At 35.2% G+C, this 136,760-nt stretch overlaps 20 protein-coding genes, 1 non-coding gene and 5 pseudogenes across 37 annotated transcripts; 10 read left to right on the top strand and 16 right to left on the bottom strand.

Moving 5' to 3' along the window:
- Positions 1–1,276: 1,276 nt before the first annotated feature.
- LOC111312557 (QWRF motif-containing protein 2-like) lies at positions 1,277–6,488 on the bottom strand. Its single transcript, XM_022912931.2, has 6 exons — positions 4,692–6,488; positions 3,775–3,894; positions 3,267–3,383; positions 3,059–3,148; positions 1,807–1,914; positions 1,277–1,723 (listed from the first exon to the last, which is right to left on the bottom strand). Exons 1-6 carry the CDS (start codon positions 6,045–6,047, stop codon positions 1,649–1,651), a joined length of 1,866 nt encoding a protein of 621 aa, XP_022768666.1. The 5' UTR covers positions 6,048–6,488; the 3' UTR covers positions 1,277–1,648.
- A 4,751-nt stretch (positions 6,489–11,239) lies between these two features.
- Positions 11,240–15,611, bottom strand: LOC149520576 (uncharacterized; annotated as a pseudogene). The gene is made up of 4 exons (XR_016345892.1): positions 15,382–15,611; positions 13,074–14,831; positions 12,034–12,095; positions 11,240–11,959 (listed from the first exon to the last, which is right to left on the bottom strand). The product of XR_016345892.1 is annotated as an uncharacterized LOC149520576 (transcript).
- Positions 15,612–16,330: 719 nt separating this feature from the next.
- Positions 16,331–22,294, top strand: LOC111312558 (transcription initiation factor TFIID subunit 4b-like). Of its 6 annotated transcripts, none has more exons than XM_022912936.2 (15): positions 16,331–16,580; positions 16,703–16,808; positions 17,053–17,271; positions 17,349–17,624; positions 17,749–17,844; positions 17,953–18,897; positions 19,474–19,598; positions 19,716–19,803; positions 19,917–20,052; positions 20,184–20,239; positions 20,312–20,368; positions 20,441–20,581; positions 20,742–20,807; positions 20,891–21,152; positions 21,825–22,294. In XM_022912936.2, exons 2-15 carry the CDS (start codon positions 16,773–16,775, stop codon positions 21,995–21,997), a joined length of 2,676 nt encoding a protein of 891 aa, XP_022768671.2. In that variant the 5' UTR covers positions 16,331–16,580; positions 16,703–16,772; the 3' UTR covers positions 21,998–22,294. The 6 variants fall into 6 exon arrangements, with proteins under 6 accessions (XP_022768671.2, XP_022768673.2, XP_089623176.1 ...); XM_022912938.2 differs by having other exon boundaries at positions 17,056–17,271; XM_089767050.1 differs by having other exon boundaries at positions 17,053–17,624.
- A 619-nt stretch (positions 22,295–22,913) lies between these two features.
- LOC111312559 (uncharacterized protein At2g23090-like) lies at positions 22,914–23,761 on the bottom strand. The gene is made up of 3 exons (XM_022912939.2): positions 23,504–23,761; positions 23,380–23,420; positions 22,914–23,208 (listed from the first exon to the last, which is right to left on the bottom strand). Exons 1-3 carry the CDS (start codon positions 23,574–23,576, stop codon positions 23,089–23,091), a joined length of 234 nt encoding a protein of 77 aa, XP_022768674.2. The 5' UTR covers positions 23,577–23,761; the 3' UTR covers positions 22,914–23,088.
- A 2,503-nt stretch (positions 23,762–26,264) lies between these two features.
- Positions 26,265–31,244, top strand: LOC111312561 (acyl-CoA-binding domain-containing protein 3-like). 3 transcript variants are annotated; one of them, XM_022912944.2, is made up of 5 exons: positions 26,265–27,333; positions 28,129–28,234; positions 28,341–28,438; positions 28,515–28,581; positions 29,731–30,055. In XM_022912944.2, the coding sequence occupies exons 1-5, from the start codon at positions 26,468–26,470 to the stop codon at positions 29,740–29,742; spliced, it is 1,149 nt and encodes a 382-aa protein (XP_022768679.2). In that variant the 5' UTR covers positions 26,265–26,467; the 3' UTR covers positions 29,743–30,055. The 3 variants fall into 3 exon arrangements, with proteins under 3 accessions (XP_022768679.2, XP_022768677.2, XP_089623210.1); XM_022912942.2 differs by lacking the exon at positions 29,731–30,055 and adding an exon at positions 30,383–31,244 and having other exon boundaries at positions 26,277–27,333; XM_089767084.1 differs by lacking the exon at positions 29,731–30,055 and having other exon boundaries at positions 26,278–27,333; positions 28,515–29,713.
- A 3,638-nt stretch (positions 31,245–34,882) lies between these two features.
- On the top strand, positions 34,883–38,900 carry LOC111312560 (subtilisin-like protease SBT1.7 pseudogene; annotated as a pseudogene). Of its 2 annotated transcripts, none has more exons than XR_016345906.1 (2): positions 34,883–35,790; positions 36,082–38,900. The product of XR_016345906.1 is annotated as a subtilisin-like protease SBT1.7 pseudogene, transcript variant X1 (transcript). The 2 variants fall into 2 exon arrangements; XR_016345909.1 differs by having other exon boundaries at positions 36,099–38,900.
- Positions 35,749–41,386, bottom strand: LOC111312562 (protein arginine N-methyltransferase 2). Of its 3 annotated transcripts, none has more exons than XM_022912947.2 (4): positions 41,028–41,386; positions 40,413–40,808; positions 39,765–39,881; positions 35,749–35,768 (listed from the first exon to the last, which is right to left on the bottom strand). In XM_022912947.2, the coding sequence occupies exons 1-4, from the start codon at positions 41,302–41,304 to the stop codon at positions 35,764–35,766; spliced, it is 795 nt and encodes a 264-aa protein (XP_022768682.1). In that variant the 5' UTR covers positions 41,305–41,386; the 3' UTR covers positions 35,749–35,763. The 3 variants fall into 3 exon arrangements, with proteins under 3 accessions (XP_022768682.1, XP_022768681.1, XP_022768680.1); XM_022912946.2 differs by lacking the exon at positions 35,749–35,768 and adding an exon at positions 39,138–39,465; XM_022912945.2 differs by lacking the exon at positions 35,749–35,768 and having other exon boundaries at positions 39,138–39,881; positions 41,028–41,382.
- A 970-nt stretch (positions 41,387–42,356) lies between these two features.
- LOC111311345 (cytochrome b5-like) lies at positions 42,357–43,188 on the bottom strand. The gene is made up of 2 exons (XM_022910721.2): positions 43,031–43,188; positions 42,357–42,918 (listed from the first exon to the last, which is right to left on the bottom strand). Exons 1-2 carry the CDS (start codon positions 43,112–43,114, stop codon positions 42,565–42,567), a joined length of 438 nt encoding a protein of 145 aa, XP_022766456.1. The 5' UTR covers positions 43,115–43,188; the 3' UTR covers positions 42,357–42,564.
- Positions 43,189–44,258: 1,070 nt separating this feature from the next.
- On the bottom strand, positions 44,259–46,507 carry LOC111312564 (uncharacterized). 2 transcript variants are annotated; one of them, XM_022912949.2, is made up of 6 exons: positions 46,437–46,507; positions 46,257–46,327; positions 46,099–46,148; positions 45,950–45,994; positions 44,775–44,807; positions 44,259–44,663 (listed from the first exon to the last, which is right to left on the bottom strand). In XM_022912949.2, the coding sequence occupies exons 3-6, from the start codon at positions 46,133–46,135 to the stop codon at positions 44,485–44,487; spliced, it is 294 nt and encodes a 97-aa protein (XP_022768684.1). In that variant the 5' UTR covers positions 46,136–46,148; positions 46,257–46,327; positions 46,437–46,507; the 3' UTR covers positions 44,259–44,484. The 2 variants fall into 2 exon arrangements, with proteins under 2 accessions (XP_022768684.1, XP_022768683.1); XM_022912948.2 differs by lacking the exon at positions 46,437–46,507 and having other exon boundaries at positions 46,257–46,390.
- A 1,185-nt stretch (positions 46,508–47,692) lies between these two features.
- On the bottom strand, positions 47,693–48,577 carry LOC111310828 (3-oxo-Delta(4,5)-steroid 5-beta-reductase pseudogene; annotated as a pseudogene).
- A 2,133-nt stretch (positions 48,578–50,710) lies between these two features.
- On the bottom strand, positions 50,711–52,840 carry LOC111310829 (uncharacterized). The gene is made up of 2 exons (XM_089767112.1): positions 50,995–52,840; positions 50,711–50,849 (listed from the first exon to the last, which is right to left on the bottom strand). Exons 1-2 carry the CDS (start codon positions 52,838–52,840, stop codon positions 50,743–50,745), a joined length of 1,953 nt encoding a protein of 650 aa, XP_089623238.1. The 3' UTR covers positions 50,711–50,742.
- A 9,711-nt stretch (positions 52,841–62,551) lies between these two features.
- On the top strand, positions 62,552–64,733 carry LOC111311346 (cytochrome P450 81Q32-like). The gene is made up of 2 exons (XM_022910722.2): positions 62,552–63,642; positions 63,731–64,733. Exons 1-2 carry the CDS (start codon positions 62,761–62,763, stop codon positions 64,349–64,351), a joined length of 1,503 nt encoding a protein of 500 aa, XP_022766457.2. The 5' UTR covers positions 62,552–62,760; the 3' UTR covers positions 64,352–64,733.
- A 1,261-nt stretch (positions 64,734–65,994) lies between these two features.
- Positions 65,995–68,331, top strand: LOC111312574 (cytochrome P450 81Q32-like; annotated as a pseudogene).
- A 137-nt stretch (positions 68,332–68,468) lies between these two features.
- Positions 68,469–71,106, bottom strand: LOC111312570 (uncharacterized). Of its 2 annotated transcripts, XM_089767146.1 has the most exons (4): positions 70,342–71,104; positions 69,581–69,758; positions 69,411–69,502; positions 68,508–69,308 (listed from the first exon to the last, which is right to left on the bottom strand). In XM_089767146.1, exons 1-4 carry the CDS (start codon positions 70,771–70,773, stop codon positions 68,724–68,726), a joined length of 1,287 nt encoding a protein of 428 aa, XP_089623272.1. In that variant the 5' UTR covers positions 70,774–71,104; the 3' UTR covers positions 68,508–68,723. The 2 variants fall into 2 exon arrangements, with proteins under 2 accessions (XP_022768693.2, XP_089623272.1); XM_022912958.2 differs by having other exon boundaries at positions 68,469–69,308; positions 69,411–69,758; positions 70,342–71,106.
- A 12,661-nt stretch (positions 71,107–83,767) lies between these two features.
- On the top strand, positions 83,768–84,352 carry LOC111312573 (peamaclein). Its single transcript, XM_022912963.2, has 2 exons — positions 83,768–83,907; positions 83,999–84,352. Exons 1-2 carry the CDS (start codon positions 83,826–83,828, stop codon positions 84,181–84,183), a joined length of 267 nt encoding a protein of 88 aa, XP_022768698.1. The 5' UTR covers positions 83,768–83,825; the 3' UTR covers positions 84,184–84,352.
- A 1,246-nt stretch (positions 84,353–85,598) lies between these two features.
- LOC111312566 (Eukaryotic aspartyl protease family protein) lies at positions 85,599–92,411 on the bottom strand. Its single transcript, XM_022912954.2, has 12 exons — positions 92,104–92,411; positions 91,898–92,018; positions 91,133–91,560; positions 90,878–91,034; positions 89,821–89,903; positions 89,634–89,730; positions 89,381–89,450; positions 88,940–89,146; positions 87,834–87,958; positions 86,984–87,085; positions 86,785–86,882; positions 85,599–86,033 (listed from the first exon to the last, which is right to left on the bottom strand). The coding sequence occupies exons 1-12, from the start codon at positions 92,355–92,357 to the stop codon at positions 85,856–85,858; spliced, it is 1,920 nt and encodes a 639-aa protein (XP_022768689.2). The 5' UTR covers positions 92,358–92,411; the 3' UTR covers positions 85,599–85,855.
- A 1,362-nt stretch (positions 92,412–93,773) lies between these two features.
- LOC111312567 (pumilio homolog 15-like) lies at positions 93,774–96,807 on the bottom strand. Its single transcript, XM_022912955.2, has 5 exons — positions 95,747–96,807; positions 95,500–95,662; positions 95,070–95,233; positions 94,594–94,852; positions 93,774–94,200 (listed from the first exon to the last, which is right to left on the bottom strand). The coding sequence occupies exons 1-5, from the start codon at positions 96,667–96,669 to the stop codon at positions 94,081–94,083; spliced, it is 1,629 nt and encodes a 542-aa protein (XP_022768690.2). The 5' UTR covers positions 96,670–96,807; the 3' UTR covers positions 93,774–94,080.
- Positions 96,808–98,798: 1,991 nt separating this feature from the next.
- NRAMP2 (NRAMP metal ion transporter 2) lies at positions 98,799–102,858 on the bottom strand. The gene is made up of 4 exons (XM_022912956.2): positions 102,142–102,858; positions 101,761–101,897; positions 101,026–101,678; positions 98,799–99,513 (listed from the first exon to the last, which is right to left on the bottom strand). The coding sequence occupies exons 1-4, from the start codon at positions 102,741–102,743 to the stop codon at positions 99,289–99,291; spliced, it is 1,617 nt and encodes a 538-aa protein (XP_022768691.1). The 5' UTR covers positions 102,744–102,858; the 3' UTR covers positions 98,799–99,288.
- A 1,510-nt stretch (positions 102,859–104,368) lies between these two features.
- On the bottom strand, positions 104,369–106,214 carry LOC111310830 (cytochrome P450 81Q32 pseudogene; annotated as a pseudogene).
- Positions 106,215–110,880: 4,666 nt separating this feature from the next.
- On the top strand, positions 110,881–111,646 carry LOC149520577 (uncharacterized). Its single transcript, XM_089747676.1, has 2 exons — positions 110,881–111,162; positions 111,566–111,646. The coding sequence occupies exons 1-2, from the start codon at positions 110,881–110,883 to the stop codon at positions 111,644–111,646; spliced, it is 363 nt and encodes a 120-aa protein (XP_089603802.1).
- Positions 111,647–113,251: 1,605 nt separating this feature from the next.
- Positions 113,252–115,532, bottom strand: LOC111312569 (cytochrome P450 81Q32-like). The gene is made up of 2 exons (XM_022912957.2): positions 114,185–115,532; positions 113,252–114,047 (listed from the first exon to the last, which is right to left on the bottom strand). Exons 1-2 carry the CDS (start codon positions 115,079–115,081, stop codon positions 113,421–113,423), a joined length of 1,524 nt encoding a protein of 507 aa, XP_022768692.2. The 5' UTR covers positions 115,082–115,532; the 3' UTR covers positions 113,252–113,420.
- A 2,492-nt stretch (positions 115,533–118,024) lies between these two features.
- LOC111312571 (E3 ubiquitin-protein ligase APD2-like) lies at positions 118,025–121,280 on the bottom strand. Of its 2 annotated transcripts, none has more exons than XM_022912961.2 (8): positions 121,032–121,280; positions 120,718–120,944; positions 120,540–120,636; positions 120,393–120,470; positions 119,394–119,614; positions 119,233–119,302; positions 118,819–119,131; positions 118,025–118,744 (listed from the first exon to the last, which is right to left on the bottom strand). In XM_022912961.2, exons 2-8 carry the CDS (start codon positions 120,901–120,903, stop codon positions 118,666–118,668), a joined length of 1,044 nt encoding a protein of 347 aa, XP_022768696.1. In that variant the 5' UTR covers positions 120,904–120,944; positions 121,032–121,280; the 3' UTR covers positions 118,025–118,665. The 2 variants fall into 2 exon arrangements, with proteins under 2 accessions (XP_022768696.1, XP_022768695.1); XM_022912960.2 differs by having other exon boundaries at positions 121,036–121,273.
- On the top strand, positions 120,197–120,269 carry TRNAR-CCU (transfer RNA arginine (anticodon CCU)). The gene has a single exon. It is a non-coding gene; the product is annotated as a tRNA-Arg (tRNA).
- A 3,140-nt stretch (positions 121,281–124,420) lies between the features above and the next one.
- LOC111312565 (uncharacterized) lies at positions 124,421–127,876 on the top strand. The gene is made up of 2 exons (XM_022912953.2): positions 124,421–127,078; positions 127,247–127,876. The coding sequence occupies exons 1-2, from the start codon at positions 124,444–124,446 to the stop codon at positions 127,612–127,614; spliced, it is 3,003 nt and encodes a 1,000-aa protein (XP_022768688.1). The 5' UTR covers positions 124,421–124,443; the 3' UTR covers positions 127,615–127,876.
- A 1,279-nt stretch (positions 127,877–129,155) lies between these two features.
- LOC111312575 (putative cyclin-A3-1) lies at positions 129,156–131,705 on the top strand. Of its 2 annotated transcripts, none has more exons than XM_089767134.1 (8): positions 129,156–129,643; positions 129,947–130,179; positions 130,300–130,375; positions 130,481–130,557; positions 130,678–130,711; positions 130,802–130,951; positions 131,036–131,170; positions 131,264–131,705. In XM_089767134.1, exons 1-8 carry the CDS (start codon positions 129,278–129,280, stop codon positions 131,375–131,377), a joined length of 1,185 nt encoding a protein of 394 aa, XP_089623260.1. In that variant the 5' UTR covers positions 129,156–129,277; the 3' UTR covers positions 131,378–131,705. The 2 variants fall into 2 exon arrangements, with proteins under 2 accessions (XP_089623260.1, XP_022768699.2); XM_022912964.2 differs by having other exon boundaries at positions 130,297–130,375; positions 131,264–131,513.
- A 491-nt stretch (positions 131,706–132,196) lies between these two features.
- On the bottom strand, positions 132,197–133,041 carry LOC111312572 (zinc finger protein 7-like). Its single transcript, XM_022912962.2, has one exon. The coding sequence runs from the start codon at positions 132,905–132,907 to the stop codon at positions 132,341–132,343; it is 567 nt and encodes a 188-aa protein (XP_022768697.1). The 5' UTR covers positions 132,908–133,041; the 3' UTR covers positions 132,197–132,340.
- Positions 133,042–136,760: the final 3,719 nt, after the last annotated feature.

A 136,760-nucleotide genomic window follows, 5' to 3' on the forward strand; every position in this document is an offset into this window, starting at 1 on the left:
GAGAAGAAAAAAAAAATGGCGGGTTGGGAGAAGAAGGAAAGGAGATGGGTCCCAGAGTTTATATTTTGTAAAAGCAAAAAATGGTGCCGTGCACGTCAGGCTGCCCCGCCCCCTCTACCACCCCTAGTCCTCCTCCATTGGAAGTGGGCTCCATGGCATCACCCATTCTCTTCTTTTATTTATTCACAAAAGCTCAGTGATCCGAAAGGGGTCTCCAATTAACCAAAAAGCAAAGCTTCTCGTTCCATTCCATCGCTTCGCCGCGTCTATTTGCATATGCTGTGTAGATCCCACGTGAGTTTGTCTTCACTTTTATCACATTGGTTTTCTTCGGACATTGGATAGCCCCACTCAATTAACCATCACTAAAAGGACCATAAAGCATTTCCCTCAAATTGTCCGAAACTAAAAGGAACTGAGGGAAAATTTAGCTAAAAAATATGAATTTTATTTTTAAATCAATATTTTAAAAACATTTAAATACATCAAATCAACATAGAAGAATATTTTGTTAAAAAGAAATTAAGTTTAAATAAAGTTTCATAACACTTTTAATTGTATTAAAAAAAAAGAAATTTTGTGTCCTAAAATCTCCGAAAGAGCGGATTCTTTTGCCAGAAAATTAGAAGGAAATAGAGATTAAAATAGATTTGTAATCTTATCATTTAGTAATTCATAATATTCGTATAAATTAATGTCTAAAACTGTTTTGTTGTCTTCTCAGTTTTTAGAACATAGAAATTAAATTTTCTTTATTTTTTATTTTTTCTTTCTTTGGTTAATTAATAATTAATCAAGCAATTCGCTTGTCCTTTGATAATTTAGATTTAGATTTTATATTTGCCTTGTCAGCTAGCCATATGTTTTGCCTATTGCGACGTCTTCAAATTTCTTTTACCTTCTGAGCGATAACTTGATATGAAAATCGATGGAAAGAGATGAATGGAAAGGAAAAGAGAAAATGAGAAAGAAATCCTCGTCTTTTTAAGCTAAAAGTAGATAATTATTCTTAAGTAAAAAAAATTATTTCTTCATTTATAAATTGATACAATGATTAATTAACATGATTGTTATTTAAGAACTTTTCCCATCTAATTTTTCATTTTTCTTGCCAACACACATGGAAAAAAAAAAAAAAGAAAAGAAATTTCCTTCCATTATTCTATTTTGCTTAATTGTATTTTTCCATTTTTCTACCAAACAAAGAATAGAAGGTTGGAGTTACATGTAGTTTTCACTCTAACCAAATAAAGAAAATTGCAGGACAAAGAAGATGCGCATCAGAAGATTATACATCATTCATTATATGAAAGCAAACAGCGACAACTTAAGAACCATTGACTAAAATTGGAAACATCATTCGTACATATTTACACACTTTCCTTTGGCCTATAAGAAAAAAAAAGGTTACCTATAAAGCTATCTAACACCACAACGAGAATAATTTCCCCAACCTACACATCAAATTGCACATAAAGCAAAATTTCATGTATAAAAAAAATAATAATAAACAAAGGCCAAATTATCACTCTCAAGCTTGTAAAACCAGACGATCATTGAAACCTTTCTTATTACCTTTAGAACCATAAATTCGGATCAAATATAATGGGTTGATGTCGTGTTAGTGTTAGAGGAAGGCACATGAGCTTTACAATTTTGTTGTCAAGCTAGAAGGCAAACGATTTGCCTGTAAAATGTGTGTTCTCAGGCTAAATTCCTTCACCTGGTTCATTAGAGAACAGTTAGGTTAAAAACCAGTTATATATGGCAATTCCTATAATAAAACAAAACAAATAAGATATTTACCTGCATGGCTGCAATTGTTGACAGAAGTTCTTCGCACTGATTGAGTAAAGCAAATTCATTTGCACTTAAATTTCCAAGTTCAGCCACCAAAGAGTTAACTTTTGCAACCTATCAACCAGAAAAAGAATAAAAAAAAGAAGAAGATAAAAGCATAAAAGAACAGACACCAAAATTGAAAAAATCTGCTCTTATAGTGGATAAAAACAATTTCACAGGTAAGATCCATTGTCATTAAAGCCAGCGAGTTATAGTCTATCATTGTCATCCAAAATTCAAATGGAAACTGATTGCACAAACAAGCCACTAAAACTAACATCAAAATCAATCTCATCAGCAGCTGTAGATACTGCAATAATTTCAGAACTTCACCCTTTAGTGATCATAAAGAATTTTACAGAAGCGACTGTCTTAACTTATGACAATCCAGTTAACTAAAAAGATCATGTGTCAGACAACAAGCTCTAAGGCTTAAGCTTAAACCAGAGGTCAACCTTTGACATTATGGCACATGTCACGTGATGAAGATCATAACTTGTTGACATGTGTTACATGCATTTCTAACTGTACAAATCAATTGCTGTTTTTTTAGTCAAGTAAGAAAATATTCTACGTAGACTACAAACAGGGTAACCAAAAAGAAAAAAAAGTGTTGGCTTATTTGTTGATGAAGGCTCTATCATAGTTACAAATACATGTAAAAAACTAGCAGGAGCGACTGATAACCCAGTGATGTTAACTGTAGTAGGGATGGTTATTTTCATTTCACTGGGGCTAACAAAATCAAAAACATGCCAGCCCACCATAGTATAATATAAACTCATCATTCAAAAAGATCAGGAACCACACTAAGGCCACAAGACTTAAACCTAGGTCTTTTATACAAATGGAGAGTCATGAAATCACCATACTTTTTTCTATCATAGCTAATCTTCAAAAGATATTTATCATTAAATGCAGGAAAATCTCTTTACATGGTCAAACCATTTTAAATACAGGGCATGGTACCCAACAAAGAAACTAATTAGTAAATAAAAGAGTACTTAGCCTCAGACAGGGAGCAATATTTTACTATTACATTATTTTTTTCTAGTAGCAGCTTCTCTAAAACTAGTTCTTAGGAAAAGAAAAGTTTGCAAATGAAGGGACAAAGGCAAATATAAAGTTCACACAGAAAAACGAAAATGCAGTGAACATGAAAATTGGGGGGGAAGGGGAGGGGCTAAGGCTGGAGAAAAAACAAAGAAAGAATTACCTTTGATAATAATGAGCATATAGAGGATGCCATTGCCTGCATAACATCAACCACTGAACAAATAGCACCCTTCAATTTTGGGACATCAGCCTGTACAAATGAAGAGCCAAGGAAGATGTTTCTTTTAAGACCAAAACAGGTTGATGCATTGGCAAATGAGATGCCACAGCTTGAACGAAATTGACAAAAGTCGGGAAAAGGAAATTACCCTTGCCCCACAAACAACTGGAAGACGAAGTGTGCTAGCCACCAAAGCTTCAGTAGCCCCAGACAAAGAACTGCAATAATCATTGTCCAGGACAGCCCATTCATCCAAAAATATCTTCTGCACTCATCAATTGAAAATAATATAAAAATAGTAGTCAATAGATGAAAAGGCATTGGATTGCATGAACTGAAACATGTAATTCAAATAAGATATTTGAAAGAAATGACAACTAAAGATGACAAGAATATAAATTTCAGTTTTCTTCAGATAAGCAGCAACTTCACATAGTATATTTGTTCAAGTTCCAATTTCAAGAGCAATTAATGAGGAAGAGAGACAGCCAAAGAGATGCAGCAAGACAGTGATCTACACTTTTAAATCTAATTGAAAAGGTAGACCAGGAAATCTAATTGATTAACTTGTGATAATTGAGTTAAGATCAACAAAATGATAAGAAAACATCCAAAACAACCCAAGAAAAAATCCACAATGGAGAGATGGTTCTTACTTGGCCCTTGAGGATGGTGTTCATTTTCAAGTTTTGCCTCAGCAACTGTAACTCAGTTCTTTTGGCTCTAACAGATTCTTGCAGTTTTGACGTAGTTATCCATGCATTATAGAGACTTTTCTGTTACATAAAACATGATGACAAAAGGATTCTTTGTCATAATTTAATTAATCTAAAACGAAGATAATAAAAAATGTAAAATGTAAGTGACCTGAGAAACAATAGGACAGTTAAAAATGAATTATCTTACACAAAAATGCAAAAAGATAATGAAATGAATATAAATCACATCAACCATTAAAAATATGAAGCAACTCTTATTTCCCCTGTTTCTCCTTTCTCAGACATCAATGGATCATCAACAATAGCTGTTTCTAAGGCACGCATAATCTGCAGTCTCTGCTTGCCTCTAATTCAATCAAATTGTTCCCATTATACTGAATTCCCTATTTGACTCATTCCTTAAAGCAAGAAGATCAGCCACTAATGAGCCAGCCTCTTCTTATACATTCAGCTCAATCTTAATTTGAAATCAAAATCTACTGAACTCACATCTCTCACACGGCCTCTACGTTTAGTGTGAAAGCTTGACATGCAAAGCAGGCATGCGGTCTCCTTTCATGCAGGCAGGCTTCATTCGCACAAATTAAACATAACATAAATTCATGATATGTAACTCAGCATCCCATTACAAAGGTAAAACTTAGCCATAATACTTTACAGGTGGTGGTACGCAACATTTAATGCTGCGAGTTGTACTGCCAAATTAAATTAAAGGTGAATTCCTGTCAATGTTGTAATAGTAAAGCATGCAAAACTGAAGCATAAAAAATGGACAGCATAGTAGCATACATCAAGCAAATATAATGGTCAAACGCAACAAGAGAGAAATTCAAAATCAATTCTTTAAGGCATACCTCTGCATTAGACCTTTGGGAAGATAGAGCAGCATCTGCCCTAGCATTAACAAAACGCCACTGCAACAACCGGTTATGAAGTAGTCTCAACAAATAAGCATCGGAAACCTTATTCTCCCCAATCTTACCCATCTTAATAACATCACCAGTAGAGCTCAAAATCGACGGTGTATTAACCAAATTACTACCCAATCCATTCCTCACTCTAGAGGGACTCATTCCCCTCAAAGGGGACGAAGTTGAGGAGGCCCCAAGCTTACTCGGCGATGCAGGCCGAACTGGCCCACGAATTGGCGATAACTGTCCTCGGCTGTTCACTACACCTAATGGAGACGACAGAGGACAAACAATTCCGAACTTGTCTGGTGCAACTCGCTTAGAGTGCGCTGTATTTTTCTTGCAAACCGACGAGCCAGAATCGGACCGGCGTAACCGACTGTTAGTCTCTTGCCAAAACGGGGCCGGAACCATTATCCCCTGAGGCCCACGTCTAACGTCGCCGTTACCGTTACAAGAGCTAGTACTACCAGAAGAAAGACTTTCAGTATCAGAAGCCACGGGATCACATTGAGCCTCAGAACCAACGGCTATAACGGCCGTTAAATCTCCATTATCATTCATTGAATTTTTTAGCGCCCTAACTACATTGCCGTTAACAGATCCGTTTAATCTCTTCCTCTCGTCGGTGCAATCCATGCTTCTACTCTTTGAATTCGGTTGCCTTAACCTCGCCGGCCACCGCTCCGTCTTTGAATTCTCTGTTTGATCTGTTCCTCTCCCCGGAGTCGTCGTTGCCACAGTTGGCTTCCGCCTCTCCGGCGTTCCTTTCCTTGCCGAGGTTGGAGATTGAGCTGATTTAGCTTTGCTAAACTGATAGGAAAACGACTCTCCCTGAAACGAAACCGATAAGCTTCTCGTCGAAGTGAAGGGCGACTTCTGAACAGTGGATAATTCACTGTTGTTGTAACCGTTACAGGTTCTCGATTCCATAGAATTATTAGGCCGCGGCGTCACCGCATATCTCCGTTCCACTGATTGCGACCGCTTGATAGCCGATGGAGTCGCGTGCGTTGGAGTGGTAATGGCCTTCGAATGAGAAGAAGTCCTCGAAACCAACGGCGACAGACACCGTTTGGCCGAAGCAACGAAAGAAGAAGTCGATGACGTGGAAGAATTAGAGGAGGATGATGCCGTGCACAAATAACGAGAATTGACATCACAAAATTTTTGACGGCGCAGAGCGATGCCATTGTCGGGTTCGGAAGGCAATAACGGAGGGCGTGACGGGTGTTGGTGTAGCTGTTGCCCTCCTCCGTGTTGTTTGGGGTTTGCCGTTGCGGACACTGCAGCTACCATTTGCGTGCAGTCACAAAATTCAATTCCTAACTGATCCTTTAATCTCACTTCCTTCCCAAACACTAACCGTTTCTATTATGAAGTATTAACCCCTCCCAAAATTTCACTTCCCAAAAAAACTTAAAAAAGAAGAAATCAGAGTTTAGAGTTAATTAAAAAAATCCAGAAATTAACAGATTTTTCATTTTTTAAGCTTGTAGTTGGAATTTTCGGAGAGAAGAAAAATTAAACGACCATTGCCGACGAGACCGTGAGAAGAAAAGCGTGAAGCAGAGAAGAGAGTTAGCAGTGACGTGGATGTTTAGCGAGATTTGCGAGCATTTTTGTGATCAGGGATAGGAAAAAAAGAATAAAAATTTTTTTGTATTAGTTAGTAATTTTAATTGTTTTTCGAATTTGAAGAGGGAGGATTGTACTCACTCGCAGGGTCTTATAGGGATTGGGACTCGCTTGGTGGAGCAGCAACGTGTTTGTGTGAGAATAATATTGGAAAAGAATTACACGTGGAGTAGGGACAGGGAATAAACGAGGGGGAATCGTGAGGAGAGGAATGTAAAATCCTGAGAAAAACGTTACGCTTATGCGTGACGCAGAATTTAAATTCTTTTAGGAGAGAATTGAAAAAAATAGGCTTTTAAATTTCCTATCCAAGTTTTTTAAAAGAATATTCAAAGATGCTTCATAAAGAAAAAAAATAAAAAAGAAGTGAAAGAGAAATAGAAGTGTCCTTGAACCTTTTAGTTAAGTGATTAAAAGTGTTCGTGGGGATATAAAAAAATTTGGTTTTAAATTAGAATTTTTTGTTTTATTTGTATTAAGATTTTATTTTTTTATATAACAAAAAAAAATAAAAATGAAAGAATGAATATACGAAAAGCAAATGATACTAAACTTTGCTTAATTATTTTTTTTTCGAAAAAAATGTCAAGTTTTCTTTACTTAATTGCTAAAGGGTAGTAGCATCAGCAATCAATATAACTATGGAGCCCAAGACCATATGATTAAAAGCCTAACGAACTCAATCTACAAGACCTTAAGGAGAAAAGTGACATTCATCGTCAACCTTTGACTTGTTCTAACTCCAATCAACTTTGATCTCATTCCTAAATCTGTCTTAGGTTGGATTTGAAAGCAACTGCACAATGAAATGCATTTAAGTTTTAAAAGTTTTTAATAAAATATTAAATAAAATTTCATTGAGGTACATTTGATAAAAAAAAAAAAGGCCAAAATTTTCATTATAACTTCAAAATTCAGTATAATTTTTTTTTTCAAATCACAATTATAATAATTTTTATCATTATTTTTAATTTTATTGAAATTAATATTATTGTTCATCTAAATAAATCTTTAATTAAAATCTTCAATATCTTATATTCATTCCGTCACTATGAGATGGTTTGGATTCGAACACTATGATTCTTTTTTTTTTTTTTTTTTTTTCCTTGTGCTATATGGAATGCAGCCAATGAAACTCTTTGAGATCCACATTCTATCTTTAGAGTTAGATGAGCAATCTATGTCAAAAACCAACTTCTTTCACCCACCTATAAATGTTTTATGTATTACCTTAATTATGTTCTGATCTTTGTACTACATGTCCCCTAGGTATAAATGAACATTAACATTGATGAATAATCATTTTGAACCATTAAGCCGATAATACAAAAGTAGACAATGCTTTTCCTTCCCACGCTTTTACATTAAGCCACCTTTTTGCTTTTTATTATCTTAGTCTTAATATGAATTCTCCACATGAAATGAAATGCCTAGTACTTTCACCAACTTGCAGCTGCGTAAACAAGTGGGAAACAGGTGGTTGACAAAGCTATTTTCTATTTTTAATCTACCCCTAAACCACACCCTTTGCGCCCAATTTCCATGCTATTGGCTTGGCCTTGGCTCAAAAAAATTTTCATTGATTACAATGTTAGATCTAAAAGAGTCAAATAATGAATATTAACTCTTGTTAACACATTTTGTTGCTTAAAATGTTGAACCTAGAAATCACAGCAAATCATAAAACAAGTTTTAATAAGTTTTCTATATTGAAATATTACACTTGAATTCATTAGTTCTGCTTATCCGGATGTGTGTACGCATGCATCTGTTGCCAATCGTTGTCTTTGTCCGTCTAATTAATACATAGGAGATTGGTTTCTTTCGTGGCTCATGTTTTCCACTTCTAGCCTGGAAAACATATCCAACAAAGTTACGTTAAATCAAGTCCATAACGTATTTAAGCTATATGAACCCAGGCCTTTGTGGTCCTGAAGTTTTTGTTATATGTATCACTCAAAGAATATGTCATGGAAAGCAAATTTGATTCGATGAACTTCATAAATGGAAAAGAGAGCCAAAACTCCCAAAATTCCAAATCAGAATCACATTTTTGAGACACCAACACATGCTTCCATGCCCTCCAGTTCAATTCCATCCAAGGACCACCCCTGCCTCAAAGAAAAAGCAAGTTTCCTTCGCTGGCACTCAATTTCCTAAAGCTCTCTCTTTTTGTAATGTTACTGTCAACAATGAATGAACTATTCCACTATTCCAATTCTTATTTCAATCTATGAAAGCATGTTTATTCCATGAACATTTTGTTTTAATCCTTAATGTACTATTACTTTAATTTGCTTACGTTTTGTTAAAATTTTTTATCATTTGCATATACTTGTACCCAGACCAGAGATTACTATTCTATTGGTTGTTACTAATGAAAGAAGAGAGGCTAAAAAAGCCCCCACTTCCCAACATAAAGAGAGCAAACACATCATAGTTTATCATTAGCTAAAAGCATGTATCTCTTTCTAGGTTGCTCCATTGCTCCGTCCCATACTGACTGCATTGTCCAACAGTTCATGTAATCGTCCTCTCCCCTACCTTCCTCACTGCTTTATAATAATATCGGTTCTTGCCACTCTACCCCCCCATCTGTCCCACAATTTCTCAGGCATCCAGGGTTAAGGGTTTGATTTGAAGCTTTTGTGGTACAATGGTAGGCCTGTCGTTTGGGCGATGAAAAAATTATCAGAGTTTTTCCAGTTTCCTGTTTAGAATAAGAAGTGGGTCAGTTGTAATCAGACTATCAAAATGAAAATCGATTTCATACAAACCAGAGTAGTTTGTCTATATCTGCTGTTATCATATCTTTTAACTTTGCTTAATGAAACTGTTGCTTGTAGCAGAAGCAGAAAAAAAAAAATGTTCCCCACTGAAGAAATTAAAATTTCTTTTTGGACACATAAAAAACAAGACCTGCTATGATTGGTAGGATTCCTGTTGAATTGAAACAATAGGCTTAAAGTTAACTCCAGTGTTTTTCTCTGCATGATTTAGCAGTTGTAAACTTGTAATGGACAATCCAACAAACGAGAGATTTACAGTTCTCCAAAACGAACATTTACTAAAACATCAGTTAAACATAGTTATATTTTACCAAATCAAGGTTGTTTGGTTTTAAAGATTATTCTGAAACGTATTTGTTTTCCTCTTATCATTTTCCTCTAAGACAGCAGATGGATAAAGTTTAATCTCTTAATTTGGTCACAACCGACATCTGCCAAATAACTACAGGCGCTAGAAATGTCAGTTAAAATCGAAACTTTATTAACAAATGATGATCAGTAGGAGATCGAAAACGTCCTGCCTTGAGCATCACTTCATTTAATAATTGAAGTTAAAGTTACTAATCCTTATTAAGTAATGTTTTTAAACTCGAGCATATGGTAGCTGAAGCCATGCCAGGATAAATGATTCTTCTATGGTCCCATTGCTTTGGTGATTATGATATCTACTTTCCACTTTGCATAAGCCATAAGCCCAGAAAAAATGTAATGTGATAGCTAGCTATATAGGAAAGGACTGAATGAAAAGAAGTCGGCACTTAGGTTAGGAAGTTTTCGCTTGGTGAGATATTGATTTAATTTGGGTCATAGTGTTTCACTTTGGTGATGAAGGATTGGATGATATCAAGGAAAACCAATAAAAATGGTAATGAAATTAACTTACAGAAGAAGGGATAGAAGTGATTATTTTTCTGTTTTACAGTCAATGGGGTTGGTGATATAAACAATTCCACTTTTGTTGGCTTTCTGAGTTTTAGTTGTGGTTTGGTCGTCTTCTAACCGAAACCACTATTCCTGGTTAGCTTTAGTCTTTTGGCTAAGCAGGCCCACCAAGTGTGACAGCATGATTGTTTTCCATCCATGTTTGTTGCTAGCTTTGTGATAGTTGCCTGGTAGCTCAACTCCAGTAACACTCAGGCAAGTTGGAAGCAATTCAACGTACCGTTAGTCAAAATGTTGCCCCATAAAAAGTCAGGTAGCCTTAGCCTTCCACATCTAAAGAGCATTGTAGTAGGTGAAATATTTAAAGAGTTTGTGGAGCATAGGATTTCAAGTGTTTCTCAATGATTGCTAGAGTGAAATGGAGGAAGCTTGCTAAAGCATTAACTAACAGTATATGCAAAGCAAAAAAAAAAAATGTTAACTAGCTCGGTAAACTTCAGTAGTTGAACTAGGCTCTTGGCGAAACTCATAGGCAGTGAAACTAGGACTCAAAAGAGTAAATCCAGACAATAAAATTGAAACATATTTTGGTAAATTTTCACGATTAACAGTACCGTAAATTTTTAGTCATCAATACAGGCCTTGCAACTCTATATGGTAGACAGGTAGATTTAAGCCAAGCTGAAATTCCATGTTCTATGTAAACTTACCAAAAGATTCTACCTAATGAACTAGTTATCATTTTTTTTTTACCTTGTCCATTATTCAAGAGCCTGGAATCGGTATGAATAGCAAACCAGACCACAGGTAGAAAAAAAAATAGTACCGTTGTAAAACCAAAAGAAAGCTCTGCATAATAAAGGAAGGAAAAAAGAAAAGTGACATCAAGTGATCAGGTAGTGGAACTAAGTACTAACATGGGTTCATGATTTTATGCAATGATTGCATTGAATATTTGTTACTGCATATCATGAAAGTAGCTTTTGTTCAATGGAAATAATTCAGAATATGAACTAAAGATAGATGCATATACATAATTTATGACGCAAATGAGTAGATTTTCTCCTGAAAGAGTTTCAGGGACACTGAAAGTAAACGAGAATGATAAATTATACAGGTAAAAGATTACTTGAAGTACAAATTGGCACGGTCTGGTAAACTTGATAATTTACTACTCCATAATTTAAGAAACCAGGCAAAACGTACAAGGAATAGGTTTGGGGGGCTTTTAATTGAGAGAAGAAATCAGGACAGAGGTGCATTCATCATAATGGGTTTTTGTTCCAGCAAGGAGACAAATATTTCATTTTCAAAACTATGCTGACAGAAGAGTCTCGTTAGAGCAAATGCAATCTCCATCCCATTGATAGCAAGTGAGCAAGTGAGCAAGTGGAGAACACCTCAAGCCAGATCGATGGATGAGGCAGACAAGTAGCACAGATGTCAATACAAGATGATCAACTACGGTTATTGATGTTCAATAAGTAGGAAAATTACAGCTCATATTTTGAGAGATCAGATTTCATCAAGTTTCTTTGACCAAGCACCAAAATACAAAACCTATTAATCGTTTATTTTGTGCCAAACACATACAACATAAAGCTGCATAGATAGGCAAGTTGAAGTTATTGTCTGGATAGGATACAGAAAACAAGCTGGTTCAAGTATAAGATGATTAGGATTCTTCAGATGATAGAAATGACTTTTAGATGGCTAAGTGGAACCACCACTCTTTGGATGACCCGGAGGTGGAGGTTTTGGTATGTATGGAATAAGAGGACTACCATGCTCAATAGGACCATGTTTTATAGATGCCTTTGAGCTTGGAACTGGATTATTGGGATGGTAATCTTCCAGATCCACATTGCTCTTCTTTTCGTTGGTTGGATTGTAGCCATTCAGCTGCAATTTCAGAAGAGAAAATGTCTCAAAATGCAATAAAAAAAAGGTTCATTTTGGCCTTGTAGTGAATGTACCTTCAGCTTCCTACTTATTCCTGTTATACTCCTACCATCACCATGTTGGGAAAACTCCATACCTGGAATGACATTAAAGAAACTGGACGCTATTAGCATACAAGACTCACTGATTCCTACAATTATATATATCCGGTTGCAGCTATTTTACTAGATTTACCAACACTGCATTAACTTTAGCAAGAATATTTGATCATTATCTAAGCAAAGAAGAGGACATATTAATCAGTCAATGAAGAATCATTGCTAGCATATCATGAATTGCCTTGACAGCCAAGCTGCAATTTAGGCTATAGGATTACTGGCATGATCTAAAATGGACCAACCAAAGCCGACAAATTGATCAAAGAGTTACAAATACGATGGAAATAGAGAATAATTGCCCCCATAACCAACAAGCTAACAACCCAATAAAGAATGAGACAGAAAGCAAAATATCTCTAGGCAAATTAATTGAAACAACTAATTATCATAAAAATTGGCAAGAGTGGGAGGTAAATATAGGTTGAAAATAAAGATTTAAGACAGTTGACCTAAATTATTGACATACAACAATATAACAAGGAATAGGAAATCGTGAGGTCATTTTCTGTGCACAGCAACAAGCCATGTGTATATCCGATGGTTCAAAAACAATTGCTTAGCTAGAACCAGAGTTACCTAGTTGGTTACCTCCCCTACAAATTGTGAACTGGATCGCACGATCCGAAACATGGTATAAAAGCAATTTAGTTATTGACCTAAATTATTGACATACAACAATATAACAAGGAATAGGAAATCGTGAGGTCATTTTCTGTGCACAGCAACAAGCCATGTGCAGTTATATCCGATGGTTCAAAAACAATTGCTTAGCTAGAACCAGAGTTACCTAGTTGGTTACCTCCCCTACAAATTGTGAACTGGATCGCACGATCCGAAACATGGTATAAAAGCAATTTAGTTATGAAAACAAACCTAGGAATTTTCTCTTAAAGGACAAATGAATTATGTAGACCTATTGATCGAAGTGAAAGAAAATAACAACTTAAAACATTTACCAGTAATGGAGGAGCTGGCGGAGAATGTTTAAGACAAGCAAAGCTGTCCCTACCACAAAAAAGATAACCCAAACCACAGGAACCTTCATAATGTCAATGTTATTGCCAGATGGCAATTTGCCCTCTAAACGAAAGATTGTATTTGTCCTTTGCAATTGCACCCTTGAAAATACCTCCAGAAACCCCTTATATGCGGCAACTCAGCCTATGAACATTTTCTTCCAACCAAAATATATTAAGAAAAAATAAAAAGAACTCGGAGTCCCAGTTTTCGTCACCCCAGATATGAAAAGCTTCAAAGCGGACCAGAAAATCCGTGGAGATAAGGGGATGAAGTAGGAATGACCACTGTCCAGTGCCTAAGAACGGCTCATGCCATACCTTTGAACATGTAGATATAAAAAAAAGATCTCAATAATCTATGACTTTAATGGAGGGTAAGTGAATGATGAAAGAAAGCATGTGATTTTCATTGTCTGATCTATCATGGCTCTAGGGATACAGAGAAGGGAGTAATTGCCATTGTCTTTTCAGGGGATGGAACAGTGTTGCGGTGAGGAATGAATGAACAGACTTTAATACGGCCAAAAAAAAAAAAAAGATGTGTGCTGGAATGCGAGCTGCTGGGTACGTTTGTGACTGTGGAACCCCTTTACCATTTGTTTTCTGCCAACTGTCATGCACTTTGTTTTTTACTGTTACACCCCACAGTTTGCTTGCCTTCTCTCAGACACAGATTCACAATTTTGAATCTCGTTTGCTGCATTTGATATCGGAGGCTGTGGAACATTGGAGATGATGAACGTGGAAAGTGATGATCTTGGCGACTTGGCTTCTTTGATATAATAAATTCTCGAGTTATTATTTCTCTTCATGCTGATCATAGCCTATGCTGCCAGCTTGGTGTAGACATCGGTTTATTTTTTTCGATTTTAAAATATTTTACGTATAACGATCTCAAAATCGTTATGACACTTTTTATACACAGGAGAATCAAGCAGCAGCCAGAGTAAAAGTTCATTGTGGATGCCACCAACTAGCAACCTAGCAATTATTGAAGTAACACCGAAATATGATTCAAAATTGCATTAGTGGAAGAGAGTATGGTCTCAAATTCAAAGAGTACTTGGTTGGCAAAATGAGATTCCTGGAAAGTTAGGATTAGAAGAGGGTCTTCAAGTTTTGGTCTTTAAATGCTACCAAAGCATTAGCGTAGATGAAAATTAAGGCCTATTACATCAACAGCAATTCTTTTGTTATAAATAATTACTTCAAACATGAGGAAATTGTCTGTCTGAAAATGACTTTAATATTTGCATATATACCTGTCTACTAACTAACAAAACTGAACACAGCTTTCACATCCGTACACCTTCTTCAGACAAAACCTCCATCAATATATGTAGGATAAATGGCTGAGTAACCACAAAATCATGATCTCAAAACCTTAAACCCTGCTTTAAGACAGAAAAACAATATTTACAGGTTTTGCAAATACGGTGCAGTTTATGGGGTTTTTGGTGTCTGCAAAAGAACAGTTCCAGCCTGTGAAGTCGGTTTAGAATAAGGGGCATCTAAAGGACCCAATAGTAGGAAAGAAGCTTTACAATCCAATGGGCAGAAAAGATGGGCTTAAGCCCATAATATAGTTTCATCCTTAAACAAACAACGTCGTACGCGGATGACGGCATCATTGTCTTCGCCAGGTGCCTCGTGCCGTTTCCTAGCCGTTGGGACCCGTGCTTGGATCCAATGCCTCTGTCGATAGTGACGGCAAATCTGGTATCAATACCTGACGCGGTGGTGCCTTTCTCTCTCCCACGTGGAGGTTTTCAATTGGTTAGTTGTTTCTATGTATCGTACAGCCGCGTGAGGGTGTCTTGCGGTTTGATAACGTGTAAATAATATATTAATATTTATAAATTATTTATATTTAATTAAAATAAAATTTAAAATAAATAATAATCAAATTAAATTTAAATATTTTTACATTTAATTAAATTTTTATATATTTTAATTAATAAAAATCTCATAAATTTAAAATTAAATTTTCTTCAAATATAAAAATTAAATTTATTTTTATATATTAATTAAATTTAATTAAATAAATTTAAATAATATAATTTTTATCTCAAATTAAATTCAAACTCAAAAATAAATTTTAAAACGAGCTCGAAATCGATTGCACATTTTAGCAGGAGGGATTATTAATTTTGTAGAGCCGTCGGGACCCGGGGGTAAATAAATGTTCGAGTGGTAAAAATAATGAGATAAAGTAGAGGATTGAGAAAGACAGGCCACGTCATACCTGGAGATGAACAGGTACAAACTTGTATGAAACAAAATCACAAATTGGGCACAAACTCTTCAACACTTTCACCTGAGATTGGCGCCGCAATAAGAAGTCAGACCAATGCTTTGCCGTAATCAAACACCAACATAACACAACCTGAAACTTAGTTATATATGTCAAAAATAGGAAACGGGCCATGCTCCATTTTCAGAGGATTGACTCAGAAGTAGCCAACAAAAGTCTTAAACAAGAGCAAGTTTCCATTAGAAAAGGTAATCAAATGAAGGGTTTCAAAGCCACATAGAGCACGCCAGTAACCAAAAAAGCAGTGCTTGACAAGTGCAACACTAGAGACCTTAAAAAAGCCAACAAGGTTCAAGTGAATCCATTTCATCCAAGAAGATTACTCAGGTGTTCAGCTCAACAGAATCCATGAAATAAAAATGGTTAGATCCCTACGCTATGTTGCCCATGAAATAATTATGTCAAGATTTCAGACCCTTATTTGCATAATTCAAAATTTTGTATGACTCAATTTGGTTCGAGAAAAAACGAAAATCTAGGGATTTACTTCGGATGTAAAATCAGCAACAACAAAGATAATCCAAGTTGTGACAGCTTTTGCCATAAGCGAATTGGATTCGATGAAGCTTTTACCATGGAGGAGCGAATGGCTATCGGAGGAGAGGCGATGGAGGCAGCGTTTGCTCAAGCTTTTTGAAGTGTTGCCGCTGCTGCCCATTTCTGGAACGCGCGCTTCAAGTGAAGAAACGGCTTGATCCTGTGTTGTAATCTGGGCAGAATTCGCCCATCAACCCATATTTATAATGGGCTTTGGTCCATTACTAACCGGGTCAACTGTTGATCCAAAAAATCAGCCTATTAACCCCGGCTAGTCCGATTAAAAACTAGGAACCACAGGCTAGGCCGATAAAAAGCCAGGAACCACATTGTCAAACGCTTTGCCCATTTTTCCATCCACCGTAAAAGCTACTCTCTCTTTTTCTGAAATTTTCCAATTTAAATTTCCATTTTTTCTTCTCATTATCGTTCCTTTTTTTTTTTTGTAATTTCAATTTCAATTAATGTACATATTTTGTAACGCCGTTGAATGAATCCCATTCACTTGCCGGTGAGGCAGAGGCAGCGACAGCCGGTTGCAGGAAAAGCTTGTAATGGACCCTTCCATAGTAAAGCTCCTAGAAGAAGACGAGGTTTCTCCTTTTTTATTTCTTTGTTTTGGGTTTTTCTTCTTTCTGCAAATATCTATGGAATTCGTAATAAGTTAACATTATTCATTCTATTTTCCAATTTGGTTAAAAAAAATTGGTAACAGGACGAGTCTATGCATTCTGGAGCTGACGTTGAGGCGTTCCAGGCCGCCTTGAATCGGGATATTGAAGGCGATGCGTCCACTCCTCAGCCGTCTGATTCAAATACCGGTATCATTTTTTTTAATTGTTTGCTTTTCATTTTTGTTTTGCTGAGAATTGGTTTCCAATTTGAAAGACAAAGAAACCTGATTTGGTTTCAAAAATTGAAATTCAGTAACTTTGTCTATTGAAGGTGTAAAAATCTTAATTAAGAGTGTCATTAGCTTTCTTTTATGTTAGTTCCAATTGTTATAAATTGCTTCTACCGGGAAATTCACGGATGATTGTTATGTCCTCGTTTTAAAAATTACAGCAGTTTTGTCTCAAGGAAGCAATCCAGCTTCCAGTCAGTCACTTGCACAATGGCCAAATACAGGGCAAGATGGGAACACCAACTTTAAAAATCAACAAGCTCTTCAAAGTGCACAGCAACAACAGCAGCCTTCGTCTGAAATGGAGCAAAAGCAACAGGGAGCTGTTGTTATGGGGAGTCAGCAACAAGTACAACAGCCAAATGATGTTCCGCAAGAAGGTAATCATCTACCACCACAACCAAAACAACCCCAAGATGATCTTCAACAAGGAGTAGCTGAAGAAGTTTCTGCCCAGGTTACTCAAAGGAACGGGGTTCAGACTACTGGGATTCAAACTACTGAAAGAAGTTCTATGCCTCGTGAACTAGAGAGAACCAATAGTCAAGACAGTGAATCACAATATGTGAAATTACAGAAGATGAGTAATCAACAGGCCAGTGGGACAGAGCAGCCGAATAATGCTGTGAATCGAGGAAAACAAGTTCCATTTGCTGTGTTGTTGCCTGCCTTACTGCCCCAACTTGATAAAGACAGAGCCATGCAGCTTCATACTCTGTATGGTAAACTAAAGGTGGATTTCTGATCTCAACCCTTTTGCTACAATTATCCTGTTTATTGAGTAATGGATGCAATAGACTGAATGGATTTTGCTTTGCATCTTTTTCTGATTTTTTTCTATTGTCTTTAACTGTTAGAAAAATGAAATTGCAAAAGACGGATTTGTCAGGCACATGAGAGATATTGTAGGAGACCAGATGTTGAGGTTGGCAGTTAACAAGTTACAAGTGCAGGTGATCACAAATGTCTTGTGTTATTAAAGTAAAAACTGATGCTTTAGTTAATTTAATCATTGCATGTTAATTTTGAAAACAAGCTAAAATAAAGATCCATACTTTCAGATGAGTTCCAACCAATTCCCATTACAGTCCCAGGTTGCAGCACGGCAGAATAATCCACGAATGCCATCTGTTGGTGGTGCTACACAGTTTGCTGGTCCACATTCGTTAGCTCAGCTGCACCAAAAAGGCCCTAACTCTCCTGCCAATTCATCTCATACCTCCACTCCGGCAGTCCCCATGCAGACTAATTCAAGTTATTTATCCATTGAAAACAAGGCTCAAAAATCTCAAGAGATGGATCGCCAATCAGATTCTCGCTTCGGAGTGCTAGGAAGTCAAATTTCTTCCTCTAGTTCAACCACTGTGAATCAAGAAAGAGATCGTACTTCAATTCCAGTACAAGGAATTAACAAGCAGCAGCAACAACATTTGAATTTCCCACAAACTTCTTTTGCCATGTACGGGAGTAGTAATTATCACCCATACTCTGGGCCAAATGTTAATACTTCAGGTTCCTCACTAAAGCCGCAACCTCATGATTCACAAATTAGGCAACTTGCACATCATCAAGGCATGGGACCAAATCCTGTAGGAGGATCAACCCAGGCAATAAACATGATGAGTGGGCCTAAGCTTGAGAGGCAAAACTCTACTAATGACCCAAATAGATTGCAGGGTGGATCTCTTTCTCACTTTTCAAGCAGTTCAATTCCTTGGCAAGCCTCATCAAGTAAGGAGCAGAATCCTGGCCCTTTATCATCAGTGACTTATGTGAAACAGGAACCTGTTGATCAAGGTGCTCAGCAACAGCACAGACCTCATGTGTCTGCAACACAGGGATTGTCTACTGCACTAGTTGAACAGGGAAATGCAGTTACAGCTACTCCAAAGGATGAGTCTTTAGAGAAGCAGTCTTCTAGAATTGGCTTCTCAACTCCTACTAGTATGGTACCTCCTAATTTGGTTTCTCCTTCCATCACGACACAAATGGATACTAATGTCCCGGTAATCTCATCTTAGTATATGTTTTCTCATTATTATATCTTGATGGATGATTCTGGATGCTTTTGCTAATGACGATTAGAAGAACCACTTTGTTTAAAAGTCTACATGAAAATTTATGCATTAAATATTTGTCATTTTGGAATGATGCTTTTTTTTCAGTTATGAAGTTTGTATGGACAGGACTTGCTAGGTATAACCAATTTGATGTCATGGACTGAATTGTTTGTCTGATACTCTGATAGTCTTGCTGGGGTTTTTTTTCTTTCTAGGGCCTTGAGCTATGTTAATGAATCATGTGCTGTCTTGCTAACTTGTTAGATTAAGCATTTTAGTTGTTCTGATTGTACAGTAAGCAAAATTCCTAAAATCTGTCCTGCAAACAAGGTGGTTGAAACATTAAATTTTATATATGATGTTACTCTTGAATTTTATTTACTTTCTCCTTAGTTCACATATTTTGAAATTCTCTTCATAAAAATGAAATTTATATTATTTAGTGTTTTCCCCATTGAAGTGCATGCTTATGACTTTTTGCTTTCTTTTGTCAAATTTCCACGTTCTTTCTTTATTTATCAGTTGGGCTCTCGGAATCCTTCTGTGTCCACTACAGCTGGGGTCAGTGCAAGAACACCTCAAAAAAAGCCCTCTGTTGGTCAGAAGAAACCGCTTGAAGCTCTTGGTTCATCACCACCACTGTCAAGGTTAAATAAATCTCTCTGTTGATTTATAGCCTGGAATGAATAGCAAGGAACAATCAACAATCATTTGATTCCTTTTATTACATTGTTTTTCACCCATACTGAATGGGATTTCCACAGTAAGAAGCAAAAAGTGTCTGGAGCCTTTTCAGATCAGAGCATTGAACAACTGAATGATGTCACTGCTGTCAGCGGAGTCAATCTCAGGGTATGATACTTTATGGTCATCTCTGCCTAAATTTAGTTATTAAGTAGTTATTTAAAAGAATATAAGCCCTAAAAATAGAAGTCACATCCTTTTGACATTCTGTTATCAAATAGGAAGAGGAGGAGCAACTATTTTCTGGCCCCAAGGATGAGAGTCGAGTTTCAGAAGCATCCAGAAGGGTTGTCCAAGAGGAAGAAGAAAGACTTATTTTGCAGAAAACCCCTTTGCAGAAGAAACTGGCTGAAATTAGTTAATATTCCTTATTTCCTCATACCTCCCTAGTCTAAAGTTCTTTAATTTCATACATTTACATTCTGCTCTTCTTCATAAGCCATCTCTTTCTCACAAATTGATGTCTGTTTTTCTGTGTCTTCATGCAGTGGCCAAAACTGGCTTGAAGAATATAAGCAATGATGTTGAACGATGCTTGTCCCTGGTAAGATGCTAGCATCTTGGCCCTTTTCTTTATAATGGGTTTATATATGTCCTCATGTATCTGAATCTCTAGTGTGTGGAGGAAAGAATGCGTGGGCTCCTATGCAATTTAATCAGACTGTCAAAACAGGTCAGCCTCAATTCCTCTTAGTTAACATGAATTTTCTTTATATCTTTCTAATTTGGAATGAATCTCTTGCAGCGGGTTGATGTTGAGAAGCCTAGGCACCGGACACTTGTCACCTCAGATGTTCGGCAGCAAATTATGATGATCAACCGGAATGCTAGGGAAGAATGGGAGAAAAAGCAGGCCGAGGCAGAGAAGCTGCGGAAACTTAATGAAGTGGGTGCTGTTTCTATTTTGTGATATGATTATCTATAATGCACTAAAAAATGTAGGGAGGAATTAATAATGCACATGAATGCACCGACAGACTAAAGATTATGGCATGCTATATCATTTTTTGCTTAACATTGTATATGTTAAATATTTGTGGATGCAGCCTGAGGCTGAGACTGTAGTTGAAGGTGATAAGGAGAAAGATGACAGTCGAGTAAAAGTAGTAAAGGTATTATCAAAGAGTAATTTTTCCAAGCATTTTATGTTCCTTAATTATCCAAATAAAGGGAGTAACTCTCTGGTAATGTCCAGGTAAACAAGGAGGAGGATGATAAGATGAGGACCACTGCTGCAAATGTTGCTGCACGGGCTGCTGTTGGAGGGGATGACATGCTGTCAAAATGGCAACTTATGGCTGAGCAAGCCCGCCAGAAACGCGAGGGGGGAATGGATGCAGCATCTGGTTCTCCTGCAGGTAAAGATGTAAACCGCAGGCCTCTATCTGCATCTGGAAAAAATGCAAAGGACAATCAAGAATCAGAAAAGAGGGGCCCGCTCAGTCCTTTTGCATCTGGTAAGCTTGGTTCATGGCTAGATCTCTTCTTAATTTTAATTTGGATGCATCTGCTTAATATGTTGTAAGGTTTATCATGGATACCTTTGCATTAGATGGCACTGTTATGAATGCTGGTGTATGACAGAGCAATTTAGAATTGGTTCCTATTATGTTTAATCATATAAATTGGTAGTTACCAGGTTATCTGCTTTACACGAAACTGATTCAAGTATGGAACTATGAAAACAATGCATGTAGAAAACCTGATAGTAATATGCACTTGCATGTAATAAGGTATACGAAATAATTAGGAAATTTGATTGTTGATTTGAACAAATTAATTATGTGTAAAGCAAATGTACTTGTATGAAGTTGCTCCGACATCTAGTTATATTTCTGATGTGTAAGGTATTAATGCATTGATACAACCCAAATAATCCTATATTATGACTATCATACTTTGGTCGTAAGAGTTCAGAGTTTGTCTCTTTTTTGAAAATAATCATTCCTGCACCACCTGTTCCAACTGTATCATTAAACAACTTTTACTTTCTGCAGATTTTCTTATGTTACCAAATTGTTATCTGGACTCCTCTCCCTAAAATTCTCCTTACCTTGCATCCAGGGAAGGACGATTCCTGTCTGTTCCACTCTATTTGCTTTGTTTTTCACTCTACTTTCTTTCAACAGGGGCTAGTAGAAAATTTGGCCGGAACCAAGGTGTCACGCCCCATGCTAGAGTGGCTCGTACTATTTCAGTTAAGGATGTGATTGCAGTCCTGGAAAGAGAGCCCCAAATGTCTAAGTCTACACTTATTTATCGCTTGTATGAAAAAACTGGCTCCGAGGCTGCTGCTGAGTGATTATGATGCACCTTTATATTATGGTGTGGTGTTCATGTTTTCCATTAGGTATCCGATTACAGATAATGGAATTTGAGATGTCTAGGACTGTATATTTAGCTTAATGGTGGAGAATCTTACAGAACATCTGGATAATTGGACTTTCTAGGTTTTTAGGTGCAGTATCAACCTGATCTTACCACGTTAACCAGGCTTCAGAACCAGGTTTTTAGCTGGATGATTTCATGTTTATTCTTTTGTAATTATTATATGCTAATATTATTTTATAATAAATTACGTTTTAAAGTTTGTGATAAATGTCGCCTTTCTCATTGTAAACTTGTCCTTTGTCAGTTTGTATTGATAGCAATGTGAACTCTGCTCTCGTATTAATTTTAATGCTCCTCTTATTATAAAGAAATAAGGAAGGCTTGCAGAGACGCTTCTCCTCACGAAGCCAATTATAGGACTTCAGCTCTCATGTAATTTCATCTTTTAATTTCCCTCTCTCTCTCTAACTGTTGTATTTATGGCAAGAGAGAATGTTCTTTTTTCGAGTTAGGCTCCGTTTGGATTCAAACAAGTTTCAGTGTAGCACGGTTGGGCCACTTTTTGGCTCAATCGCGTTGAAAGGGATTCGTTTGGATCCAAACTGACTGGTCTCATTGTGCGTTGCAGGGATCCAAACGGACTGGACCCATCGTGCCGAGTGCCATACCCTTCAGTGAACAACTGAGCCATTTTTTCAGTTTTGTCACAGCATCCACCGGGCATTCGACGTTTGCTCTCTTGAAAAGTGGCATGCACAGTTAAAAATTAGCCTAAAACATCAGAGTATCTTCCACCAAGCATTCTAGTGGATTTGAAACTTGGATAAGGGGAAACGATCAAGCTAAACTCTAATCTTAGAATAAATGGTTAAGAGTTAGGCAACAAGTTAGCAACTAGCTACCATGATAGCATGGACAACTTCAAATTGTGTGATAACTCATTTTTTTATTGGCAGTAACTTTTAACAGAAGCTTCAAATGTAATGATATTAACATAAATACAAGATATGGAACCTCAAGCTCAGTCTTGAAGTTCTATTTTTTCTTATTGGGTTGTGTCATTCATTTCTTAAGGTGAGGGAAACAAGCATACATGTCAAATTTTGGGTGCTTTGCTTCAGCATGTTCCCTGCACTTCACCTCCGATGTGGTGCATATGAATGTCTGCATGCAAACTTTGCACTGCATCCACCACTCTCCATCAATCAGTCATCTCATTGAAACCTGGTTCTCGCTTACTAGGATTGAAGAATGATTAACAAAATACTATGACAAGAAATTAAACTACCACAACCATGAATCTTTCAGCAGCAAAAAAGAAAGGAAATCTAAGAATATTCATTGACAATTTACCTGAATTGTCATGGCCTTTTTGTTTGACTCCAGCTGACTACCTAGATAACATAAAAAATTACTATAATCAGAGCTTAAAACTAAAATTTCAAGGCATAAAGTAAAGAGGAAAAGAAATGTTTACCTTTAACGGGTTTGTTCTTCTCCATGTGTTTCGCACGAGCCATCCTTGACTTCTGGCCGTTTCCTCCTCCCATAACGGCTTCTTCTTGTCGATCCCTCAGCCCTCAACTGCAACAAGTTTCCCTAAATTATGGGAAAACTGGTTTTGGTTTACAAAATTCACAAGAGCTTGAGAATGAATGACTTGTATATATAGCCAACGTGTAAAGTGGGAGCCAGAAATGACATCATACATTTTTGTGCTATTAAATCTGAGTGAAAATTAAGGAAACTGTACCATGCATTTACTTGTTTTGGTCCACTGTTTTTCTGAACATTTGTTTGGCTTGGCCACATCTCTTATAGTCTTTCCAAGAAACTTCTTTTGAGACCGTATATTCTGCTCCCACACAATGCAAATTAATGATTATAGTTGGATAGATTTCATATTTATTCAATTCATTACTATTCATGATTTAAACTTCAAATATGTTAACCATATATTAGATTCAAAAGAAAAGGTTTCTGTTATCATATTAAAAATTCATTCAATGTTTCATGACTCAAAAATTAGATATAAACATTCCAAATTTGATAAGAAGAGATAACGGTGATGGAATGTGCAGTGGTCGGCAGTGAGGTCGTCATCTAGAATTCTAGATAATGCTAAACACCATGTTAGTCAAAAGGGCATGCAAAATAAGCGAAGGTGCATGCTTGATTTAGAGTTATGGGGGTAAGCCTAGTGCTTCAAACGTACAGCTGGAGCTCACTAGGAATTTCTTTGTGGTGGTTGGTGAGGTCAGATCGCCATTTATAAATCACACACCAAGTGGTGGACCCAAAACGAACTATCTCTTTCTGGATGAACAACAATCAAGGCTTCTCTGCAATTATTTGCAACTTCCAATATTTCCATTTCCTTTTGACAAATTTCATGAAGACTTTGAGTTGTTGTTGGATGGGAGTTTGGAAACTGCAGCAATCAATTGCCAGCTAGCTTCCAAATGGATATGCATCTGCACACATTTATTCCTTTTGTCAAGTTGGGATGTTCATAGTCCACCCCTTCTATTTCATGTGAACTTCAATTCTCATTAAATTAACCCCATGTGAATTGTAAGAGAATTCCTTTTTTTTTTTTTTTAATTATAATCGTACATGTTTTTGGAATATAAAAATGATAGTGGTAGATTTTAGCATAAGTCATCAACTTTGACCATGACTGTTCTACATTATTATAATTAGCACTTAATGATCTGGATTAATTATTCACAAGTAATGATTTGGATTCGGAAGATTTTCATATTAAGATTCAAATTATGCTTGTTTACACGAGAAAACATGTGTTTTTGTTGTGTGTTAGAACAGGCTTGGAAGACGGTGACTAGTTCACTGGGCTTTATTAAATGGGACCTTAATTTCTAAGACCAAAAGAGCCCAATTTTAAGTCATATCAAAGCCTACCATAGGCCATAGGCCACCAGAGGCTGCCAGAAGGTCCATATGAGGCCCATTTACAAGTTTTAGTTACTTCAAGACCATGATTGTATCACACTTGCGTGACGGTTGCATGGCTTAAGAGCGAAGCACGTAACAGTTGCATATTCAGTTGAATGCTTATGTTCTATTATGTTATACATAAGAAAAAAAAATCACCTTGTAAATTACTCAATTGACAATTCAAATATAACCTAATTAATAGTAATAAGTAACCTAATAGCCTAACTTAACTTGTCATTGTTTCCATTATGACATATTTAATTGTTGAAATTTTAAGATTAAACTCTTATATCAACTATTCTATTGTTAATATATATATAGATGATTTTCTTGATAGGTTTTTAAGAGCTGAATTTTTACAAAGAATAATTATTTTATATATTGTCGATAAAGTTTGTAAGTAATTATCAAATGGTGAGTTCTTACTAAATTTTTATTTTCATTATTTTAAAATAAAATAAAATAATTATCAAGTAGGTTTTCTTAATTTTAAAAGTAAAAATATAAAAAAAAATTATGAGATGAAAAAAATAATAATAAAGGAACCAAGTTGGAAGTCGTTTGTAAACAAGAAATGAAACATTGTTAACGCAAATCACGCTGCTTACATAATACATCAACATTTTTTTGTCTTACATTTTGAGAAAAAAACAAAAACCTTAAACACTAAGAAAGGAAAATGAGTCAAGCAAGGAAAAGAATTTTGAGATTAAATTAAGTAATTTTTATATTTGTAGTGTATTTTTTGTCAAATAATATAAAATATAAATTTATTGTTTTATAATTCATATTTATACGTTAATCATAAGACATATTTTTTCAATATTAAATTTAGTTATTTTTATTTTATATATTAAGTTTATATTATATTAGAATAAAATATATAAAATTATTAAATTTACACTTTTAAGGTATTAGCTTATTGATTAAAAAATATTAAAATTCTAAATTGTTATTTATTTCAATTTTAATTAATTAATTAATTAATAATTATAATGTAATTCTTAACTACAACTTTAGAGACTTAATGGAGGCAAACCAGTTAATACACGTGTCATTTTTGCGGAAGAGGGAAAACTCGTACAACGAAGTAAAATCAGGATGACAGTTATCCTGCTGAAGGGTACGTAAACTGTCGCCACGTCAGCTCCACTTTGGAGCCATATGTACGTTTTTTCTAAAAGAAACTCCGTGACTTAACCAATGTTGCCAGCCAATTAAGGGTCCCACTTCCTTCCCTATGAACGTAGCAAAAGCGATCCCATTTCCCCTTTCAAAGCTTTAAAATGCCGAATATGCTTTGCTGTTCTTTACATATATCCTTTCCCTCTCACCCTTCTCTCGCTCTTTTATTTATTTTACTTTTTTTTTTTAACCATTTTTTGCAAAAAAGGGTCTCTATATAGTTGATCGTTAAACAACTTTACTTTCATTAATTCCATATTTTCATCCTGTTTCAATCTTTGGGTTTTGAGTTTTAAGCATGGAGATTATCCTGGAGCTCTTTTTGACTGCTTTTATTGCTCTTCTTTTTTCTTTCTTGATAGCCAAGATTGTTTCTTTGGCTATGGGTGGTGATTCTGTTTCTGGGGTGGATGAAAAATCTTTGATTGATGTTGATGATGAGACTATCATGGAAGAGTTGGAGTTTTCTGAGAAATTGAAAGTTCAAGGAATCGAAAGTGAAAAGAAAGTTCAATTTGTTAAGGAACTTGTTGATAAGGTTGATGTTTTTGAAGTAGAAAAAGCTGGGGTTGATCAGGGTTTTGAAAGTGAAAAGAAAGTTGAATGGGTTGAAGAAACTGCTGATAAGGTTGGTGAATTTGGAGCTGGAGAAAGTGAGTTTGTTGAAATATTGAAAGTTCAAGGCCTTGAAAGTGAAAAGGAAGTTGAATTTTTGCAAGAAACTGCCAAGAAGGTCGATGATTTTGAAGCAGAACAAGCTAAGGTCGGTGAAGCTGAAGCTGATGTGAAGCTTGATGATTTTGTTACCGAAAATAAGACGGAGAAAAAAGAAGTTGGGGAAATTGCTGAAGAATTAGAGGCTCAAAATGAAACCAAAGTGCAATCTGAAGAGATCAGCGTTGAGAAGAGTCAAATGAAAGGAGTTGGGGAAGAAGAAAAGAATGTGAAACTAGAGAGTGATGATGATGATTGGGAGGGGATAGAGAGGAGTGAATTGGAGAAGGTTTTTGGAGCAGCTGTGAAGTTTGTCGAGCATAAAGGAGATTTAGAAGGGGTGGGGAATGATGTTCAGATGGAACTTTATGGACTCCACAAGATTGCTACGGAAGGGCCTTGTCGCGAGCCCCAACCTCTAGCTTTCATGGTCTCTTCTCGCTCCAAATGGTAGCAAACTTTCCTGACCATCTATATTTGACTATTTGTTGATTGATTTTTCTTCCTCTTTTTGCTCTATTTTTTGGTTGGTGTGGAATGTGGATGGTTAGACTCAAGTTTCTAGGGTTTAAATGTCTGACAGGAAAAAATCAATAGCCTAACAGAATAGAGTAAAGGAATTAAACTTTGGTAGTTAGGGAGAGATAATATCATTTTGATACACTAAATTTTTATCCTTTGTCAAAACCACAAACTTGGGTTTGAAGTTTAAATAGTTTAGAAAGCAATTACGAAATGAAGTTAAAAATTGGAAACTGAAAGGTGTGGTGAATTTTGAGAAAACTGAGTAAAATAAGAAGGGTGGTAAGCCTATATTATTAGTCATGTTGTTTCCGATTGTTTTAATTAACCAGTAGAAGGGTAGTTGAAAAATATACATGTATTTAATTAACCAGTAGAAGGATAGTTGAATATACACATGTATCAACAGTTTGCAAATTTGAGATAATGAATTATTCAGTTTTTTGTTCAGATTATAGATAATGCCTCATATAATTAGAGCTGTCTGAAACACACTTGAGTCAATGTGGGATAACACAAAATATTACAGTTTCTATAGTGGTCAAATTTGGATTGACCACTATAACTGGGAAGTTTTGTCAAACCTAGACAAAAACAGAGTGTAAAACACAATGGGGCATAGCCTATACCAAATTACACGGTATAGCTTGATTGGTAGTCATAATAACAGGGTTGACAGCTGCTATGTATGAGTGATCGACGGCACTGCTTGCATTGTGCAAGGAATGCTTGGCAAAGGTTGGGAAACATGAATCCAGAGGTGGCTATGGAGCAGTATGTCGCCCTTCTTTCAGACAGAGTTCCAGGGTGGATGGAAGACAATTCTGATGTGAGTCCGTTGCTTTTCCGGCGGTGGCTTTTTTTTTTTTGTTTTGAGTGACTTCTATAACACATAATATTTGGCAAATTGTATTTTGACACAATTCTTTGTACAGGGAGAACGTAAATTTGGGTCTGCAGACCGAGTTCCTGGTGCCATGGCTCCTGATATAAATTCATTTCCAGATCGACAGACCAGTTTTACACAAGAAAGGTGATTTGATGTTGGCAACCTTAGATTTTCTTTTGTGCTCATGTCATTTTTTATCCACTACTTTCATGTCCTGCAGGAATGAGGAATTGAAGTCTGTTCCAGGAGGAGTTGACATAACTGAGAGCAGAATCTTTGAGAAGCAGGTATTATTTTCATTTCCCCTCCTCCCTATCTAGCTTATGTGGAATGAAAGATGTTATGAATAAGTTCAATGGAAAAACCGTTCTAACAGAAAAACGCGCACAAAGCACAATATATGTATGTATGCTCAAGTTACGAGTTTCAAATAGCCGACAAGTAAAGGACAATGCTGGATGTAACTCTTTTGATATTTATATTCATAAATCTAAAATATGTATACCACCAAGCTCTTAGGAAGGAAAATGATCAAAACTGGATGGCCTACTAATTTACGTGGCGGATACACTTTCTTAGGCCATTAATAAACCATGCTAATACATTTTAAGGGTTAATACAAAAATTCTCCTAAAAATGCTAAAAACTCAACAAATTTCATCTAGCAACTTAAAAATCCTTTTATATAATTCTTTAAAAGCGGCTGAAATCTAGTAGTAGAAGGTTTTGACAGGTCTGTAAAACAGAGTAAAGAATGATGACTGTAAGCTGCCTGACTTACTTTAAAAAAGATAACTACATTAAAATCGTTCTTCATTCATTGTCCTTAATTTTTTGGGAGTCCAGTAGCTGACTTGCCCAAATCGAGATAGCTCTCGCTTGAACCATTATCCATATTTTGATAATGTCAGAATTTGAACCAGTGTTTGTGGTACTCCTGGAACTTAATAGCAACTTTCTAGGCATCTAAGAGAGGTTTGATAACATGTAAACGTACCTCTTATTCTGGAGCTAGGTACTTGCTGAAAGGGCAAGTGCTTCCGTTTTTTGGCTTCTGTCATTCGCGGAAAGTTGAAAATTATGCGTTTTCTTTACTATTTGAGTAAATTTAAGTAGCAGTTCCAAGTTTTATGATTTTGGAAAGTTCAGATTATTGATGCAGTTATTCCAGCTGTGTCAGTAACTATCACAAGCCTCCAAGAACCTCATTTCTATCTTGTTTTTAACTCAATATTTGCAATTGCATCCTTTAGGATGATTATCTCATGTGATTCTCTAGAGGGTATAAGTAATTTAAATGGAAACAAGTGCTGGATTTCGTTACTGATCTGAGTAACATCTAAGACAAAACTATTTGATTGCTTATTTTATCAGAATGCTGCTTCTGGTAAAAATAAAAAAGATTATATATAACTTCATTTATTATGAAATTTCAGGCCGAAGACTGATTAACATTGCCCTGACTTCATCTCCCTAACCACAGGGGCCATTCTCCTGGGTTTGCCTGGTCAGAAACAGGACTATTATCAGCACCAAGTATAAATATCTGCCTAGACTGAATTAATCTATCGCACTGTTTATCTATATCCTGCTAGTAAAAATGATGTTGTGTGGTTAAAATAGTAACTGTTAATTATTCTATATTATGATGTAAATAACATGTGAAGCACCCATGTTTCTAATTACTCAAATGGCTGGCTGGTTGTGACTGCTCAAGTAAAATGCTAATGTATGCATTTAATCAAGTGTTCCTTGGTTCAATCCTGCCTCTTTTCTTTGGCTGGTAAACTTTTCCAAGATTATACATCATTTTTTTTGGGGGGGGACAAGCAAACTTTTATTCGTTGATTCCAAAATTTCTATAAGTGGCTGCTGGGAACTTGGAATGGCGTGAAAGCATGTCCAATTGTCAACATTGCATCCATATTGGACTTTTGTTGGCAAAACATTTAAAGCATGTCTTATTTCTCCCTCAGTTTAACGTGCTCTCAAGTTTTTCACTGTGGGGGGGAGAGGGACCATTTTTTTCTCTGCATTTTAGTAATTGCTTTGTACGGTTGATGTTGACTGAAATATTGTAGCATTTAGGCAGTGCTTAGTCTGCTTCAAATTCTGGCGGTGGAATGTCAACTGCGTCGGCCATAAGCCTGCTGAAGGTAGAAGCTGTTTTTATATGCCTCAAAAACCAAATCGATTTTGGTGAAATGTTCTCGCGGTGATATTTGATATCTTTCCATGACTCCATTACAAATTACTCATAAAAAAAATGCTCAAACAAAACAGAGTTAATTAAAAACAAATAAAAAAAGTCAAAAAAAGAATTAAATCAGAAGATCATGCATGTTAGCACGAGCTTAATGATAGCATTGGCACTGTTTCGGAAGAACATATATATATATATATGTGTCTGCGTGTGCGTGTGTGTGAAAGCTATGTATTGTAGCCTTACCAGTAGAGAGGTATGAGATGAACCGAAACGTGCTGGCTGGATCTGGTGATGTGTCATGTGGCCAATTCGCATGAACACAGCTCCTTCCTTTTCTCACTATGTCTTTCTGTAGCTTTCTCTCTCTAGCATGGGTTTTTCTTCAAACTTTTTTTTTTTAATTTTATTTTCATGATCTTTATTTCGATAATAAACTTTTCATCATTTATACATAAATTTCAATAAGTTATAATTCATGTAAAAATAAAAAATCACTAGTCTTTATCTCTCTGGGTACATGGATTTGCGCTTTTAGTTATAACTTCTTGATGGCTGACGATTCTGATGGGTTTGCATCTACATCAAACTCCCATAAGACGAATATTTTGATCAAGAAAATGAATTTTGGCAGTTGTGATGGCCTAAATTATGTTTACGTGATTTGATATTGAAAAGAATATTTAAAATTGACATGTATGTTTCCTCTATAATTTTTAATTTTATGGCAGATTTATTGATGCTTAATTTTGGTTGAAGTATTTGAATCTAATTTTATTTGATTGCTTGCCGATTTTGTTTGGTTTGCAATTTTTTTTTTCTTTTTTAAAGATTAGGATTTTAAGAACTTTTGCAAAAAATAAAAAAATAGATCTCAATAATTGGTTTGTTTGAATTTTGTTTTTAAACCATTTTTAATGTTAAAATAAATAAAAAAATTTTCATAATCTTCTTTTTCACGTTAAAAATTGTTTTTTTTCTTTTAAATTGGCACATTTTCACAAGCTCATGAGAAAAGGGGGCATTTTAGATAATTTGGTTTCTTCTTAATGGAGCTGACCAACGAGGCTGATGGTCAAAGGTGGAAAGGGTACATTTTGAAACAAGAGGGGGGTTTGTGTCTTTTGAGGAAACTGTGAGGTGGGGGGGGGGGGGGGTTGGATTTCACCCCAAAAGAAGCTTTGGGTATCAGCCTCGAGTAAAGTTTGGGCCTTCCTTTGAGAAGCCTCGACTCTAGCAGTGAAGGCCTTTTAAGAAAATTGGCTGGCATGGGCTTGTTGAATTTGAAATTATTGACCATGGGGGCACTTAGACCCAGTGACTTTGCTTCTAGGCTCAACAAATCAAATAATAAATTCCATTTGTTGTTCCTTTTGTCACATCTTTTAACTTTTAATTATAATATTATAATTTATTTAATAAAAATTTATATAAAAATTCATCATTTATAAGTGTATATTCCACATAAATTTTTTATAAATCTCATATAATTTTGAATTATAATTAATTAATTATACTAAAATAATTGTAAGTGAAAATATTTTTTTTTATAATTAGTCAACAGATATACATTTAACATTTTTTCTTAAAAATTTAAAAATATGTTGATTAAGAGTGGATAAAGTTTTAACATTTTAATATTTAATTCAATAAATAATGCATGATTTTTTTGTTTAGAGAAAAAAGTTTGAGTCTCTTTCACAAATTAAAAAAATTATCAAATATATTGATAATAAAAATTTTTAATTTTATAAGCGAGATTAAAATAATAATACATATTTTAAAGTATATATTTTTAAAAAATTAAATTAAAAAAAGTGAAACTTTTTAAATCATTTTAACTTTACTTGTAAAACTAAAAATTTTAATTATTAGTGTATTAAATAATTTTTCAGAAAAAAAAAATGATAAAATCTTATTTATTTAGCGAAAACGCTGGAGTTGTCCATAGCACCGTTGACAATTTGTTTGAATTGGCTGTCACCGACTTTCTAATTCGTATTTTCCTAGGGAGCCATTGACCCTTTTCTCTTCTTTATCGTTCCTAGTGGGGTCAATTTGTAACCTACTCTATGAAATATTATTGAATCAAACCTCATTAGTTTTGGATTTTTCTAGGGACTCATGCAATCGGTACATATACAGTTTTAATTTTAATTTTTTTAATATTTGAGATTGTTAGAATTTTAATTATAATTATTAAAATTAAAATTTTAATATTCTACTGTTACATTACATAATTATTGATCTAATTTCAAAAACTTGATTGTATGATAAAAAATCTATATAAAGCAAAGGGGATTTCCATGTTCATAAGTTAATACTATTATTGTAATGAATATGGTTTATTCAAAAAAAAAAGAAAAGGTTATCTTTATCTACAAAGTTGAAAGGAACTAAAAGCAAATGAAATATATATGAAAGAAATGGTGAAATTATCCTCATTTTTTTAACAGGGATGAGATATTAAAAGTTTTATTTTATTTAAGTATATATCTTTTTCATTTAAATTATGTCATGTAATTATTTATTAAACAAATCAATTAATACTTATTACATATCATTTGTGATAATTAAATGATAATTATTTATTTTAAAAAATTTAGATATATAAGGTATAATAAATAATTGATTTTTTTTATTAACGTAATTAAGTAATATAATTTCAATAGAAAAAAATATGGCAGCCTAAATTAACTGTTTTATATCATTCTTTTTCTAATATTAAGTATATGATTGAATATATTAAAGCAAAAAAATAAAAAACTTTTACACCAAGAGAAATAAATTTATTAGATTTTGATCGATCTAATAAGAGATAATTATCTTTTATTTATCTCATATATAAAGAATTTGAAATACTGCAACACTAATGCTAGCTCCTCCTTCCTAGATGTAGTAGGTTTCTTTGAGCTAGGCAGCTGGCATTATCAAAATTGTTAGGTTTCCATGCATAGTAAGTAATTATCACAAAATGTGGAAGCATTTGGTTTTAAAAGGACTAATCAAACATAGCATAGGGGATATTTTTTATATAATATATATATTGATTTTGCAGCACTTACTAATTATAATAATAGTAATTATGAATTAATTAAATATGTAAATATTTTTAGAAATTAGAATTCGTCGCGGATCAACTGACATGACTATCATAATTGTAAAAAATAAATTTTTAATTTAGTGATTAGAAATATTTAAAAAAATATTAAAAATTTAATTTCGAATCAAGTTTTTTTATTTATATTAAAACTTTTTTTATTACATCAAAAGATAAAATTTTAATACAAATAAAAAAAAATTGATTTGAAACTAAAGCCATGATATTTCTTCAAACGTTTTTAACTAATAAGATAAAAGCTTTGAGATAATTATTACATTATATTTTACTCAAAGATCCTCTTTTCCAAATAAAAAAAATAAATCACCGACTACTTGTGAACAGATAGCAATGCTTTAATGATTGAAGCTGTGGCTGGCTTGCAACTTACGCTTGCAAGCAGTTTTGATGGCAGTCAACTCAATTGGCGGAAAGAGGCCTTTAAGAAAAGCAATTAAAAGGTAGATGATAGCTGAATTTCAATAGTCAAAGATTGGATACTAAATTTTAGTTGGGAAAGTGACAGACAAGCAAACTCCAAGGAAATCGTGAGAAAACTTTTTACAATGTATTGTATTTGTGTATGTTTCCAAGCCTTCCCGGACTCAAACCTAGTCCAATAATTGTATGTAACTTTGAGCGGTATAACAATCTTGGAAAGCCAATTAGCGAACCAAAGGAGCTTAGAAAATGAAAGGAGATGCAATTTGGTCCTGTCAAATTTGTTAGAAAAATTAATCAAGGAAAGTTTAATTTGAATAAGGATTTTAAAATTAATAAAAAATAAAAACAGTTCATATTTAATTTAATTAAAAATTTATAATAAGAAAAGTTTGCTTTAGTAATTAAAGATTTCAATCTTAATAAGTAATTCTGTCCAAAAAAACCTCTTAATAAGGAAATAAATAAAATAGTATTATTTGTAGTATATAGATTATCAGCTTAGACTTGGAGTGACATGGGGTGCATGGTCATCAGCAGAAGTGATTAAAGTTTTGGAGAAATAGACTAAGCAGGTGCAATATACTTTAAAAACTTATTTTCGTTCAGACAATAACTAATTGCAGAAGTAATTATTAAACGACACTGATAAAAAAAAAAATTGGCTATGACTAGAGGGTATGGGGTCCATTTCCAGCTAATTGCCACTAAAGTATACTATCAGATAAAAGTGGGAGAAACAAAGCTTTCGAGTTTGTTGTGATGAAACATTAAAATAATTCCATCATATAATCAAAACCCCCCCTTTTCTATCAGCCTTTTGTAAAGGCCAGATGACTTAATGAATTGCTGATGTTCCCATCCTGCACAGAATTCCATATTCTCTTTTTCAACCCCTCATTTGTTGCTTTGGGATGGCCAATCCTTGACTTTCCACTATGGCAACCAGCAGCCTGGTAATGATAATTGCTTGGATCAATGAAAAGTTAGATACCCGGCAGCTTTAACCCTGAACAAATGGGAATTTAGTGGATTCCCCACCATCACCTTCCATATCATCATTGGGGCATACAGAGCGTGGGATTTTGGGTTAGAAGGCAGTGCTGATCTAGAAGAAAAGATAAACATATTCTAACAATCACCGTAATTGCAATTATCAGCATTTACTTTGTTATTTAGTACAGATTTACAACGAAAACCAATTCCTGATGTTTCATTTTCTGTGTAAATTTATGAAAAAAGACGACCTGATTTGCACCAGGGGTATGGCATAACAGTCAAATGAGAGATATTAATTTTGTGAAGATCTGCCAGCAGGATTCATGATTTTTAGAGACTAATATGAAGGCAACAGGCAAAGGGCATTGATCAACATGGATAATGAACAGTTATAACAACAACAAACAAAGCCTCAATAAAATAGTAATTTTTTAAATATAACAATAACAAATAAAGTCTAAATAAAACAGTAACTGTCTAAATTTAACAACAACAAACAAAGCCTAAATAAAATCTAAATAGAGTGATTAAAATTGAAAGGACCTTTACTTACCTGTTAAAAATGTGACAGAGTACCTAATTATTGTAAAAAATGGAATCTCCTCTGCACCTTCGATTTTTAATACCAAATCTTTGAAATTTCAGACTTCCTCCTTGAACTTTTCTCTCCATCCTATATCCACCGACTCAAGGTTTACATAAGAATTAATTTACAAGACCATTTCTTCAGGCTGCAAGCAATTTATATACAAGGTAGAATAAGCTTCTTAATCATGAGCATGCATGTTGAGTTTATCTCTTTGCTATTTTACTAAATAATGAAATTTGCTTTCATGTTAAAACAATCATAAATATGAACCGACAGCAGGATGAAACTTTATATAATTAATACTCAACATTCTAGCTTCTTAATTCTTGTTCTTTACCAACGCCCAACATAGCAATTATAATTTGCTATAGAATTATACTAGATTTAAGGTGTTTAACATTTTTTATTTTATTTTATACATCAATCATTGAAACAAGAAATTAATACTATTCCAGAAGGGTATATTTTGTAGGGAATATATTTGGAGTCAAACCAATCTCATCATATCGTAGACCCTCGGTGACCTATGCATTCAGCATTCAAGGAGAAGCGAAATTGCCTGTTAGGGAGAGAATATATTTCTTAATCCAACGAGAGATTTGCTTCCCTTCCCACTTTCATTCATCCGAAAAAAGAAACACCCGTCAATTCCTTGACTGCAGAGATGAAGCCAATGAAGTTCAAGCTACTAGAAATCATTCTATATCTGAATTTGTGTTACGCATGCGCGGTAGCAGAAGAGAAGATCCAGCAAGCCAAAAAGACTTACATAGTTCACATGGACAAATCCAACATGCCAGAGAGTTTCACTGATCACTCCCTATGGTATGACGCATCTTTAAAATCTGTCTCAGATTCAGCATCCGTGCTTTACCCATACAAAAACGTGATCCACGGCTACTCCACAAGGCTAACAGCTGAGGAAGCTGAATCACTTCGAAGACAACCTAGAATTCTCTCTGTCCTACATGAAGTGACATATGAACTGCACACAACTCGAACACCTGAGTTCCTTGGATTAGGAAAGAGCAGTGCTCTGTTCCCTACCTCTGATTCAATGGGTGATGTGACTGTTGGCATATTGGACACTGGAGTTAGGCCCGAGCTGAAAAGTTTTGATGATTCGGAGCTTGGGCCAGTACCGTCTGGCTGGAAAGGCGTGTGTGAGGTGGGCAGAAACTTCAGCGCGTCAAGCTGCAATAGGAAACTAATTGGTGCCAGGTTTTTTTCAAAAGGGTATGAAGCATCTTTTGGACCTATTGACGAAAGCAGGGAATCAAAGTCCCCGAGAGACGATGATGGACATGGAACTCATACAGCAACTACAGCTGCCGGCTCAGCTGTGCCTAAGGCTAACTTGCTAGGATACGCATCTGGAACAGCACGTGGGATGGCTTCACATGCCCGAGTTGCCATATACAAGGTGTGTTGGCTTGGTGGGTGCTTTGGCTCTGATATTGTAGCAGCCATGGACGCAGCTGTCGCAGATGGAGTGGATGTTATTTCAATGTCTATTGGGGGAGGACTATCGGAGTACTATGATGACACGATCGCCATTGGAGCGTTCACAGCAGCGGCCCGTGGAGTTTTTGTATCTTGCTCAGCCGGAAATAGTGGACCCATTCCAAGCAGCTTGTCAAATATTGCACCATGGATAACCACTGTAGGTGCTGGAACACTGGACCGTGATTTCCCTGCCTCTATTACTCTAGGAAACGAGGACCAATACTCTGGCATGACACTTTATAACGGAAAGCAGTTACCTCATTCCAAGGTGCCACTAGTTTATGGTGGTAATGTGAGCAATTCAAGTAGTGGAAATCTTTGTATGGCTGGAAGTTTGATTCCAGAAAAGATTTCTGGGAAAATAGTGCTATGTGATCGAGGGGGTAATGCAAGGGTGCAAAAAGGAGTGGTGGTGAAGGCTGCTGGTGGTGTAGGGATGATTTTGACAATCACTGATAGTTTTGGAGAAGAGCTAGTTGCTGACGCGCATCTCTTACCTGCGGCAGCTGTTGGGCGGAAGACTGGGGATGCAATCAAGAAATATATATCTTCCGATCCTAATCCAACAGCCACAATTGGTCCTGGAACCACCAAGTTAGGTGTTCAACCATCTCCCGTGGTAGCAGCATTCAGTTCTAGAGGTCCAAATCCAGTCACTCCAGCAATACTTAAACCAGACATTATTGCACCAGGAGTCAATATCCTTGCTGGGTGGACTGGTGCAGTTGGTCCGACTGGATTAGAGAGTGACCAAAGGCATGTAAACTTCAACATCATTTCAGGCACATCAATGTCATGCCCCCATGTCAGTGGGTTAGCTGCACTACTCAAGGCTGCTCATCCTGACTGGAGTCCAGCAGCCATTAAATCTGCCCTCATGACCACAGCCTACACAGCTTATAGAAGTGGTGAAAAAATGGAAGATGTTGCTACCGGAGGACCAGCAACACCATTTGATTATGGTGCCGGGCATGTGGATCCTGTTGCAGCCCTTGATCCTGGCCTTGTCTATGATGCTACAGTTGATGACTATCTTGGTCTTCTTTGTGCCTTGAACTACACAGCAAATCAAATTAAGAGCATTACGCACAGAGACCTCACCTGTCAGACAAGCAAAAAGTACACCCTGGGAGATTTTAATTACCCATCCTTCTCTGTTCCTCTGGAAGCCTCAGGCAAAAAGGGTGGTGCTGGCGTCTCAAGCACCATCAATTATACCAGGACCCTTACTAATGTTGGTGCCCCGGCGACATACAAAGTTTCTTTGTATTCACAGACCCATGCCGTGAAGATGTCGGTTGAGCCAGCAACGCTTAGTTTCAGTGCAGAATATGAGAAAAAGAGCTATACCGTGACATTTACAGCCAGTTCTATGCCATTCGGTACAACCAGCTTTGCCCGTCTGGAATGGTCAGATGGAAAACACATTGTTGGTAGTCCAATAGCTTACAGCTGGAAATAAACATGGCTACAATTGGGTTCATGATACTAATACTGGGACTGCCAAGTGCCTCAAAGCGCGAGTGAACTCCCTTACAGTATAATGAATCCGTCTTGTACTATCTATATTACAGCAAACTGTGATGGCAGAGCCAGCTGGTCTTAAAATTGCTCTCCAAGAAAATTAGGGGACAGTAAATTGGGTTTAAAAAAAACCAGGACAAGGTGGGGAATAATTGTACAGTTACCTACTGTTTATGAAACTGGCATGTGAATTTGGACTGCATTCCTAGTAATAATTTGTCTTAAAAATCTTGCACTCTTCTGATGTTCCTGTCTTTCATGATTCACACCATTGTGCAACATATGAGAGGGTTATTATTATCATATTTCTTTCTTTTTTATTTTTATTCTTTTTTCCATTAATTTCATACTTCATACCTACTATAAGAATTTTCGCAAAGACTTGCTGCCTCAGCAATCTAGCATTGCTGATCAACTAACCATCCTTGATCTGCCCCTCCACATTGCATCAAAACCAACAAAGAATACAAAGCATAGGATATTAATCACAAGCATCTAAGATGTTGCTGCATTTAATGTGTAGCATGTACATCGATTTCTTCAAGAAAATTTTGACTCATGATAAGTTTGCTTATAAATGAGTATTCTAAATAGAATAAAAAACGGAATTCTAACTAATTTGTCATATATTTCAGCCACAAAGCTTAACCAGACAAAGGAATTGGTGATAGATCCAGCACATACATGATGGACTAGTTCTTTTCCAATAACCAATTCTCTGGAAGATGTTCTCTGCACACAGCCAATCCAGCAACAAAAGCATACTGCAACGTCATCTATAGTCTGTCATCTTACATAATCCTAACCATCTGAAGTCAGGAAATGATGGAAGATGATATTGAAGTGTTTTTGAGATCAAAAATCCAAATTTAAGGGAGAAAAACAATTCTCATATCAGAAATATGAAATCATCATTCAGAGTCCTGTATAGACTGACAAACAGGGAGATAATAAGTATCAAGTTGCCAATATTTCTGACTAACACCTTGCCAAACTTCTTCTCCCAAGCAATCCTTGACAGGCAAGGGGACTAATTGTGTCGAGTACCCCAAATTCTCCAGTTCTAGTGAAATTAAATGGCAGTAAACAACATGGAAGAATGCATTACCTCCACAAAGCCCATTAAAAAACGAGTAGATTCCTCCAGGCTTCAATAACTTAGGAAGATGCTGATGAAAGTCTCTCAGGTCTTCATAATATTCTCCATAGGTGTCAAAGAAAATACCTACACAGGTTTTGCATACAAGTCAAGGTGTTATTTACATAGGTAAGTAGGCCTGTATAACACAAGGATACATTTTCATGATAAAAGGTTACTCTATGTTAGCAGGTAGCACTTCTTACAGCTTTTTACTTTGGTTTCTATGTTTCCAAAGGTAAGAACTAAAACTATTAGTAGTCAAACTCAAAAATTCTACTCATCCAAAGATACTATGCTACATGTTCATGAAAATTATAAAAGAGGTTGGTTGGGCGAAATTTCTTAATTTGATACAATAATGATGAATTAGCTTTAGTAGCATACCCAAAGTCAGAAAAACTGAAAAGTAGCCCAATGATATAATTAACTCAGAATAAGAAGAAAACATATCATAGCATATTACCAATTTTTCTAATGAAGTTGATCCATATCAGCAACTCAAGCATTAACTCTTAACTCAGAATAAGAAGAAAACATATCATAGCATATGAATGACATATGTGGTCATACATACATATGCATACAGATTGCATGGTAAAATGAATCTCAAATTACCATCATAAGATTCAAGCTGCGAAAGAACATCTTGCCAACGCCCAAATATTATTTTCACGTTATCCTTCTTGCCCCAACCAGTTCGAAGCATGCGTTCATAGACCTCTGGATGAGCCTCAACAATTGTGTGCGTAGCTGGACCATACTGTTGAATAGCTGTATCCACAAGACCCATTCCAAAACCAACATTCAGTATATTACCACCTCCAGAGCAAACAGCTTTTGCATGAGCTTCCATCAATGGTTTCTCCCAAGCCATCATAACAGCCTTGCTATCAGAGTCCATTAACTTATCCTCACTAAAAGTAACCCTATCTTCCAAGTAATCCCCTTCAGAATCCCCATCCTTTTTTGATTTCCTCGCGATTGTTCCCAAAATCAATTCAGCCTGTATTCCTGTTCAATTAAAGATACTTAATTGTCAATACATTATATGATTCCCTATTGAAATCTCCCCTTTTAATTCAATGGGTAGCCTTTCTTTGCTCTAAGTGGTTTCAATTACTTCAACGAATTATTCAGCTCTCTTAGTCTCTTTCATACTTTTAAACTTTAAGCAAATATTTAGACTAAAATCAAATATGGGTAAAAGATTATAAACAAAGTAATGGGTACCAGCATTGAGAAGGACTTCAAATGCTTCCTGGTGACCAGAGTCCATGGCGAAGTCGCCAGCGGACTGGTTAGATGAAGAAAGAGCGTTCCAGGGCGCGCCAGCCTCGAGGAGAGCTTTGACCACATGGGTATGGCCGAACTTGGAGGCGTGCATGAGCGGCGTGAGTCCATCGATGTCGAAGAAGGATACGTCGGCTCCCGATTCTACCATAGTTTTCACTCTGGCGACGTCGCCGTTTCTCGCTGCTTCGCAGAGTTGCTCTCCTTCTGTTCCCATGTCTGAAGGCAATGGAAGTGTGAAGTGAAACCCTGCTGCTCAAGCTCCAAAGCCAAACCGACAAAGATCAATATGTCTTTTTTAGAGTTCCCTCCACTAAGCTAATGTATAATTAGGCGAATCTCCTCTGAATTTTCTGAATTTGCAATTACGTCCTCCATGGGCCATGGGTATTGATGAATGTTTGACTGTTTTCTTTTTTCTTTTAGGGGGAAAAAAAAAGAGAACAGTGTTGCATGTGACATAAACGAAGTTTTCCTTTGGCAAAAGTTAAACTTAAGATATATAATTTTAGTTTCATGGATAACAAATCACAGAATGCATGATATCTTGTTTTGTTTATTTGATGCAATTTTTTTCTCTCAAAAAATCAAACCTTTGGCATTGGGATCATAATTAATTTTTTTCATGAATGATTGATATAAAATAATTATTGAACCAATGTGGCAATTCATTTTTATTATTTTGGGTTTGAATTAAAAACAGTAAAAATATAATTTTTCATAAATTTATTAATTTTAATATAAATAATTTTGTTTAGATCAACCTAATAAAATACTATATTGAGTAAAGTTTAAGAACCTTTTACTGCCTAAAAAAATTCTTTAAATTTATTTATTCAAGATAATAAGAGAAAAATAAATCCACATTGTTAAACCAATGTGTATGAAGCAAATTTGACCGGTTCCTTTTCCATTTTTGAAGCACAAATCTACCCTAAATAAGACAATGTATGAAGCAGATGTGTTGATTTGGTTTCATTTAATTGTAATTAATTGATTAATTAATTACTTTTAATCGGTGGGAAAAAAAAAAAGCCTTTCTTAACTGTCGCCAAAGAAGTTCAGGAAAAAAAGAAATCATAAAATGATTGATTAATTATTCACTGCGCAATACAAATGTTTTTATGGTTGATGGCGTTGTCGGAAAGGAAGATTACGTGTCTTTCATGAAGGTCGCATCACCTCTATTACCAATGTTATTTCGTACTAATTTGTTGCAGCGAGGACTTCAACACTTTCACATTTACCCGTTGACATTTAAAAATGCTGTTCTTTTTGCATGTAATTGAATACGCAGTTCTTTCAGCAACAATCAGCAGGATTACAACTGAAGATAAAAAGAAGGGACTACATACTAAGCTTGAGCGATATTCTTACGTTATTAATATTCTTGACCAAGATTTATTTTAAAGGAAGAAAGGCTTCTTGAGTCTGGCTTGGTGCATGGTTCTTGAGATTTCTGGTGATACTAAATCGCTTAAACCATTGATGAGCCTGTGGTCAGGTATCTGTAACTGAAGTAGGAACCAGCAACCACGAGTGGCACGAAGAACTCGACAAGGGCTGCGTATTTAGGCATGCGATCATCCTTGATCACAAAAGCACTCATCTCTTTCTTTGTGGGTTCCTCAGTTGAAGCAACCTGGACATCTGCGTCGTTCTTGAAAGTGTAACCCTGGAGAACGCCTACCTGGTGCTTGAGGAGCAAGTTTTTAGCCGAGTTGCTGTGACCGATATCCTTGAATTCCTGCGTCGCATCCTTCCCTGCTGACTCTAACAGCACCTCTTCTCCTCCTGGATGGTCTTCCAGGAATTTTGTCACGTTTAGTACCTATGAAAAATAGTCAGGTCTAATTATTACTACCAAGACAAATAATTATATATGGACGAACGTGATGAGTATTTAATTCGTGGGTGTAGATGAAAAGAGAGGGAAGGATTACTCTGCCATCGATGACAAGCCAGCAATCTTTCTTTGATTTATGTTGAGTAACCTGTGAGAGAGTGAAAACTGTGTGTTCAACCATTGTTCTTCCGATAAAGGACTGAAATCCAGCGACGATGCTTACACTTTGTCAGGGCGATCCTAATTTATTCTAGATGGGTAAAGCAGGTAGATATTTGGAGGTGAATGAAACGAGCAAGTGGGATCGCGTGAAAACTAGGGAAGGGTAGCTCTTAGCACGCGACCGACCAATCTTGATGAAGAAACAGACAGGAGGGTATGCACGTGCGGAACAGTAAAGATTTGTCTCTTGTCCATCTGGTAGCTGGTCATTGGTTAATGTTGTCGAGTAACTGAGTTCGTTGACTGAAGGTAGCGAATCAAAGGAGTGGGGAGTCAGGCTATCAGGCCTCAACACTACTCCAGTTCGATTGTAATAGGAATTTGCTGCAAATTGCTATATATTCATGAATTGGAGTCTCACCTAAAAGACTTAACGTTCTTTTATTGATGGCTTTGTTTATTGGCTTCCGGCCAAGAATTGTTGAAGAACAGCCAAAAAAGACGATGACTTTGTAAGGTACGTTTCTAAGCCGCTCCGCTACTTCTTGCTTTCCCTAGATCAGGGTTACAAACGGGACTCATTGCCACAGCCCACTAGAAGAATTTATTTCAGACCTTTAAACTCGTAACTCATCACCTCAATCCCTAACGGTTAAGATTAATGAACTTTAAATCGGAGGTTTCATATTCAAGTGGACGATTCAATTTTTATTTTGGATGGTAATATCTATGAAATAAGAAAGTTGTCTCTTGCTGTCCATTCAGAATACAATGAATTTTTCCAATTGATTTAAAAAAACAAAGAAAAAGAAAAAGAACTTTACTGTTGTAAGAAAAATCCAGCTTTCAGCTTGTGTTCAGGCATTCCTTGGCACACTTTTGTATGCAAAATTCACTATCAACGTTCCCTTCATCATTCTTCCTCCCCCTAAATCTAAGGTGGCCTTCTCCTAATCCTTCTCATAAGCATAGATGGCACCAAAATTAAAAGCATTCATGGAAGCCAACCTCTATCTTTGGAAAACGGGAACTTAAAACAGCTAATAACATATGAGCACTCTCAAGCAAGAACGCCACTAGCTCAGCAATCAGCATCTCAAGCACCAGCAGAGAAAATAAGAAAGACTAGAAGAAGCTCCAACTATACATCACCACAGACAGAATTTCACTTCGTAAATAGAAACTCCAATCAATTTCATCGATTCCTCCAGCTGAACTTACAAGACTCCAAACTGAACATTAATTACCTCAAATACAAAAGTAACCAGGATTTTCCTCCAGTCCAATTTGACTATTAAATGGCAAATGTGGAAAAATGCAATAGTATGACATTTCTAACTCATATCTCATTCTTTACAAGTCTGAATTCAACCCCAAACTGGCAAAAAATTACTGTGAAACACGAATTTCCTTGGTGCTTTTTGGTAGTTCTTTGAACTCACCATCCTGCCTTCTGTCCTCTTTGCCAAATTCTAAACCTTGGAATGTGACCCCAGATGATCTGTACTGACTACCATAGGCAGACCCAAAGCCCCATCCAAGGCCAAAGCCAACCCCACAGCCACCACCTTCACATAAAGAAGAAATACAATGTGAATGACTTATGATTAATTCATTATAGTCAATCAAAAAAAATTAACAAAGAAACCACTGGAGTTTAGTAAGTATTAAAGGAACACCTGCACCAAGCCCAAAGATACTCAAAGGCGTACCTGCAAGTGAGAAAAGAAATCACAAATAAAAGAAAAAGTTTATTATTGCATCCATAGAATGAGAATAAGTTATTCATAAATTCAGAATCATAGATACTACCATGATTTCAGAAAGTGCAAAAATTTACATATACATATCTATAAAGAATGAAGTAGCGGTGATTAATGATTACAAATTTCATAATTTAGCCATCTATAATTTTCCATCAAGGGAATGGATTGATCTACTGCACAACCAAAGTTAAAAGGTATACCATGCATCCCAAACCAGACAGGGAAAAACAAAAGAAAGAATTTTATAAGGTTTAAGAAAAAAAAACCAAAAAGCATCCTAAGTTTACGATTGTTAAACTATCTCAAAGCCCCACAACGATAGATTGACAATAATACAAAGCCAAGGGTTGAAAGTTCTAAACCTTCATCATCATAGCGTTCAACATCGTTATAGTTTTCTTACCAGCTAATAAAGACAAAAACATAACAGAAAGAAAGGGCCATAGATCGCATTCCCTTCATCAAAGAAAGATGATATAAAACTCAAACCTCATTTCAAGCAAAGAGATGAAGAGTCTGAGATGAACAGGAAAAAAAAAAAAGAAGCAAATTACCAATGCTCAACAAATTGACACATTCTGATCTAGTGACCTTCTAACTATCATGATTCAATTACTTGCCAAATAAAATACCCACGGGCAGCAGTAGAATCATCACCGAATAGTTTTATAACATCTCAAAAGATATCTTCAGTAAGCTAAGACTGAGAGATGAAGTGATGAACAAAAATAACCCTCACTAACTGATGATGAAGAGATCATGATTGGTATTTCATTCTCATCTGACATCAACAATTCAATCTAGAGTCTTATGTCTAATATCAACATGCAACTAAAATTATAATCTTCAAATGACATCAACAACCAAGGCGAAAATAAAGTCCCTACGACCATGCCCCATATCTCACAAATGATGAGAACAAGTATTTTTTTAACCACTCCCTTGGATCAAATAACATGACTAGAGGGACACATAATCCATTTCCAGTGTTGGATACATATATTTCAGCCGAAGTGAAATCTTTATGCGTGAAAATTAAAAGATAATTTAAGCTAAAAAATAAAATCTGAAAAAAAAAAAAAACAGACCTCCAAAACCCCATCCAACTCCGAAGCCGCAACCAACACCAAATCCTGATGACAAAATCGAAGGAAAACAGAAAAGAAGATGGTTCAAAGACAAGAAATTTACTTGGAGAGAATATTAAAAAGAAATATAAAAATAAACGTGGGCATACCAAGGCCAACGCCAAAACCATTGAAGTTTGTAATCATTTTGACTTCGTAGCTGAAAAAAGCAGATGCTATCAAACTGAGAATTGATTGAAATAAAAAAGAAAAAAGGTTGTGATTCTGTGAATTATTAGGTAAAAAATAGAAACTACAGTTAACTAACCTTACTCAACTGTGAGAAACAGAACTGTTGTAAAAAATTACGTGGTTGATCTTCAGCGAAAAGTACAAGAACTGGAAAATAGAATCACATTGGTAATCTTTTTGCAAAGAAAAATGTTTAGAGCTTCAAATGACAAAAATGCATGCTTTTTTCTAAAAGCAACAAAACATGTAACCTTACCCATCCCCCCAAGGCCCAGAGCTCAGGGGCGGCCCGGAGGGCCGGAGTTGTACAATAATTTTCTTGATAGATTTACCACCGTCGTTGGGAATCGAAGAGCTCTGCAGTATTTTCACAAACCAAAATATTTTCGAGTAGCTTCATTCAGATGACAGTGGGTAGTTTGGAGGCCTGGAAAAGTCCTAAATCCTAATAAAAGGACTCGAGGGTCTAGCAATATATCTAAGAAGAGCAATAAATTTGGGTCAGGCTGATGGGCTAGGGCTACTCTCTGGGCTTTCTTTGATATTCGCTTGGGACAAACCTTACACCTAATCCGAGCCGAGCGTCTTAATGATAATGGACGATTGCTAATCTTATTCAGGGCCTTCATGATGACTTTAACGGATCTTTAGCTGCGACAATCAAGAGCTTCAATTTTGAAGTTGTCATAATTAGGGCCGTAAACGAGTCCAACCGAGTCAAATAATGAGAAGTTTGAGCTTGAGTTTGACTCATAATTTGGGGTTTGATATTCGATTCGAGCTCGATCGAGTTTTATTTTTCAAGCTCGAGCACGATTCGTGATCGAATTCGAGTTACTCGAGTTCGCTCGATTAAGCTCGATTAATATGTAAAAATAAGCTCGATTCGTATACTCGACAAGAGTTCGATTATTCATGCTCAAGCTCAAACTCAAACTCGGACTCGAAATATTTTATTAATTAAAATAATAAAAATATATTTAAATATAAAAAGCTCGATTAAACTCGTAAGTTACTCGAATCAGATATAAAAATATTCGAATTCGACTCGATCGATAAGTCAAGCTACTCGAGCTCGAGCTCAACTCGACAATAATCGAACCGAATTCGAATTTTTTTTGAATCGAACCCGAGTAACTTGCGAGTACTAATGTATCATTTACACCCCTAGGCATAACTACCGCCCCAAACTTATGAAAACAGATTTCACATATGTTGAAAGATAAATGTCAGCAACAATGATACAGAACACTAATACTTCAAAATTTCGACAGAAACAACCTTTGATAAGATGATTAATTCCGGAAAATAAACAACTAAAACATATGGTAAAAGTACTTAACATAGTAATCTGTGTTAAGTAATCTATTTGCTTCATGGTTGCATCTCAGTCTATAACATCAAAATGCATAAAATATGAAATTTGATCTTAAAGTGATTTACAATACACAGTATATTGCCCACTAAGCTTTATCTAGTCGAGAAGTTTTTATTGCATAATTCAAGCTTCTACAACATAAAGAATAAGGGATCATTATAAGCAAAAAGAAAGAAAAAAGAAGAGGGAAAACCATACAGCATTTCCCAAATGCAACAAAAGCTTTTCTTGGAAGGTAAGAAAGTTTATTGAATCAAGGCACGATCTTGTAAGCCTTCATCTTATCAGTCCAAGTAACAAACTAGTTCCTGGAATTCCTAAACCCCAAAAACCCGGGCTCCTTTCTCTTATTCATACTCTAAAGCGGCACCTCAGCTGATAGGATCACATCCATAAACCACCAAACTCCCACCTCCTACAACCTCGTCTCCTGCAACTGTTTCTCCTTCACTATCTCTTCCCAAACTCCTTCCCTCCCTTTCATCATCTCCACCAACCCCAAATTCTTCAATCCCAAACTGCTCCGCCAAAGCGCTCCACAAATGCTTCCACTTATAAACATTCCCATTATTCACATTAAAAGCTTCGTTTTTGGCATGAGGATCCACCGCCGCCCATATCTGTTGCTTAACAATCAAAACCGCATCCGAAACATTGTAGTAACATTCCCAAGCGGCTTTGCTTCCAGGAAACAATAACGGTTTCTCTTCATGTTTACAAATCGGGGCGTAAACGCAAAGGGTTCCAACGGCGTTCGTACCCGAATATCGTTTCGGGTCGGTGCACCGACCAGGTTAATCCTTCATTTTTCTCCTTTTCTTCAAAGAAGATGTCTTCTTGAGTGTGGTAAAAATTGGGAGCGTTTAACCGTGGCAATCTTCGGTAAAAGGCGGATCGTGCGGTTGGATTTTATCTAACAAGTCGAGCGGTCCGAGGTATTGTTTGGCTACGGTTTGAAGACAGATTTGGCGGAGATTGGGTGCGTTAGGGATCACGTAAGGCAAAACATTGCGGTGCATAGAACCGTTAATATCACAATTCGCGGCTTAAGATGATCGGTTGATCAGCTGACGTAAAAGATGGGGGTGACGTCGGTGCGTTGGGAGAGCTTCGATTCGGTGTCCTTCGGATCGGATATGTCGCATTGAATATACTCGATTGGATGCTCGGCGTTCAGTTTGGAATGGGTCGACGAGCCACCCCGTATGCTTTCCATGGGCCGCCGGGGTGTCGGATGAAGTAAGGATTTCAGCCAAGCTGTTACCGACTATGCCGGTCACTCCAACCACCAAACCAACGCTCTGGAAGCTTCTCGGTTCTTCATCTTTCTCAATTTTGTTCTGCAAAATTTTAAAAAAATAAATGCAATTTTCATTGATTGAATGTCCAGTGTCACTGGTAACAACTTACAACGCCAATTACCGATTGAATTACCATATTATTTCCTTGACCTTGAGTGGAAGCCACTTGAAGTACCGTGTTATTAGTTCCTTAATCCTCTTTTGTTTTTCTTATGATGAGTTTAGAGGTAAGGTTTGAATTTAGACTTGATATATATGCTATAGTTTAACGAGTAGACAAGTAACGTAATATCAATTCGTAAGAGAAATTTTTTTTCCATATTTATTGATAAATATTAAATTTTTAATTTTAATTATTTTATAATTTCAAATATAAAAATAAAAAATCTTCATTTCGACTTCAATGAAAAGCATTTATTGTTAAGGTTAGTCATCCATTCATTTCTCGCGCAAGGATCCATCGCCGCCGATATCAAATCGAATCAAATCAGCATCCGAAGGAATAGAATATCTTCTATTAAAATCAGCCCAATAAGATGCAAGGTTGGGCTTCAGGAACTCGGGCTTTAGCCCAAGTAGAACACTGCATACTATTAATAACGAACAGGGAGTCATAGACAAAGCAAACAACTTTTTGCCAAAAGGAAAGAAGCGAGTTAAAGATTTCGGTATCTTCCCTTCTTGTAATAGAAAAAACCCATTATCCACTTACATCTATGAATAATGGGGAAACCGAGAAAGAGACGAAATAACCTTAGGTAAGATCCTAAGCTATGAGCAGCCTCAATTGGAGATATGGTCCATAGCTTAAAACAAGCCTTAGATTCAAAAAACAACCGTACAACCCTAGAGGCGATGACTGGAGCAAAAAGTAAATAAACAAAGAACATTAATGTATGATACAAGAGTAGTATACACACACATATATATATATATATATATGTTTAGCTCCATAGTGGAGCCGCAGTCAAGAAATTAAGGTGCAAATCTGCCTAACTTAAAGCGCACAATGATTTTTTTTATAAAACCTTGAATGGATGCACTCCGGTCATTATACATATACCAGACAGGGATTAGTGCGTAAAATGCTGATTATGGTTTTCATATTACACAATAATTATCTAAAGCTGTTATAAATATGTATACATGTCTATATGATGATTTAACCCTTACTTCGTATGCGTTTAGTATTTTCATTCTTCGGAATTAAAGCTTGGTAGATTGGACTGCTGAATTTTCAGCTTTTCTACACTTTTATTCAGTATCCCTGTTTGTGTTAATGGTTTTGGGATAGTGTATATTCTAGCAAAATGATAATGAAAGCATTTTTATAATAAATATCAAAAGATAGTTTTCTTATAATCTTGATTTAATGGCTTTCATGGGTTATGCTAGGATTCTGCTATGTATATCTGGCTTAGCTAAGTGGCACCAATGAAAATGACAAACAGTAAAAAATCGAATGTTGGACCAATGATATGATTGATAAAAGGTTGGCTTTTTTCTGCTTTTGGTTGATTTTTGTTTTGTTCTTCATTCAAAACAATTTTTCAACAATGTGCTCAAGTGGTCCTTCCCACCCTTCCTACATAATTTTACTTCTGAAAAATATAAAAGATCCACTGGCAACACCACTGGCATTCCACTTCCATCATAAAATTGAAGTCATCATCAGTCATGGCTATTGTGTTTTTTCTTCTTCCACCTATGGAACTCGTACAATCAAAGAACTATAACTCAAAACAGCCGATACATTTCTCCATGGCATTTTCTTAATGACTAATCATCTCCAATGTCATGGAGAATTTGAGAATATTTAACCATATATGGAAAATTTGATGCTAAGGCATCATTGCTTCAACATGAAGTGATCTGATTTTGGTTTACATTCGGCGAGCCACTTCAGCTTTGTTTCTTCTTCTTGCCCTTTTAATCTCTCTCCAATTTCTTTCCTTTACAATTAAAGGTTCTTCAATTATGGTTGAAAGACCTGAAAAAAGTCACCAGCAAAAAGTCATGAAACACTACACTCACGAAAGCTAAAGGTACTACTATATATATAACCATTTGAATTTTCGGAAGATTGAGTTGCAGTGATGACTGTGCTACTTTATGATAATCAAGTATATGCTCACCAGATGCAATACTTTTCTTCTCCTTCATCATTCTCATCATTTCGTCATATTCTTGCTGATCCTCATTGCTATTTATCTCATAATCATCGTTTGATTCCTGTACTTTTCTCAGATGACTGATTGTGGCCTTCGAGTGGGCATTGGCAAACAGCCATGTGACACCCATCTGTTTGCTGATCATACGAGCTGCATAGTATGGAATCTTCACACGCTTGTTAGTCTCTGAGTAGATGCGACCATTAATGATGAACATTATACAGTCCATTAAGCTCTCTTTACCCAATCCCTTCATGTCATAAGCCTGTGATCTTCTCCAAAGACTTTTACCATGAGAATTTGTAGGATTGGAGAGGCAAAGAGCTCGAGTTGAGTCTCTAATGGCGGCGTCAGGGTCCCTAAGTAGCAAATAACACTGAGCTCTATTACTGTAGAGAACCATTCTCTCTTTTCTAAGCTTCAAAGGGCATGCATCTAATGCTTCAGTATAGCTGTTTACTGCTGCTTCTACATCTCCTAACCAGAACCTATGGTTTGCTTGTTGCTTTATCAGGTTTGCTAAGTCCCTTCTCTCTTCAAGTTTTTCCTCAGACATAGTTTTCTCTCTCTTTCTCCTTTCTACCTTTAACTCCCATGTTTCCTGTAGCGCCTTTTGAACTTGGCTGTTCTTGATTCTAAATTTGTTTTGTTTATAATCTAAGAGGAGGGCTTCTGCGATTGTTTCACCTAAGCATGATCTGTCTCCAAGGCTTTTGAGTTCTACCAAATCGATGAGAAACATGGTGGCAATTTCAATAACCTTGTACCTTGTATCTGTGTCTTTGAGAAGCAATAGAAAGCTATCAATGCCCATGTACTGCCAATCATCTGATGATCTCGAGAGATGACATAGATACTTTATGACCTCCTTAGATTCAGAGATGCTTTTTCTTCCATATTTACTGTAGCACAAAATTCTGATCAGTCCCACCCCAGCTGGTGATGAGTGATTTCCCAATCCACCCCACATTCCAGACAAATCTGTCAAAAACTCTTGCTTACAAATAAGATTCAAAGATCTCTCTTTGCAAGCAAAGCAGTTGAGAAGATAGAGAGACCAGCACTGGAGCTGACTAGCCCATTCTTCAGCCTTTCGGTTCTCCATTTCTAAACCACCAACTCCTCTTGTAAGCAAGTCACAGTGATATCTTGACCTCTTACTCTTACCCTTCACACCTACAAACTTAACATACACTTCATCCAAACAATTAGAAGCCAAGTGCATACCTAGTCTCACCACCTCCTCTTCGTAAGCTGCTACTGCTTCAAAGGTTTTATCATAGCTTGCAAGGTGACCAAGAGCTCGAACCGCAACTCTTTGCTCAACCCAACTTATCTTTCCTCTTAGAAGCTCCATTAATGGAGGTATCACACCTGCCAGGACAGCTTTCTCTGCATACTCCACCTTGTTCATAGTATAAGAACCAATGACATGAGCAGCATAGTAAGGAATGTAAATGTTCTGGTCCCTAAGAAGCCAGCTTCTATCATTGATTCCTTTGTCAATGAAACTTGCCATGCAGTCAAAGATGCCGAGGGATGGGAACTCTGGATCATCTGGCTGCGTCATGGCAATATTCCAGAGACCACTCAGCACCAAAACATGTTGTTGGTCATCTCTGTTGAGAGGCATTTCCTTGAAACAACTTGCTATTCCAGCTCTTCTGAGAGATGGTTCTGGCTCTTTCATGATACAAAAGAAACAACACGGAGTGGTGCATGTCTGCCGCATAACCATGTTGTCCATATCGCTGGTTTTAGGGTTGGTAAAAATGGCAGTCATCTTCCCCTTTTTCTTTAGGGAATCCATTGCTTTAGAACAAAGATTTGGTACAAGGCTTCCAGGATTTGGGCAGTGTTAGGGTTAATTTTCTGGTACCATAAATATTCGGTGAAGAAGGAATTGGGAAGCAAATGGAAGGTGGCCAAGTGGTGTAGTGACACCTAGCGGCGCATGAAAAGGATTTTGTAATCTAAGCTTAAGAACCGTTTTCCGTATTTGAAACTAAGCCAATGTGCTCCTCTTTTTTCTCCGAAAAGTATCAAGTCTTCACAGGTTTACTGGGGGGTGATTCCAGTGATGTCCTGACACATTGTACTTTGTTGCATTTATTTAATTAAGTGGAAAAGAAATGATTGATTAAGCTACTCATCTACTACCCATTCAAATTTTCCACAGATCAGTGACATCCATTTATATATATATATGCAAGTAATGCAGAACAGGCTGCAACTCCGCCGCTGAAAATTGAACTAATGTGTTAATTGTAAATTCATTCACCCGACTCTTTAATTGATTGTAAATTGCTTATGTTAGAAAGAAAGTTGATGATGAGTGATGGATTGGATGTCTGTGTTCCTCCATTTATGATCAAAAGCAGCCAAATCCGGATCATGTATCTTCTTTATCTCCTTTTATGTTCTATCAAAGAGTAAAAAAATAATGAAAACAATAGAAGTAATAAGAAATTAGTACCCAAAGCCTATTCAGATAAGATGAGTAACATCTGCTGGACCCATCGACCAATCAGCACCAAAACACAAATGCTCAACGAAATTCGCTTGATGGTGAGCGAAAATTGAGCTTCGAAACTTGAAAATTATCTTCTTTGACGATTTTCAATCGTGCCCAAGCATAAAAGAAACCTTCCCTCACACTGAACCCATCCCACAAGGGATAAAATTTACATAAAATTTTTTAAATGAAGTTTATGAAATTTTTTTAAAAAATGATTTAATAAAAAATTTAATAAAAAATTTTAAATCAATAAATTGAAAAAATTTAATGTGAAAATTAATAATATATAAAAAATTATTAAATATGTTATTTATAATTCAAACTTGATACTTATTTAACAATAAAAATTTTGTTAATATTTTACTAAAAATATTTATTTAAAAATTTTTTAAAATTTTTTAAAAAAATTTTACACACTTAATTTATGTAACTAAAATTTTCAATCTATCAATTTTAATTTTTATTTAATTAATTTTAATAAAAAGCTTTACGAATTTCACCCAAAAAATTTCATCTAAACCTTTCCTTCCGCACGACAGACTTTTTTACCTTTAATTTGGGCTTACGGCTCAGTTTGAAATATTATTATATTAATAAATAATTATTTTAGTTAATTTTAATTTTAATTTTTTATTTAGAAATACTAAAATATTCATATGTAAATCTTTTTTAAAATTTAAATATTAATATTATTAAATTAAATACTTTTAATATTTTAATACTAATATAATAAATGATCACTTTTGTCATTTTAATAATAAATATTTTATATTTTAATGATAAATATTACTATTTATGCTTAAGAATAAATATTTTATTGGTAAATGTTATCTTTAAAATATTAATTTTTCATATTAATAAGAAATACTTTTAATGTAAAATATTACTATTTTAGTAATAACATTTATATGAAAATGCTACTTTAATATATAATATTACTACTTTAATAATTTCTTATGACAATATTACTGTTTTTAATATTATAATAGTAAATATTACTATAAATAATAAGTATTTGTAATAATTTAATAATAATAGATATTTTGAATATTTTAATAATTATGTTAATATAACTATTATAATCAAAATAAAATTTTAAAAAAATAGAAGACAAACAAAAAAACCCTTCAGGAAAAAATAACAATGCTTTTTGAAAATTACTTTTTGAAAGTTCATTTTGATAAAACAAAAGAGAACACTAATCATTTTCATATTTCATTTTTTTTAACAAATATATATATATATATATATATTTTATGATTGGTGCAAACACTAAATTTTATTGGTTATTTGTCTAATTTTATAGTTTTATGGTGTAAAATAAGAATGTAATCAAGTCGAGTCGAGTTGATACAGTAAAAAATTCAAGTTTGAGTTTGATTTTCAATTCGCGACTCGAACTCGATCGAGTTTTATTTTTTTAACTCAAATTTGATTGTGATTGAAATCGAACTACTCAAAATCGTTCAATTAAGTTTGATTAATATGTTAAAATAAATTTGATTTTTATACTCAATAAGAGTTTAATTATTTGTGTTCGAGTTTGAACTCGAATTCGAGATATTTTATTAATTAAAATAATAAAAAATTAAATATAAAAATTCGATTAGACTCGCAGACTATTCGAATTGAGAATAAAAATATTTGAATTCAATTCAATCGATGAATCGAATTATTCGAATTCGATTAGATAATAATCGAATCGAATTTAAAATTTATTTAAATTAAATTTAAATAAATTACGAATATTAATATATCATTTATATTTTTAACGTAAAATCATATTTTTGACCCCCATCCCGCTTCTGTCCAGAGCAATGGAAGATTATTAAATGGTTGTAATTGGCTTTGTTAAATCTGTGTTCTTTGATGGGGTCAGTGTGGTCCTGGCCATTGGTGACGTGAGGGGTTAGGCCCCCTGGTTGAATTCTTAAACCTGAACAATGCTGTTTCACATTGCATTTTGCTCACTTTTCTCCGTTGTTTTTCTTCTCTTTCACGCCACACTTTACATTTTTCAAAACCTGTTTTGTCTTATATGACCAGGCATCAGTTAAACAGGACAACAGGTCAGTCAAATCTTCGAAAATGTCCAAAATTCAACCAATAAATCAGATTTGAACAAATTTCTAGATTTCCTGTGCATACTCGTCATGATGATGTCTGGAACCTTAGATTTTTTTTGCTTGAGTTCATCAAATCTAATATTACTTTGACTTCTAAAAGCTATTTGAGTAGGGTCTTCGACATGTCTAGAAAACTAGGACATACGCCATTTTCTACCATAGTTTAATCTTTTCTGAATCTGATAGGATTAACTTTTGATTCTGGAAGAAGCTTCAATTATACCAAAATTTGTTTAGTTTGCCATTGAATGCATCGGGGTGTTTGTTTAATTCACCAAAATAGAGTCAGGAAGCTTGGACTACACAAATTAAGGGCTCACCAAATCAGAAATCTCTCACTTTAAATTAAAATGAGGAAAAATCTGATGAATGATGGATGTACAAAGTCAAAAACTTTAGCAACCAACCTCTATGTCATGATAATGGTAATTGCAATGCGCATTCTGGTGGAGACTCGCCAAAAATGTTTGAGGTACCACAGCTTCAATATCCAAAGGTGGTGTCCCTGATCATGCCTCAACCTGTGTCTTCATATTATATATATATATATATATAGACGCGCGTGTGCGTGCACTATTTAGTACAAATGTTGAAGATCTCAAGGTTATGCGGCTACTATTTAAACATTGCTGCCTACAGAAGAAAATTCATGAAAATCAGTTCTACAAGTTTCAATCTGTCTCTAATGAGTCAAATTATTTATAATTCAGTACTAGTGTATGGAGCTTGCATAAGTTGGTACTATTTCTGTTGTGATGATTTCGAGTGGTGAAGTTTCTAAATGGACATCGAGCTGTGTTAGGATGCATAAATTTGCTTTCTTTCTCGCTTCCCTGCACAATCCGCGTGGAAAATAGCTGTGATAATTTCTAAGCTCATGATGATTAAGACTGGATTCGCAATCTAGCCTCATTGAAGAAAGTGAAACTGGGAAGATTGTTTTCTAAGAAAGAAAACTTATAATACATAGTATAACCAATACAGTTTAGTACAGCTTCACAAATGTAAACGGAACATTTGGACTCTGAGGAAACACATCATCGGCATAAGTCTAATGAATGGAAAGAAAGCTAATGCTATTCGTTCCCAAACTTGCAGAATTGATTCTAATGAATGGCTAAAAGATGCTGATATAAGTGGAGTTCAGTTTTTTACAGAAAGGCAATGACCAACAGTTTCAGGATTTACAATTAAACCTGATTATAGAGGATACAGGACCATATTCTCTAAGCATCAGGAGACTTATGGGGTCCCCCATTAAACCAAGTTAGAACAGAGTGTAGTGAAGTAAACTTCGTATCTCATTCGCCCGCTGCCAGTTTGAATTTTCCAATATTGAAGATATAGAAGGGGAAAAAAAAGTATAAACCTACATGTTGATGAGTTGGTTGCTTGTACTTCTTTTCTTCATCCACTCTAACTTTTGAACTGTTAAAAAAATGGGATCTAATTTCATGTAAGTGGTTTTGGATCAAGTAAAGGTCATAAACCTTGATTTTTCATTTTACACAGAGTCCTAGTTAGTTAATAAAAAAGAGGTGGGATTGTTTTAAGTGTGTGTGTCGAAAATCAAGTAGAAAAAGAAAAAAAGCTAAAAAAAGCAGAGAGAAAATGAGAAGGAAGAGTTGGTTGAACGGAAGTCGATCCGTGATCCGATTGAGTTGGAACCTTGTCAGGAGGTTTATGATTCAGAGTTCTACATTCTGAACGGTGAAGATCGGGTTTGAAGCTCTCTAGGAATAAATCCATGGTGTATTTATTGAGTCACTTATTTGGTGAGATTTCTCCAATTGTTTCTCTAGTTGTTGATTAGCTCTAGTTTTAGCTAAAGAAGAACTTTGTATACCTATTATTTGATAGTGAAGGTTTTTCTGGTGGTCCGTGATTTTTTTCCTCTACACTGGAGAGTTTTTCACGTAAATCTTGGTGTGCTTTATTTTTTTTGCATTTTTTATTATTGATTGTTGTCTATTGCTTCTGTATTGTTGTGATTATTGCTTCAGACGCAACAAATGATATCAGAGCGAGGGTTATTTTGAGACATCGATACAAAAGCAACCTAGGATAGAAGTAAATTCTGTTTGAGATCATGAAAGATGATACATGTTCCATGATAAAATTGACAGCATCAAATTATTCAATTTGAAAACCTATGATGAAGGATTATCTATACTGCAAAGATTTGTATGAGTCAATATTGGGTGATTTAGCTTAACTAGCAGATATGAAATATGAAAGCTGAAAGAAGCTAGGTAAAAAGACGCTGGCTACAATCAGAAAATGGGTTGATATCAACGTGTTTCATCATGTAGCGCAGGAGTCAGATGCTCACATTGTTTGAAAAAAATTGGCAGTATTGTATGAGAAAAAATAGATATGAATAAAGTTATGCTTGTTAAAAAGCTTGTAACTTTATAGTACAGAGATGGACGATCTGTTACAGAACACTTGAGTGATTTTTAAGATATATTTAATCAGATAACTATTGAAGAGCTTAAGATGGATGATGAAATGAAGGCATTATTTCTTTTGAGTTCATTGCTAGATAGCTGGAATACTCTAGTTGTGACTGTTTTTAATTCAGCTCATGATTATAAGGTGATATTGGAGATAGTAAAAGACAGTATGCTTACTAAAGAAGCAAGGTGAAAAGATGTAGACCCTGGGAATCAAGCTCTAGTCATAGAGAACAGGGGTAGAAACATCGATAGAGGTCAGAACTCAAAAGGTCGTGGTAAGTCTAAACATATATCCAAGTCTAGAGGTAAAGTGAAGTGTTTTTATTCTAGTAAGGCATGTCACATAAAACGAAACTATAAAATCTTAAAGTAAGAGCGAAAAGATGAAAAAAGTAAGAGTTCAGATGATGATAATGTTACAGCAATAAATTCAGATAGTGATTCAGTTACTTTGATTTGTACACATGGTGATTGTAATCATGTTAGTGATTCCGATATTGAGTGGATAGTTGACACAAAAGTGACATATCATTGTGTTTTTAAGAGATAGTTGTTTACAACTTACAAGGTAGGAGACTTTGGTTATACCAAGATGGGAAACAAGAGTGTGTCGTAGATTGTTGGGATTGGTGATATTGTTGTACAAACTAGTACAGGCTGCATGTTGACTTTGAGGGATGTCAGACACATTTCAAATATGGGAATAAACTTGCTTGCTATTAATATCTTTGATAAAGAGGGATATGAAAGTCGACAAAAGAACGGATAGTGGAAGCTTCTCAAAATATCTATGATAGTTGCAAGAAGAAAACTATGCTGCACAATGTATAAGACATGGATACAATTAAACGGTAATCAGGTAAATACCGTTGAAAATGATGCTTCAGCAAACTTGTTGCATAAGAAGTTGGCACACATTAGTGAAAAAAAGTTACAGATTTTGGCAAGACAGTCTCTCATTCCCTTAACCAAAGATATGTCTCTCGATTCATGTGATTATTATTTGTTTGGTAAGCATCATAGAGTTTCTTTTCGTAAAAGTTCTCAGAGAAAAGAAAATATATTGAAATTAATTTATTCTGACGTATGTGGTCTCATTGAGGTTGAGTCATTAGGTGGTAGCAGATATTTTGTTACTTTTATTGATAATGCTTCACGTAAGACTTGGGTGTATATGTTGAAATACAAAAGTCAGGTACTGCAGTATTTTTAAAAATTTTATTTCATGATTGAAAGGATGACAGGGTTACCCTTGAAGTGTATTTGAACTGATAATAGTGGAGAATACACATCTAAAGGCTTTGAAAAGTATTGTTCAAAGCATGAGATGAGGTATGAGATGACAAAACCTGAAACACCGCAGCATAATGGTATAGCTGAAAGAATGAATCGCACCATTGTAGAAAAAGTTAGATGTATGTTAAGGATGGCAAAATTATCAAAGTCATTCTGGGGTGAAGTAGTCAACACAGTTTGTTATTTACTTAACAGGTCACCATCAATTTTTTTGAGCTTTGACATTTCAGAAAGAGTGTGGACAAGGAAAGATACTTCATACTCTCATTTGAAAGTTTTTGGATGTAAAGCATTCATGCATGTGTCGAAAAAACAGAGATCAAAGCTTGACAGTAAAACCACACAGTGTGTGTTTGTAAGATATGGTGATGAAAAATTTGGTTACAGGGTATAGGATCCAACAAAGAAAAAGACAGTCAGAAGTAGAAATGTGATCTTTCATGAAAAAAAATCATAGCAGACTTTGAGAAAAATGAGAAGACTACACGAGTTACTGTTAAGTGTGATGTTTCAACATCGACAGAGATTTCACAGGAAAGAGCCACAGATGGTAGAAATGAGCAAGAAACAGAACTTGAGGATATGAATGAGCCAACCACAGTTGGTGATGAGCCAGATATAATTAGTTTTGAGCAGGGAGAGCAATCTTCTCTACCTGAGAGTGTTGAGCAGGAGGAGCTACCTTTGGCATCAAGTGATGTAGAGTCTCAGCCCAGAAGATTTACTAGAAAGCGTAAGTCATCTACCAGGTATCCAAGTTTAGATTTTATTTTAGTTACCAGTGAAGGGAAGCCAGAAAACTTTCAAGATGTGCAGGCTACTTCGGATAGAGAGTACTGGTTAAAAGCAATGAAAGAAGAGATGAAGTTATTGTGAAAGAATGGTACTTATGATCTTGTTAAACTTCCAATAGGGAAGAGGCCATTAAAGAATAAATGGGTGTTCAAGTTAAAAAATGATGGTGACAAACTAGTGAGGTACAAAGCTTGATTGGTAGTAAAAAGTTTTTCTCAAAAACCAGGCATTGATTTCGATGAAATTTTTACTCTAGTTGTAAAAATGAGTTCTATTCGAGTGGTATTGGGATTAACATCTAGTTTGAATCTTGAGCTTGAGTAACTTGATGTTAAAATTGTATTTTTGCATGGTGATTTACTGGAAGACATTTATATGAATCAGCCTGAAGTTTTGAAGTGAAAGAGAAATAGCACTTAACTTGCAAATTGAAGAAAAACTTATATGGCTTGAAACAAGCTCCACGATAGTGGTACAAGAAGTTTGATTCTTTTATGATGAGTCTTAGCTATAAAAAAATAGCAACAGATTCTTGTGTGTATGTTAAATAATTTTCTAATGGTAATTTCATTATCCTATTATTATATGTTGATGATATGTTGATTGTAGGACAAGATGCTAGTATGATTTACAAGTTGAAAGAATAATTATCTAAGTCCTTTGATATGAAAGATTTAGGTCCAGCAAAGTAGATTTTTGGTATGGATATTATCCGAGATAGGAGAGCTGAAAAGCTGTGATTGTCACAGGAAAAGTATGTTGAACGAGTGCTTGATAGATTCAACATGCAACATGCTAAATCAGTTAGCAGTTCACTTGCCAACCATTTTTATCTAAGTAAGAAATCTTATCCAGTGTCTAAGAAAGAGCAACTAGCTATGTCTAGTATTTATTATTTTTCTACAGTCGGTTCTTTAATGTATCTTATGGTTTGTACAAGGCCTGATATTGCTCATGCAGTTGGTGTAGTGAGCAAATTTCTTTCTAATCTGAGAAAGGTTCACTGGGAAGCAGTGAAATAGATTTTTAGATATTTAATGGGTACCTCAAAAATGTGCTTGACTTATGGAGTTTCATAACCAGTTCTAGAAGGATTTACTGTTGCTGATGTGACAGGCGATCTTGATGGTAGGAAATTTACTTCAAGATATTTGTTCACTTTTACAAGAAGAGCTGTATCTTGACAATCTAAGTTACAGAAGTGCGTTGCTTTGTCAACTACAGAGGTTGAGTATATTACAGTAACTGAAGCATGTAAAGAAATGTTTTGGATGAAATATTTTCTTCTTGAATTGAGGTTGAATCAAAAAGAGTATGTGATATTTTGTGATAGCCAAAGTGCTTTAGATTTGAGTAAGAATACTATGTACCATGCTAGAACAAAGCACATTGATGTTAGATATCATAGTTACGTTCAGTGATTGAAGAACAGCAGATGCTATTGAAAAAAGTTCATACTGATAAGAATGTAGTAGATATGTTGACTAAGATACTTCCTAAGAAAAAGCTTGAGCTTTGTAGTAACTTGACCGAAATGAGTTCTCTGGCCAAGGTAAGTTCCAAATGAAACTGTTATGGTGATGAATCTCCTCCTAATAGGGTTGGAGGGGGAGATTATTACGAAAATGGGGTCCAGCCTCATGTAAGTAATTTTAAACCAAGTAAAGGTCATGGGTTTTGATCTTTCATTTTACACAGAGCCCTAGTTACTTAATAAAAAAGAGGTGAGGTTATTTTAAGTGTGTGTGTCGAAAACCAAGTAGAAAAAGAAGAAAAGCAAAAAAAAACAGAGAGAAAAAGGAGAATGAAGAGTTGGTTGAACGGAAGTTGATTTGTGATATGATTGAGTTGGAACCTTGTCAGGAGGTTTATGATTCAGAGTTCTACATTCTGAACGATGAAGATCGAGTTTGAAGCTCTCTAGGAACAAATTCAGGGTGTATTTGTTGAGTCACTTATTTGGTGAGATTTCTTTAATTATTTATCTAGTTATTGATTAACTCTAATTTTAGCTAGAGAAGAACTTTATATACCTATTATTTGATAGTGAAAATTTTTTTGATAGTCCGTAATTTTTTTTTCTATATTAAAAGGTTTTTCATGTAAATCTTAATGTGTTTTATTTTTTATATTTTTTATTATTAATTATTAATTATTATTTTTATATTATTATAATTATTAATTCAGACGCAACATTATGTCACAGTTAAAAGATTTTTTTTCCTGCATTCTTGACACTGTCAGATTCAGGCTAGGTGGAATGACGCAAGGGTTGACTAGGGACGTCCCTCCATTTGTTATAACTGAAAAATTGGGTTTCCTTGATTGTACACAAGTATTGTTTTGTATTTGTTAATTTTTTACTGCAATAGCATATTCTTTTTTCCTTGCTTCCTTTGAATAATAAAACACCTATACTTATCCAAAAAAAATTATTTTCTTCTTGGAACTAAATTTATCTCAACGATAAGCCTCGAACAGCCGATACTATTATCTTTCAGAACAGAAATCCATCAAACCTCCCAGGTTATCCATCATGTTTCTACAAATCCTCCTCTTTCTAGCCCTTTATTCAATCACTACCCACTTCCTCCACAAGTTTCAAAACCATCCTCCAGTCCCTTTTCCCAGTTTACCAATCATTGGCCACTTCCACCTACTTCTCAAGAGACCTCTCCACCGTTCCCTGGCGAAAATCTCTAACAAACATGGCCCAATACTTTTCCTCTATTTTGGTTCTCGCCCTGTTCTCCTCATCTCATCTCAATCCGCAGCCGAGGAATGCTTCACCAAAAATGACATCGTCTTTGCCAACCGCCCCTCACTTCTTGTTGGTAAGCATTTGGGTTATAACTACACCAGCCTTGTATGGTCTTCCTACGGTGACAACTGGCGAAACCTGAGGCGAATAGCTTCTCTTCAACTTCTTTCAACCAATTGTCTCCAGTTGCTCTCCGTCACGCGCCTTGATGAGGTCCGCTTGCTTCTTCGCAAGCTGTTCAAGAATCAAGATCGGACGGTGGAGTTGAAATCCACACTCTTCGAGCTAACGCTGAACGTGATGATGCGGATGATAGCGGGAAAAAGATACTACGGTGACAACGTGGCGGAAGTTGAGGAAGCCAGTAGGTTTCGTGAAATAGTGAGGGAAACATTTCTTTTGGGTGACTCAGCAAATATGGGAGATTTTTTGCCAGTGTTGAAGTGGGTTGAAAAGAGCGAGAAAAGGATGATCAACTTACATCAAAACAGAGATAGATTTGCGCAGGAATTGGTAGAAGAATGGAGAAGTAAAGTGAATAATGGGAAAAGTTCCTTATCCACAGACAAGAAAAAGAACATGATTGAAGTCTTGTTGTCTTTGCAAGAACAAGAGCCTGAAAACTACAAGGATGAAACTATTAGAAGTCTCATGATGGTAAGCTGCAATATACAATATTTTAATTTTCTTGTTCTTGATTTGTTTCATTGAACAGTGTCCTAATCTGGTTCCTTAAATGGCACAGGTTTTGCTTCTTGCAGGAACTGATACTTCAGCGGGGACATTGGAGTGGGCGATGTCTTTCCTTTTGAACCATTCGGAAATATTGCAGAAGGCACAAACTGAAATGGATAACGTGGTTGGACAAGATCGGTTGATGGACGAATCAGATTTGGCTAATCTTCCTTATCTTTATTGCATCATAAGCGAGACTATGCGGATCAAACCAGTCGTTCCGCTGTTAATACCACACGAGTCATCGAAAGATTGCGTGGTCGGAGGGTATAGTATACCGCGTGGCACCATGTTACTGGTGAACGCTTGGGCCATACATAATGATCCTATCGATTGGAATGAGCCCACTAAATTTAAGCCCGAGAGATTTGAAGATTTGGTGGGGTCTAAAGTTGGGTTCAAGTTAATGCCATTTGGGTCAGGGAGGAGGAGCTGTCCTGGAGAAGGATTAGCCATGCGCATGGTTGGGTTGACATTGGGGTCAATAATTCAATGCTTTGAGTGGGAGAGAATTGGTAAGGAGATGGTGGATATGACGGAAGGGGCTAGCGTTACCATGCCCAAGGTTCAACCTTTGCAAGCAAGGTGTCGGCCACGCCAACCCTTTGTTAATTTGCTTTCTCAAATTTAAACCCGATTCTCTATAAAGTTGTGATTTCTCCCCCGTATATTGGAGTTTGAACTTTGAAAAGTGAAGCTTTCATGAAAGCTGCTTGAGCTTAGTGGATTTTTATGATATTTTACTTTATGAAGAATATGGAACAATATTGTTGATATAGTGAACTGATGAAGCATATGTATTTGCCTAATGTAGGGTTTAAGTTTATAATCTTTGCCTTGCTCTTCTGTACTCTAGTTAATGATGATGATGGGTAACTAGATTCCTTAAAGCTGGATTTATTTAGACTAATAGCAAATTGTTTTGAGTTTTTATGCATCTGTTTTCATTCTTGAGTTGAAACCTCGAAAATGATGAACACCTGGATTCAATTCTTGGTGTTTCTATTCTATTACCCTTAATTCTGCAGTGATTATCTGAGGCATGGAGCAGAGAACATTTTGGTCTAATTTGATTGCAAAATAGAGTAGTTTCACTTTGGAGAGTGTATGATTGATTTCATGGATTGAATTGAATTTGATTAAAATTATTATCAAAAGAAAGATCATGATACCCATTCAAAACAGTTTATCTCCAGCTTTTGTGGACACAAACTGATAATTATAAACACAAGATATCATCATAAGCCTCTTGTTCAATTTAGAATCTTTGTTTATTGGTGGCTCAGTTGATCGATAACTGAGAAACAAAGTCATGGTATTTGACCAATTGGAAAGCAAAAGTCTAAGTCATTGTCTTCATCAATTATTGGTAAAGTCCATTAATAATGTGTTTGTTAGAAAGGAAAACTGAAGGAAGGAAAGGGTGGGGAAAAGAGTTCGTTCATCGTTTTAGTTTATTAGTTCATTTAACACATTACTCCTGAAATGTTGGAGTACCCATTTGAACATTTAGCTATTGTTTAAGAATCATTTTTGTCATTAACTCATTCAAAATCTATGTTCTTAAATTTTTCATGATAATTTTCTCTTATTGTTTATAATTATATTTATAGTGCAGTCAATATTTTATTATTATTTGTTCACTTATGTATTTGGTAGTTCCAAGAGTGGAAATAGATATTTGTTGCTCATTAATTTTGTAATTCCTTATTTATCATTTCTTTTACTTATGTTGTAATGATAAATTAACCATTATTTTTATTAGATTTTCATTGAATAAAAAATATATATGATTTTAAAAAATTATTTCACCCTTCCCATATTGTATTTCCCTCATTATTTTCATAGAATTTTTTTAAAAAAAAAGTTTTGATTTTGGTGTATATATAATATTAATTTTTTTTATAAGTTTGATGTTTCAAAATTTTTAATGCCAACAAGTAAAAAAAAATTCTAAAAAAATAATTTTGAAAAATAAAAAAAAGATATTTAAGTGTTAAAAAAAAAGAAATAATTTTAAGACATAAGAAAAAAAAGATTGACAACAAAAATGGAAGGATGGAGTATTATAATTTTTTAAAATTATTAGATCTTGTATAAAATTCTAGACTTCAAAAATAAAATTAAGAATCTTCAATATTATTGGTCAAAAAAGAATCTTAAATATTATAGGAATTTATAGTAAAAGTGTGTTAAGTGTAAAATTGTCATATTAAGCAAAAAAGAAATGATTAATCTCCTTAACTTTTATTTTTTCTCTTACTAATCCTTAGTTCTTAATTATCAAAAAAGAAAAAAACAAAATTCTTCCCTTTCCTTGTCTTTCCCTTTCTTATCCTTCCTTTGCATTCATTTTCTTTCTTTTCTACCACACACGTCAGAAAGGGGTTGGATAATAAAAAATAAAACCTTGCCTTGTCATGAAACAGGGCATGCTACATTTTGAAGCTTAATGAACTTCCATGGCGAGCTGGTATCTGTACCTACCAATATCCATAGCGTTGTATGTTTTCACAAACCACTTCCTAAACAGAATCTATAACGTTCCTCCAAGTCCTATTCCTTGTCTACCCATCATTGGCCACCTCTATCTCTTGAAAAAACCCCTCTACAGAACACTGTCTACCATTGCAAATCGTAATGGCCCTCTACTCTTCTTCAAATTCGGGTCACGTCCAGTCCTCGTTGTCACATCACCGTCTGCTGCTGAAGACTGCTTCACCAAGAATGACATCATTTTCGCCAATAGCCCTCACTTGCTCATTGGAAAACACTTGGCTTACGACTACACCGCCCTCTCTTGGGGCTCCTTACGGTGATCACTGGCGAAATCTCAGACGAATTGCATCAATCAAGCTTTTTGTCAACTAGCCGCCTCCAATTGCTGTTAGGCGTACGCATGGATGAGGTAAAGTCATTGATGAGAAAGCTCTTAGGCATCAAGATGAACCTGTTGAATTTAAGAGAGCCTTCTTTGAGTTGACTTTCAATGTGATGATGAGGTTGATAGAAGGAAAAAGGTATTGTGGCCGTGAGAACGAGGAAGATGTTGAGGAAGCCAGAAAGTTTCGAGAGATTCAAAATGAGGCGCTCGAGTTGAGTTCTCCTACAAACTTAGGTGACTTCTTACCATGGCTTAAGTCCAGGAAGCTGGAGATGAGATTCATGGCGTGTGGAAAAACGAGAGATAAATTCATGCAAGATCTGATAGAACAGTATAGAAGAAAAATGAGGAGTGATCCTGATGGAGAAAGGAAGAAGACCATGATTGAGATTTTGCTGTCACTGCAAGAATCAGAATCTGAGTATTACACAGATGAGATCATTAAAGGCCTCATGCTTCTAAGATCTATATGTTCCCTTCTTTGTTCTTATATTACATGGTAAATATAATTAATAATTCAAATATCTTTCTTCTTTGATTTATTGATAATACAATGATCTCACAATTTTAGGATAGATTCCATTGATGGCAGGAACGGAAAGTTCAATTAACACTATGGAGTGGCCGCTTTCACTTTTGCTAAACCACCCAGAAATGCTTAAAAAGGCTCAAACTGAAATTGTCAACACCGTGGGACATGAGCGTCTAATTGATGAGTCCGACCTGGTTGAACTTCCTTACCTCCGCAGCATCATCAGTGAAACTTTGAGAATGTACCCACCAGTTCCAATGCTGGTACCTCATGAATCATCAGAGGAATGCATGGTAGAGTGTTTCCTAGTTCCAAGTGGCACGATGCAATTGGTAAATTTATTGGCCCTACAGAATGACCCCAAGACTTGGGAGGACCCAACAAGATTCAAGCCAGAGAGGTTTGAAGGACTAGAGGGTGCAAGAGATGGATTCAAGTCGATGCCATTTGGAGCAGGGAGGAGGGGTTGTCCTGGAGAGGGCATTGACACTTGGGTCATTGATTCAGTGCTTTGAGTTGTCGAGGTTTGGTGATGAGATGATTGATACGATTGCTGGAGCTGGATTCATCAAGCCCAACGCTATACCGTTGCACGCTAAATGCAGGCCACGCTCAACCATGCTAAAACTTCTTTCTCAAATTTGAACTAACTCTAAGGTTTGTGTCTTCATGAAATGTAGGATTTGGAGTTGTTAACTTAATTGGGTAATTCAACAACTAATAAAAACAATAATAAGAAGTTTCAGTTCTCAGGCAACTTGCCATATTTTGTTACCTACGATTGTGTGGCGTAAAGAACTTGAGAAATGCACAGCCCACCCACTCTTTATACTTTACAACTTGGTATTCAGAAATATGTGATGGAAGTTGCAAAGCAAGCTTTGGCCTCGTCATTGTTAAAACATTCCATCGCGCTCGCCCTATGACACAAAAATTCCACTACATTTGCACTATGGCATAAAACAAGACATATAATAAGCTTTTGGACGACCCCTTTTTACCCTCCTCACCTATATAGCCATTTTCGAGCCCTTGGATACTTGGACTGAACATACGTGATGGTTGGCTTTTCCTAATTTTCTCTTAAAGCACTCCATAAAGGCACATAAACACCTCAAGAACCATCCGGCTAAAGTTCAATGTCATCTGTATTTACCATAAAGCTTTTGCCTCTTTTGCATTAGAAAATTAGTTTGGTCTTATTCCTTTTACTAGAAGAGAGATCATAAGAACACAATGAGAAGTGGCCTTTAATAAACGTGAAAAGAAATGTTAACCTTAGCGAGCAGTTAGCCAGTCACCCAGAAAAAAAAAAAAGCAACTACTGATTCCTTAATGGCATTCCTTTGGGGGATAAAAACTACATTGGTATTAACCTGCGAAAATATGAAGATCACTGTCCTGTATTTACAAATTTAAAGAGACGTTGATACAATACAAAATTCTCACAGACAAGACAACTACAATTCCGATTTTACCTTCTAATTAGTTAGTCAACTAAAAGTATTACATCTAGTCGTGTGATACTTTGCTAAAGCCCTCTTCCTTAAATATCCATCTTTCACATGACACTTGTTACCATCTGGGTCATGAACTTTTATCTAGTGTACTAACTTTGGCTCGACATGGTGCAGTAGCCACAGTAGTTTTTACCCTTGGACCCGGAGAGAATTCACAGGCTTCACTAATTGAAGCCAATCTTATTTCAGCTGGGGGTATGAAACAGTCCATTGACAGGCCCGGAACATTGAATGCCACTTCTTCAATTGCCCATGCTTCTTCCATCCTGGTCCTAGTGTGGCTCATTGCAGTATCTCCAAAGCGGAAAAGCGTCACCACAGAGCGACCCGAGTGAGCAATCATTATTCCCTCAACAGGTCTGTAATCCTCAAGAAATGAATTGATTGTAGTCTCCCAGTACACAGCATCGCCCCCATTGTTCTGAATTCTGGTTAAATGTGAGTCTTCCAAGTGCAGAAGAAGCCCTGTTTTCTGGCTGAAGTAGCCAAATAAAACATGTCTTATGATCTCAGCAGGTCCTTCACTCCTGGCCTTCAACGTTACAGGATCGGCACAAAGCTTGAGGATAAAGCAGTCTTCCCCATTTATATTCTTTTCACCAATACATCTTGCATTTGTAAACATGCTTGCTGTTGTTCTTGGATCAAGACCCTGAACAAGAATAGAGTTTTGAATCATTGGGTAAATGATTATGCATAACGAGAAATAAATTTAGATGAAAGAGCAGTAAATAAGCAAAGACAACAACTTTACCTGCAGTGCACGGCGCAGTGGCCTTACAGGCCCTTTAGCAGCATGTGCACCAAGCCAAGGAGTGTGCCTCCACACGAGCTTCCCATTGCATCCTGCATGAACCTTGCTATCACCAAGTGCAAGCTCGACATACCACATGTCCGGATTCATTTGCCACAAGACAAACCCACCTGACTCTGCAGCTTTAGAAGAATTCCGATTCTTAATGACCTTGTTAGCCGTCTCAAACTCAGAAGCTATCATTCTCACCCTTCCCATAGCATAAGCATTGTGGGTGGAGTTTTGAAGCTTTTGCCCACCTGAAGCAGCACTATACTGCTGTAATATGTATTGAGCAGATGAAGATTCCTGAAAAAATTATAAAAAGAAGCACGTTACAAAGAGTTACTTCCATGGGAACCTAGAACCCTAAAAAAAAGCAGTACTAAACAAATTCCTCCATTTAGCTTTATTTCTGCCCCAAAATGAGCACCTGAAACATGCATGAAAAACCCAACAGCAGAACCAGATTCAAAAACAACTCCATCATATTATAATCCCATAAAAATCTAACCTTTTTTTCTCCTCCTTGATCAATAAACCACTGAAAGCAAATAGCAAATCAAACACATTGCCAAAAAAAAAAAAAGACCCTTTGATCGTCCGGGTAGATGAAGTTATATCATTTAACTACTATATCAACATGCAGAGCTTAACATTTGTTCACAAAAATTATGAATTAATTTATTTTACTCCTTCCCATTTCTCAAGACGTGAAGGAAACGTCAAACCTAACATTAAAATCTTAGTAAAAGACTTTAATAACCAAATTCCAGCACTTTCGGCGAAAGTTTCACCTGACTTTAAAAATTAGAGCTTTTTAAACCAAGCAATTAAATGCAGCATTAGGGAACAAAAAGAGAGAGGGGTGGGGGGGGGGGGGGGGACTAACAATTGGGGTATCTTTAATGCTGAGGTGTGGGAAAGGCTCCAAAGCGCTGACGTGCACAGGCGCCAAAGGCGCACCCAAGACTCCAAGCAACAACCTCAGATCGGAGCGTTTACACGTTGAAGTCGAAACGGAAGGAGCGCGTGCCAGCTGACCTTTCATCCACTGGGACCACCTACCTTCCATCCTCGAATCTCCACCGTCCGTTCCATCCGGATCGGGACCTTCCTTCAACGGCGACAAAGTCTCCGCTGGCCTCAGGTTCCCAGACCTAAAAATTAACGGCTCCGGCTGCGACACATAGTGGCTATTATTGTTCCTCCTCCGCCGCAGTAAGCTCGACATTGGTGACGCACTCCTCGCCGGACTCTTTGCTCGCGACCGACTCGGAGACAACCCCCTGACCACCGAAAAGAAACCCTGCTTTCTCTCCATTTCTAGAACTCACTGAAACCAAAAAAAAAAAAACAGAAATTATCGTGAAGCCTCCTAATCCTTCCCCTTTTGTGGTCTTAAAGCGCGCGAAGAGACCCTCAAAAAGAGCAAAAGTGAAGAAGAAAGAAACAGAGAGAACAATTGGTCACTGAAAAAAGCAGCTTAAGATACTGAAAAAAAATCTACCCAAATATTATTAAAAAAAAAAAGAAAAAAAGAATGGCGTTAGTAAGAAGAAATGTAATAAAAGGGAAATTAATTAATTTCGCAGGCTATTTCCACGAGACAAGAAAACTGCATCCCATATGTTTACACTGTTGTGATGTTGTGGCTTTTACAGAAAAAAAAAAAAAAAGTCAGTTTTTTCCTTTAAAAATGTAATATCGTGACGGAAAATGAAACGGAGAATCTGTTCTCGTGAAGGGATATTTGTGGGGGTTAGTGCCGGCGTTAGCAACGGTCAAGTTGTGGTCAAACAATGATTAAAAATAAAAAGAGTTGTGGGATTAATAATAATCTATTGCGAGCGTGCTAAGCGTGCCAGATGGAGAGTTGATAATGTTGGAATAGGTTGCAATTACTACGCTTTTTTTTTTAATGTGTTTTAATTAAAAAACCAAAATCTTTCGATCAAGCAATACGAGAATTTTTTTTCACTGAAAAAAAAAAATAAATCGAGCATAATTTCTCATATCTTTCAAGCTTAATAAGAAAAAATAATTAAAAAATCTTAAAATTTTTTTATTCATTACATACCATAAATTCAATAATTAATACATAATATTATGCTTAAAAAAATCAAATCTCTCTTCTCCTAAACCTAGAAAATATAAGGCAACAACGAATGACAAATAATATATTTAAGGTTTAGTGTCAAATCTATGATAATAATTAGCACTCTAGGATTTTAAAGAATAAATTAGATTTTATTAGAAGGAATAGCAATCAATTTTATCAATTTTTTAGATGAAATAGTAGTCTAAGAGATAGGTAAATTAGATCTCTTCAAATTCTTTTCAAACAAATAATTTTAATATAATTGAATAAAAATTAAAATAATAAGCATTTTTGATGAAAATATAATGCAAACAAAAATAATTAATAAACCTAAAATCAAATATAAACAACAATAAATTGTAACGAGATAAGGATAGAGAAATCAAACACAATGATTTATAGAGGTTCGGTCCTTCTCCAAAAAGCACCTACGTCTTCTCTTCTCGGTTGTCTACACCAAGACTTCAATCCACTATTGAAGAAAAACTCTTAGAAGATACAAAATTATCTTGTACTAAATCTCTTTTTTTTTTTTTAAGGCTTAGATAGTAACTTTTACCCTTAAAATATTAAGAGGATACATACTTATTACTTACAAAATAACCAAAATAATTTTTACAAACTAAAATACCTCTCAAGGTTGAGTGTTTGCTGAATGAAGTACAAAGAAAATGATGAATGAAACACAACAATATTTTGGATACAAAAAATATAAACGATATTAAATTTAAGTTCTAAAAACTCTTGATTCTAAGAGAAAATAAAAATATAACTTGTTAGCATTTGCTCTCTTGCTTCATCAATCTTCTTGGTGTGTTGGAATGCCCAATTTATAGAGAAATTGAAGAAATAACCGTTAAGAATGTTTAGGAAATGAAAGTAGCCGTTGAATGATTGATAAAATAGTCATTGGATATGTATTTGCCCAGACCCGATCGATCCCTTCCATGAGGGGATCGATTGGTTCATGTTTTGAACTAATTTGCCTTTCAAAATCACGACCCAATCGATCCCTTCCATGAAGGGATCGATATTGTCAGTAACTGTGTGGTTATCTATTATTTTACACTATACTCACTAATTTGATCATATCTTGAGTTATACAAATCCAAATTACAAATCATTTAAAGATTTAGAAACTAGACTTAAAGGTCTTTCTATCAGATAAAATTCATCACCTAATTCATTGAGTACGAATTATAGTGAATTTTCAAATTTACATCTTGTGCAGTTTTTTTGACAATTGTAGAGTGTCTAGTAAAAATTTAAAATCTTTTCTTAAAAAATTTGAATTTTGATTTTGTTTGATCCATTAGAAAGTAGACTCAAAGAGTTTTCCAACCATATAAAATTTAAATATTAAAACTTTGTGAATTAATACAAAAAAATAAAATAAGTTCAATGTTGGAAAATTTTATTCTTGTAAAACAGCTTTAATAAGTTAATCTTTTTCTCAAAACCAATATTATCAAAATTGTATTAAGTCCAAAATGAATAAGTTCACTTTAAAACCAATAAGTGGACTTTCATTTAAGCTTAAATAAATAATATTTAAAGATAGATTTAGTTTGAGAAATATGAAACCAAGAAAGGTTTGTTTAAACTTTGAAAATCATATTATTTATTTAATACCAAAATATAAAACTTAAGAACATGTACTAAATAAATCTTTTTCAAAATCTTGATCAAGCTTATTTAGCTTTAATATTTTATCATTTCAAAATAAAGATTAATTCAAGACTAACAATCTTTCCGTTTTTGATATGACAAAACTTAAAGATAAATTTGCTTAATGAAAAATTTTCTTTGAAACATTTAAGATTTTGAAAGACATTTTGGAAAACTCCCCCTTAATTTATGCATCCTAATCCAACACAACTCACCAAACATATGTTAGAGCATATATATCAAATAAGCACAATCAAACATATGCATGTCAAGCATAAGCAAATTTATCCATATGATATTTTTTTTCCTTTTTGTCATAGCAAAAAGGTATGAGCATATTAATGAGCAAATAAACACAAAGAGACATAATTAACAAATATATTCATAAAAAATTTCTCCTCATTTTTGTTTATGCTCTTTATACCAAATGTTTAAACTCTTATATCAATTGTAATAAGCATACAATAAGAAATATCTCTAAACTCTCTCTTCATTTTTGTCATTTCAAAAGAAAGAGAGATCATTTAAGGCATAAGACAAAATGCTTGATACCAATAATATCAATAGTATTTTGAATGCATGTAATCAAGTATAATATACACAATGAAGTTCACATACATGTATTCAAGCATAAAAGTATAAGTGTATCCAATTTTAGCATTTTAGCACAAGTCATCAAATTTACTATATGAAATTTATGAGTAAAGGATAATGAATGATATACAATCTACTCATAAATCATATTATCATAAGATGTGCTTAGAACCTAAAATATCAACAACAATTAAGCATAAATTTAAGCACATGCATATAAGCTCATACCAATTGTTAAAGATATATCGTCAAAAAGCATACCAATTGTTATAACAAAACAAATCAAGCAAATTGTATTCCAATATTGCTTCTCATTTCAAAATAAGGATTAATCAATTTAAGGCACACATAATTTTACATGAAAAGTATAAGCTATATCAAGGATAGGCACATAAACAAGTATCTATAAAAGTTAAAAAAAAAATTTTAGTAATTTTGATATCAATTGTTAGTAATTTTATTTAACAACTGTCATAGAGCACACATATTCCAAGCATATGAAAGATTCATTCAATACATGCATAAATGATAGTAGCAATATTTCATAAGCTATCATATCCAAACAAAAACAAAAAGCTCATATATATATATATAATAAATCATAAGTACTAATGAGCAATGAGGTTCAATTATCATAATGTCATAACAAAGATTATATAAACATGATTTTTCAAACATGATGAGCACATATGCTATAGCAAATAAATAATAAAAGCATAATTATTCAATTATAATCTAAATTATTTTAATGCAAAACAAAGTATTTAACTCAAACATATGCAAATATTCAATCATGTATTTCAATTAAAATCAGATAAGCATATGCAAAATACATAAGCAATATACCTAATTGAAAAAATATGCAAGCATTTAGGCATAATTTGGTACTTGCCATCTCAATAATGTCAATCAATGAACATGTATATAAAATTTTAAAATTGTAAGTTCATAATCCATGAGTCAAAGCAATTGAAAGATCAAAAAATCAATATATTCAACTCATATCCAAGTCCAAAAATTCAAACAAATATTCATGCAATAAAAACTATTAATCGAAGCAATCAAGAACTAGGCATGAATATCAATGAAGGTGAATTAATCAATCCAAACTTTCAAAAATGTTAGAACAATATCTACTAAGTGGCTTGGTGATTAATTTGTGCAATGTGTTCATAAATCCAAACATAATATCTCATTTTGTACATATCAAAGCAAGCATTTATGAAATCATGCATTAAATATTATACATCATAGGCACATAGCATAGATTCAATACAATTACATTTATCCTTATCAAGCTATGTTGTTATGCTCATTGTAGTTGAGTGAGATTTTAAATCCTCCATTCCACAACATTTGAGCTAGTCTTTGATGTATTTGGGTTTGATTGATGAAGATGACTTGCTTTACTTGTTCAACTTGAAATTCCAAAAATGTAAGCTCGTTCATGCTCATTTCAAGTTCTCCTAGCATAGACTTAAAAAAAATTTTTAATAAAAAATTTTCATTAAAAGCATCAAGAAAATCAATTGATCAAAATTATACCAATTGTTAGAAAATAATTTCATATTCTAAGTCATTATAGGCAAAAGAAAATTTATTCACTGAGCACAAGTTATCAATTACAAGGGAGATATATACTTAAGCTAGAGGTTATATATCAATTTAAACATCAAATAGCACAAGAATGGCACTAAAGTAAAAGTTTTCATGTAATGTAAAAAAATAAAAAAAAATTGGATCATTCATGAACACAAAATAGACATATTCAATATTCATGTATGTTCAATAAATCACCAAGAAATATGTCAAAATAATTTTTAGGCCATATGAAAACTAAAAACACAATGAAGACATATTTATCATCAAAAAGATATTCAAGAAAATTTAGCACTAAGGCATAAATATGTCTACACAAATTATAGGCCATAATCAACAATGACTTAAGCTAAAAATAAGCATCATAAGAAATTCGTTTACTTAAGTCATGTTGCAACCATGTTAAGTCAAGAAAAATCATATTTATCATATATGCACATACTTGACAAGAACAATAGATGAACCAATAACACATATCATTTATAAGCATGTAGTTCATCATATTCAAAATCACAAATCAAGAGATATATCAATTAAGCACAAAGATCCATAATATTTCATAAAATTAATAAAACATTTAAGCACAAAAATAAGCATATTTCATAAAATGTCTTTCACAATCAAGAGATAAATAATTCAAGCATTTTAAACTATAAGCATTAAAGTCAAATTGAATCAATCATCATATGAGTACATATCTTGACCAAAAATATAGATAAACAAATAATCAATATATATCTTTTAAGCACATAAAGTTCATCAATTCATCAACACAAGAGAAAAAATAAATCTTGAATTAATAAGGATAAAGAATTAAATCATATTTCAAGATTATTTCATAAGAAGTCAAGAGATGAACAATCAAACATCAATATGTATGATTTAAACACAAGATGATCATCAATATTTTTTAAAATCACAAATCAAGAGTTAAAACAATTTAGAATATAACAATCAAGTTTTTTAAAAAAAATTTCATACTATCCAAGCATTAAGAACAAATTGAGTAATTTTAATCAACATGGTCATATAGGCATATTCAACAATTACAAATCAATATGTATAAAAATCACAAAATTATTTTCATTATGCCAAAATCATTTAAGCTAATATATTTATGCAAAATAAATGCATGTTCAATTCAAACTCACATTTTCTCAAGTAAAATTGATATATTCAAGATATATCAATAAAGCATATACTAATATCCATTAAGCATTCTATGTCTAACAAGAATAAGCAACCAAATTTTACATAATCAATCAAGCATCCAAATTTCATCAAGAATAGGTAACTAAATTCAAATTTTTTTCAAATAAAAGTTTAGAGGTTACCCATCTCCATTGTGTGTCTAGAGTATTTAATCTTCAATCTCACATTGTAGCTTATTACTCTAGCATACCTACAAAAGACAATCTCATTTGATTTTTGGTATCCAAATTGCTTTGGGTCCTTGAAAGTTAGTCACCAAGTCATTTGTTCATTTAGAAACCCATACTTACCTAATTCTAAATGAAAATTTTCTTATAATAAGACAAGTATGTATAGTATGACCATGAAAATTATAAAAATTGCATTTAATCATTTTACTACTTAAACTCTTGTTTAAAAGCTCTTGTTTTTCATTCATCAAAACTTTAAATTTCTTTCTCAAATCAAAATTTTCTTTTTCTAAAATTTCATACCTATTTTGAAAGGTTTCAAAATCTATTTTTAATTTTTTATTTTTTTTCCAAAGTATTTTTTGCATTCATTAAAAACTCATTCTCTACATTCAACTTTGAAATCATTTTCTTATATTTTCTCTTCATTGATTTACATTCAACATATAGCTTATTATAAGCATCTTGTAATTCATCAAAATCATATGAATTTAAATAAATAAAATTAGAGGTTATCTCCGGATCTTCAAGAGCTATGAGACATGATGCATTTCGGTTGGATTGTTATCTTTCATATATTTCATCTAATTTCTCTCATATCTCATTTGAGGTTGGACACTTTGATACCAAGTTGAATTTATGAGAGTCAAGAGCTCCATATAGTAAGCATTTAGCCTTGGCATTATCCATCACTTGCCTCATGTAGTTTACATCATTTGAAGAAATTTCAAGCTCTTTTTCAATCACATTCTAAGCTCTAAAATCTTGAACCATTATGAACATCTTCATCCTCCTTCTCTATTCACAAAATTCAAATTTATCAACCATAAGAGCTTTGAGGACTTTCTCACTATCTTGAAACCAAAATTGAGCTATAGGATCTTTACTCAAGGTGGTTAAACCTATAAAAAAGAGACCAAAGCTTTAATACCAATTGTTAGCTTTTTATGTGAGATGATGATCTAAGAGAGGGGTGAATTAGATCTCTCTAAATTCTTCCCAAACAAATGATTTCAATATAATTGAATAAAAATTAAAATAATAAGCACTTTTGATGAAAATATAATGCAAACAATAATAATTAATGAACCTAAAATCAAATATAAACAACAATGAATTGTACGAAGATAGGGATAGAGAAATCAAACACAATAATTTATAGAGGTTCGATCTTTCTTCATAATGCACCTACATCCTCTCTTCTTGGTTGTCCACACCAAGGTTTCAATCCACTATCGAAGAAAAACTCTTACAAGATATAAACTTATCTTATACTAAATTTTTATCTTTTTTTCAAGGCTTAGATAGCAACCTTTACCCTTACAATATTAAGAGGATACATCACCTCTTACTTACATGATAACCAAAATAATTTTTACAAACTTAAATACCTCTTAAGATTGAGTGTTTTCTTAATGAAGTACAAAGAAAATAATGAATGAAACATAACAATATTTTGAATACAAAAAATACAAAGGATATTGAATTTAAATTCTAAAAACTCTTGATTCTAAGAGAAAATAAAAATATAACTTATTAGTACTTGCTCTCTTACTTCATCAATCTTCTTGGTGTGTTGGAATGCCCAATTTATAGAGAAATTGAAGAAATAGGCGTTGGGAATGTTTAGGAAATGAAAGTAGTCGTTGAATGGTTGATAAAATAGCCATTGGAGATGTAGTTGCCCAAACCTGATTGATCCCTTTCATGAGGGGATCGATTGGTTCATGTTTTGAACCAATTTGCCTTTCAAAATCATGACCCGATCGATCATTTCCATGAGAGGATCTATCCTGTCAGTGGTTGGGTGATTATTTTTTGTTTTGTACTCTACTCACTAATTTGATCATATATTGAGTTATACAAATCCAAATTATAAATCGTTTGAAGATTTAGAAACTAGACTTAAAGGGCTTTCTATCCATATAAAATTTATCACCTAATTCATTGAGTACAAATTATAGTGAATTTTCAAATTTACCCATTGTGCAATTTTTTTTACAACTGCAGTGTGTCTAGTAAAAATTTAAAATCTTTTCTTTAATTTGGATTTTGATTTTGTTTGATCCATTAGAAAGTAAACTCAAAGAACTTTCCAACCATGTAAAATTTAAATATTAAAACATTGTGAATTAATACAAAAAATAAAAAAATTTTAATGTTGAAAAATTTTGTTCTTGTAAAACAGCTTTCTTAAGTTAATTTTTTTCTCAAAACCAATATTATCAAAATTGTATTAAGTCCAAAATGAATAAGTTCACTTTAAAAACAATAATTGGACTTTCATTTAAGCTCAAATAAATAATCTTTAAAGATAGATTTGGTTTGAGAAATATGAAACCAAGAAATGTTTGTTTAAATTTTGAAAATCATATTATTTATTTAGTACCAAAATATAAAACTTAAGAACATGGACTAAATAAATCTTTTTTAAAATCTTGATCAAGTTTATTTAGTTTTAATGTTTTATCTTTTCAAAATAAGGATCAATTCAAGGCTAAAATATTTTTTTATAAAAAAAAATTGCAATTAAAAAATAAGGTTATTTATTGAATTGTTTTGTTACCTATCTATCCCGGGCAAAAATAACTTTAAAAAAAAAAGGAATTTAGAAATAGAAGATTATGGTAAATGAACATTTTGGACTAACAATGTGGTCCCTCTATTTTTAATGGGAGTTGATTTCAAATGTGAAAATGTTGAACGGACAAGGGTTCGGGGGGACCTCTGCCAGCATAGATTTGACTGAGCTGAGTCTTTAACAAGACTTCGATATCCCATATTTAATTTATTTATTCTTTTGAAATAGAAAACAAAAGAAAATTGAAACCCACTCGATTATTATTCATTTAAATATTACCCATTCTTTTGTTTTCCTCAACAAGAAAAAAAAAAAGCAATTTGAAGTTGCAATTTGGTGATTTTAATGAACAAAAAACACCAATGATGGGGAATGACCCATAGCCATTAATTAAACATTATGTAGCTGTTTAATTTAGAGTTATTCCCAATGACTCCCACTGAAATTTTTGGTTATGATTGCCTAAAGGGGCACTTGATGAGCATACTTGATACACTAAAATCAATTGCAATCATGTTATAGTGAATTCTCAGTTTAGCCAGCAGTTTTTTAAGCATTTTCAAACCAAGTATTTAAATTCAAACTCGACATTAATGATACCCATGAAATCTAAATTTTAATTAAAAATTAATTGTTTATAAATTTATTATATTTATGAACTCAATTAATTATCAACGGCCTAATCCAGTAACATTGATTTGGTTGATAAACTAGAAAAACGATTCTCGGACAAAGATCTTTTGGGCAAAAGAAAATATTCTTAGATGAACCAACAAACCATCTTAGCTTAGGCTTATCCATCTTTTTCTTTTTGTCATGTTTTTTCTTTCCCACTTCTCTTTATTCTGTGTTTGCTTAGAATGATTAAAGCATGAGTTTCGCTGGATTAGTTGGGTGCTACACCCAACGACCTTAACTACGATGGATGTTTAAGACATCTTTGGCATCTGCTAACGCAAAATGTTCCAATTCATAAGAAAACATCTCGAGATCCTGATTCTTTCTTGCCAACAAGTTGATTTTTCTGAACGATACCTGAGTCTGCCAATCATAGAGCGGGTTTGATCAGCATGATCATCATCTCATCAGCTCTGAAACAAGGCAACAAAGAAAAGCTTCAAGACAAACAAATGTGTGCCTTGGGCAGCCACCTTTGTCATTGGGGTGTGGGACTTTTGTTATCATAGGGTCATGGGCCCTTCTTAAAATCCATGCCCCTATCCAAAATTTTGTTTTTCAATATATTCTTCTTTCTAATGTAACAACAAGACGAGCTAGTTGATTAATATGTAGATAGAGTTTCTGTCACGGTCAACACGATGATTGGTGAAACAAGAGAAGATTATTGAGTTAGGTAGATGTTGGGATGGTAAAGATACTGTTTGGTCATCAGGCTTAAGCTGTTATGGTCATAACAGCCTTTCTTGTCTGCATATTTGAGATTAATGTCACCAAACTACGACTAGTAATCTAGTATCATCAACGAGCTGAAAACTGAAATTGAGACCTTGGTGTGAATGATGCCAACTAAAAGTAAGAAAAGTTAAGATTAGAATCCGACTTTGGATAGCTTTAAAGACTAACCAAAACCTAACTTTAGATGACTTTCAATTTCTGATTTAAATTGATCTCCCTCGCCTCCTTCTAGATTTCCAAATTTTACGTCAAATTGGTGTCTCCTCCTTTTGAGTTGGATCTAAATGGTAACAAAGTTTGCCAATTAAAACTGGCCCAATTTCTAGCCTTAATATTTTGCAGTTCTTTACTTTCGGGCTTGATTGCATTAATGGGTTTTTACATCTCCAGAGCCCCACGAAAAACAACTTTGAGTTGCTAGAATAAGCATGGGCTTGAAAGTTTTAGATCATTGCCATTGTGGAACAGGTCCAAGTTGCTAACCAAATGCATTCAAGGGAGAAAAGGCAAGCCCCTTTATTGTAAGCATTGGCAACCTTGGAGAATGTGCTTTGGATGATCAAATCTGTTATTTCTTGGTAGATTAAGATTCGATTTTTTGAAATTTTAAGTTGGAGATGGAATTGGAACATTTTTTGACCTACTTGTTTCAGGATTAGATCACAACGTGACTACTCCAATAATGTTAGAAATGAACTTTCCTTGGTAATATACTGTCATATGGGAATGGGACCGGTTCAAAATTTTCGTGGACCACCATTGGTTTCATTTTCCAGATGAATCATTCATTTAACATGAAGCTGTAAGGAAGGGCACTGGTTTAGCTTTACAGCCACAATTCCCTTCTTGGGACGTGTTTAGGTAGGGATTTCCTTTCGCGTGTTTAACTTAATAACTGCTAACCATGAAAAAACAGTACACAATATTTTAGCTTTTGAATTACTTCCTACTCTATCTCTAATCCAATAAATAAACCATTATTCAAAACAGAAAATCACTGATCATCATTTATTCTTCTTTCGGGAATGGCCAAAAGATTTTCAATATGATGACATTGTTTTTATTACGCAGATGAGCAGATTGCTAGCCCGCATGCCACTTGAAAGTTGGGCCAGCTTTGTTGTAGGCTAAATGCTTGTATAAAAAGAAATTGTCAGTCTTTTATTTGTCATTTTGTTAAGAATAATCTTTCAATACAGGTCATTTTCCTTACTTTGAATGCAACGAAGGAAATTATAAGATCCTTCTGGGAATTTTGGACAGCTATATATAGTTGTAACCTGGTGCTTAGCTGCTAGGATAGATTGGTTGCAAACTAATGGAAGAGGACCCCGTTGGAAGCCATTCGAGAATAAAGACCAGCTCAGCTCAATATGGGGACCAATAATAATCAAACAAAAGAAATAAAACCTGAACATGGGGTCACCTCTATGCATACATGGAACCTTTTATTGCAGCCATAACTCAGCTAAGGCAGGCTGATTTCATCTCTTTAATTCCAAGTTGACGAATAACCATTGCTCAGCCATAAGCGTTAAACAAGAAATGCATTTCAATCTAATGTTTCTGATCGAAATTAAGGTTCATTGACATATTTGAATCATTGAACGAGTCAATACACATGGCATATACATACAATAGATATACTCAATCTCTATCTAATAGTACGTACATTATAATTTGGAAGTGTCCCCCAAGTGGCCAAATCTTATTGTAGAAAATATCATGTAAAAGTCTTGAAAGAATTTGGCATCACACTCATTTGCGTAATGTTTCAAATGGATCATAGCAGATCACATGACATGGCACGCTTTAGGTGGCAAAGTACAGGGGCGGACCATTCACCTTTCATGGCACCGCATTCATGGAAAGTGATAGCAATGTTATAGCTTTCTCATTTATATTTCCTCCCACTCTCTACCCTTCCAGAGTCTTCTTCCGACAACCCCAAAAGGTAAATTGTAAAAAAGAAAAAAGAATGGGGAATGAACATTCATAAGTAATCTTAAAGGCATCAATATGCACGGTAGCCAAGCAACTAGCTAGGGAAGGCGTTTTCAGTTTTCACTGCCCATTGGATATATGTATCTGTTCTTCAAATTAAAGACAGGTATCACTTCAACAAATCAGAAGATTTGTCTTTTGACCCTTTTCCCTATGGCAAATGCTGTCCAGCTACATTTCTAAGAGTAAGAGGCTTAGTGGAATCCCACTTATAAGATATGTGCATAATCACATTGATGAACAAAAGGACACATTTATACGTTAACTTCACGTTATCACTCGCTAAACCTATGCCACAAGGCATGGTAATTTAATAGGAACATATGGAAATCTTCAACACATTTTTCTTTGCAGAGTGACTTTCATTATGAAAGTATTTCACCTACAATGATTACATACAACATAAGATTAAAGTTTAGGGTCAGCTTTGAAGTTAAAATGGCTTTAAATATATTCTATTGTGGCACAAACCTTTTAGTTGCTTTGCATCGAGATTGCCTTCCCTAGTTGGCAGTGGATGACAAAAATTAGAATGGCAAAAGGATGAATGGAAAGAAATTGAAGCTTCAACGCAACATTCCATAAATATATTTACGTGCAAAGGTAAAATTTTAAGCTTCCAATTAACTTTTCGTGTCATTAATGTTTTTCAACAAGGCCGAATAAAAGAATGACACGAAATCAAGATAGGGTAAAACAAATTTGATAGAGTTGCTTTAAAGCCATAAATGCAAGCAATAAGATTAGTACTTGATGTTTCATAACAGTACAGTCTTGTTAGGTAAAGCCTTAAACCAATAAGCGATGTCACTCCACCAAACCCAAACAAAACTTATCCCCGTGACAGTCTGTAATTTGCTGTTGATATTACTTATATTTTTCATAGTACGTAGTAGTAAACAATTTCGCTACTTTTCACCCACCCCTGCTAGTTCCTCACTATAAATTAATAATCCCCTCCCGCCTAACTCTCATTGGAAACCACTAGCATTACACACTCATAGTAAACAAAACTCTGTCTGGGAAAGAAAATGAAGCTCGTCCTGGTGACATTCCTGCTTGTTTCTCTTGTTATCGGCTCCTCTTTCTTTGAGGTGTCAATGGCCGGTTCAGGTATATATATGAAAAATAAAGCTAATGAACAAACGAAAATTTCTCAATCTTTGGTTGGTTTTATATATTGTATGCTAATGATGATGAGCAGGTTTCTGTGACTCCAAGTGCAAGGTGAGGTGCTCAAAGGCAGGAGTAAAAGACAGATGCTTGAAGTACTGTGGAATTTGCTGTGAGAAATGCAAGTGTGTTCCATCTGGGACATATGGGAACAAGGATGAGTGCCCTTGCTACAGAGACACGAAGAACTCCAAGGGCAAGCCCAAGTGCCCTTAGATTTTTCCTACATGTATTTCTCATGCTTTGCTTTCCAACAACAATGCAGTGATGGTATAAGTGCGCTTGTGAGACTAAACTATTAAGAGTTATGGAGGACCCATTAAAGGTTTCTATTACCTGTTGGTATTTTAAATGAATAAATGGGGTCCTTCGATAGTTTTATGAATATGTTTGCCTCATTTGATTAATTTTTATGTACTCCGGTAACTGGCTTGTACTAAACAATGAGGTACAAGCTCACGATTTTCAATGAAGTTTGTGCAGTTGGGAGATAATGATACTTGAGTTGACGCCTGTTAAACCTAGTTTTTAATTCGAGGTTGACCGGTTGAAATATTATTTTCTAAACAGCATATGCACGTGCAATTCTAGGACGAAACAGCCGCTTTTATTTTGATCCCTGCTGCTGCGATCCCCTTTTGGCGCTTTTCTTTGTATTACCACTTGATTATGCCACATAGCTAGCAATAACTCGTAACAATTTAAGCTTTGAAGGTCGAAGCACCAATGCTGCACTGCACCGAACTCCAAAATTTTAATGGGGAAGGGGAGAAAAAGATTTGGGTTTGACCTTTTAATTTCTTCTATTATTTTAAATGAGTTCGTCTGGTGATATGGTCATTGATCAGCTTCTCTTTTATTGAACTGCGAACTTGAAAGCATTTGCTTTCATATAAATCTTCGTACTTTTATCTTTGCTTAACGCACTTGCTCTTTCGAGCGTAAATCATCCTCGGTCCATGCACTAAAGCAGCGCCAGAGGAAGCTTAGGTCATGGAAATGGCTCAAGTCCTTACTAAGAATGCACCATTTAATGTGGGGTTAATGAAACTCTGGTGTGATAATTTTCACTCATCGAACCCCATTTCTTTTCCTTACTCTTTCATCTCTAACCTTTTCAGAGAAGCAAGTTTTTACAGAACAAGTTTTGGGTTAATGAAAAAGTAGCGCCGCGACCTACCCCGTAGTCTGCTGCGTGTATATTTTTCCATTTTCGACCATTTCCCCTTTTTCATTAGCCACACCAAAATGGCGGGTTTGTTCACGGGGTGTGGGGTCTTTCTCAATAAGGAATCAAGTGCGGCTGTAATCAGAGCCAGGACCACCACATTGGCTTCTTCATTGTATGTAGTCCAGATCGTTTCAAATCAATGTAAAACATCTCATTTACCTAAGCTGGTATCATCAGAGATTAGGGTGGAATGCTATAGCAATAAAATGTAGGTATATGAGATATTTTACATATAGCAATGCCAACGACATGCGTATGATAAAAACATCAATTTTCCAGCACACCGAAGACAATTTTTTTTTTAAAGATAAAAGGGACTATTAAGTATTAACTATAGTTTCCTACCCCAAATGGATCTTGTATTACTTGATCTGAACGTTGTTGGAAGTATTCACATACATCACAGTAAAAAGTATGATCATATTGTCAAATTATCTATTAGCACGTTTGGTTTTCATTTTTTTCTTTCTAAAAAATAGAAGATAAAAAATTTTACAACAGAGGGTTTTAATATTCATCACATCGTACCTATCTGGCTTGGATGGACCGTCATCGTCATTATGAGAACTCCAAAAGCATGTATTCTGTGCAAGATAATAAATAGTATACAAGAAAACTATGCTGCAGATAATTACGAGTTTATGACTGGATAAAATTTTAAGATTGAAGAGGCTGAAGCTCTTGCTCCGGAATAGGAGCACCAACAGGCTCATAAGCAGCGATTGCTTGTTGTCTGTGTCGATAAACCAACCATATCCCAATAACTGACAAACTAAGAATCAGAGTTGTTAAAAGTCCAAGTACCACTGCCAGAAAGTGATTTCGCCACCATGACCTGTGAACTCCAGTAAGAACCCAATGTTATTTCTTTAGCTAAACCAGTTCAAGAAGATGGAAAAGAAATAATATATAGTCTAGGAAAGAATGTCCTCGGAAAAAACCAAAAAAAGGAAAGCTGACGTTATAGTTCTCTAAATCCATATGGATTCATGGTTCTAATGTAATTGCATTGGACACACGTTGGGCAACTTAAATCCACATGAACATGATTCTTGAGACCCTATAAATTAGTATTAGTGTGAAATTTTCATAAAATTTCACTGTATCCAACCATCTATGTGTTACACATCTATCTGAGTTTAGGTGAAATAGCTCCATGGTAAAAATGTCCTAAAACTGGAACCTTGACCTAGGGCAAAAAGAACCCCTAAGTTGTAGACAGGTAATAGATGCTACTACAAATATCATGGTCTACTACAATGGTTTAAACCAAGAGGCCCATAGCTGCATCATGTGTCCCTACCAACCCTCCTGATTACCACATCCTGGATGCAAAAATAGTGCTAATCTGATAGCCTTTCTCACGCAGGACCATCCCACTTCATCTTTATCGCCAGCCAACCCACTCCATCATCATTCTTTTATCTATCACATTCTGGCATCCCAGTCCCATCCCTTCAACTGTGACCTTAACTTCATAGTCCAAAATGCACCAAAGATTTGTTCATCACAAAAATGGTAGCCAATTAAATCCACGCTAGTAGCATAGAAGGAATAATAAAAGCAGAATGCAAAAGTGAACATACAACTTCCTTTGAGGTTCAGCATTCCATTCAACCAACTTATAATTTCCAAATCTCTCAGGAAACTGCATTCGATGATCCCTTAAGCGCAGAATGATGCTCTACACATAATAAAGGAAAATGAGCTTCAGATGAATGCTGTGGTAAATTGACGGAAAAATTTTAAATTGAATTTGCAACTCTTTCACAGTAGTGGTAATACCAGTGCAGTGGAATTAGAAATATAATTAGCAGATGAAGCGGGAAAAATTCCCCATCTAACAAGGTAATCATTCCCCTTCTTAGTGACATTCAGCAGGTGAACCTGAAAAATCAAACCAATCACATAACTATGGTAAACCAGATAAAGGCTAATTCATTATTGTCAAACACAAAGCAATATACAGAGATACAAGTTACACTGATAGATAGACCTACAATTCTAAAACTACACAATGGGAGGTTATTTTTGGGCTAAGGCTGAGTGCATATAGTGGTCACTATATGCCCACTCCCCCGTACCCACAAGAAGAAACCCACACATAACCATAGGGCAAGGAAGCTTAATTCCTAGTTTAAGTTAAATACTAGAGGTGTCCATGGCCTGACTTGAGTTAGGCTCAAGGTAAGCTTTAAACATAATATCTAAAACCTGGTTGTAGAAAGAAATCTTTTTCTGGGCCCAGCTGAAATTTTTATCAGGCCTAGCTTTTTTCTCTAGGCCCAGCCCACCAAATTTTGAGTGGGCTAGTAGGCCACCTGGCAGGTGGACACATCTACTTAAATCTGCATGTTACATGTTTTGACAAAACCATGAAATTCCACCAACAATTCCAAATATATGACATCATTGCTTAAAATCAGATTCAGATTACATTGCACCAATAACCAAATAAGAATGATGTTTTGACAGGTGGACACATCTACTTAAATCTGCATGTTACATGTTTTGACAAAACCATGGAACTCCGCCATCGATTCCAAATATTTTTAAAGCAGTCCAATGCACAACTTCAAATCTAATTCCCACAAGCCCGAAAAAACTTGTTAAAGTCAAGGTAATTCAGTTGTACCTGTGAATTATCGACTTCCAGTTCCTGGGAAATTAATTCTCCAAGCTCCTTGAAGTCAGGCTTCAATTTGGAATCGTTTGTGCTAATTGACATATCAAATGTTATAAATCCAATACGAAATGAACCTGAATATCATGTTTAGGGAGACAATATCATCAGAGAAAATGTACAGTTTACAAGATCAATTTGTATAAATGCTTGCATATCACTCAAAAATCAACAAGACTACTAGGCTTATCATCATACTAATTGTCAAATCTGTAGAAAATGAAATAAGCACCACGAGATGCAAACACTATAAGCCTAAAGCAATCAATAAGCCCATTCTGTTAGCAGAATATGATGATTATAGAGTAAACAAGATTATACCAAAAAGGACGTGATATGAAATTAGGCCATCTCAACTATAATAAGCTTTAAATGTGTGCACATAAGTTGAGTATCTGCCTAGAAATCAGATTATTTATGAGAAATTTATATAAAATATCCCTGTGGTTGCATGCATGCTATTTATCAGGAATTATAAGCCTCCTTCTAAATCTACAAGAAATTTCTATGGTTATTAGGACAATAATCTAACTTCATAGATGACACTATCTTTGAATGACTAACAGATTTTATCAAGATTACAAAAGTAAATGTGTCATCAACCTCCTTACGAAAAGCAACTTGTTTTTCAAAAACTTAAATATAAAAAAAAAAAAACTTATAAAAATAAAAGAAAGAGAACTCCAGTTTCACCTGTCATCAAGGTGACTATAAAAAAACAGGTTCATGAGATTAGCAGTTAAAGTTAACAAACTTTTTGGAGGTCTATTATAATTATAGTGTAGTTTTCCCCAATACCAACCAGAACCTTCTTTATGTTTATAATTTCCATCTATAGAAGAAATAGAAACCACGTACAGCATCTCTGTTTATATTTGTAATTTCCATCTGGCTTGATTTTTCCTTCATGAGAAAAGAACTTGAGTACTAACCAATATATAAGAAAGTATGTTTACTTAAATTGTGATCATGATACATCAATTCATGGAACAGTGCAAGGGAAGAAACCAATGAACATGTGGAAAACATTTTAAGAAAGCAAGTAATAAGCCTTGCACCTGGAAGAACATTTGCTGGTGATTCATTTGGGGCTAGTGTAGGAGTAATATCCATGTTAGTATCATTGCTTTGGGAGACTAAAGGAGCTGGTGCAGGCACACCAGAGAAGTGCACTCTCCTCCATAGTTCAGAACAATTAGTTTTCAAAAAGCCTATCCTGTCATTACCCCGATCATATGTGACTAGGGTGTTCCGGACAACAATTCCTGCCTCAAACAAGCAAAAGTTAACGAGATTATTACTGCAGTTATGCAAACAAACAAAATATATTGAGTTGGACAAGCATATGGTCTGATAAGCCTGCATATACTGCAAGAACTTAAGGTTTTTGGCATACATTTTTCAAAACTATATGATACGCTATGCTACACACATGCGTACACAATTGCACATATGCAGAGGGAGAGGGGGCTTTGTGTTTGGCAAATGAAGCAACATACCTCCTAAAAGAGTGGTAGATTCTGTATTTGGGAAAATTCCCAAGCAATATGCACCACTAACCTTTGTGTGCTACAAAGCATGCCATTGAGAGACAGACAGAGACAGAAAAGATACGTGTTAGATAGTAGTTTGAAAACTAGCATAGAAAATAGATGATGCAAGAATGTTTTATAACCACTTAAATAAGCTTTGCCACCAACCAAGGTCCCATTTTGGCCTAACCACGCAAAGTTTAAAAAAAAGATTAATTACCCGGAACAGGTAGTTTTCTGGAGACAGCAATAACTTATTTCCATTGTTAAATACCATCTCAACCTTTGGGAAAATTTTTGATAGCTGGGAAACATCCCTGTATTACATTTCAATAAAAACCATTAAGATGGATTGAAGACAACAAATTTCAGCATTTCATATAAAATGAAAAAGTTATTGGCAACACCTTCCAGCACCAGAAAAACAGACATCATCATAATTAGGGTCAGGACCATGGACCCTTTTGAGAAAATGAACTTCCCTTAGGATCTGCATTAACATAGCAAAATAATCATGAAGAACAGGTCTGAACATTAGCATGCAGGTGCATAGATGCTGATATTTATGTTAATAAATATTAAGCTGACAGAATAGTTTGAGTTGCAGCAAGTACAGAACAACACCAACATTAAGTATTTTCTGATGAATGAGATTAATCATGGTTGCGGCCATGATTTGATGCTGAGGTTGCAGCCATAATTTTCAAGATGGAGACACAGACCGAGCAACAGTTCATGGAATATTAAATCCTAAATGGCCAGACCACAGAAATCAATCCCCAATAATCATAGAACAAGTTAATTTCATTCAAGGCTTCCACAATAACTTAACAAATGCAAATTATAATAAGTCAATTAATATTTTACTAGTAGTTTACTATTCCTTTACAAAGTGCCAGTACTATTTCCCAATAATAACTATAAAAATGGACTCCACATTTGTTTAAGGATAATAATCATGAAGAATAGACACGCTTCAAACTTCTGAAGGGAACAGGTGCTATAAATGACAAGTTCCAGATATAGGATGATTAAAGAAAATAGTACCAATATTTAAGAAGTAGCATCTCCAAGAGCTTGGAAAGTAATAAAGCAGTTATCATAAGGAATAACTAGTTCAAATAACATTAAAACCCAGATATATTAATATGTATCTGTACTCAGTTTCTCCACAGCTCCCTTGTTATATGATACCTAAATGCATAAATTTCCAACTCGCTCTTCTCAAAGTAACATACATTACAATAAATGACAAAATAAGTAGACATTCACCCATTATGGTGCATGTAAATGCAACAAAAGCACGTGCTTTTAAACTTCACAAGCAAAATTAGAAACTTTTTCTAAGCCTTAATTAATAATTCTGGCTTCTGCAAAGTAAATATTAATCGTAGAGTAGAAAATGAGAACTTGACTAGCAAACAAACTAAACTTAGCATCAAGCTCAAAGCTATTAGATCTTACAGCATCTCTAAATGCAACAAAAGCATCTTTTCGAAAGTAAGCGTATGTTGTTCCACTGTCCAAGACTGTTCCATGCCTTCCATCAAAGACCCCAGTGGGTAACTTCAATCGCTTTCCAGCAACATGCATATCCTTAAGCTCAATGTTGTAGTAAGGGCTGTTGACATTCAAAAACTAAAGTGAATGTGTAAGAAGTACCAGACGCAATATTAGGAAAAAAACATCCACAAATACGATCCTGTAATAGAAGTATACCTGCGGAAAGGGTCTGAATGGGTGAAAATCATTTCAGGGGGAGAAGTGATTTTTCCGAGAACCATTGCACCTCCGCCAACATCCATCCCACCATAGCACAAAGAAAATGAATCACCAATAACACTCTTATCAACAAGTTGATCAACAATACTAAGCCGGCCCCGACCCAAACCCATTATACCATCAGCTCGTTGGTTGTAAAGATCACCCGTTTCCATATTTTCGCAACCAAAAACGGCACGCTGAGGCACAAGTTCACTTTCATTCCCAAAAGAAACAACATCCTCCGCAAGCACCCCACTGCTGGAACTCATCTCAGCATACCGCCTATCATAAGTACATTGCTTTTGCTCATCATCACAATTACAACTTGGATTGCATTTTACAGGTTGATAAGTGCTAGACAAATCTGGTCGGAATCTTGGATCCTGGATTCCAACAAGAGATTAATATTGCCATAAAATCACCAGTTCCCCTAATTAATTTCTAACTAACAGATCTGCAAATCAAGAAACTACACAAAGATTCTAAATCTAGCAGCCAAGCATAACTCACTTTCTAATTAGAATGGTAAAAATTTAAGACTCAAAGTCGCCATTTAACTTCTTTAATATTCTAGTAAGCTAATAACTCCACTAATTTCAAATTAATTAAAGTTAATAATCTCAATCTTAATTCAAACAAAGCATCAATTTTCAAATTTATTAATTACAATTAACAACTGGGAAAGCTGAACTGTACGAACTTGATCAGACGGAACCGAACCTGATGCTTGCCGCACCGTGCACAACTGGAGCAAGGAACATAAGTTACAGTACTTCCGGTGTCGACGATAAGAGCGAATTCCTGAGGCGGCGTTCCTATCCATAACCGAGTCGTATAATATCTGCAAATTACCAAAAAAAGAATTCCTCAATATTTCGAAAATTCAAAAAGAAAAAAAAAAGGAACTTATTTTATTGGAGAGAGACCCGTTGGAAAGGAGATCATCGTAGAGTCTCATGCGAGCGTTTGGACTGGAACGAGAGAGCTCCGATTGCTGGAGATGACGGCGGAGATTATCCACGTGTCGGTGGAAGGAATGATTGCGTGATGATAGATGTAGAGGAAGGACCATTGGCCGTTGGTGATGATTTTTTGCATCGACGGCGGAGAGATTGAACCAGATCACGGAATAGAGTATTAGAAGGGACGACGAGGTTAGGTGAAGCCAGGTTCGAGCCATGGCGCGTCACTTTTGGCTCCAGATAGAGGTCAACGACGACAGACCATTGCAGACGGAAGACCCTCTAGAGTGCACTCCTTTAAAAGGAAAAAGAAAATTATACTAGTTTTTTTTTTTTAATTTTAACTGACATAGTTTTGAGCCAATCATGAAAAGCCACGTAATGGATTGAACAGAGTTTTAGTCAATGTAAACGGTGAATATAACGGATGCAGTTATTACCGGTTTAATTAATAATATTTTATTTTAAAAATTTGTATTTAATGTATTATTTTTATGAAAATTAAAATAATATTAATTTATATATGTTTTTCTTGCTTAACATTTTCCTTTAAAATTCACTTCAGCTAAAAAAAAAAAAAGTTTGAACAGTGGTAACAAAGAAATAAGGGGAGTGGTGAGTGGTGGGGGGAAATTACACCAAGAATCACGATCTTGCAAAGAAACGTGCCCAAAGAGCGAGCATGATTTTTGCCATTGGAGGAGCCTCGTTTTAAGAATGAAAACTTCACTTGTATTTGTTGCCATTTTCATGGGTTGACATGAATGTGATTTTGAACCGATTACTTCACTTGACTTTTACACCCTTTATCATGCCATTTTCATTCCCTAATGCATGGCTAAACCATGGTTTCTCCTCCGAAAAATAGGAACGGTTTCACAGAGTGAAAATCTTTGCGCAAGTATCACTACTTTCAATTCAAGTTTCAAAACATAAAATATTTTATACGTGCACTTGCAATAATTAGGATGTGAATTTAGTCTATTCAATTAATTCTGAATTGAATTATTAAAAATTAAATTAATCAAATTATGTTATTTTATTTTTATTAATCAAATTAAATTATTTAATTTTAAAAATTAATAGATCAAAATTAATTTGATCAATTTAATTAATTTTTTGGATTAATCAAATAATAAAATATATTAAATTAAATTATATTTTAAATTTTTATTATTTTATATATGAAACAAATTAAATAAAATTATCTAATAAAAATATTCAAACATCAAAATATTAAATTAAAAATTCTCATAACTTGAAATGAAATAAACAATTTCTTATATTTTTAGTTTTATATATAGATTTTATAATATTCAATTAAAATTTTGATTAATTTGATTTTTAAATCGAATTAATCAAAAATTAATTTTTTTTTAAATTAATTTTTGATAACCGATCAAAATTAATTCGATAACCGATCGATTAAATGAATTAAATCAGATCAATTATTTAATTCGATTAAAACTGAATTATAAATACCTCTAGCAACAACAGTGTTGTAACTGCATAATTGCATACATTAGAAGGCTGCAAGAACCACTTGAACGAGGAAAAAAAAAGAATTCAAATAATACAAGTAAATCAATGCCCGCATAAAAGGAAGTGATTAGAAGTATGGTGTGGACAAAACACAAGCGAAAAAAACCTCAAATATGGTGTATTCCATTTTCGAATCCCCTAAAGAATGATTATACCTCAACTTTTCATGTTAGTCTGTATCCAACTGCAGAGTATCCATGGCCACCGCTATCAAATATCCCAATAAAAAATACATAAATACACACAACAAGCACCAACAATAATCCTACACAATGATTGATCAGATCAGTTATAAACTCGGCACACAAAATCCTAATTCTATCCTTATGAATGAGATATTTATAGTGAAAATCTCTTATTAGGATATCTCTTCATGTTATGCTTTGTAATTTTGTAAGTTTACATGTTTAGCAGCTTTCTCTTGTCCAACCAGGCGAGTACCCATTTTCCATAATTATGGCTGCGCATCATTGGAGAGTTTACCCGCACCAGATTCAGCAAAGCATGGTAAACAAATCCCTGCTCATGCAATTAAAAGAAGCATCACAACCAAAATAAGCTGGAGCCTAAGTTGCTATTAAGAGTTAAGCTTGTGTAAATCATTCCATGTTGCAGTAATGCTGATATGGCCTGGCAGAAAATCGGGCCAAAGTTGTTTTGAATAGCTGACAAAACAGAGGTCCCTTTCATATAAACCGAATTTTATAGAAAGTTAAATGAAAGAATTTACTCCTATAATCACACTGGCCAAACCTTTCTGAGTGCCTAACCCAACCGTATCCAGGTGCAATAGATTAGTGAAGTAGTAATTAAGACATTTATATCTAGATGTACCATGCATAAACACCTTTGCAATTGCACCAAAGGACCGTATATGAAAATGGAAGCAGCGAAGTGTGATAATTATCTAACCTTAGACACTGACAAAGCTGTTTGCATAACATAGTTTCCAAAAGGATCCACAAGAAGCATTGACACGATGGGACTACTAAGCAACTCCATTATAATTCTTGTTGACTGCTGTTCTCCTGATTCCACCAAGCACTTCTCCACAACATTGCTTCCATACCTATTCCAGGAAAGAGATGCAAAATTCCCTTCAAGCTGTCTCAGAAGACTTTCTGTTATTTGTGGCTCTTTCAGTCCCAGTATATGTTGAACCACATAGTTTCTAGAGGAAAAAAAAAAAAAAAGAAACACAAAATGCAGGAGTTTATCAAGCTCTAAGAAATTGCAGTTCATTGTTTACAAGTTTCTAAAATATATATTAAGCTCCATAACAAAGCAAGGAAATGAAGCAACAAAGGAAGACCTTTTCAATAAACACACACACACAAGCATACTAACTTTTCAGGAACTATCACATTAGGTTTCAAAGAACCACTTACCCATATTGATCTTCGGCTAGGTGTAGAGCATTTGCCATTATCTCTCGAACTAGAAGCGCTCTTGCCTCTCCTTTAGAGTGGTCAACACTTTGCTGCAGTGCAAAACATCCACTTTTGTCTGTTGCAATTTGATAACAGTTATCCGCCACCTCATTCAGAAGATACTGCCAGGGAAAATCAATGGTCACAAATTGTGTTCGACATCAACAAATGTATAAAACAAAAGGAGGAGGAGAAGCAGCAGTTAATGCATCTATTTCGTTGTTATAATTTTTTAGAGATGAATTATCATAGTAACCTCTGCAATTTAATTCAAATGACTGAACATATCTATTTAAAAAGCAAGACGAACAAATGCACAGTGAAACAATTAAATTGAAACAAGATCAATATAGCAACCGATCCACTACTCCTAACTCTTGGATGTTACCTTATTATCTTCATAAGAGAAATTTTTCAAGCAGTACTGGATCACATGATGACCATTCATGTCCTTGGTCAATGCAACAGCGCCAGGGCTTAGAGCTGACATAACTAACGAGATTTGCTGTTGAGTAGTAAGTTTCTCCAACAATTTCTGTACAGCACGAGTCCTGCCACCAAAATGAAGAAGTTATTGGAAACAAACTTTTTCTTAGAAAAACAAAAAAAATGATAATAAACCAAACCAAACATACCCATGAACATTGAGACAAATGTTAACAAGTTGAAAACCATCCTTAACAACCATTAAAAGAATCTGACTTCTCTGTTCCTCACTACAAACATCCACAACTTTTTGAACAACATAATTCGCAAAAGGGTCCAACATCAACTCACCAACATGATGAATAATCTCCATGAAAATCATATCAATTTCCTCCTTTGAAGCTCCACCAATAACCCTTTGTAAAAACCTACAACTATATTGATCTTTTGCTAAGGACACAAACCTACCTCTCAAATCACTTAGACTCAAAAAATTCAAAGGCTCTTGTAACCAATGATGCCTCCTAAAACAATTGTTAGTCTGATTATTATTATTATTGTTATTATTCTTGTTGTTTGAACAAGAAGCCCTTGAGCAACCGGCAACAGCAGCAGCAGCCGCCAATCCATTTGGATTGAAAGAGGGTAACATTGAGAATTCGTTGAAAAGTTCATTTCTTCTTGAATCAAACAAATACCAATTTCTATTTAAATTGGACGGCTGATGCGAACTAGACATGACAGTATCCCAACTATCAATATCTGGGCCCATCCTCATCACCCCATCAAAACCCACATTCAGACCCTCAACAACAACATTGTTTCTCTCTAGTTCTGTTCTCGCCAACCCACCACCAAACCCATACCCGGACCTCTCAAATAATTCACCACCAACAACACTCGGATAGCGAAACTCTTGGTTCTTCTTCGTTGACACATTGAGACGAGAAAAGCCTGATTCTAGGGCTTGATCAAAAGGGTTCTCTTCAAAAAGGTTGTATTGTACGGAAGTTTCTGCAAATACAGGTTCTAGGTTATGATAAAGAGGTAGATAACTTTCCGGTGACCGTGAAACTGGAGCCCCAAATGTTTTCGTTTGAAAGAACGAACGGCTTCCTTGCACGGCCTCCATCAAAACCAAAAAGAATTAGAAGGGAAGATAAAGAAAGAAAGAGTGAGTTTTAGAAGGGTTTTTGGGTTGGTTTTGAAAGCACAATGTTTATAACCAAAAGAAAAAAAGGAGATAAAAGTCGGATAAATTTTGTAATTCAAGAAGTTATATGAAACAAATTTTTTATTTTTGTTTTTTACATCTAAAAATTGGAAAGAGACTGGGAAAGAGTTATAGATGGAGAGTGAAACTGTAGAGATAGATAAGGCTAACTTAAGAAACAAGAAAATTGTTGCTGAAAAAAAAATTTTGCATGCAATTTATGGAAAGTTGGTCCTTGTTTTCCGTGTTCCTCGGTTGTATGTCCGTCTGTCTATCTGGTCTGGTCTCTACGCCACCATCGCTGACCTATTGCTAAACAACTCTATGGCTTTTTTGTTTTCTCCCTCAAAGAACTTATTTCATCATTTTTAGATTTTATAAATTGAATTAATAACATGATAAAATACAATAAAATTAATTAAAAATAAAATATTTATAACATTAAAAAATTATATTGATATATAACAAACTTTATTATATTAACCTTAAAAAGTACCATTAGATATTCAGTTCACAAAATTTACACACGCGTGGACGGTATCTATGCTTTGAGAAAAATATTTTTTTATTCAAAATAAGATTAGGAGCAGAGGAAGCCAAGTTTTCACAATTTTCAAAATTATATGTGGATTTATAGATTTGTTTTCATGAGAATTTTTTAAATTTACAAATCACTTGTTAACAAAGATTATGAAGGTTTGAATTGAGGTGCTTTGCATTTAAATTTCAAAATTTAACCATTTACATTAACTCTATTAACGAGAATTTAAGAATTGTTTTAGATTTATAAATTAACGAAAAAAATATGTGTTTAAATTGTTTGTGGTTGTTGAGTTCCGTATTGAAATGACTGGGAAAATGCCTGATCCTTTTCTTTTATTGTTACTATAAGTTGAAACAACCTTGGAAAATTTTCTTTTACACAAATGCCCAATTTAGTTCTTTTCCGCCCCTTGGAATGTTAGTACACATGGTTTTAATAGCAAAGATTGCCTGAATTTTCCTACTCATATTCCTGCAAATCATCTAGTAAATCCTGTTAAAACCGCGTTAGAAGTAATTTCCAGTTTGACTTTAATTATGGTGCAATTCAAAAGAGCTTTCAATGCGGTTGCTATATAATTCATTACTCAAATAACTTTTTGATCGAATAATTAAATAAAAGAATTATGATATATTATAAAGTTTGGATTTAAATTCAAATAACCACAATTGTTATCTCCAATTTCAATATAAAAATTCATTATTACTTGTGATTATCCTAAATGATTACACATATACATGCATATATATACATGATAAAAATGAAAAGATAAGCAAAATAGAGATGAAATAATTAAGAATTTTTTTAGCCAAATAAAGAAATTTTAATTTGGATTAGTATTTTAGATTATACAAGTATAATTTAAATTTCATAAGATTAAAATGTTATCATGTGTTTTCATTATTTATGAGTATATTAATTTATTAAACTTTTTTGAATATATCCTAACGAGAATGAAATTTAAAAATTGTCATTAGAGTGCATTAGATAATTTTCCACTCTTTATTTTCTTTTTAAACTGGATGTACTTTCATATTACTCCCTTCTTTCTTCTTTTTTTTTTTTTTGACATAGCAATATCAATCCCCCATAATGGAAAGAGAATATTATTTTTCCCAAGCAATGCCACAGAATGACCTTTACTAACAAGTGCCTGGCCACTTCCATGAAATTTCTAGCATCTTAGCATTCAACCTAAACGTAAATGCAGAAGTTTGATAGATTTTCCAACACGTTAATGAGATACCAAACTTACCAAAATTGTCAACAACGCTCTAAAAGCACTTGCTAATGTTATTATATTATGTAATACATTCACTCAATAGGTGAGAAATCATCGGATCATTTTCAACTACAATGTCTAATGGTAGAATATTATAAATAGCACCTTAATAAGTGTCCTTAGCACACTCTTCAGAAAAAGTGATCGTTATATTTGTATTATAGTTCGCCATACCGGGGGAAAATGAAGATAGATTACAGTTTAATGAACAACAAAAGAACAGACAACAGAAAATGAACTTCTGGAATTAAGAGAGTATGATTCAGACTCCAAACATGGGAATCGCAAGATTCATTTCTTGTTGTATCGTATGGTCCCTTCCGGGAAACAAGAATGGCAGTCTGACTATGGTACATGGGATGCTGTTATATTCAGGAATATAAAACTAAGCAGTTTCATCTAACTTTACTATGAACTAGACAAGACAAAACCTATTACAAATGAAAGTAGTTCAGCCTGCAGGTTGTAAAAATGTTTCCTCCATCTTCAGGAATGAAAGGGAATCCAAAAAACAAAAAAAAAGGGTTATCCTTACATGATTGATGAGATAAAATATAACTTTGTGCAGCTCTGACATGCAATGCTGTAGATCTCGAACCAGCTGCTTTCTATTGTTTGGATATGTATATTCAAGATTATTGGTGTACAAAAGACAGCTATATAATTCTGAGAATTGGTTATTCCTAGCACTGACTGCATTTTCTTGACTCTTTTAACTTCCGATGACAGAATATCTCTTGGATAGTTCTATGCTGAACCAAGTTGAAGGAAGAGCACTGCCACGTGAAACAAGATAAACAATGAATGCTATATATGCAGCTGCCCATATACAGATCAATAGTCCAAACAGCAGTCCCTTGACTTCTGAAATAAAGAAGTCCAGTAAAAGATACCCATTGATTAATATTACCAGGGCAGCCACAGTCCAGGCCAGTCTCTGAAAAATAACACAAAACATAAACCATCAAATTTAGCTATGTTTATAATTCATACATGAAACCATTCATTCTTTTAATATCAACCACAGCAGCTCAAGCCAATGCCTATGAAAAGAATGGTAACTAGTATGTTGCATATATAATGGTTGATATAGCTCAAGACAACTGGTATGTTGCATATACAATTGAAAAGAATGGTAAAATTAAAGAATGATGATAAGGACTAATAAATTAAATTACATATTCTAACTTTGTGAACTGAAGACACCAAAAAACAAAATGTTCCAGTCCATTTTCATTTTCCGAAAAATCGAAAGCTTGCTAAGATTTTTTGAATTTTGCATAAAGCTGAAAGATAAAATTTGAAGCTTTATTTTCCTAGAAAGGCCTTCACTGGCAGGAAAGGCTGAATAATCAAGAATTACAACAGGAGGTATGGATAACTCCTATATATTTAAAAAATTAGCAAATACCGAACTGTATGCATCAAATTGCTGCATAGGTATCTCCATGGGTTCATACACAGCTGTATTTCCGGTTACCAAATACCACACAAGGTCAAAAGACAATGACTCCCACTAGAGTCAAATGCCCTCTCAAAAAAAATTGTGTAGGAAATTTAATGGATCCTAATGGCACTATAGAGTGAACTTCACGCTCTTTAATAACACCCTTTCAAAAGCATGTAATTTTAAGTGAAATCTCATTTGATTTGAGGGTTATAAAGTCTCACCGGAACTAATTGGTGTCTTTGTCTACCCCCTAAGACTACCAAACTTGGAAACAATCCTCAAAATTTTGGTACTACAACATATTTTGCAAATGAATGGACATCTATATAGAATAACCAAACCAATAGCAATGAAAATGTCAACTTCTGAACAGCATGAGATCATAACATAGCCCTAAGGTAATTTGGGATTAGCCTCCAAAAAATGTCATGATCACTCCATTTCATACGCTTTCTACACAGGAAAGCAAGCATAACATATATCAGCACAGTTTCATTCATTTTCACTGAATAGGCCTAGAGAGTATCATTGATGACAAAATGAGAGCAATGAGCCTACGGATGAGTAAATCATAAGGAATATCAGTGACAGGACATATTATATGGGTCAATTGATTGCAAGTTTTGCATTACTAGTATAAAAAACTTGATAAAATGTTGGTTTCCAGGATAAAAAACCAATTCAAGTTACTATGTTTAAATGATAAAAAACCTAGAAGATGAGGAGAGGGATAAAAGTGAAGCAAGCTGTTATGGTGATAGCAATAGAAACTTGTGGCAGTTGACTATGTTTCTTATCCTGTTCTCTTTGCAATTAAAATGTTTGAAACAACATGAAAGTTCATAATAATATACACAAAATGACTCCGTATTGATTTCAAACATGACAACTGCAGATGCTTCAGTTATTACAACATGCAGGCTGCAGTAAACTACCAATAGTCACTCATGTGAAGCAATTACAGATAAAATAAAAGACAACTGAAACAAAAAAGCTTACCTCAAGAATAGGACTAATCCTAAAGACCCCCATAACCTGCTCCTTGGAGGCAAAGGTTAGAAGTGGGATGAGTGCAAACGGAATCTGTATTGACTGAAGTACATTAAGCCATTCATTCAAAATATCCAACGAGGCTTCAGACGTGTTAAACACAAGAGCTACAATAATAGTTGGCACAATTGCAAAGCTCCGTGTAACCAATGCCCTCAACCACTTCTTCAGACGAAGGTTCAGAAAACCTCCCATTATAAACTGCCCAGCATATGTGCCAGTTATTGTACTACTTTGTCCAGCTGCTAGCAACCCAATACCCCATATATAGAGAATTGGAAAGAGTCCTCCACCATACTTCTCCTCAAGATACCGCCCTGCGTTAACTAGTCCTAAGTTATTTGCTTGTTTTGTACCATAGAATCCCTTGGCAAAGACAGTTGTCACAAACAAATTGATCATGAAGGAAACCAGAAGCGCGACAGATGACTCGATTGAGTAGTAGTTTAGTGCCTCTTGAACCCGGCCTCTCTTCTTGGGATCTATCTTTCTTGATTGTACCAAAGCAGAATGCAAGAATACGTTATGAGGCATTATGACACAGCCCACAACCCCAACAGCTTGCCGAATTGTTTTTGAGCTAAGTCGAGGAATCAAAATACCTACAACAATCGCAAAAATAAAATCATACTAAAAAAATGAAATATTCACTTCATGCAAAATGATTATCATTTAAAAAAATACCAATTAGTACTTCTTTTCCACTGGGTTTTGTATCACCAAACATCCAAGCAAATGATAAAGCCATAGTCGCAATTAAAACAGCAAAAACAGCTTCTAGTTTCCTGACTCCATAATTCTCCAGGAACAAAAAGATAAAACTGTAAACAAAGAGAGGATAAAACACTTGTTAGAGGTGGAAAAAAAAACATCAATTTTCGATTTAAAATAATAGAATCTGACTTGATCTTCACCAGTTAACACCCAGAAACGCAAAAGGCCTCAAAATTTAAATTCAAACAAATCAAAAATATCACCCAGATAAAGAAAAAAATCGAAACTTGGGAATCGATCCAAAATTCAAGTAAAAAAGAACAATAAATTCAACAAATTAAGGACTTTTACCAATCCAATGCTGTAATCAAAACCCCAGCCCATAGCGGCAAAGCTCCATTACTCAAAATTTGGATAGCTATAGCACTCCCAATAACCTCCTGGATATCAGCTCCAACAAGCGCCAATTCCGCCATGAACCACAGCATAAAACGAGCCCAAGTCGGATACTCCTCCCGGCAGAGCTCCGCTAGATGCCGGCCAGTAGCCACCCCGAGCCGAGCCGATAACAACTGAATCAGCAAGCCCGTGATGGTGGCCCACATCAACAACCAAAGCAAAGAGTAACCCGCAATTGCCCCAGCCTGGAGATCCCCTTCCAAATTCCCCGGATCTAAAAACGCTATACTCATTAGAAAACCCGGTCCCGTAAACAACCAGAGCTTCTTCCAGGAAAACGGAGGGACATAATCGACGTTTTCGATGGATTCTGGTGTTTCCACGTCGACGATCACGATTTTCTCTCTGGATTCGAATGCGACCTCGTTTTCATCATCGGTCGACGACGGGGAAGGAGATTGGGATGGTAAGAGGCGTTTGAATTCGGATACCTCCGCGGTGTCTTTGCCCGCTTCTTCTTTCGATGACTCCTCCTCTCGGATTTGGGAACTCATCGTCCGAGGAGGAATATTCTGTTTGTTTGTTTAGCTGCCGCCGATACGGTTCCGTTGGGAGGATAGCTCCGCCGTCGAGCGTCGTTAGGAGTAGAATTTATGTCGGTTTCTTTTCTTCAGATACAGAGAAGGGTTACAGATTATAACATGTAAAAGTTGCAATAGGTGGTTTCCACCATTAAGACAGCGACACGTCAGATAGAACTAAAAAACCACTTTTATATGTTAGTGTGTTTATTTAAGTATTATTTTTTAATTTAAAATTTTCCCAAATTTTACTAAAATAATTTTCACTCAACTTAAATTTTGTCCTTTTTTTTTTATTTAAAGCTTTTGATTCATTTATTATTACTCACAATTCTCGATTTTAAGTAAAATACAATATATTATAATGATATTAATTTAAAATTTTCAATTAATTATTTTTTAAAAAAATTATATTTAATAAATTTAAATTTTAAAATTTAACGCAAATAATTTTTTTATTCCAATACTATAATATTTTTTTATTTATTCAAAAACTAATAATTTTCTATTTAGTTAATGCTAATGACGACCAAGGAAGTATATAAAAAATTAGGCTGTAGTATTTAATTCTTTTAAATTAAAATAGAAATATATTTGTTTTTGAGAATAAAAATTAAAAAATATTTGTAATTTAGTACTAGTACCCACTTTGCTGGTCCCATAAAGGAAAAGTGGATTTATCAAGTTGTGTGGTCATTTTCTAAAGTGGGAGTGTTACTTATATGATATGGGACAGAAGAAAGAAGCGTGTGGAAACCACATGGAATGACGGTCACTACAGTGAACCAAAGCCAAAGCTTCCATGGAGACAGATTCAGCATTGTTCTAAGTACATTGAAACTGTTTGACAAAAATGTCAGCTACTAGAAAATTTAAGGTAGCCAAGAACATCCTTTGCCTTTCTTTTTAATGTGTTCTGTACATTCTTCTTCTTGTAAATTTAGTACTGTGTACTAGTTTTACTATTTCAAACGACTCTCTTCCATTCAATGATTGTTGCTATGAATTAATATAAATTTTTTGTCCAGTTCATGTTAAAGTTGAGACTAATTAGGGGTTTGAATTTTATTATATTTTTAATATGATACAATTAAGTTAATTATATTATCAATTAAATTTAAATATGATTATAATAAAATTTATTTAATATAAATTTTTCTTCAATTACAATTATAATAATAATTATTATTATTTTAAATTTTATAAAAAATCAATTTTATCACTTATTCAAATAAATTTTAATGAAAATAGTACGTCGAAACTCTACCGGCCTATAAAAATAAAGTGTTACAGAAGACAGAAGTATATGTGCTCACTTTACAGTCCAGTGCTGTAGCATCCGCATATCAAACCATAGCCACTGATATAAATCGAAAAAGGTTACACGAGTGCTACGCATTCATTCTTCTTTTTCATTGTTGTCAATTGATTCCCTATTCCTTCTATAGACATGTTTTGCATTATGTGAAAACTAAAAATTGGAAGAAAGTGCTAAAAATAGTTGACATTTTCCTGGTTTTCTATCAGTAGTATTTCAAAATCGAAAATTACAGCTGAAAGCAATGTGTATTTTGACAATCAACATGTCTGGGCTTATTTCATCTTAGGGTCAAGTGGCCAACTCGGATCAAGTTTGAGAAATGTAGCATGGTTGGGCATGGCGTGCATTTAGCTTCCAGTGGCTGAGCCTTGCGCATGGTGAAGCCTGCTCCTTCCCTCATGTTCACCAGCTCCTTACCAATCCTAGACCACTCAAAGCACTGAATCAATGACCCCAATGTTAATCCAACCATTCTTAGTCCCAGGTTTTCTCCAGGACACCCCCTTCTTCCTGACCCAAATGGCATCAACCTAAAACCATCTCTCGTGCCCTCTAGCCCTTCAAACCTCTCTGGAAAGAATCTTGTCGGATCCACCCAAATCTTAGGATCATTTTGTATGGCCCACATATTCACTAATAGGGTCGTGCCACGTGGAATATGAAAACCCCCTAGCAAGCACTCATTGGATGATTCATGGGGTAGTAGTAGCGGCGCCGATGGGTACATGCGCAATGTTTCATTGATGATGCAATGGAGGTAAGGAAGTTGGGCTAGGTCGGACTCATCAATTAGACGGTGATATCCCACTCTATTATCTATTTCCGCTTTAGCCTTTTTAAGTACTTCAGGGTGGTTAAGCAAAAGTGAAAATGCCCACTCCATTGCATTGACTGTAGTATCTGTTCCTGCCAACAACAGAACCTACGAAAATCCTCGTATTAGTTAATCATACGAAAGACATTAACAAAGGTAGTGTTTAATCAAGATTATTGAAACTTCTGATTGAGGCATCGTTTAAACAGTAATATTTATTCCTGATAACAGTAGAGCCTATGGAAATCATAGTATTGGTAAATTATAAGGCATCGATAAGGGTTGTGCTTGATCAAGATTTTCTAACTTCTGATTGGGGCATAATTTAAATGGTAACCACAATTTTGTTTTAAAAAATGTCAAAGTTTGAATCCTTTTCCTTTAAGATATAATTATAAATTTTTTTGTTATAAGTCATATAGAACGTAGCCCTCTTGGAGAAAGCAGGGACTGGAAATGGGATCTGGGGAGTCAGCTTAAGGGGCTCTTACTACCAACTACCAAGCCTCAAATTCTTTTAAAGAGGAAGTATATTTTATATGGTTTTGGTTAGCAGCTTCCTGTCTCTATGTTTATTCTTTGGGGGAGAATATCTCATCCAAATCTTCCATCATCATTAGAGAAAAAGCAAAAATCAATATATGAACTTTCAGTAGGTTTTAAATTAATTAGTCTAGAGTTCAATATATAGATAATATTTACTAATTACTAATTATATTCCTGTATATGAGGCAAATTGGTCAAGAAACTACACATTTGGCAGATTAATAGTATCATGCAAACTATAGGTACTTGCTTTTCAAATTATCCCCAGCAAATATGAAAACAGGGAAGAGAATTTAGATCTTACTAGTACGAGGGCTCTAATAATCTGATCCGAGTAATACTCAGGTTCTGACTCTTGCAGCGATAAAAAAACCTCAATCATTGTCTTTTTCCTTGTTGCATCACAATTATTCATCATTCTTCTTCTTTGTTGTTCTATCAAATCCTGCATGAACTTGTCTCTCTTGTTTCGACACTCTATCAACTTCTTTTCAAAATCTATAGACTTGACCCAAGGCAAAAAGTCTCCAATATTTATTTTGGCAATTAGCTTGAATGTCTCCACATGTATCTCTCCAAACCGTCTAGCTTCCTCCACATCCTCCAAGTTCTCTCCATAGTACCTTTTTCCTGCTAACATCCCCATCATCACATTGAGAGTTAACTCAAAGAACGCTGTTCTCATTTCAACAGACTGGTTTTGATGATCCAAGAACTTGCGAATCAATGACTTCACCTCATCGTTGCGTATGCTAGCCAACATCTGGAGGCGGGTAGCTGATAAAATCTCAATAGATGCGATTCCTCTAAGGTTTCGCCAATTTTCTCCGTATGAGGCCCAAGCTAGGTGTCATGAGCCACCATGATCGAGGCTTAAGTTGTCATGAGCCACCCATGTATAGGGTCATGATCGGATAGATCTCTTGTGTTAGGAAAAGTGTCTCCATTTCAAACATTGTAATGGTTAGTGGTAGCATAGCTCTAAAATCTCTAAGGCTCTTTAGGAGGTGAGCCGACAGCATACTGTTAAGCTGTCTCACCGGTTGCTATGCGGGCCTAGGCCATTCACTAAGGGCTGCCTCTTGGCCCTGGTGATAGTGGAAAGTCCTGATGTATGATTCTCGATTATAATAAAATTCACCCCGATTGAATGTATCGAATGTTGCCTCGATGTGTTTTTCTTTTTTCTCGATGTGAATGTGCCTTCTTGTGTGTGCTTGAGATTAATCTCGATATAATATGCCTTATTGTGAATGATTGGGACTAACCATGGCTTATGGTTATTTGTTCAGATATCGAACTGTTGAAGGCTGACTTGAGTGGAAGCGTCCATTTAAGTGCCGCACGATCTATTGCTTGTTGAGAAAAAGCTTAGTCCGTGACACGTGGTATCAGAGCACGGTTGAGAAGTGTTAGGAAATGGAGGTGATGGCCACAAGTGGTGGACCCAATTACCAACAGAGAATTGAGGAACTTGAGGCCGCGGTGGCCGTAATGAAAACTCACATGGTGACTAAAGATCGAGACAACCCAACGAGAATTATCCGATACTCTCCACAACGTGAGCGAGGAAGCTAGAGATGCCTTGAATATTCTCCAAAAGGAGTTTGAGGAGCTCAGAGCACAGGTGAGCATCTTACAAATGGCTGTGGCCAGATCAGATTCGAGCTCAACGGAATGAGAGAAAAGGCCCAAGGTGCTGGAGCCTCGATGCTATGAGGGGGCAAGGGATGCTAAGGAGCTTGAAAATTTCTTATTTGACATGAAACAGTACTTTCGAGCTGTACACACAGATTCAGAGGAAGACAAGGTAGCAATGGCGTCGATGTACCTCGCAAAAGATGCCAAGCTATGGTGGCACTCCAAGTTTTTCAATGACGAGTGTCCGATTAAGACTTGGACGGACCTGAAATGAAAACTGAAAAATCAATTTTTCCCTGATAATATGGAGTATATGGCTCGAAAGAGGCTTCGAGAGTTGGTGCAAACGGGAACAGTGTGAGAGTTTGTAAAGAGCTTTTCTACCCTGATGTTGGATATTCGAGACATGTCCAAAAAAGATAAGTTGTTTTATTTTTTTGAGGGCCTCAAGCCTTGGGCCAGGACAGAACTACAAAGATAAAAAGTGCAAGACATGGCCACGGTCATGGCTGCAGCTGAACGTCTCTGCGATTATAATGATGGCTTATCAAAATGAAAAAATCCTCCATCAGCTGGCAATAGCTTCAATTTTGAGAGTGGGAGAAAGATGACTAGGTTGGACCAGCCTTTCAGTGGGGGATCAGACAGGAGGTCCTTTGGTCGAGATAGTACCCAACCCAAGACAAGCAACGCAGTGATTTTTAAGCCTAGGTAATCGCTAGCTTGCTTTCTTTGCAAGGGACCCTATCGGGTGGTCGAATGCTCACACAGAGGAGCCTTTAATGTCTTAAGGACCTCGTCTTAAGAGTCCGCAAAAGCACCAGAGAGCGTTGAAGAAGTTGAAGAGGAACCGATCATGATGGGTTCAATAAGGTTCCTTAATGCCTTCCACACCCAACTGAACACAATAAAGAAAGAATAAAGTAGAGGTCTGATGTATATAAACTTAACGATCAATGAGAAGGCCATCAAGGTCATGGTAGATACGGGTGCAACCGATACCTTCATCACACCAGAAGAAGTAAAAAGGTGTGGTCTTCAAGTTAGTAAAGATTATAGACGAATGAAGGTGATCAATTCACCAGCCTTTACGATCAGTGAAAGCTCCAAGAGTGTGACAACTAAATTGAGGCCATAGAAAGGGAAGGTAGACTTTACAGTTTCCTCCATGGATGACTTTGATGTCATCTTCGGATTGAACTTCATGATGTTGGCTCAAATGATCCCTATCCCCGTCGCTAGCTGTTTGTTGTTCTTAGAGGAACACCTATGCGTGGTGTCGGCCAATATCTTACCAAAGAGTGGAAAGAAAATGATTTCAACTTTACAATTCAAAAAAAGGGTAAAAAGAGGAAAACCCTCATTTGTGGCCATGTCAATCTACAAAGAAGGGTCAGAAGTGGAACCGATACCCGATAGCGTGAAAAAGGTATTAGAAGAATTCGAAGAGGTGATACCAAAGATATTGCCTAAGATTCTACCCCCTCGACGAGCAGTGGATCATGAAATTGAGCTCCTTCCAAGAGCGAAACCCCCTGCTAGAGCTCTTTACCGTATGGCCCTGCCAGAGTTGGCCAAACTAAGGAAACAACTAGATGAGCTTCTACAAGTCGAGTTCATTAGACCATCAAAGGCTCCTTTCAGAGTGCCAATGCTATTTTAGAAGAAGCATGATGGGAGTTTACGATTATGTGTTGACTACAGGGCCCTGAACAAAGTCATCGTCAGAAATAAATATCTCATCCCTCTTATAGCAGATTTGTTTGATCAATTGAGCCAGGCCAAGTACTTTTCCAAATTGGACTTGAGATCTAGCTACCATCAGGTCAGAATCATCGAGGGAGATAAGCCAAAGACCACTTGTGTAACACGGTATGGTGCATTTGAATTTCTTATTATGCCCTTTGGACTGACCAATGCTCCTGCCACATTTTGTACATTGATGAATCAGGTGTTTCATGACTACTTAGACAAATTTGTAGTCATCTATTTAGATGACATAGTGGTATATAGCTCCACTCTGGAAGAACATCAAGAACACCAGCATCAAGTGCTTCGAAGGTTACAGGACCACTAGTTGTACGTGAAAAGGGAAAAGTATGCATTTATTCATACCCAAATCCATTTTTTCGGTCACATTGTCGAACGTGGCCACATTCGAATAGACATGAAAAAGGTTAAGACCATCAAGGAGTGGATAACACCAAAGAATGTTAGTGAACTCCGTTCATTTTTTAGACTAGCCAACTATTATAGAAGGTTTAAGGAAGGGTACTCTCGCAAGACCACGGTCCTCACGGAGCTATTGAAGAAGGAGCATAAATGATGTTGAACGAGTGAGTGCCAAGAGGCCTTTGAGGGATTAAAGAATGCTATTATGAAGGATCCCATCTTAGCTTTCCCTGACATTGAAAAGCCTTTCGAAGTTCAGACGGATGCATCTGATTTCGCTATTGAATGAGTGCTTTTACAACAACATCATCCGATAGCATTTGAAAGTAATAAGCTAAGCGAAGCTGAAAGAAAATATACGACCCAAAAAAAGAGCTCATGGCAGTAGTTCATTGCTTGAGGGTTTGGCGACATTATTTGTTGGGTTCACACTTTATCGTGAAAACAGACAATGCGATCGTTAGCCACTTCTTCACCCAACCAAGGCTTACAGCGAAACAAGCTAAATGGCAAGAATTTTTAACGGAGTTCGACTTTTATTTTGAGCACACCATTGGAAAAATCAATCAAGTGGCCAATGCATTGAACAGGCGAACAAAGTTAGTGGCCCTTAGAAGAATTGCCTCAATGACGACTAGCAGAGCCACGACAGACATTCGTAAGTTGATTGGCGATCATTTAGGGAAGGACCCACAGGTCAGTGCCATTCTGAAGCTAGTGGAAGAGGGGAAGTCCAAGTGCTTTTGGTAAGAAAATGAGGTCTTGTGGACGAAGGGGCCTCGATTGTTTGTGCCAAGAGTAAGAAGTCTGAGACAAATGCTGATGAAGGAATATCATGACACACCATGGGCTGAACATCCGGGCTGGCAACGCACTTTGGCATTATTGAAACAGGGATACTATTGGCCTCACATGCGATAAAATGTGATGGACTATACAAAGACTTACCTCATTTGCCAACAAGACAAAGTTGAAAAGAAAAAACTTACAGGCATGCTTGAACCACTATCGGTACCTGCCAGGCCATGGGAAAGTATCTCTCTCGATTTCATTTCGAGCCTACCCAAGGTTGGTGATCTTGGAGCTATTTTGGTGGTGATTGATTGGTTCTCTAAGTACACCACATTCATTCTCGCTCACAAGTATTATACAGCGAAAGATACAGCTCGACTATTGTTTAAACATGTGATCAAATACTGGGGCCTCCCTCAAAACATTATCAGCGATAGAAATCCGAGATTCACGGGATCCTTTTGGAGAGAACTTTTCAAGATATTAGAGTCCCAACTCAATATCTCCTCAAGCTACCACCCTCAAATCGACGATTAAATGAACGGTTCAATGGATTACTGGAGGAATATTTAAGGCACTTTGTTCAAGCCAATCAGAAGAACTGGCCTTCATTATTAGACGTTGCTCAACTCTGCTTTAATTTCAACAAAAGCTCTTCCACCAACAAGAGCCCATTTAAGGTGGTCACCGGGTAATTATCAAGGCTACCCCACACTTCTTTGGAACAATATGGAGGAAAGAATTCGAGAGCCTTCAATCTCAGCAAGGAGTGGAAACAAAACACGGAGATTGCACAAGCCTACCTAGAGAAAGCATCGAAGCGAATGAAAAAATGGGCAGACAAAGGTTGCAGGGCTCAACAATTCCAAGTTGGTGATTTGGTTCTTGTTCGACTAGTCCCTGAACAAATCGAATTCTTGAGAAAAAGAGATCGTAGACTGGTGCGCAAATATGAGGGTCCAGTGAAGATCCTTTCCAATGTGGGGAATGCTTTTTACAAAATTGACCCACCAAAGTGGATGAAGGTGCACCTAGTATTTCATGTGAACAACCTGAAACCTTTTCATGCAAATCATACAGATGCTAGCCGAAGGGAGCCAACCAGAGTCACCATCACCATGAAACCACCCTCAGAGCGTCGAGTCGAAAAGATCCTAGCCGATAGGGAAACCAAGATATCTCGAAAATTAGTTCGAGAATACTTAGTGAAGTGGGAATGATTAGGACTAGAAGAAACCAACTGGGAAAGAGAACACGACTTCCAGAGATTCAAAAAGAAGATTGAAGAATTTCAAGCCAGCAAGTCGACGAGGACATCGATAGAATAGGTGGGGGAGGATGTCACGAGCCAACCTTGTATAGGGCCATGATCGGGGCTTAGGTTGTCATGAGCCACCTATGTATAGGGCCATGGCCGGGTAGATTTCTTGTGCTGGGAAAAGTGTCCCCATTTCAAACATTGTAATGGTTAGTGGTAGCATAACTCTAAAATCTCTAAGGCTCTTTAAGGGGGTGAACCGGCAGCGTACTGTTGGACTGTCTCACCGGTTGCTATGTGGGCCTAGGCCATCCACCAAGGGCTGCCCCTAGCCCTGGTGATGGTGGAAAGTCTCGATGTATGATTCTCGATTATAATAAAATTCACCCCGATTGAATGTCTCGAATGTTACCTGGATGTGTTTTTCTTTTTTTTCGATGTGAATGTGCCTTCTTGTGTGTGCTTGAGATTGATCTCAATATAATGTGCCTTATTGTGAATGCTTGGGACTAACCATGACTTATGGTTATTTGTTCAGATATCGAACTGTTGAAGGCAGACTTGGTGAAAGCGTCTATTCAAGTACTGCACGATCTGTTGCTTGTTGAGAGAAAGCTTAGTCTGTGACACTAGGCTAGTGTCTGTGACACTAGGCTAGTGTGGTTGTAACCTAAGTGTTTTCCTATAAGCAAGCCAGGGCGGTTGGCGAAAATGATGTCGTTTCTTGCAAAGCATTCTTCGGCAGCAGACGGGGATGAGACCACAAGAACTGGACGGGATCCGAATTGGAGGAGTACTATGTCTCCATTTCTGTTTGAAATTTGAGACAGAGTTCTGTGCAAGGTCTTTTTCAGAAGGTAGAAGTGGCCAATGATGGGTAGACAAGGAAAAGGACTTGGTGGGAAATTTTGGGTTTTGTTCAGGAAGTGTTTTGTGAAAACATACAAGGCCAAAAACAGAAGGTAGAGATACCAGCTGATGCCCATGGGAGCATTGGTAGAGATGCTTTGTTCTCTAATGTCTATGCTCTGTTTCGTTGACTGTTTTTTCAGTAAGTTTTTTTATCTTGTCTTGAAAAATATGGCATCGAATCTACACATTTTATAATGATTTGTTGAGTGGGAGCGATAATTACGAACACTGTAATTGAAACGAATCTTATCACAGTGGAATATGGAAATTGGCAGGAACGTTCAGGCTTGCCCAAGGCCATAAAATTGTTTTACAGAGTTACCACTTTTCTTGTTGCAAGAAAACTACAAAGAATTAAAAATGGTAATAGCATATTGTGAAAAAGGTATGGTGATTTAGATTTAAACATTTTCAGAAGAATTAGGTAGCCCCTTGGATGATCACATTTTCCTTTAATAATCATCTATGTCCACATAAAAGAGTAGATCTATTGTTTCTCTAAATGGCCGTCACGACTCACCATCTTCTTTCAACAATATTTTATCGAGCGGTGTATAGATTTGAATTAATCTTCAATCAGTAACTTTCTTATTTCGTTATGAAATTAAATATTGCTTAAGTAAAGTGGACACTTACATTTCTATGCTCTACTAATTAAATATATATATATAATATATACATTGAATATTGAATCTCGATGTTGATCTTGGAAATTGGATAAACACCACGAACGCCTGACTTATCATGAACAAGCAAATCAATTCTTACTTTTGCGGATATTAACACCATTGGAAGACTATTGTTGATGGATGCATCACCAATTCATCAATTGTTAAAAAGTCTATTATTTATTATTTATTTTGGCTGATATATTTTTATTGACTATTATTTATTTATTTTATTGTATATATCAACGATTCTAGTTTGGCTGATATATTTTTATTGACTCTATTATTTATTTATGTTATTGTATATATCAACGATTCTAGTTTGGCTGATATATTTTTATTGACTCTATTATTTATTTATGTTATTGCTTATATCACCTATTCTAGTTTAGCTAATATATTTTATTTTTGATGTCGTAACTAAAATTTCCTAGGAGTTAAAAGTAAGCATGTAAACCTATTGATAATTGCACAAATTGAAATGATACAAGAAGTAACATCCATGGACTCAAAAATAATAAGTTACTTAAAGTTGAGTCAGGAAGTTTATCATGACTGGCCGCGGCCTACACTTAGCAACCAAGGGCTGAGCCTTGGGCATGGTGAGCCCATTCCCTTCACTCATATCCACCATCTCATTCTCCTCACTGATTCTCTCCCACTCAAAGAACTGAATCAGAGACCCCAATGCCAATGGAATCAAACCCATTGCCAAGTTCTCCCCTGGACACCTCCTCCTGCCTGTCCCAAATGGCAAAAACGTGAACCCATTCTTTACCGCCTCTGGTCCTAGGAACCTATCGTGTTTAAATTCAGTGGGCTTCTCCCATAATCCAGGATCGTTCTGCATGGCCCAAATTTTTACCAACAGCATTGTGCCACGGGGAATAGAGAAACCCCCCACGGTGCATTCCTCGGATGACTCGTGCGGTGCCAAAAGTGGGCCAGCTGGGTACATCCTAAATGTCTCGTTTGTGATGGCATGGAAGTATGGGAGTTTGCCAAGATCTGATTCCTCGATTAGCCTGCTTTGCCCAACCTCCACGTCTATTTCTTCCCGGGCTTTTACAAGGGTTTTTGGATTGTTTAGCAAAAGTGATAACGCCCATTCCATGGTCCCAGCTGACGTATCAGTTCCAGCTGATAACAGTACCTAGATAAAAGATAAAAGAAAAAAGGTAAATGAATCTTCTTCAAGGTACAGAACAAAAATTACAGGAGACATGAACCTGGGTTTTACAAGGGAGAATTATAGTTCAAACGGATAGATGAAAAGAAGGGAGAGCTTACTTGCATCATGCCTCGGATGATATCATCCGTATAATATTCAGGATCGGTTTCTTGCAAAGATAATAGAACATCAACCATTGTCTTGCTGTTTTGTTCAGAACATGAATCACTTATCAATTTTCTGCGTTCTTCAATCAAATTTTGCATGAATCCGTCCCTCTTCCTCTTTAATTTTGCCAGCTTCTTCTCAATTTTACTCAATCCAACCCACTTTAAAACGGGAAGAAAATCTCCAAAATTTGTGGCTCCACTCAATTCAAAAGTCTCTGTCACCATTTCTTTGAAATTTCTTTCTTCCTCCAATATTTCCTCTCCTTCTCCATAATACCTTTTCCCAGCAATCATCCTCATCAAAACATTAAGAGTTAACTCAAAAAATATTGATTTCATCTCCACAACCTGAAACTCACCGCCCTTTGAACTCCTATATAACCTGAGAATTAAAAACTTGACTTCATCCATACGTATCCAAAAATACTTTTGCACGCGATTAGATGACAAGAGTTCTATAGAGGCCACACGCCTCAAGTTTCTCCAGTGATCGCCATATGGGGCCCAGGGAAGTGTAGTATAATCGTAACCAAGGTGTTTCCCAGTAAGCAAACGAGGGCGGTTTGCAAATACGACATCATTTTTGGTGAAACATTCTTCTGCAGCAGAAGGAGAAGACACGACAAGGACAGGACGAGATCCGAACTGAATGAAGAGTATAGGACCGTGTTGCTTGGATAGCTTGGCAAGGGTGCTATGGAGTGGTTTTCTGATGAGATGGAGATGGCCTATGATAGGAAGGGACAGAGCAGGGCTTGGTGGGAGTCCTTTATTTTTTAGCAACCTTTTGGTAAGAAAGTACAGGAAGAGGAAGAAGACAACGTAGTGGACGAGCGAGTCTTCCATAGATAGATCAGATCGATGCTTTCACGGGAGAAAGGGCTTGAACTTGGGGGATCCATTCCTGAACCTGATAGAATCATTTATACAATAACGCCCATTGGGAACTGCTGATGCGAATCAACGAGATAATAATTAATCTTATGTGTAATATTAATTTAATGCAAACTCAAGCAGCTGTCTTCTATCGAAAAAACTATAGTATCCGTCACTTTCTGTACTCATGAGCATTTCTACCTGAGCCGCATGAAGAAAATCTGCCAAATGATACAGATTTACCGGAAATCATTTGGCCTTCTTTTAATGAACGATAATCCATTTGGTAAATTCGTCGAGGACAAGCTATTGTTCCAATTAAATCCCTCCAACAATAGGCTATCTGCTATAAATTTTTGAACTGTTAAGAGTGCCAATTTGTTACTTAGGCCTTGATTCTTCTAGTGATCCAACAACTATCCTAGCCTTGAGACAAACAAATGAAAACTTGCCTAAACAATATGCTTTGACATTGCCGCCTTTAGATTATGTTCGCTAATTCCATAAATCATCTTAAGTGCTCTTGTTGCAAAAACAAACTTTTGGTTCCAACTTCCAAATTGATTGCATTAATTGATGATTAAGACACACTGCATCTTCCTAGTTCACACGCAGATAATAAAACCATCAAAATCCCATGAAAAGTGTCAAAATTTGATTCCTGATGGTACTAATATCTAGTATATATAATAAGCAAAGATTCAAATAACGATGTTATAACGGAATAACGATAGCAAAATTATGGTAACATCATCACCCCTTATTGTTATAAAAAAAAAAGTTGTTAAAATTTTTAATTACATTCAAAATGGTATGTAATGACCGTTGAAAAATAGAGTAATAGAGAATAACAACAATAACAGATTGTTATTGCCGCTGCCACTATCCCATTTTTCCATTAGTATAAATTAAAAAAAAAAATTTGAGTTTCAACCCAATATGTCAAAATTCTTAAAAATAAAAAAAAAAAACAATTAAGATTGCAAAAGTAAAAGTAAAAACAAAAAAAAAAGATAACTCAGTTTGTTAATTTTATTATCATATTTTCAGTTTCAAAATTTATCTTAAAAATTTTAAAAAATAGTATCAACTATCAACCATTCAATCGTCAATTACTCAAATTCAAATCAACCTCAAATTTTCAATCAACAATCAAAATCAAATAAGGTAAGAAGAAATTAAATTATATTTTTTTTTGTAAAATTTTTATAGAATAATGTTAATTTTTTTTGTTTGTGAGAATTTGAGTGAAAGAGACGATAGTATATGAGAAAAAAATTAAAAAAAAAAAAAAAAGGAAGAGTTGGTTGAGTTGATTTGAAGAAACGACGTCATAAAAAATGTTGAAGATGAATAGGAAAATGAAAAAAATTTAGAGACTGTTTGCAAGAAAATCGGAGAGTGAAGTATGGTGTTAGGTCTTATCTCAGTAGTGGGTAGGGGAGATAGGATTGGGTGAAATGGGGTGTGTTGGAGGTAGGGTGGAGTGCATTGGCGACAGGGTGAGGATAGGTAATTTTATTTAATTTTATAATTAATTTTATTAAAATATAAATTTAAAATTTTGTAATTTTTAAAATTTTTTTAGATAAAATTTAATTTGAGGGATTGAAATTTTATAATTGAAAAAAATAAAAGATTAATAATTTAATATGATATATATAAGAATTTTAGATGAAAAATTTTAATAATTTTTTTCTATAAGTTAAATGAAAAATAATTAAAATTAAATATTATATTTTGATTTTTTATTTGTTAATTTATAATTTTTATTTGAAATTTAATAAATTTTTTTGTTATTTTAATATTTATATTGTTATCAATTCTTTTACTAGTAAATTAATTTTTATTAATTTATTTTTATTTTTACGTAATTATTAAATATTCTATTTATTATAATCTAACTTAAATTGTGAATAAATTTAAAATAAAAAAATAAAAAATATAATATCATAAACTATTTTAAAAATCATTAAATAAAAATTTATATGATTATAATTATAATTATTATATTTTATAATAAATTATGTAAAATTAAAAAAAAAATTACGATAATGATGATTTTAATAATCATAATGATTTTTATTATATTTAAAAATATGATAAATATAATGTGATCGAAAATATGATCATAATCATTATTTAAATATCTTATAATAAGAATTAAGATAGATCTTTCTCAAAATATTAAAAGCCACGACTTTACTGCCATATCTTTTACCTAGTTAAAATTCTTTTTGCTAGGTATAGCCGGTTTAGTTTACAACAGCCGGAGGCCAAGCCGCACCCAGAAAACATTATAGAAAGGCAAGAAATACGAATTTCATCATTGAATTTTCAAAGAAGGAGAAGTGCGTGGTTCAAGGGGGCCTAACGAAAATAATAAAATATACATCCTTTCACAAAACGTTAGAAGATCGCTTCACCTGCCTTATGTATGTCATCCGACAGTTGCTATAAATTTTTTTTTTTTTTTGTTAGCTATCGAAATCATAATAGTTTAGTCCAGCGGTATCATGGCGATTTGCGTCTTTCGTATCGAGTAAATATTATATTTTATATAAAAATTATGTATTATAATTTTTATTAATATAATTTTATATTTTTATTATATTTTATATAAAAAATATATTAACATTTATATCTGAAAATATAAAATATAATTTTTTTAATTTTATTAAATTTATTTATAATTTTTTTAAATTTTTATTATATTATTTTTATATTTTTTATTCGTATCATTTTCATATAATATTATCGTATTGTGTTTCAAATTATCATATATATATATATATATATATCAAATTTGACGAAAATAATACAAGAATCATGGTGCACAAGTCAACTCAGTGCAATCATCAGATTTGTAAAACTGTTGAAGATAATAAGATAAACGATCGAGTTGCAGTAATCTTGTGAGCAAATCAACTAGTGCTGCAAAGCAAACGAATATTTTCATTCACCATGGGTACAAAGGCTTTTTGCCTACAAAGTGAAGAAGTCGTTCAAAGCAAATGACATGTTTCTTGGAACACGGAAAATGCCTTCCCCTTTGTCTACTTTCCGAAGACTTCTTCCGAAGACTTCAATCTATATCCTTGACTAGTCTCCACTTGTGAGTAAATTTTTGGTGTCATATTAAATTGTCATCTATTTTAGTGACTTTCTATTCCCAAAAACACAAGGACATGAAGTTGAAGCTGTTTACAAAGTCCTCTGTAGGTGTCTGAATCCAGTCTGGAAATGAGTACCTTCTTGTCTATTTCACAACCTTTTGTAGGAACAAATGGATAATAATGATGCCACAAGCACACTATATTCATTTAACCAATACAAGACTATGCCATTTTCCCAAGTGATAAAGAAATGAGAAAGGAGACTATTCCATGCTGTTTGATTGAGAAAAAAGAACTTTCTAAGGAACGATTAGCATCAAGGGCAATGACTCACTCAGCACAAAAACCAAAACGGCACTCAGTTTGCAATAGGCAAGACTCCACCACTCTCCATAGTGACAATGCTGACATGAATTTACAATCCCATTTCAGTAGCTCCTAGGGACTAAACAATCTTCTTACTTTGTGAATGAGTCTTCGACATATTGGACACATCTTGTTATCCTCCTCCATAATCCTGCAAAAGTTTTGCGAGTAAAAGTTTTTAAAAAGTTACGTTGTAGAGAGGAAGGAATTTTTTCCACTTTGTACCTTTGAGCACAATCATAGCAAGTGGCACAGTGGCCACAAGGAACAAAGAAGCAGTTGCGTTGATCATCATAGCATATTACACATAATTTTGCATCATATAAATCCTCTGAAGAGCTACTAGATGATCCTGTTTCAGCATCATTGTCTTCCTCTGCAGTCGTTCCATAGGTCAGTCGAACTGGCTTCTCTGGCAATATAGGGTCAGTCTCAGTCCTCCAGGATATCTCCAGAGCTGCTGTTTCAACCACTGTTGTCGCACTATTATATGCCCCAAGGTATTTCAGCACCAGCAAAATGATAATGATGAAAATACCTACAGATGACAAAACTATTAGGGTACTATAGCAGTTCAAAGTAATTTGGAAACAGAGAGAACATCAAACTAAGTCTCAGGCCTGCATTTGAATATAGTACCTAAAATTGCAATGTAAGTAACAACACGAGCAACAAAAGATAGGTCAATGTACCATCCAGCAATGTCACCCTGAAAATTTTATTTCATTGCCTAAAGTTCAGGAGAAATTAGTTAATAATTTGTAGAAGTTAATTGAATTACAAAAGGGTTGAGACCTTACATTGTCAGGTGTTGAAACTATGACATACTGAGTGTCAGGAAACTGAATTTTGAGCCGGCATGATCCATTTAGTGATGAACACATGTTACTGGCTTTTGTTACATCATACACCTTCGATGTAACATTTAAACCAAATGTCATTATTATGCTTCTAGGATTCGAGTTAATCACACCTACATAGTACTTGTCATCTTCCTCAATGGAGTATTCCGCTTCTTTACCTGAGTAAATATAGAAAAATTTGTTCAGAACTATTTGATCAACAGACAACAGTTGTCTATGTTTTGTTTTCTTGGTACGATCAACACCCTGATCTATCTGAAACTCTTCTACAAGAATGTTGCAGCATTATTGCATTTTCATAGTTTTGCAATCCATGTTCATAAAATTACTTCTATTGTTAGAGTCCTTTCTGGTTAATGCTGGTTCTGGATCTCAGTTTAGCATTCCTTTGTTTCTTCTATGAAATTCCAAAAGTAGAACATAACAACTAAACTTGGACTGAAAATGTGAAACACAAAGTAATTAATACCAATAGACGTGAGCATTTGAAAAGGAGTAGCTGCTGCTCCATTCAAATGTTAGTTGGGAATAAAAATTCGCTGTTAAACCTAAGACCTAGCATACAAAATCTTTGGCATTTGCTAAGATAAAGCAAAAATCCTGAGATAGATCAAACAGGCTTCTTTGCAGAGCCCCATCGTCTCACCATCCCAGTCAAACGCTGAAGGTAGGTCAACTTGGTGAAGGAAAACAATTCTATCTACCAATAAATAGATTAGTTTTCACACATCTAACAAGAAGCGCCTGTAGCTCAGTGGATAGAGCGTCTGTTTCCTAAGCAGAATGTCGTAGGTTCGATCCCTACCTGGCGCGTTTTTTAATAACTCAAGTGACTACTATGCCTAAAAAAATGCTTTATTCAATTATCAATTGAAAAACCAAACCATAAACAGCAGATAAGTGTCCTGAAAGAAAAAGTAAAAAGGATGGGTTTACCAATCACTTGTTCATTCAGGAAAAGGGCATCAAATGAAACCGTCATTTTTGGCAGCAATGTTTCTCGTTTTCTTTCTCCTGTAGAAACATGGGCATTCCTCAGGGACTAAACTGAACTCAAAATAAAGTTAAACCGAGATAACCCACCTTTTATCAGAGTCACTTCAATTTTGTCTAATCTGCTGGTTTGAGTTGCCCATCTTATGTAAATCCTAGAACCCTTGTTTAACCACAAAGAGTATCCCTGAAATTTAATTTCCGATCTGATCAAAATAATGTACTTTGTTAGAAAATTTTAGAAAGCTTTGCAGAAGCTTTTTGTTACCTTTCGACCATATGATCTAACAATCAAATAATTCGAAGCGTTCCAATTTGTTTCCTTGCTTAATTCTGGCTTCTCGGAAAACCCATAAAGAAGAACCCCTTTCCCATTTTCATCTCTTACTTCAACCTGTTTTACAAACACAGAGCTAGCTTTCATCAATCGAGAAGAGCTTGGTCCAAGCACCATATGACAATCCCCATAGTAGCCATATCGGAGGATTACTGACACTGCAAACACCGAAAGAAAAAGAAAAGGTTTGTTTCAGACTAAGGGTCAGTGAAGTGGACAATTACAAAAACATGTGAAAGAATTACATGCCACATATCCATATAGTCAGAGGAGCTAGCAATCGTGCACAAGTCTCTTGCCACCGTTGATGTTGAGTATAGCTGGAAGCTGGGAAGAGCCCTGGTCTATACATGGTTGCTCTTTGGACCACCACAAGGAGAAATGCAGCAAGAGGCAATGGATCTGAGGGGGACAAGGCAGAGTAGAGAAGACTAGTAGGTTTCGGGATGCAACAACCAACCGTTTCGTTAGTGATTGGCGGGGAATTGAATGGCAAGTTTTTTTGAACGTTAGGTATTAGCTATTGGTAAACATTTTTTCTTTTAATTTTCAAACTAAATTTAATGTAAAACCGATATTGTCAAAATGTGTATAACTGCAAATTTAAGGACTTACCCGTTTCTCTTGGACTTTGTAAAATCGAATACAAAGATTGTCAGGCTGGTCATAATTCAAAATGAGGCCCTTATGCCTTCTAGCTTAAGCCCATCAGTACAAAGGTTAACGGTTGGGCTTATGAAAGTGGCCAGGAATGCATATTACAAATTATATGATGCGATGAACAGCCCAATAGGAGATATACCTACAGCAAGGACGGGTTTACAATGAAAATAGAAACTGCATTGGGGTAATGGCATATTAGCCTTTACACAACAAAAGTCCATGAAACTTTGGTGTTAGATCATAGCCCATAGCATTTTTATAATTTATTTTTAATTTTTATCATTAAATTTATTAGTTTATTTTTCTCAAAATTGTGTGTTCAAAACACAAGTTGACCCATAAACGTCAAGTAAAGAAGACTTCAACACGAGATTGATGTTTTACAGTTCTCTTAAATTTCCAACTTGAAAAAAATTAGACTTAGTCGTGTGATGACGACGACTTTGAATTTCTCTTCCATGTGCTAAAATGTGTTGACAATGGAGCAAGTTGATTTTAATGGGCAAAACCCAAGTCCAGCCCTCCATCGACGGAACGACGAATTTCAAACCAAATCACGTGCCATTAACATCCTGGGGCCCGAAAAATGTCCCTAGCCAAGAATATGTCCATTAGCCAAAGTCAATTACCATTAATTACGTTAATTGCAGTCATTTTAAATTTTGAATAAAAAATTTTTAATAATTTTTTTATTTAAAAAATTTTTTAATTATAAAAATTTATTTATTAATGGATTATGTTTGGAATAAATCATTTTAAGTTTAGCTAAAATAAATATATTTGTGTATTCTTATTATTGATTTGAACTTGTTATTTTGTTTATAAGTATTGCATATGTATGTTGATCTTTTAATAAGTGGTATCAGGGCTGTGGTCATCCTCAATAAGTAGTATCAAAGTAAGATTCGATGTTTGAGGTTTGTGGGAATAAGAGATAGGTCCAAAAGATCGTGAAACAAGTATTTCAAAATGTTTGAAGAAATTATGTCTAATATGTCTATGCCTAAATTTGAGATTTCATTATTTGATAAAAAAGTAATTTCATGTTATGGCAAAGTATAATTCAAGATATGTTAGTACAATAAGGATTTGATCGGACATTAAGGAGTAGTAAGCCCGAAGAAATGTATGACACTAATTATAATAGAATTCAAAATAAAGCTGTTTGTATTATTAGATTTGTATTAGCCCCACAGGTAAAATAAAGTGTGTTCACTAAGAGTACTCCAAAAAGTTTATGGAATAAGCTTGAGGGTATTTATGTTTTGAAATCATTGACTAACAGATTATATTTAAAGGTGGAATAAAATACGAGTCTTTATAATTATCTGAATAAATTTAATAGATTGGTTTTTCAATTGTTGGCGATTTCTGTTGATGAGTTAAAAGATAAATAGAAGGCTTTAATTTTGCTGTATTTTTACCCAAGTTTTATAGGCATTTAGTTCGAACTTTGTTAGTAGGCAGGTCTACTTTGAAGTTTGATGATGTGACTGTCCTGTTACATGAAAACGAAAGGTTTATAAGAGTACATAACTCATTACCTAAGAGGAATACACTAACTGCAGAAAGTTTTAATCGAGAGAGGACTCAGAAGATAATTAATGGATCAAAAAGGAGATCTAAGTCAAGATACAGAGATTACAACGACATAAAATGTTATTATTATGGTGAAAAAATACGTATCCAAATGAGCTGTAAAAAGCTGAAAAATGATATGATTGCTTTCAAAATGACGAATGACGAGAAAAAATCGGATGAAAAAAAAGTGATATTGCTGTCATCGTATCTGATGATGATGATATCGTTTTGATGACTTGTGTGGATGAGACTTGAACTTTAAAAGATGATAAAGGTTGAATTTTGGATTTAACTACTATAGTTCATGTTTGTAATAATATGAGTTGTTTTGTGAAATTGGATGAGAATGAAAAGTATAAAGATATTGTAATTGCTAATAATGAAAAATGTCCAAATTCAAAGCATTGGGAATGTTCATCTTAGATCTCATAATAGTGTTGTTAAGACACTTTATCATGTAAGGTGCATCGAGTTGTAGCTATAATTTAATTATTTTGAGTGAGTTAGCTTATTGGAAGTACACATACTATAATAGTAATGATTCTTTGAAAGTGTAGAAAAATGGTAGTGTAATTTTACAAGGGAATAGGGTTAAATATCACTCATACTTAATGGAGACTCGATTGTTGGGATCCTTGTAATGAAAGAAAAGAATAAAGGTAAGCATGTTAGCTTTGTAGATATTGTTAAAATATTTGAAGATTCAAGTCAATTAAGGATTTATTGGGATTTGCCTTGAATTTCATAATCTTACATTGAAAGCTATAAGAGTTTTGAGTTTGTTTTATATCCCACATCGACGGTTCAGTAAAGGTATAAAGGGTTTCACCTTTATAAATAAGATATTTTTACTTTTATAAATAAGATGCTTTTATTTTGGTTTGGTAATCTCAGATAATTAGACACAAAGAGAATAGCTAAATGAGTATGTTATTAAAAATGTGTAATTGAGTTTTGGGTTAAGTTTTGAGTAAAGAATTTTTAGTGACTTTTCTTATTCGAAAAGTCTTTCAGTTGTAAAATTTATTTGTTAATAGATTATGTTTAAAGTAAACCATTTTAAGTTGGACCGAAACAAATATATTTGTATGTTCTAATTCTTAATTTGAGCTTTCTATTTTGTTCATGGGTATTACGTGTGTGTATTAATTTTCCAATAATTACATCAAATCTTTTTTTGTCTCAAAATTTTAATTTTATGAGAATTGTTACAAAATTTTGATGTGATTTAACTATTAAGAAAAAAAAAAAGGATATTTTACAAAAGTTTACGTTAATTTAAAAATTTTTTTTTCTATGATTTATGAATCCTTGTTAACATTAGATTTCAGATTTCTATAAATACCATGCCTCAATGTTTTTGAACTCACATCTCAATCCCATTCTTGTACACGCAAACTACTTCAAAGAATCATGCCTTCCCCTTATCCCCGGCATTTTTCGTTTATGCTTTTCATTGTATATTTCAAATGCATCTGTCTCTTCATGGAATCAGCCACTTCCACTATTGTTACAGACAAGGAAGCCTTGCTCTCGTTCAAGTCACAAATAAGTTCTTCGGAGTTTCCAAATCCTCTTTCACAATGGGAGCAAAACTTATCTCCATGTAACTGGACTGGAGTTCTCTGCAACAAACTCAATACCAGAGTGATTGCACTCAACATCTCTGGCTTTAATCTTGCAGGGTCTATAAGCCCTCACATTGGGAATCTTTCATTCCTTCGTTCCCTTGAACTTCAAGGCAACCGACTATCAGGTGCACTTCCTGACCAACTTGGTAATCTTTTTCGTTTGAGAGTTCTAAATTTGAGCTCCAACAGCTTAGATGGTGTGATACCATCGAATATAAGCAAATTAACGGAGCTCAGAATTCTTGACTTGATGACAAATAAGATTACAGGAGTTGTTCCCAAAGATCTTGACCAGCTTGCCAACCTCCAAGTTTTAAACTTGGGACGAAACCTTCTCACGGGTACAATTCCACTTTCTATAGCAAATCTTTCGTTACTCGACAGTTTGAATTTGGGCACCAATGATCTCACTGGAACGATACCAACCGACTTGAGTCGTCTTCGAAACCTAAAGGTACTTGACCTCACTATTAACCATCTAACAGGAACTGTACCTTCTTCCATCTACAACATGTCTTCCCTAGGTTATTTGGCCCTAGCTGCAAACCAACTTTGGGGTAGACTTCCCTATGATGTTGGGGATAATCTCCCTAATCTTTGGGGTTTCAACTTTTGCTTCAATAAATTCACAGGTAGAATTCCAGGCTCTTTGCACAACCTCACCAATATAAAAATCATACGCATGGCATCCAACCTTCTTGAAGGAACAGTGCCACCTGGTTTGGGAAATCTTCCATTTCTAGAAATGTATAATATTGGGTTTAATAAGATTGTTAGCACAGCCGACGATGGTCTTGGGTTCATCACTTCTTTGACAAATAGTTCTCGTCTAAAATTTCTTGCTTTTGATGGCAATCTTTTGGAGGGTGTAATTCCAGAATCCATCGGCAATCTTTCCAAGGGGCTCTTAAAATTGTACATGGGGGGCAATCGTATTTCTGGCAACATACCACCCTCAATTGCCCAACTTAGTGGCTTGACTCTGCTTAATTTGAGTTACAATTCCATCTCTGGCGAAATCCCACCTGAGATTGGTAAACTGGAAAAACTGCAAATGTTGGGTTTGGCTGGAAATCAGATATCTGGTAGCATTCCAAGCTACCTTGGTGATCTTCGACAGTTAAACCAAATCGATTTATCAGGAAATCAACTGGTGGGTCAAATACCTTCTACTTTTCAGAACTTTCAGCAGTTGCTTTCCATGGATTTGTCCAACAATAGGCTCAATGGAAGCATACCCAAAGAAATTCTCAATCTCCCTAGTTTGAGCACTCTCTTGAACCTTTCTAGGAATTCTCTAAACGGACCTTTTCCTCAAGAGATTGGGCTAAAAAGTGTTGTTGCAGTTGACGTGTCCATAAACCGTTTGTCCGGCAGTATTCCCAGCTCAATTAAAAATTGTAAGAGCCTGGAGAAATTATTCATGGCTGAGAATATGCTATCAGGCCCAATTCCAGGAGAGATTGGGGAAATGAAAGGCTTGGAAACGTTGGATCTCTCATCCAACCAACTTTCTGGCTTCATTCCTTCGGATCTTCAAAATCTACAGCTTCAGTCGTTGAACCTCTCTTTCAATGACTTGGAAGGAACATTGCCGAGTGGTGGCATTTTCAAAAATCTTTCTAGGGTCCATTTGGAAGGGAACCCAAAGCTTTGCTTGCCCTTGGCTTGTAAGAACACACGTGGCCATGGAAGATTAGTTAAAGTTTATGTTACTATAACTGTAATTGCAGCTTTTGCACTGTGTTTCATAATTGCCTCGTTGTTCTATGTAAAAAAGGGCAAAGCAAAAATGACGACTTTTGAAACGCTCAAGAGGCAGCATCAGTTGATCTCTTACGGTGAGATCCGCAGGGCAACTTCGAATTTCAACCCAGAAAATTTGATTGGAAATGGGAGCTTTGGTTCAGTTTATAAAGCTTATCTTAAAGGCGTTCTTGTTGCAATCAAGGTCCTTGATATAGGGAGGACTGGATCTTGGAAGAGCTTTCTAGCAGAATGTGAAGCTCTGAGAAACGTGAGGCACCGCAATCTTGTCAAACTAATCACGTCATGCTCGAGTATGGACTTTCAGAATGTGGAATTCCTGGCCCTGGTGTATGAGTTCCTTGCCAACGGAAGCGTCGAAGACTGGCTCAAGGGAAAGAGAAGGAATGCAGATGGATATGGGTTAAATGTTATGGAAAGATTGAATGTGGCCATTGATGTTGCTTCTGCATTAGATTATCTGCATAATGACTGTGAAGTTCCAGTGGTGCATTGTGATTTGAAGCCAAGCAACATTCTTTTGGATGAAGACATGACTGCCAAGGTAGGAGATTTCGGGTTGGCAAGGTTGCTGATGGAGAAATCAGGCAGTCAACCCTCCATTAGCTCCACGAATGCCCTAAAGGGTTCTATAGGTTACGTACCTCCAGGTTAGTACCACAACAACATTTCTTACGATCTGTCACCTGATTACTTTTTCTACTACTTTGTTTGACGCGGTCATTTCTATTTTACTTTAAAAAGTTGTCTTGATCCTATCATTAAGCAATTCCGTGATCTGCCTCTAAGATTCAATTAATGAATCGGCTGTGCTGCAGAATATGGGCTTGGGGAGAAGCCGTCAACAGCAGGAGATGTTTACAGCTTTGGAGTGATGTTGCTAGAGTTATTTACCGGAAAGAGTCCAACCCACGAGAGCTTTGTGGGAGAACTAAATCTAATTAAATGGGTACAATCGGCTTTTCCCTACAACGTGCAGCAATTTCTGGATCCTGAACTGCTACTACTGGTGCAGAATTTGCAGTGTGATAGACAACCCATAAACCCAGAGATAGAATATGATTGCTTGACCACAATAATTGGAGTTGGACTAACTTGCACCTCGGTTTCTCCTGATGGACGGGTCAGCATGAGGGATGCCCTTCGCAAGCTCAAAACAGTAAAAGACACTCTCAACAACCGCTGACCTCCCACGAAAACAAAACACATGGATCATGAACTATATTGTTTTGTATGGTCATAAATTTTACCATAAAGAGATGGTAAAACCAAACTTTAATATATAATACTAGTAATAAGCTTTAAGTTGGTAAGGTTGAGCATTTGATGTGAAATCCCGACTCCATCCTGGTGCTGCCATTGTAGCTTGTAACTTTATGTTTTCGTTAGTGAAGCCGCTTCTGCATTAAGATTGTAAAATAATAATAGTGTTGCTTGATTGTGTTTAATTTGTCTTGGTTTATTTCCAAATTCTTATGAGGCATACGAATAAACTGGGGATTCGTCCTGACTCCTGACTCCCGATGCCATGGATTTTCTTTCCCTGAGACACGGAATTTCATAAAAATAATAGGGCAAAATCATTCGGATTTCGTAGTCCAACAGCTGATGGGCTTGGTTAAATAGTTTAGATGTGTTGAAGGAAAATAACTTACCATGGGCTTGTTTGGATCCCTCCCAAGCCATGATTCTTTTCGTATTGCACTATGCCTTGCGGTTAGAGGGCGGGTTGGGGGGAGGGGTTTAAAAATATATGGGAATGAAGCAAAATTTTAATAGTAAAGTTTCTTTTTTTTGGATAAATAAGGAATAGAATATTCAATACATACTAGTTTCTACTGTTCAAAAACTATTGACATACTTTTTTATATAAAGTTTAATAATTATTTGACATTATTTTTTTGTTATCAAGAAAATCATAGTTTAAAAATAAAAAAATTATAAGTGTTAAAAATATTATATTTTAGATATTATATTTTAAAAGTAATTATATAAATCAAATGAATTAATTTTTAAATTTATTTTAATATAATTTTAATATTAATTCATTGAATACACGTTTCAATTGATTTGTCTTATAATGTTAATGATAAATTAATAATGGATTATGAATTTTATCTAACATACTCTATTTCAAATTCAAATTTATTTTATATTTAGCATAAAACAAACGTCTCATAAATTAAGTTAACCTAAATCTAATTACAAAAAATATAAAGCGTACCTAAATCTTGCTTTATAGTAGTGGAAAATTTACTGCTACTAATTACCACCAACTTCTTGTATTTTACCATTGTTAAATGAACAAAAAGAGACACATGCACAATTTAGAAATGGCAAGAGGCACAAACTCTACCGCGCTCTGAAAATTTTTCCATTTTGGGCTTTAACTCTTTCACGTTTCAAAAGGAATTCAGGACAGCAGGCGGCTGAATTATGGAAAGTATGGAAAACTTGAAAGTAAGCCCGCGATGGTTTCCTAATCAAAGAGACCCCTCCAATCCCCAAAAACTCTCCTCTCTCATCTTCTGTTTTCAAAATTTAAAACCCCAAAAATTGGTTCACTAAAAATCGCGAGCCAAACTTCAAAAAGAGAGAAAACATTAAGTGTTTACTACAACTCAAAGCCCGAGTGCAGAGTTAATCAAATACCGCCAAGCACCCAAGTTTTGAAAACAAAATCCCAAAATGGCGCTTCTCATTTCACTCCCTTTTATTCTCCCTCTCTTTCCTTCACTACAAATCCCTGCCTCACTCTTCTCTTCATTTCCAAATCCTCTCCCCCCCTCTCTCTTTCTGCTATTGCAACGGCAAGAGGATTAGGCTGAAGAGTAAGGGAGAAAGAGGCAATGGCGGATCAAGAGAATTGTGTGAGAGTGACAAGGGCTGCGGCCAAGAAGAGGGCTGCTGAGTCGGCGGGGATAATGGACGAGAGAGTGATGAATAAGAAGAGGGTTGTTTTGGGGGAGCTTTCCAATTCGTCTAACGCTGTTGTTTCGGTGAATAAAGTTCAGGGAAAGGAAACCCAGAAGCAGCAGCAGCAGCAGCCTAAAGGGAGAGTGAAGACAAAGACGAGAGCGGTAAAGCCGGCGTTGAAGGTGAGGAAAGAGGAGATTGAAGATGAAAAAGCGGTGGATATTGATGCTAAATCTGATGACCCGCAAATGTGTGGGCATTACGTATCTGATATCTATGAATATCTCCGCCAAATGGAGGTATTTCTCCCTCTCATTCACTCTCTATTTAACAAGAATTCGTTAAGTTCGACAAATTTATGTTCTTTCCTAGGCAATGAATCTTTTCATGTTGAAAAACTCATTTTCCTCTTCTCCTAATCTGAATGACATCGTTTCAAAAGTGTCTGTTTTCATTATGGGATACTGCTTTAATTTAGCCATGGTAATTGAAATAGGGGATTTGGTTTAAATAAGCTGTTTGCATTGACAACAGGTTTTGTGTATATTGATAATGACTATTGAAAATTGGGATTTCTGATGAAATGATGCTATTAATATTAGGTGGATCCAAAGAGAAGACCTTTACCTGATTATATTGAGAAGGTGCAAAAGGATGTTAGTACAAATATGAGAGGGATTTTGGTGGATTGGTTGGTGGAAGTTGCAGAGGAATACAAACTGGTTTCAGATACTTTATATATGACCGTTTCCTACATTGATAGATTCCTATCTTTAAATGCTCTCAATAGGCAAAGGCTTCAGCTACTGGGTGTATCTTCAATGCTCATTGCCTCGTAAGCTTCTGATTCTTCGATATTCTGATGGTTTTTTTTTTTTTTTTTTTTGGTTTGAAATTATTGTAAGTGTTGTATTCAACTCTTTTTTTTTTTTTTTGCTTTAATTGTTTCAAGTAGAAAGTACGAGGAAATTAATCCTCCGAACGTGGAAGATTTTTGCTATATAACAGATAATACATACACGAGAGATGAGGTAAAATTCCCCTTCTTTCTACTTATTTCTTTTTTGCTTTTTCTCATTTTTCATTTGTAGACTACATTGCTTCATTCATTCATTAAAAGTTGGTTAAATGTGAAGGTTGTGAAAATGGAGGCAGATATACTCAAATCCTTGAAGTTTGAATTGGGCAATCCTACAGTTAAAACATTTCTGAGGTAAGAGTGGGTTAGAAAGTGAATTTGTGTTGAAAATGGATAGCAGTTACTGGCAACTGTTAAAATCTTAATGCTTTGTTGAACTAACTTGTGGTTTGTGTGTTCTCTGGTGTTTTTCAGGAGATTTACCAGAGTTGCACAAGAGGATTACAATGTAAGAAAAGTGCCCATTTTTCTTGCATTTGTTCTAATAAGGTTATTATTATCTGTTATTGACTGTATGATTGCTTTTGATCTTCTATAGGCTTCCAGCTTGCAGTTAGAGTTCCTTGGATATTACCTAGCAGAGTTAAGTTTGTTGGACTATGGATGTGTAAAATTTTTACCGTCTATGGTTGCTGCTTCTGTTATCTTTCTTACAAGATTCATAATTCGACCAAAGAGACAACCTTGGGTATGAGTTTCTTCTCTCATGGTATTTTATGGTTTTGATTTTTGTCCATAGGTGGCAAATATTTATTTATCATCTGTTATGTAGAGCTCTGCCATGCAACAATACTCAGGTTACAAAGCATCTGATCTGAAAGACTGTGTCCTTATTATACATGACTTATATTTGAGTAGAAGAGGAGGTGCACTTCAGGCAGTTAGAGAAAAATACAAGCAGCATAAGGTATGTACATGTAATAATATGATTATAATTTATGTTGTCATGTTTTAAAGGTTGTAATCTTATTGAAGTAATTTTGATTTTCTCTGGAAACAGTTCAAATGTGTGGCGACAATGCCTGCTTCTCCTGAGATTCCAGCTTCATATTTTGAAGATGTTCAAGAAGTTGATATTTCCTATGTTGAAGATGTTCAAGAGGTGAAAGTCTGACATATGTGATTTAGATTTGTGTAATTTCTATAATTCAACTTCTTGGAGAAGGCCTGAATGCGGGTGAAATGAATATTTGAACGCCAAAAGACTCATACTTGAGCTTGCTAATCTTGATTTGTTGAAAGACCCTTTAAGGATGGGGCACCAATGATGCAAGTGGTTAATGTTTGGCTATGTATGTCTGTCATTAGCGGTGACACTGACTTGTGAAGTGTTTCTAACATGAGCTGAACTTTAGTATTTTCACGATTCTTAGCAACAATTTTGAATGTAAGTGATTGTTTTAGCTTTTGAAAAGTTGAATGGTCAAGAGATGTTCTTTTAATTGATTTTTCAGTCCTCATGGTTGAAAGATATAAAACTATTTTGTTGATAAATAAATATCTTTCTCAGGAAGCATTGAATTTTCAAATTCTTAACCTACCTGTGAAAGTAGGATTCTGGTTTTCATCTAATTGATAAATTATCTTAAGACTTAATGCTGATGTAACACTCGATGTTGTTTAGGATTTCTGATTGTTCATGGATAGTCATATTGACACTTCATTCTGGATTTAGATTGTTTCAGGAATGTTGTACTTCATTATGAGTCAGGTAACTTAACTAAACTCAGATGTATCCTAAAATATTATAGCTTTGCTTACTCATTTGACAAATGTTGGATGATGCTGGAATGAAAATGGCGGAAAAAGACATTCATACTCACTTACGCTTCTCCCCAAGCAAGCTAACATCCTTCTGAACTTTCTGAACTTTCTCTTGCAGAAAGCGATCTTTACCTGAAAATCGGCTGCCCTGTGCAGCTCTAATAAAAGTATGAAATAATACTGCCAACAATTCTTATAAACAGATCTATGCGAAAGGAGTGATTTGAGCTTGGGTTTTGCTTGTATACAAGAAACCTCATGAAATAGGTATTAGAGAAACATTTTCAACTGATTTTATATAAGGATGCAGCAATTATAGCCGGAGGTCCAAGTCGATTGGCAGCAACTCTGGTCGTGGTTTAGATGGTTGGGAATCCACATGATAACTTCCTGGCCACTTCAAAGTTGTTTCTCTGTCAATGGATCCTGTCCATGCCCCCACAATCTCTTTGTTGGAATCATTGAATCTTGCACCAGGTCTCCATTCTTTATTCAGTTCGCACATAAGTGAATGGGGCTGAACACCAAGTGGCTGGATCATCGGCTTATTTACAGGCAAACCAATCATTGCCATCAGTCTCTCAGATTGGTATCGTCTAACTACTCCCCTCTCCCTTTTGTGGGCGTTCTGGTGGCCACCAAGTGCTTGTGAACTGCAGAACTTTCTTCTGCAAAAGTTGCAGGAGAAGATCTTATTGGGACCATATCTTGATTGGAAACCACTTTTTGAAGCAACGATATCCCCATGCCTGCCAAGACTCAAGCTTAGCCACTCTGTTGAATTGCCTCCATCGGTGCCTTCATAGTAGCCCTCATCGTGTCTTTCATTAATCTGATTATTAGCTGACATTTCTGCTACACCTTTGAGTTGGAAAGTCATCTTCACCTCTATGAAAACACCGAAAACCTTGAAGGTTTTAAAAGCTTTCTAAGATTAGATAAACTGTAGGATCAAAGAGGAACAACTAACGAGATGTATCGAAAGCAAATGAAATGGCAATAGATGTTTCCCAAGTTTATCTCGTTTCTTAGCGAATGGATCCATTTATTACTAGCATTCCTACTGCAGGGCTTCTGTCTTGTCAACAATTAGTCTCTTATCCTACCCCCCAAGGATAGAAGGAAAATGAAAAGGGAAAACTTTTTCCGTTTATTTCTTTTCATCGCACTTGGATTCCTAGCAACTCAAGAATCAATGTGGTGCAACAACAATTACAACACACTCATATCATAATCCTAAAACTTATACGAATTGCCTGCCATGATATATACGTTACTTTTGTCAAAAGATTCCAATGCTTGGTTACGTTTAGAAGAGATAGTTCAGACCGAAGTCTTTTGAGTTGTCTGCAGTTCACACTACACCAGTCTATCCACCATCAATCCATAACTTTTCTGGTGTACTAAATTGAAATTCATTTTATTGTGGATGGATGTTCAACAATGATTTGACGAGATTGAGAACTACTGATAATCTTTCATGTTCCATGAATAGAGGGAAGTAGCGAGAAGGACAAGGTTGATGGTCTCAACCTCTCATTTTGGTTGATTTTTTTTTTTTTTTTGCAGCCAGGCTACATACACTGTACTATATATGTATATATCTTCCAAGGTTTTATGCGTTTTCCAGATAATGAAGCACCACTTAAATCCAGTTTTCTGCCATTGTTCCTACTTATGACCGGACATGTCAACTTGCTGCAAAATCATAACATTTAATGAAATGATGAATATTCTTCAGTCTCCTTTCATGTGGCTTGTTTTGCATCGATGGCGATTGATAGTAGTAACACAAAGGTGGGGTGATCATATATTTCCATGTTCTTTGTCTTTCCAAAAAGAAACATTAATTCGACATTCCCTGAAGTTGTGGTGGGCAATGCCAATGGAATATGTAGTTGTTTTCCAAATGACATGAGCACTTCCTTCAAGCAATTGGTTTAAAGTTGATATTGCGCTAGCAAGTGCATTGACCACAAGTGTGAAAGCATGTGGAATAATATCATATGACGCATGGATATGACTTATGACTTGGATAAATGTAATACAACATGAATCTAAGTAAATTGAATGCATGATTCTTGTAATTTACGATAATTTTGTGTGAGTTTTGAATTGAAAGAATGAAAAAAAAACTTTTGAATCATTAGGATAAAATCGATAGCTCAATTTAATTAGTAAAGATTGAGTTAAAGATTCCAAGTTATCATAACAATTTGATATGAACATGATTCTTGAAATTAAGTTGCAAAGCTTATGGATGCAAAGAATTTTTCTGTTTTGTTGCATTGCGACATGGAGAATTACATCTGAAGTAGACGCCAAGTATGTGCCATTTGGAACTCTCTCATTTGCTGGTAAGTTGCTGCCGACTCTTGAAATTGAAGCTTCATTGTGATGAGAAGGCAACGATAGTGGATTGATGAGTCAGGAGATTGAACTTGAAGCTGAGGATTGTAACGTCCATCGGTACCTTATCTTAAAAATAGCAATAACTTAGTGGTGATTGGTGAAAGGTGTGACAATTTTTTATAAAATGTTTCTCTCCAAATGGAATGCGCGAAAGTACCAAATGCCCAACTTAACTGATCAAATGATGGGATGGTTCCCTAATACATCGATCACTACTGAAATTCCCTTTGAACAAATTTCTTAGCGGAGGTAGTTATCCAAAGCAAAATAAACCGCTCAAAGGCTAAAACCAATATAGCAAGTAGGGGTGGCAATTGAACCATTTTGGTTTAAAAAAAAAAAATCAAATTGTATCAAGTTTTTGGTTAAATTTGGGTTTTTAAAGTGACACTGATTAATTGAGTATGGCTCATATCAAATTAATCATTCGGATTGAAGTTATTAATTTGGGTAAAATGCGAACAAATTTAGAGTTGGGTTACTTTTGATTCACTCTAACTATAGGTTAACGGAAAGGTGTTGGTCATTGAGCTTCTTTAATTTTAACGAGGTATCAAGCCTTTTTGTCAGACTTCAAACAAGAAAAGAAATGTGCCAAGCCTGATAGGCGTTTGTGTGGCGCCATACAAAACATTGAGCTGCTAGGCTTGTCTTGGGTGAAAATTGAGCTTTGGGCTGCATGAGTTTGCATGGTTCTTTATAAGATCCACTCCCCAAGGCTGGTTTCACCAGACGTTGAATAATGATTACTATAATTTCCAGTAAAAAATTATTATTTTATGGTACTTTTCTAAAGATGTAATAGTGCTCGAATGCTAATTTTTGAAGACCGAGTCATTTTCCCTTCATGACTAGGTAGTTGGTAATGAATAAAAAAATATCACCATTTTTAGGCCCAAGGCCCGTATGGTTAGGTAATGAGGTTGATATACAAGGTCGAAAATTGGGCACAATTGTTTATTGTGTTGGATGGTTACGTTAACACCTTTACTTGTTCAGGTATAGTATTTTTTTCAATTTAATTGATTAAACATATACTAATTAAAATTGATCATGTGCACAATTGACGGGGAAATTTTGAAAGCAAAAGAAATACTTATACTAGTACGTCCAGCTGATTATCTTTTCTAATACTAGTATTGCACAATTGGGGTAGTTCATTTTACATATAGTGCTCGTTTTTTTTAAGTGTTGTTGTAAATTTTGAATCCCAGCTATCTTGTCAAAAGTTTTGGCTAATATTCATTTGAAAATTTGATTGAAAATTTTTTACAATTAGACTTTTAATTATTTTATAAAAAATTTAATTAAAGATTCATTTGAAAATTTGATTGAAGGCCCTCACTATATAAAAAATTACATTTTATGACTGAATCTCTCTCAAACCGACTGTAATTTTGTCAAACAAATCCCTCTGGTCTGTTCTCATGACAATCCACCAGTCACAGAATGGAGCAAATTTAATTAATCAGCTCTATTAATACGGTTAAGTAGTACTTGAACACGATGATTTCCTGTACTTTCATAACTGGGATGCCATATATTCAAAAGTTACTGGGAAGAACCTTTAGGTGTTTAATTTGCACATGACAAGACCATTCAGAACGTGTACTTTAAGCAAAGATTTGTTTATACCTCTAAAACAACTATATATGTATACATATTCTTTGGTCTTTGTTTGACACGAAATGTGCTTTTGCATGTAGAAGGAAAAAACGAAAAAGTCCTTGGAAGAATAGCATGGCTGATAGCTGGTGGGCTCAGATACTCGAAAATCACTTTCTTTTTTCTTCTCTTTTTCTCTGGCCTCTGGGATGAAGTAGCTATAAAGAAAAAATTGACTACTCTCCATAGCAGACAAATAAAACTCAGACAAAGATAAAGCACAAAAGCCAAGATCTATATATACTATAGTACTATCTATGATATATTACTATAAATTGGACTTGGAGCTACCCTTGTTTTAGGGACTGAAAGCCAGAAGAAAAAAGTTCTCGGAAAGAACGAAAATTATACTAATATTCTATTATAAAGAAAAGCAAAAGAAAAGTGTGTTCTTCGTGAGATGCGTCCCGTGTTTGCAGGGTATACTCAATACTCTACATCACCTTTTCTTTAGTTATGTTTTTTCCTACATGTCCAAACGAAGCCACTTGGCTTTCCCTGTTGAGTGCCTTTTCTTTCCAACCCTTGCCCTTATCCCATTTGTATGCATTTTTTTTTCGTTTCTTTGAGGAAGTAGTGGAAGATTTTAGATTTCTGATCTCTTTCTTTCTCGCCCACTAAGAAGAAAAAATAAACCACGATTTCTCTCTTGGTGC

The sequence above is a fragment of the Durio zibethinus genome, chromosome 1 (genome assembly GCF_047325235.1).
Source record: "Durio zibethinus cultivar Kanyao isolate XHJ-2024 chromosome 1, ASM4732523v1, whole genome shotgun sequence".
Lineage (NCBI taxonomy): Eukaryota > Viridiplantae > Streptophyta > Magnoliopsida > Malvales > Malvaceae > Durio > Durio zibethinus.

Coding starts and splice junctions, on each gene's coding strand:
- LOC111312557 (XM_022912931.2), bottom strand. CDS start 6,047: ATGGTAGCTGCAGTGTCCGCAACGGCAAACCCCAAACAACACGGAGGA. Junction 3,149..3,266: donor CAGTTGTTTGTGGGGCAAGG/GTAATTTCCTTT, acceptor TCATTTGTACAG/GCTGATGTCCCAAAATTGAA. Junction 1,724..1,806: donor CAACAATTGCAGCCATGCAG/GTAAATATCTTA, acceptor CTAATGAACCAG/GTGAAGGAATTTAGCCTGAG.
- LOC111312558 (XM_089767050.1), top strand. CDS start 16,542: ATGGACCCTTCCATAGTAAAGCTCCTAGAAGAAGACGAG. Junction 16,809..17,052: donor GCCGTCTGATTCAAATACCG/GTATCATTTTTT, acceptor TAAAAATTACAG/CAGTTTTGTCTCAAGGAAGC. Junction 19,599..19,715: donor TCATCACCACCACTGTCAAG/GTTAAATAAATC, acceptor GGATTTCCACAG/TAAGAAGCAAAAAGTGTCTG.
- LOC111312559 (XM_022912939.2), bottom strand. CDS start 23,576: ATGGGAGGAGGAAACGGCCAGAAGTCAAGGATGGCTCGTGCGAAACAC. Junction 23,421..23,503: donor GAAGAACAAACCCGTTAAAG/GTAAACATTTCT, acceptor TATGTTATCTAG/GTAGTCAGCTGGAGTCAAAC. Junction 23,209..23,379: donor AAAAGGCCATGACAATTCAG/GTAAATTGTCAA, acceptor TGGTGGATGCAG/TGCAAAGTTTGCATGCAGAC.
- LOC111312561 (XM_022912942.2), top strand. CDS start 26,468: ATGGAGATTATCCTGGAGCTCTTTTTGACTGCTTTTATTGCTCTTCTT. Junction 27,334..28,128: donor GTCTCTTCTCGCTCCAAATG/GTAGCAAACTTT, acceptor GCATTGTGCAAG/GAATGCTTGGCAAAGGTTGG. Junction 28,235..28,340: donor GGATGGAAGACAATTCTGAT/GTGAGTCCGTTG, acceptor TTCTTTGTACAG/GGAGAACGTAAATTTGGGTC.
- LOC111312562 (XM_022912945.2), bottom strand. CDS start 41,304: ATGGGAACAGAAGGAGAGCAACTCTGCGAAGCAGCGAGAAACGGCGAC. Junction 40,809..41,027: donor TGAAGTCCTTCTCAATGCTG/GTACCCATTACT, acceptor TTAATTGAACAG/GAATACAGGCTGAATTGATT. Junction 39,882..40,412: donor GCAGCTTGAATCTTATGATG/GTAATTTGAGAT, acceptor AAACCTGTGTAG/GTATTTTCTTTGACACCTAT.
- LOC111311345 (XM_022910721.2), bottom strand. CDS start 43,114: ATGGTTGAACACACAGTTTTCACTCTCTCACAGGTTACTCAACATAAA. Junction 42,919..43,030: donor GGCTTGTCATCGATGGCAGA/GTAATCCTTCCC, acceptor TATTTTTCATAG/GTACTAAACGTGACAAAATT.
- LOC111312564 (XM_022912949.2), bottom strand. CDS start 46,135: ATGATTACAAACTTCAATGGTTTTGGCGTTGGCCTTG. Junction 45,995..46,098: donor TGGTTTTGGCGTTGGCCTTG/GTATGCCCACGT, acceptor TTTTGTCATCAG/GATTTGGTGTTGGTTGCGGC. Junction 44,808..45,949: donor AGTTGGATGGGGTTTTGGAG/GTCTGTTTTTTT, acceptor TCTCACTTGCAG/GTACGCCTTTGAGTATCTTT.
- LOC111310829 (XM_089767112.1), bottom strand. CDS start 52,840: ATGGATTCCCTAAAGAAAAAGGGGAAGATGACTGCCATTTTTACCAAC. Junction 50,850..50,994: donor GAAGAAAAGTATTGCATCTG/GTGAGCATATAC, acceptor GACTTTTTTCAG/GTCTTTCAACCATAATTGAA.
- LOC111311346 (XM_022910722.2), top strand. CDS start 62,761: ATGTTTCTACAAATCCTCCTCTTTCTAGCCCTTTATTCAATCACTACC. Junction 63,643..63,730: donor CTATTAGAAGTCTCATGATG/GTAAGCTGCAAT, acceptor TAAATGGCACAG/GTTTTGCTTCTTGCAGGAAC.
- LOC111312570 (XM_022912958.2), bottom strand. CDS start 70,773: ATGGAGAGAAAGCAGGGTTTCTTTTCGGTGGTCAGGGGGTTGTCTCCG. Junction 69,759..70,341: donor GCATTAAAGATACCCCAATT/GTTAGTCCCCCC, acceptor TAATTTTTTCAG/GAATCTTCATCTGCTCAATA. Junction 69,309..69,410: donor CACTGCGCCGTGCACTGCAG/GTAAAGTTGTTG, acceptor ATTCTTGTTCAG/GGTCTTGATCCAAGAACAAC.
- LOC111312573 (XM_022912963.2), top strand. CDS start 83,826: ATGAAGCTCGTCCTGGTGACATTCCTGCTTGTTTCTCTTGTTATCGGC. Junction 83,908..83,998: donor GGTGTCAATGGCCGGTTCAG/GTATATATATGA, acceptor GATGATGAGCAG/GTTTCTGTGACTCCAAGTGC.
- LOC111312566 (XM_022912954.2), bottom strand. CDS start 92,357: ATGGCTCGAACCTGGCTTCACCTAACCTCGTCGTCCCTTCTAATACTC. Junction 89,731..89,820: donor TGTTTTTCTGGTGCTGGAAG/GTGTTGCCAATA, acceptor AATGTAATACAG/GGATGTTTCCCAGCTATCAA. Junction 89,451..89,633: donor CAGAAAACTACCTGTTCCGG/GTAATTAATCTT, acceptor CATGCTTTGTAG/CACACAAAGGTTAGTGGTGC.
- LOC111312567 (XM_022912955.2), bottom strand. CDS start 96,669: ATGGAGGCCGTGCAAGGAAGCCGTTCGTTCTTTCAAACGAAAACATTT. Junction 95,663..95,746: donor ATTTGTCTCAATGTTCATGG/GTATGTTTGGTT, acceptor TTTTGGTGGCAG/GACTCGTGCTGTACAGAAAT. Junction 94,853..95,069: donor CTAGCCGAAGATCAATATGG/GTAAGTGGTTCT, acceptor TTTTTCCTCTAG/AAACTATGTGGTTCAACATA.
- NRAMP2 (XM_022912956.2), bottom strand. CDS start 102,743: ATGAGTTCCCAAATCCGAGAGGAGGAGTCATCGAAAGAAGAAGCGGGC. Junction 101,679..101,760: donor TGGAAAAGAAGTACTAATTG/GTATTTTTTTAA, acceptor CGATTGTTGTAG/GTATTTTGATTCCTCGACTT. Junction 99,514..101,025: donor GGATTAGTCCTATTCTTGAG/GTAAGCTTTTTT, acceptor GTTATTTTTCAG/AGACTGGCCTGGACTGTGGC.
- LOC149520577 (XM_089747676.1), top strand. CDS start 110,881: ATGAAAAAATGGGCAGACAAAGGTTGCAGGGCTCAACAATTCCAAGTT. Junction 111,163..111,565: donor GCCGAAGGGAGCCAACCAGA/GTCACCATCACC, acceptor AGGCTCTTTAAG/GGGGTGAACCGGCAGCGTAC.
- LOC111312569 (XM_022912957.2), bottom strand. CDS start 115,081: ATGGAAGACTCGCTCGTCCACTACGTTGTCTTCTTCCTCTTCCTGTAC. Junction 114,048..114,184: donor TCATCCGAGGCATGATGCAA/GTAAGCTCTCCC, acceptor TCTTTTATCTAG/GTACTGTTATCAGCTGGAAC.
- LOC111312571 (XM_022912960.2), bottom strand. CDS start 121,138: ATGTATAGACCAGGGCTCTTCCCAGCTTCCAGCTATACTCAACATCAA. Junction 120,945..121,035: donor TCTGACTATATGGATATGTG/GCATGTAATTCT, acceptor CGGTGTTTGCAG/TGTCAGTAATCCTCCGATAT. Junction 120,471..120,539: donor TGAAGTGACTCTGATAAAAG/GTGGGTTATCTC, acceptor ATGTTTCTACAG/GAGAAAGAAAACGAGAAACA.
- LOC111312565 (XM_022912953.2), top strand. CDS start 124,444: ATGCCTTCCCCTTATCCCCGGCATTTTTCGTTTATGCTTTTCATTGTA. Junction 127,079..127,246: donor TATAGGTTACGTACCTCCAG/GTTAGTACCACA, acceptor GCTGTGCTGCAG/AATATGGGCTTGGGGAGAAG.
- LOC111312575 (XM_022912964.2), top strand. CDS start 129,278: ATGGCGGATCAAGAGAATTGTGTGAGAGTGACAAGGGCTGCGGCCAAG. Junction 130,376..130,480: donor ATACATACACGAGAGATGAG/GTAAAATTCCCC, acceptor TTAAATGTGAAG/GTTGTGAAAATGGAGGCAGA. Junction 130,558..130,677: donor ACAGTTAAAACATTTCTGAG/GTAAGAGTGGGT, acceptor GGTGTTTTTCAG/GAGATTTACCAGAGTTGCAC.
- LOC111312572 (XM_022912962.2), bottom strand. CDS start 132,907: ATGACTTTCCAACTCAAAGGTGTAGCAGAAATGTCAGCTAATAATCAG.